At 44.9% G+C, this 143,777-nt stretch overlaps 2 protein-coding genes across 2 annotated transcripts; one reads left to right on the top strand and one right to left on the bottom strand.

Annotated features, from left to right (window-relative positions):
• Positions 1 to 72,199: 72,199 nt before the first annotated feature.
• LOC141938385 (putative C->U-editing enzyme APOBEC-4) lies at positions 72,200 to 73,432 on the bottom strand. The gene is given in 2 exon segments (XM_074857170.1): positions 72,200 to 72,859; positions 72,861 to 73,432. Coding segments are annotated over 2 exon segments (969 nt in total). The 3' UTR covers positions 72,200 to 72,462.
• A 15,144-nt stretch (positions 73,433 to 88,576) lies between these two features.
• On the top strand, positions 88,577 to 138,642 carry LOC141937826 (ral guanine nucleotide dissociation stimulator-like 1). The gene is made up of 13 exons (XM_074856048.1): positions 88,577 to 88,642; positions 89,843 to 89,953; positions 105,217 to 105,422; positions 116,461 to 116,538; positions 120,683 to 120,867; positions 124,138 to 124,262; positions 124,971 to 125,186; positions 129,058 to 129,161; positions 130,329 to 130,413; positions 132,812 to 132,901; positions 135,968 to 136,000; positions 137,485 to 137,606; positions 138,495 to 138,642. The coding sequence occupies exons 1-13, from the start codon at positions 88,577 to 88,579 to the stop codon at positions 138,586 to 138,588; spliced, it is 1,515 nt and encodes a 504-aa protein (XP_074712149.1). The 3' UTR covers positions 138,589 to 138,642.
• The last annotated feature ends 5,135 nt before the right edge of the window (positions 138,643 to 143,777 follow it).

The raw sequence follows: 143,777 nt of genomic DNA, 5'->3' as shown, positions 1-143,777 counted from the left end.
GTGCGCCCGGGAGCTGTGCATCGGGGCTGCCATCGAGCAGAGCTGCAAGGAGGCAGAGGGTGCCGGTAAGGAGAAACGCTGGACCTAGAGCAGCGCTTCAGAAACCCACCATGACCATCCACTTCTGCTTGCTCCAGAGAGGAAGTCTGACAGCCCTTGGGTCTCCTAGGGAACATGGGTGCAGCATGTAGAAATGCAAAGCCATTTCATAAAGCATCTCGTGTTATTAAAAAAAATAATCTCTGTTTTAAGGGCTCAGACAGGGGCACTTTTACTGCATCTGGGCTTCTCAGCACATACTCCTTTTCCTAGGAGTGGTGAAGCACACCTGTATTTTTCTCAGGGTTTTTTTATATTTTCTCAAAGCTGAATCCAGCTGTCTCCTCGTGGCCATCAGGCAGAACTGCTGCCCACTTTAACAACAAAGAAGCCCTCTGAAGCTGCTCATTAAGCACTAGACAACTGACTTTGAGTGTGGCTTCAGAAACATGAGAGGAAGGGAAGAATAACCTCCCAGAGTTTCAGATGAGACATGCTGCAGATGAGCTCTTTTCTCCAGAGGTTTTCCTATACACACTGTCAGGTCACACAGCTCGTGCATGTGGTGCTGTTCTCCACCTGAGACCAGAGACTTTTAGAAAATCTGGTTGGGCAGTTGGTGCCCCGCGCTCTGCAGGGTGAGGCCAGACCCTGGTTCTGGTGGGGGAAGTTTTGCATTGCTCCGCTTTGAACCTGGTTGGGTTGGGAGCTGGTGGAAGGAAGAAGGGTCTGGGCCTCAGGTGGGGTTATCCCATGCGGAGGATTTAGCTCCAGTGGAGATGGGGGATGCAACTGGGGCAGGGCTGCATGTTACCATCTCCATGTGAGAATGCAGGATGGGTGCAAGGTACACAAATGATGCTCCTGGAGGGTGGAGCCTTGGCTTGATCCATAGGGGAGCTAGTGTGCAGTGTCACCTGAGTGCACATTTGTGAGGAGGGACGCGGAGCTGTGCCTTAAAAACTCTCTGGCTTTAAAATCCAGTATCAGATGGTGTGCTTTACCATGCTAATAAGAGAAGCAGGGCAGGAGCTGCTTCTGGAGATCGGTGCTGCTAGTGCCCAGCAGGCTGGGGAACAATGGCCGTGTCCCTGCCAGGGCGCAGGGCTGTGCCCGTTGGGGTGGAAGGTGCCTGCTTGCTCCCCACTGAGCGTCTGTCCACTCCACAGGTCACAACGCAGATGCGTCCCTCAGCCTGCAGTTCGGCACCAAGGCCAAGCACAGCCTAGACATGAGACGGTCCAGCTCTGTGGACAAACTCAGCCTGCGGTCCGTCAGGTCCTGAGGCCAGGTGAGCGCTGCAGCGGGCAAGAAGAAGACAGATGGCCCCACACCCCAATCCCAGAAACAGCATCTGATGGATCTGACAGACTCCCAGGTGAAGCACGATCTGCACTGGTTAATGCCTGGGACCTTTCTATTGCCTCTGAGAAGTGAAGGGGCCACTTCCAGTGGAGGCTCTGTGTCACCCAGAGCCTGGTGCGGGGGTCTATAGTGCAGAGAGCCAGCTGGGCAGGCTGGGCGTGGCTCGGGGTGGGAATGAAACCCTGTGCTCTGGCAGAAAAACTCTACGGCATTTTAACAGATTGTTGGCAAAGTGCAGTCCTGGCTAACGTGACTGCAGCAGTGGGCAAAGCTGCCGGGTGCTGCGCTGGGGGCTTGCGAGCTTGGGTCTCTGCTGGCCACGGATGCACCCTCCAGCATGGTCCCCTGGAGCTGCTGGCCTGCAGTTTTGTTCTAGTCTCCTGCTAGTGAGAAACCCCAGCTCCAAGCCCAGCAGTTGGAATTGTTTGGGGGTTTCCAAAGTGGTTGATTTTTCTTGTGGTGTTCAACATTGCAGGGCTCATCAAGTTCTCACCTCTCTCCCCTTCCCTGCATTCCTGCGCAGCGATGGCTGAGCATCAGTGGCAGCACATCAGGAGAGCTGGGCTTTAGGAGCTGCGTGCTGCCCGAGGACCTGCTGGTGGCCATCCCCTCTGAAAGGCTGCATGTACGTGGGGTGGGGGCAAATGGTATGTTCTTGCTACAGAGAGACAGGCAGCGAGGTACAATTCAGAGAGGAGGAGGGCTGTGCCTGCTCTTGGAGGAGTCCTGGGCTGCGTGCAGGGATCCGTGGGTGAAGCTGCAGATGCCATAAGTTGGCAGAGCGTGGGGAAAGATCAGAGCTTGTCTGAGCTGCTGCACTTGGAACTGTGATGGCTGGTGATCTTTGACATCAGGCTTTAGTGACTAGCTGAGAGCCCAATACGTGCAACAGCTGATTTTCTCTTCCTTTTCAACTTTATCTGCAGCTGAGTGACTGCTACCAGGGAGTGGTGTTTGATGGCCTGGAGACCCCCTTTGCACGCGACACGGCGTCTGCTCTCCTCTGCCTGCTCAAAGCTGTCAGAAATCGGCCTTACATCTATTTTGTGAACCTGTTCCAGGATTATGCTTCTTTGAAAGCCAGGGAGATGGCCGCAAAAGAGCAGGAAGGTGAGACTCTTCGTCTCCGTAACTCTGAAATCTTCTCTCTCAAGCCCTCAGCCTTACCCGTGTGTATCTGGGTTACCAGCAGAACTTGTAAGAGATGTTTTTATTAATCCTTCCACCTTCTGCCTCGGTGTAGCCAGCACTCAGCTCACAGCTGCTTAAAATACAGCAATGCTGAGGCTGACCTCAGTCTCTAACATTAAAGCCTGGGCACAAGTGCAAGCTGTTGTGGCTCAATAACTAATCACTGGCCAGCTGTCCACAGTGCTGGTGCATGTGAGCCAGGCAAGGCATGGGAACTCACTGGCCAGCGATAGTTTGGGGGCTTATCTGAATTCTGAAGCAGGGATGTGAGCTCGCCAGTATCTCCTGGCAGGATGATAGGCTGGGTCAGGACAGAGTTGTGAATCCTGACAGCTCACCCAGAGCAGCAAGCTCTGCTTGCAGGCACTGATGGTTTCTCCTTGGTCTGTGCTGAAGGACAGGAGTGGGAGGAAGCTGCCAGGAGGGAGAAAGCACGTCTCTGGGAAATGGAAGAGGACGAGTATGATGCCCTCACTGAGGAGGAGAAAATTCAGTTTGATAACAGTATACTGCAAGTCCAGCATGAGAGGAAGAAAAGGTCTGTAAGCCTTCAATGGGTGCCTCCCCAGGATAGTGTCCCCAAAGGGTTTCCCTGCTCCGGAGACCTTGGTTGTGCTCAGAGGGGTTACCAAGGCCAAAAGCATTAATTACCAGCAGCACAAGGATTGCCAGTTCCACCTCCCTGGTTCCCAGCAGAGGAGGGACCTTCCTCCGGTGAGATGAGAACATCTTCTCTCCGTTTTAGTGGTGAGCCCTTTGGCTTTGACACTGGCTGCAGGGAGCTGGGCTCTGTGCTTCCCTTGCCACAGTGCTTACAAGTGTCTCTAAGTTAATTATGTTCGTTCTCATCTTCATCGCCCTTCTTCACCAAACCAGAGGGGTTGTGGTGTGGGTTGGTGTGAGGCGCAGCTGTGCTGGCTTGGTTTGGATCCTGGTCCTGCTGTAGGTGAGGGAGGCCCTTGCACTGCTGAGCTCCCAGGGTTTTCCTTACTGAGTGACACCAGCCACAAAAGCTGGTGTCTCTTAGGCTCACCTTCAGCTGCAGCAGCAGGTGAGCCTGGGAGAAGCTCTGATCCAGCAAAGCAGCCCTGTTCAAGAGGATACACAGGATAAGCTTAAGCCCCTATTAACCTGTGGTGGTTTGACCTTGGCTAAATGCCAGGTTCCCACCAAGTCGCTCTATCACTTCCCCCCCTTCCCCTTTTTTCTCAACAGGGCAAAGAGGGGAAAGAAAATAACCAACCCTTGTGGGTAAAACAAAAGCAGTTTTAATATAAGCAAAGCAAAGCAAAGGTCTGTGCGCGGAAACAAAAAAAAAAGAAAAAACCAACAGATTTATTCACTACTTCCCATTAACAGGCGATGTCGGGCCTTCTCAGGAAGCAGGGCTCCAATACGCGTAGTGGTTGCCTCGGAGGACCAAGGGTGACCCACCCCCTTCCTCCTTTCTCCCAGCTTTATGACTGAGCAGACTGAGCAGACGTCATATGGTCTGGAATATCCCTTTGGTCAGTTCGGGTCAGCTGTCCTGGTTGTGTCCCCTCCCAAGATCTTGCCCACCCCATCCCACTGGGGAGGGGGGGGGGGGGGGGAATGTTGGAAGGAGCCTTGGTGCTGTGTAAGCACTACTCAGCAGTAGCCACAACACCAGTGTGCTATCAACACCCTGCCAGCTCCCAACATAAAACACAGCACCATGAGGGCTGCTACAGGGGAACCAATCCTGGCTCAGCCAGACCCGGTACATAACCCCTGCCTGAAACTTGGGGAGGGACTTGCTTAAAGCGAGCCTGTGTTTCAGCACTTCTTTCAACCCCAGCTGAAGTTTGTTTCCCTGGGAGGAGATCACTAGGGCTGCTTCAAACTGTGATTTCCAGGACAGGCAGCACAAGTTTCCCATGGTCCCAGCTGGGCTCCAGCAGGAAACCTGGTTGTTTGGAGCCTGTTTTGCAGGAGGGCAGTTACTGCAGCCTTTGCTTTCTGATTGATTTGGCTAGTCTTGCTAAGGAGCAGGCTGTGCCCAGGGAGAAGGGCTAGATAAGCCAAGTATTGGTGCAGGGATAAGCAGGTGTTAGTGATTTATGAGCTGGTTTAGTGATTTGTGAGCTGGATATTGAGAGCTTCAGGCTCCAGTGTGGAGCAATGGTGGATCAGTCTTTGGCAGCATGCTGGAGGTGTCCAGGTGGACCTTATTGGAGAAGTAGTGCAATTTAGACCTTGTGACAGCAAAGCCTAGATTTGGCTGGCCCCGGAGGTCCCCTCCCACTTCCCTCACTTTGGATGTCCCAGCCTCCCCAGGTTGAGGGAAGTCCACAGAGCTGGTCTAACAGTTGTGCCTGGCCTTAGGGTCAGTGAATGAAGTGTGGGACCAGCTAGGATTGCAGCGAGCCCCGATTTCTGGCGGTGACTCTCGGGGATGTTTTCTGTTTGTCTTGCTGAAGGAAGATGGAGTGGCTGGCTTAAGAGCTTGAGGAAAAGCACCGGTGGGAGCTCGAACACTTGAGGGAGGAAGAATTGCTGAAGAAGTTGTCTAAGTGAGCCAAGAGAAAGCTTGGAAAAGACAAAGAAAATGCTTCAAGGAAGAAAAGCGAGCCTGGAGTCAGGCAGGTGGGTGGTTGTGTTTATAGAGAAGAGTGAAAGCCCTGGGGACCCGCCTGCTGAGCCGTACCATTCCTGGCGAAGCCAGCAGCCACCCGCAGTGCTGGGGGTGAGTACCTGGCCATCAGCAGCACACGGGGCTGTGCTGGGAAACAGCAGCCAGTGTTTGATCATGCTGCTGCTTCACCAGGGGTATTTTCGCATGGGTTTGTTGGGTAGAGCTGTTCTTCTAGGGTCATGCTGCCTTTGAGTCATGGCTTCACGTAACTCCAAGCCCTAGATAGTTTTAGTTCAGCATTTCTCCCCGTTCTGCATGTGACTTACACCTCTGAGCCATGACCCGCCTGGGATGTGGTGTCTTTTGCTACCTGTCTGGCAGGAGATACCACCAGGCCCTTTAGGTATTCATTAGCAGCCAGACTTCCCAAAGTGTCAGCCAGACACAGGGATGGATGCTCAGCACACCAGAAACGTGCCCGGAGGACTGCACAGGAGTAAGGAGGTGTCTTAAGTTCCCTGTTTGGGTTGGGGAAGCTGTTCTGTTTCTCAGCTGGTTTGCAGGACTCCTCATCAGTCTGGCACTGGGGAGTTTAGTTTCAGTTGAGCTCAGCTGGGTACCAGCTGTGTTCTGAATTGGGATTTGTAGAGCACCTAACACAGGTCTCAGATGAGGCGTGGGGTGCTATTGCAAAGATTGCCGCTGTCCTACAGCATTTGAGTTGGTGCTTTGAAATGCTCACAGCTTTTTCCTGCTCCTCCTGCCCAGAATACGAATGCATCCACTAGCAACACCAGCGCATCCACCGGCAACCTGTCCAATGTCACCGAGGGGGGAGAGAAGAAGGGATCTGCAAAGGAGCACCCAGACTCTCTTGCAAGTAACAAGGAAGATAAGAAAAAGCAGAGCAAGGCTCCCCCGACAGAGGCCTGCCCAGTGGAGGCTGTGCAACCTGCAGACCCAGAACAGGGGGAAACCAAAACTGAGGCGCAGAGTGACAGCGAGAAGAACTTGGCCCTGAGGTTTAAGATCTACAAGGCATCACAGAAGGATGTCACACACATTTTGTCATCCTGGGACAGGGCTCAGGGTATCCTGCTGTCCCCTCTGAACCAAGAGGTGATGCAGCACCAAGTACAAGGCCAGCGCCAGCATTTATCCAGGCGGAGGAGCCAAAAGGACAGAGAGAAGGAGCATCTAGAAAAACTGAAGGCTCTTGAGGACTCCAAGTTATCTGGGCTGGAAGGGGAAGGTGCAGAAGGGTCAGCCAGGGGCCAGGACGTCGGGGTGCCCTGCTTGGACATCCAGGTGCTGAGCTCTGCAGATGTGACTAGGGCGATCCTGGAGAGTGGCAAGCTGCCAGCAGCAGAGCAGGTAAAGCCCCTTGTGAGGCTCAGATGCTGAGCCTGCCGTGGTCTGGGCCCTGGTGCATTGTGTCCAACCAGGTGACAACATCACAGAGCCTTGTCCAGGACACTGATGATGTTCCACGATGGCTTCACAGCAGCCACATGGCTGGGGAAGTTCTTGCCATCCCTCAGATGGGTGGAAAGAGGGAGGGCTCTCTGTTAGAACATCCTCTCTGTTTGGAGAGTTTCCCAGTCTGGAAATCATTAAAAATGGTCCCAGGGCAGGGCAACTCCTGGTCATTGTTTCCTTCAGCCGAGTCACTCAGAGCTGAGATTTCTCTCTAGGTCCCACTTGTAGGTCCTGGCACTGCTCTGGAGCCTGCCCACCCCACTGGGCATAAAAAAGCACTGTACTCCATCTAAATAAAAAAACCCATTGCCAAAAGCTCAGTGCCTTTCAGGAAGTGTGAGGATGAAGGCGACGGGAGTATAAACAGGGTTTTCTCTTATGCTTTAGATCCTGGATGACCTGGGACTGGGTCCCTCGGGGCCTCCCATTCCACCTACTGCTTTTTACTCTGTGATCCGCTACCCGGAGAAGCGGATGGTCCCTGCAGCAGGAGAAGCCCTCGAGCACTTCACCTTTGTGGTGCCAGAAGGTGCCACTGCAGAAGAAGGAAAGAAGGAAACCAGAAGTTTCTTGGACGTCCCTGTTGTGCCTGCAGTGAAGGTGCCAGGGCAGGGGCCAGGCTGGATGGGGGCATGGGGGGCAGGTGGGATGGAAAAGGATCACTGTGGAAGGGCAGTGAAGACATGATGGGGCCCCGTGTCTGCAGGCATCCCTCCTGTCTGTTTAAAAGATACAGCTCTGCTTGAGACATAGGGCAGTTCTGTGAGATGAGAGAAAAAATAAATCAGCTAAAACCTTCAACTTCCCTTGAGGAGAGGGTCCTGGGCAAGGAGGGGTGTTGTAGGAGAAACAAAGTCCCATAAGGAAGACCAAATCCATGGGCAGAGGTGGTTGGTGGTTTATTCTCCCTCCTGTCTGTTAACAAACCTGCAGCTTTCTCTCCAGGATGGGGGTGTCTCAGGGCAGGTCTCACCTCTCTCCCTTGGTGTGAAGGTGTCAGAGGAGCAGGCCACGCCAAGCAGGGGTCGGTCGGGGAAGGAGAAAGCCGTGGGCAGGCGGGAGGCTGTGAGGGAGAAGAGGAGCTCCAGCCGGGGCAGGAGAGGTCTCCAGGCGCCGGGCACGGGAGCACCCACGTGGCCCCCCAAGGCACACCAAAGCGACACAGACACAGTCCCATTCCCGGGGAAATCCGTCAGGTGAGCTGTGAGGGAGGAGGTGATCCCTCTGCTTCACGTCCATCTTGCCAAACGGGGTCCATCATCCCCAGCTCCACAGGGACCCTCTGCCGGTGCCTCCACGGGATGGCGAGTCCATGAGCCTCCTCCTTCTCTTGTTTGCTCGTTAGCAATGTCTGAAGCCTCCTCTTTAATTGCCGGGCTGAGCAGCTGCCGGTGGATAGTGCCTGCCCACGGTGAGGTGGAACTGAAGGTCCAATTCAGCTCCACGGTGCCGGGGCAGTTTGACTAGACGCTGCATTTTGAGGCCCTGGGGACAAAGCGACTGTACCAGGTGCACTGCAGGGGTACCTGCCTGTATCCCACCATCAGCCAGGACCCATGGTAAGGCTGGGGCGTGGGAGCCTCCCACACTGCTCCCACCTGAACTCAGATCCAGGGTTGCCCCTTGTGCCCCAGTGACCTTCTGGCTTGGGCAGAGCATGCGGCCTGAGCCGCCCAGCATCTCTTCTGTGCTTGGAGCTGGGAACCAGTACTGGTACTATGGGACACCTCGGCTGGTCCGAGGGATCAGAATGTAAGTTTGATATTGACCTTGAACAGATAACCACGTACCCTTAAGAGGCTTGAAAGTCCCGAGAAGAGCTGAGTAAACAAGATTAAGGAACTGCCAGACTGGAACTCCCTGACCGCAAGGAGAGGAAGGTTATCGAGGTTGCGGCAGAGAAGAGGTCATCCAGTCATGAACTGTTAGTCTGTAATTAAACCAATCATATATGGACACATACTCTTCATAAAGTTATAAAAAGGCTTGTTAGAATAATAAAGTAGCCATTTTTGCACAATTTGGTGTTTGTCGTGTCCGTCTCAACGGGGGGCACTGGGATGGTTACTGGGACGTACTGCAGGGCACTGGGACATACTGGGATATATTTGGGAACGCTAGCAGTGTTATTGGGATATACTGGGGGGCACTGGGACATACTGGGATATATTGGGGAGCACTAAGAGGGTCATTGGGACATACTGGGGGCATTAGGAGGGATACTGGGACAGAATGTAGGGCACTGGAACATACTGGAGAGCACTAGGAGAGCCACTGGCACATAGTGGGGGGCACTGGGTGTCGCGGTTGATAGTATTGACACGGTGATGGTTTAGCAGGAAATCTGGATTTATTAATAACTAACAGCAATTTATCATTACAAAATAATTCAGAAATGCTGAAAGAAAGAAAAGCGACTTACTCACAGATTCTGAACTGCCCAGATTCACACTCCCTCACTTCCCGGTGCCTTCATTGATCCATCGATCCCTGCGCATCCACCAACGGACAGACACCCAGAAACAAGGGTCCGTCCCCGCCATGAGCAGAGACCGAGCGGGTGACAGAGCAGCGAGCTCAGAGAACATTTCCCTCCTCTCGAGGTTAGAGCCAATCCTCCCAAGGCCTCGGCATTCCCCCGCGGGCGATCCCTGAGCCTCGAGCGGGGGGACCTCGCCCCGGCCTGCCCTCAGCTCTGGCAGCAGACGACACCTCCAGGGTTTGGTCCCTGCGAGGCTCCAGCTCAGGGGAGATGCTGGTCACAGGCCGCTGGGATCCAGGGGAGCTCCAAGGGTCTCCCTGGGGGTCGCAGTTTAGAGGGTCCAAGATAATTGACTTTTGTCAGGTCCCTTCTGATGCCGTCCAGCAGCTGCACAAGAACTTGATGGATGTGCAACTCTGTTCTTGTTCCCATCTGGCCCCACCCCAGGCCCAGGTGTGCCAGGCCCTGAGGAGATGAGAGGCTGTTAGAGCCGATTCCCAGCAGGCGGGAGGGCAGGAGCCAGGCTCGGTAACGTTCTCAGTCCTTATCTCCAGAGACGGGGCACAGCTGGGGGAGGTGGGGGGAATCACACCCAGCACCAAGCACCCAACCAGGAGGGGCGGGGAGGGGTGAGAATTGCACCCCCACACCACCTTATCCCAGTTGTTGAGACAGGAGACAGCAACAATCAGTCACAAACGAGCTGCCGGAGCGTCACAGGAGTTCATGGCACTGGCACCAAGTCCAAGTGCACTCTCTGCCAGCCCTGTGCCCTGTCCCTGCGCCAGCCCCCCACTGCAGAGGATTCCCTAGAACCAATGGGATCGAGCAGCTCCCCACTGTGGAATGGCTGGAAAATAACGGACATATTATGAGCGATCCAAACCGAGGGGCCTCACTGTAACAACAAGCTGCAGCTGTGTTCAAGGACAAAAACAAGGCCAAGACAGCCTGAGAAACTACATTCCTTCCCAAGAGATAAAGATGTTGGAATGTCGAAAACAGGGGGTCTACCTGGGGGGAGAGCATCGCGTGGACACCACACCGGGACCAATCATAGGGGGCAAAAGGGCACGTGAACAAGTAGCTTTAGCCTATTAGCAATAAGATAGCGGCGCGTGAAGTTTGAGATAGAGTATAAATTGCTGTGTAACCTTTAATAAAGTGGCATCAACTTGATCACATTGGTCGTCTAAGTTGTGTCCGAGACTTCCGCGTCGGCACCCCACCCCTGCCCCTTCCCCGTTCCCAATGAACACCGCCCCAGCACACCCGCTCCTCTGAGCTCCTCACCCAGCGCAGAGCCCAGCCAGTGCCCCAGGAACAGCACTGCGATGGTTCCAGCAGCGTCACCGCCTTCCCTCTGCAGGACGGGCCATGGCCTTGGGTGAGCCCCGTCTGATGGCATCGAGGGACTCCTGGCATGGGGCTCTGTCTGGCTTTTGGAAGGACAGAGGGCAAGAGGCTGATCCAGGGTAATTCACGTGGTGTAACACAGAAGGAAAATAGCCCCCTTCGAACCACATTAACACTTCATGTTTAAAGTCACATGGTTTGTTTGGTTTTTAATTATCCTACCCAGGTCTGAACGCTCAGGCCAGCAAAACCCCTCTGCATCCCACAGCTTGTTCCCTTCAGACAGCACCAGACCACCTTTCACAGGAATAACTGCTTGCCACGGTTCTCGAGAAGCACTTTTGCTTCGAGGCTCACAACATCACCCTAGAGACTCCTTGTAGCTGATAACAAAGGGGTCACCCCGCCCCGCATACCCGGGGGGGCGGCCCTGCCCGGAGCAGGAGCAGCCGTTCAGTTCCCCCCCGGCCCCGAACTCACAGACACGCCCGCAACGAACGTCGTACTTCTACCCGCCCCCCCGCGGCACCTCCACTCGCATCGGGCACCGAGGGCACGGACGGGGCGTGCGGCGGCACCGGCACCGGCTGCCCGAGCGACGGTGGGGCGGGAGGACCATGCCGGGGGCGGGGAACAAGCTTCCCCGAGCCGGCTGAGCCCGGCTCCGAGAGCATCGGCCGGCGCCTCGACGGCCCCAGCCGTCCCGGCGGGCTGCCCCCGCCCTCCCCGTGCCGGAGGGGCCGCGGCACCGGGGACCGATCCCGGGACCGGCAGCGCCGTCGGCGGCAGGTCCCGGGGTGGGCAGCGACACACCGCGGTTCGGTCCCGGGGCGGACAGCGAGGAACCGGGGGCAGTCCCGGGGCGGGCTGGGAGGCACCAGGGGCGGTCCCGGGGCGGGCAGCGCTGTCGGGATTCGGTCCCGGAGCGAGCACCGCGGCACTGGGGTTCCGTGCCGGGGCCGGCAGCGCCGTCCGGGTCCGGTCCCGGGGCGGGCAGCGAGGTACCGGCGGCCGGTCCCGCGGCGGGCTGGGAGGCACAGGGGGTCGGTCCTGGGGCGTGCTGGGAGGCACCGGGGGCGGTCCCTGGGCGGGCAGCGCCGTCGGAATCCGGTCACGGTGCGGAGAGCGAGGCACCGGGGTTCCGTACCGGGGCCGGCAGCGCCGTCCGGGTCGGGTCCCGGGGCGGGCAGCAAGGTACCGGTGGCCGGTCCCGCGGCGGTCTGGGAGATAGCGGGGGTCGGTCTTGGGACGGGCTGGGAGGCACCGGGAGCCGTCCCGATGAGGGCTGGGAGGCACCGGGGGCGGTCCCGGAGGGGGCAGCGCCGCCGAGGTTCGGACCCTGCAGCGCGGCACCGGGGGCGGTCCCGGGGCGGGCAGCGAGGCACCGGGGTTCCGTGCCGGGGCCGGCAGCGCCGTCCGGGTCCGGTCCCGGGGCGGGCAGCGAGGTACCGGTGGCCGGTCCCGCGGCGGTGTGGGAGATAGCGGGGGTCGGTCCTGGGGCGGGCTGGGAGGCACCGGGGGCGGTCCCGGAGGGGGCAGCGCTGCCGAGGTTCGGACCCTGCAGCGCGACACCGGAGGCCGGTCCCGGGGCCGGCAGCGCCGTCCGGGTCCGGTCCCGTGGCGGGCAGCGAGGTACCGGTGGCCGGTCCCGTGGCGGTCTGGGAGATAGCGGGGGTCGGTCCCTGGGAGGGCTGGGAGGCACCGGGGGCGGTCCCGGGGCGGGGAGGTAGAGGAGCACTTTTTTCTGTACTGATGAGTACATGCATCTTTAGAGAGCCCAGTGCTCTTCATTTTTCAGTGGGAAGCAACTCTCTGTATTTAAGTATGGATGTGTCTTTGCTGTCAGGTAGCTCTTCAGATTAGCAGCAAAGTGAGCAATATTGCTGATGAACCCTGTTCTGTGGATTTCTGCCTTGTGGCTGAATACTTGATAGAATGTAAACACTGAGCTTTTTTCTATAGCTTGGGCATCTGATGTCTGGGGTTACTGGTGCTTAATAAGGACGGAATGCAAATAGTCTCGCCATCTGTGGGGATGCTAGTAGGTCTGCTCCTTTAAACAATTTACTGTCTTTCAGGATACTTGACAGAAATGAATGATTTTGGAGTTGTTCCCCTCTTCCAGTCTGTGCAAATAACCTCAAAGGAAGGAAGAGTTTTTTCGGAACAGCAGAGCTATAAAGCTGTTGGACTTCTAAAGATTTGAATTCAAACAGGTTTCTGCTGGACTTTATTCTTAAACAGATCACTGTTGATTAGTCCAGAAATACACTTCAGTGCCTGGAATTCTAAAGCTGTTTAGTCCAATTAGAGTTACGGGGATTGTATTTTGTATAAGCGTACCTTCTTCCTGGTGTCTTTAATTCTGAAATGAATGCAAGAATGTAAGAAAACTGAGCATATGCTGGGAATTGGAACTAGAAAGGGATTGCAGTGCATTTTTTATGTTTAGTGAAAAGAATTAAGCATCTCCCTAGTGGTATGCTAGGTTATAATACAGTGTTGTGACTGTTGTGGGATGGAATATATCTGTTACCTCGATTTTTATCCGAGTTAGTTAACTAGAATTCTCCAGTGTGGAAGGCAGGAGGCAGCAGAATTCTTCAAGAGTTCACTTCAAAAGCACAGGCATATGTTCTATCTAGCTCTAGCAGTCTTTAAGGGCTTCAGAAAAAACGATCATGTATGTGTCCCCTGTAGTTTTGCCACTAAATTTATAAGCTGAAGTATTGTTCTTGTAACAACAGTTTTCAAAGTTTACACCTACTTCAACAGAGAGAGGTTTGGGTGGGTGTTTTATGTGTGTAAAGCTTAAATCTGAAAGTTTTGATTACATATGTATTTAACTATTTCAGGAACCGCTTTATGGAATCCCAGCTTTATATGACGTATGCTCTTGACAAAACATTAAAAAAACCCAACCCAAATCACACCTGTTTTTTAATCCATGTTTCTTCTCTTAAGCATACTGGTTTTGGTAGACAAGTCGCACTTCTTTGCAGTTCTCTGCCTAAAAAAACCAAACAACCAAAACTAAGAGTGGGAATGGAGTGTATGTGTATTAACCTCTATCTGTAGGGATTTGTTTTACCTTTCTTTTTTTCTTTTTTTTTTTTTAAAGATTCAGCAGAAGGAAGTTTTCCTTCTCTTTCTAAAACCTAGGCTTTATTTCAACTGTGATACTACTACATGATACAGGCTGTAAGTTGCTCACTTAATTTCTTAAGTGAACAAGTGTTCTATGTTTACCTCTGTTTCTGAGAGTTGACCTAGGAAGCTGTAAGATATGGAATTCTGAATTAGCAAAATACCAATAATAAAAATTTCCAGACTGTCTAGATTCACCAGGTTAAGAATAATGTGTGAACTACAACCGGACTTCTGCAAATCATCCTGTTAAATCACCCTGCTTCTCTGCGGGGTCCCACCCCTCTATTTTTCCGTGGTGGGTTTTCCTCTGGCTCAGCGAGCTGAAATGCTCTCTACTGTGATAGGGCCTGAGGTGAGGGGGGTGTCAGGAACAAGTGTTAAGGTAAGAACAATCCTTTCAATAGGAATGTGCAGGTGCATTGAACTAGACATGATGTGTAGTCAGGATCTTTGTACTGGCATATTGCAACGACACTGTGTTACTGTCCAGTGGAGCTGTTACACAAGTAACTGGTGATGTCCTGCCAGCGATGTGTCTTAAAGTCTCTGTTCTCTTTTGCAGGTAGACCATCGAGAGAGCTCTAACAGCAGAGCACCAGTTGGTTATAAGGGTATGTTTTATATTAAAGAATTGCAATTAAAGTAGGCAAAGAAGCTTTCTTAAGTTCAACAACTGACTTCTGGCCTATGTTAATAATAAAATGGCTACTTGACATTTTTATATGCCAGTGAATTGGATAGTGAGTAAGTTATCTGGCCAGAAAACACAAGGATAAAATGGTTAGAAGTATACCTGAACAGGGGTTAAATGAGATGAGGCTATGGCAAGGAAAAGTAGTACTACTTATGCTATGGTCTCTAGTGGTATCCTGACCCTGTATGTAATCAGATAAACCTAATTCTGGCATTTAAAAACTACCTAAATACTAGGTTTGCTTTAAAATGTTGGAATGTCATGTACTTGTCGGTTTGATTCTCTATCTTCTGAAGACATTGAAGAGACTTGAATAATTCTAACAAAGCTGCATGTTTTTGATAGAATTTGTAAGTGGGAAAGGAAGTGGTAGATTAGGTGTCTGGCAAATATATAGGGTAAGCATGTGACTTCCAGATATTTAAGAAAGGGGAGAAAAATTCCAAGGGATTTTTGTCTGGGGTAAGTGCTTTTTAGAAGGCTGCTGTAATACCAGTTTTCTCTTATTAATTTTTTGAATGGAGTTCATTTTACAAGGTCTATAATGACTTGTAATATTTTGTACTTGGCAGATTTGGAAGAACTCTTAAAAGGCTCAGAACAATCTAGCACAACTGCGAAAAATCACGTGACATTTTCTCTTTGGGTTTCATTTTGTGAGATTTGCAATGAATGTTTTTATGATCTATTGATTCCTGTATCAAATGACAAGAAAAGAAAAACACTACGCCTTGCTCAAGACATCAAGGGATGTTCTTATGTAAAAGGTGATTAGAATACATTGCAAACTGCCAAACGTGTAATTTGAAAAGTCAGTCTTCCTGTAATAATGTTTCTTTCTAGGTTAGAAAACTCCTAACTGTATTCACTGTGGCACTAGAAATGTCTACCTTGAGCATGAAAGGCAACAACCTGCATACAGAGAAGTATCTGTGCCTTTAATAGTGTTTTCTCTCTATTCTTAACTGTAATTCTTAAAAGCCTGCGTGCACTCCACTGCCTTGATATTTCTCTGAAATGGGAGAAATATTGAGAACAATTGACAAATTTTTTAGTGTTTTGTTTTTTTCCATTTTCTTAAAAGACTCCAAATTCTTACCTATAGTTATAATTGGCTCAACAGTTCTATTTTTTAGTATTTTCTGTAGAGATACACTTCAGAGAATATGTGAGAAAGTTCAGTCTGACTGCAAATTACATTTTACAGTACTCTAATCAAGCGTGTGGTGTAATTTGTTGTGGGTTGGGCAAGGCGGGGAGTTAGCAGAACTCTAACAGTTCAGTGTTTGTTTCTGGCCATGGGAAAAACAGCTTTCAAATCCTGTTTGATTTGTTATAGGTTCTTTGAACAATCAAGACCCCAATTCTAGATTAAAGGCTTTTTTGTAGGTATTTGGCCTGCTACTTTTATCTTTCATATGCCAAACTATAGATTCAGAAAGCTGAATCAGATGATAAACCCAACTCCTTCATTTCTTCAAAGACTAGAAGATGTGTGAAGTAGGAAATAGTCTGCTTTGAGCTATGCTTCAGCATAATCTCTTTTTATAACATTTGGAAGTATAAGGCTGTTCCTGATGTTACTGAGGAAAACCAGCTACTGATTTTCTTATTTTTCTTGGTCACAGCTGGTATTTTTGCTAGTACAATTTTGGTGACCTCTAGTGTAACAGAGGCCATAATGTTCATATTATAAGTTCCATTAGTAGCGTTGTAGGTATTTACTCGAGCCCATATCAAGATGACATACAGTCATCATACTGCAGACAGAATTCTTCACTGATTTTTTTTTTTTTAACTTGATGGCCCTGAAAGATGTCTAGGTGATTTCCCCCCCTGCCCTCAAGATCATAGGCTAAACCAGAGAAGCTGTCCAGGTAGAATTCTGCCTTGATGAGTATGAACATAGGGCGTTCATGCTCATATTAGACCCTGTGCTTTGGCTTTTCAGAGCGCGGGCTAAGGTTGCTCACTTAATTTGGATGGAGCATATTTCTGTGTGCTAATAGGATGAAATGATGAGATATATGTGCCCTTCCTTTCCCATGGAAGGAAGAATCTTGATTTTGTCGTCATATAATTTCTGTCTGAAGCATGCTTAGTAAAATGTTTTTATGTCTCAAGTAAACGTTCTTGGTGTGCGTATGTTATCCCTTAATCCCTTCTTTCTTTTTGATAATATTTACAAGATTACCATGTTTGTTCTTCCTAAAGATCTGCAGTGGGTTCAGATTTCTGATTCTAAAGAAGCTTTTAGACTTCTAAAACTGGGGTTGAAACACCAGAGTATCGCGAGCAAGAAACTAAATACTTGCTCCAGCAGAAGGTGAGAAACTTTTTGAATAACATTGGGCATAGGATGGTGTCTGGGAGGAGGGGGGAGCTAAAATATGGATTGTGGCTTTTAGGAGGGGAAGAGGCTTTAACAGGGTCTAGATATCTAGGTTTGACATCCTTTAGCACTATGTGACCCAGTGCTTTTAGTCAAAAGGATTCAATCCTTCAGTAAGATGAACATGTTCAAAAGCTAACAGTTTTATCAAATACTCTCCTTCAAGCAAAAGCACTTAGCTTTATTCCATCTAAATGTCTGAGGAAAAAGCAAAATAAAGGCTACATAAGCATCTCTTTAAAAGTTTGTATCTGATAGAGTATATGCTTAGAGAAGTTGACAGATTCAACAGTTTTGAACAGATGTTGTGGAGGTTAAAAATATTTTGAATGTATTTGTCTACTTTATCACTTCTCTGCTGATTTAAACTTTTCCTTTTAGCCACAGCATATTCACAGTTAAGATACTGAAAACTGAAGATTCGGGAGCACCGCGAGTGACCTGAGTCAATGAGTAAGTTCAGAGCAGAGACCCTCTCTTCTTTGTGATGAAATTGTCAGTTATCATCTGTGTTGGTGTGCTGGTACTGGGAACTGTCAGTTATGGTCTGTGTTGGTGTACTGGTACTGCACTATACACCCAGTGCTTCCTGATAGAAACTCATGCGTGTGTGGTGGTTTCCCCACTTCCTACCATCACACAGTTCTTGGCCCTCTACCTCCAGCCATCAGGCTGCAGGGCTGTTCTGTGCCTTGTCCCCTCTGTGCAGCACAAGGTTCTGTTAGCCTGCTGTACACCTGAACTCCTCTGAGTCCTCAGAAGGAAGAGATGGCGGGAGGGAGGGGAAATAGGAGGTGTGTTGGGAAAAGGTTTGTCAGGAAGTAATGTAAAATTTGATTGAGAAAACAACATTGAAGAGGATGGAAGTGTTTGTGCAGATGAAGATCAAGAAATTCTTCCTCTAAAAAAAGTGATCATTTTTAAAAGTGAAGAATTTGTGCATGTTCTAAGGTAATAAAGGGAATTCTCCTTATCTGCCTTCAGACTGTCACTGTGTGATCTTGCTGGTTCAGAAAGATATGCCAAAACCCACAGTGAAGGTCATAGATTGAAAGAGAGTGGAAATATAAACACCTCTCTTCTGATGCTGGGCAAGTGTGTTAACACACTCAAGAATTGTCAACAGTCAAAGTAAGTTCTTTTACGAATTGCAAACTGGTTGTGGCTTTTAGGTACTGCCTCCAATGTTTAAAAGCTATTGTTTAAAATATGCAATGCTAACACTAAGGTTTTGGCAGAAACAATGTATAGAATTGTCGATCTACCAAAGTTATCTTAAACTTGCCTTGTTTTGCTCTTTAAATCATCAGGTCTAATCTCCTTTAAGCATGCTATCATATATTTTAGCAATTTAACTTTACTCCTCTGAGCTTGGTTTATCAAAGAAACAAACTTTGGAATAAGTTTAAAATCCCCTTTTCATTAGTGTCATAGTAAGAGTCAAATTTTTAGCCTTTTATTACTCCTTATGAACTAACTCAGCTGTCTACATACTTCTAGTGTAACATTTTTTCATCAGCAGAATATTGCTGTGCTATCATAACTGTGCACCATTTGACAAAAATTGTCTGGCTTTAATAAATACTGACGTAACTTTTAACACTCTCCTCCTGATCCAGCTAACTATATGCAGACAAAAGAAAGCCTTCCTACTATTTATGCCCTAGCTTGGGGATCTAAATAAGAGTGAAATAATACAAGAAGTTAGTTGTCTAAAAACCAGTACAATACCTAGTCACAGCTGGATATAACTGTCTAGGAACTGCTTTCTCCACATGTTCTCATTTGCAGATCTATTTCTGTCCCAGAAGTTAAATGAACTCAGTCTGCTGATTGATGTGCTTTGCCAAATTCACTTACCCTGTCACACTGTTCCTGACAGCCTGTTCAAAGTCTGTAACACCTTAAGCTGAAAGAGCTTTGCTAGTGTGTGTTCCTGATTATGTTTTGTGATGTTACAGTCTGTCTTATTTTCCTGTTCTTTCCAGATAGGAAGGATGCATTAAAACTAGCAGCTGCCTAGAGGGCTGTTAATGTATTCAGAATGTCTTTTTCTGATCCTAATAACTTGGGATTTTAACAATGTAGAAGAAATGTTCTGAAGCATGATCTCTTAAAGTGTTAATACCTACCCCTTGCAAGTTGAATAGGAAGCAGTAAATTTCTTAAAATTATTTTGGACTGTCAGTCCTGCAGCAAAGCTATTTATGAGCTGTCTATGTACTCTTGTAGGAGTGTCACTGTCTTCCTGAGTTCTGTAGCACTGTTCATATAACTGAATAGCTGTTATGTGTCCAAAATGCAGCCAACTTATTTGGTGGCAAGTGTGCGTTCAGTCATGTTTTAGGAATTCTCATAAAATTTCCTATAAGCATCAAAAACTACATCCCCAGCTGTTAAATTCAAGTGCCAAACTGCTGGGAGATTAGGAAGAAAGTTCTGAAAAGTATCTCCATGTGTTTGGTGTATGCTCATTTTCTTGCCTAGGCACTTGCTATTGTCTGTTCTCAGAGGCTGGATACTGAGTGAGAGAGAGAGGTTGGGGTATGGTTTGGTGTAGCAGGAGGCTGTGTGACCTGCCCAAGGCTAAAGGTCGAACACTCCCTTAGTTTAGGTGCTCCCCCGATTGTATTGCTGTAGCCTGCCTGAGATGATGGCTAAAGCCACAGTCCCAACAGCACACAGTCTCTCTACAAACAGCTGCATCTAGTCCAAAACAATTTTAAATGATTTAATGACTACTGCTTTAATAAATATTTTTAAGTCTTCATGCTGGATAGCTCTTACACTGGCTGGACATTATTAAGCATCTGGTCATCTGTTCTTTTGTCTTTAAAGGTTGCAGCAGCACATACCCTTTCGGGGAAGGAAGTTAACTCATTTCCTTCAAGGATTCTTCAGTGGAAAGAGGAAGGTATACATGATGGTAAACATAAGCCAGTGTGCTTCAGCATATGATAACACACTCAATGTGTTAAAGGTCTTGGCCACTGCACAAAAAGCAAGTGTGTTGCAGTTTATCTTGATCTGATTTCTGATACTTCTGATTCGCCTTTAAAGAGCAGGTTCCCTCACTTCTAAGAATACGAATTTAGTTACTGGATTTTTCTGTCTCATGTTGCAATCGTATTTTCTGATTGCTCCTAGTCAGGCTTTATTTCCTTGTAAAGCTTTTAAAAAGGCTTTGTTGGGACATACATTTCTTTTTTTGTGGGAGTGGGAACATGTCCTATTAAAAATCCATAATTCCCATAAAATATCCAGCCTGACAAGACACTTGTTATATTTGGAAGAAATTCCCTGAGATCTGGGTGAATTTTTCTTCTGTAGTCATAACATGCTCTCACCTAGGAGCAAGTCTAGCTGCCCCATATACTACTGCTATCTTAATTTGGAATATTGCTCACCTGAGGTATATAGGTTGAGCACCAAAGAGAATTTGAAAGTCATCTTTATGTCCTTAGGAGCTTCAGTGGGAAGGTGGAGGTTAAGCAGAATGAGTAGGAGTAAGTGCAGTGATATAACCCTGGCAGAGTTGGAAGACAAAAGTATTGGGGATCAGTGCTGCAGCCTTAATGGAAGCCATGGAAAACTTCTGTTGACAGTTAGATATGTTCAAAGGACAAGAGATCCAGGCCTTTAGAATGTGGGCTCATCTAAGCAGGTCAAGTACAACACTGAAAGGAGCAGACTGTAAGGGTGATAGAACTGCTCAAGAAACAGAATTTGTGGGATGGCATTTGTGTAATGCAACTAGAAACTCAAAGTATAGGAAATACAGAAATCTGTTGGTGCGTGAGGTGGCAGCCCTCTTGTAGGTTGTCAAGCTAGTGAAACTTGGTGTTCCTGCAATCCAAAGAAGGGTTAGACTCTAAAGTGCCTCCTTTGTACTCTAGCTGGAAACTGGTCTGAGCAGTGACTCTGAGCAGAGGATAGACTGGGGGAGTACTGTGCTCAGGAGACCTATAGGGAAGTGCAACAGGTGTATTTTGGAAGTGCCAGTAGAGGATTAAAAAATACTGAAGACTTTATTCTTTGTTTTCTGAGTAGGTTTTAGTGGACACATCTGTTCTTGTCCAAGATCAGTTGTTTGGCCAGAAATCAGCAACATCATCACTACTCAGTCACACTAAAATGCCAATCTCAAGGAAAAGAGTTACTGCCCCATGGGACAGGAGCTTAGAAGATGTGATCGAAGATGACAATGACAGGGAGGAACAGCATATGTCAAGAGAAGAAGCAGTGCAGAAATCTGTAGAAAATACAGTTCTTATTGGGAAAAAAAGAGGGTATGGTATGTGCCAGGGCTATGTTAAGAATTAGCGTAGCATGGAGTCTTGAAGCAAGGTATTCTGGTTTTCCCAATCTCTCACCTTTTTTTTTTTTTTTTTTTTTCTTTTTTTCTGATCACCCTTATTCTATCTAAATCCAGCATTAAGAACTAAAAGTGGGATTACTCATCCTGTGGTGCCTGTTGTGGGAAAACTGTATAATGTGTCTGAATACAGACTAGGCAGTAAGAATTGCAGATTTGGCTTTCTCTCCTCCTCCTGTCAATGCACAGCAAATATTACCTGCTTTTAGCAATACAAGACTGTTCCTCTGTATTCTATGCACAAGAAAACGCTGAAAACTGTTCCTTAAGCAAATTTAGTCACTTCTAGGGAAGATGAGGAGGGAACAGAGGGCTAGAAACTGTTTTATGGAGGTTTCATTAATATTGCCCCAAAAATGAGCATCTGGAAAACAAGATCCAGTTTCTGTGGAGCTTAAGCCTGTTTAAGACAACTTCAACAATTCTTGTAATAAAATGGATGTTCTTTACAAATGTCTGCTCTGTGAAAACTTAAAAATTGCTGTGTTAGTACCAAAGAGATATTTTGATCTACTTATAAATCTTCCTGTTTATGAATAAGCTAATAAAAGAACTGGAAGAGCTTTTTTCAGGTACAAGAGTAAAGTGGTGTTGTAGTGTTTGAGGAATGAGAAAAATCTCACTTCTGGGAAACCATTTCTTTATGAAAAACTTAATAACAATGGTAATTCTAGATGCTGCTGAGTCTCATAGAAGAGTTGAACAAACTTCTTGCTGAAAAGAAGAATAAGTTACTGCTGTAATTACAAATTCGTGAAGAGGTGACGCAGGAATTTGCCCGATATTTTGCTGAGCAGGAAATATATTTCAAGTAAGTTAGCTTTAAGTGGTTTTTAAAGTTAATGATTAAAAAAAAATGAAATTAAATTCACTTATTTCTTGAATCTGCCTCTTGGCTATAAGAGACCACACTCTTCTGCTAGACTTACTGCCTCTGTTAATAGATCAGTTTCTGTTTGGACTATGAGTTCAGGAAAAATACTGTGTAGGAAAGGCTTTGATTCTGGGGGGGATGGAGGGGGGGTGTGTGTAATCTGTCAGCAGTGTTCCTGCAGAGCTCTCCCTAACAGAAGAGCTTTGATAGGATGTCTGTAGAAAGAGTGACACTTGCACATTCTTTGGTTACTGCAGTCTTAGTGGTACTTCAAATGGGTATTCTGGCTCAAGAAGCTTAGAAACAATGCTTGTAGTTAGGTGTCAGCCATAATCTGTGTATATATATGTCTCCCCCTCATTCTTCGGGAGTGTGTGTGCAGGAAATAGACTTCTGTTTTGGTGTAGGAACACCATTTTGTGTATTGTTCTATTGTGCCAAAATAAAGAAAAAAACATCTTTGTTTATAAGCAGCTGTACTAATAACTTCTTAGCAGCTCATGCTAGCTAGCTTTTATCTGACTTATTTTTCCTACTATAGTGAGTGCCTTTCTTACGAATGAGAACGGCTTGAAGAAGATGCTGACACACGCCTGGAAATCTTCAAGGAACTTGTAGATGGTTATCTTGAAGACATGGATGAAGAAAATAAACTAAAGGATCAGCCTTGCAGTGAACAAGCTGGACCTCTGGTGTTTTTATCCCCCTGATAACATCCCTTTCACTAACTACCTGTTATGGTGATGGTACGTCTCAAGAATTAGAAGAATGGTTTCAAGGAATTGCATGCTGTGTAACGGTATCCTCAGCAAGATATATTTATCATGTTAAATAGGAGTAGTTGCTGTGCCTCGGATATGCATTTAGGAATCTTTGGGTTTTTCTGCATTTCTGCAACACAAAGTGAAAATTACTGTGTACAAAGAAGCTGGGGGAAAAGCTGCAATTGTGCTATAAGCTGTTGCATTAAGTGCATATTTAAGGTATTTGAAGCTGAATTCTTAGGTCCCATATATGGGCTGTACTGGAGTGGTCCCAGAGACTTTTTTCCTCTTTAGGTTATTGTAGCTACAACTGAAGCAATGACAATTGTATATACACTTAAGCATAACTAAACCCTTAAGTTGAGGCTGGTTCTTGTGAGTTTGGAACCCTTTGTTTTTAAAAAAACAAGGAGGAAAGATATAAAGTCAATGTTTTAAGTACAACTTAATTTGATAAGTTACCACAAACTTATTTGACCTCACAAACTTTTACTGATATTTGAAAATTTCGGATGTATTCATTTTAAAACTGTTTGCTTGCTGTGTTCATTCAGTGTTCTCATTGGGTAAAAATGCTAGCTTTTATATTAAATTTGGAGGGGATGCTTTTGTGGTGATATAAAAGGGAATGTGATGATGGGCCATTAAGTGCTTTAAAAATAAAGTATCTGTTCCTTGATGCTGGAGACTTCTGTGTGAAGGTAGACAGAAACTGGCAATCCAATTGCCTATGAACCCACAAGATGGCTTTGAAGTCAGAATTAACTGTACTTAGATGTTTGAGGACATAATGGTCTTCCAAATTTTCAGTAGAAATAGTGGATATTGTGTAATTATTTCTATTTCTAAAAGGATATAAATTATCTTTCAGAATGAAGAATATGGCATAGGGCCAGGCACCTACGTTGATCTTGAGGGCATTACTGATTCTCTGCAGAATGATGTCACTGATATCAAAAAGCAGGCAGAAGAAACACAGACACGTGGTGTCTCTAGAGGACCCACAGGAAGCTATAGGTTGGCTTGCAAAACAGCTGGGCAAAACTACCACTGAACTAACTCAGACCAAAGAAAAGCTGACAAAGAAAACCAATGAACTAATCAAAATTGAAGAAGAGTTGACACAGAAAACCAAAGGTGAGCTCTGTGTGTGTGTGATGTGAAAGAAAAAAGAAATGACTACTGTAAAATAGTAGTTGAGCATTGTAAAATCCAGTTGAGCAGGATTTTGGAACCAAATCATATGTATAGAGGTGATAATAATTGTTTTGTGTATGTTCAGGTTGAACAATTGCACAGGCCTTGATTATTTCATTTTTAAGACAAAACTTAAAACTGTCAGTTGAAGACTTCTGAATTGTGGGGTAGCACGTCAACATTATTTATTCGTGATTTCATGGTTATATTATGATCCCAGCACTTTACATTTTGCTGATGCAGTGTTTTCAGGTATTCTGTGGAACACTGATAGGTAAAAGTAGCAATACCTCATAGTATGATTTCAGCAGAAGTCTCTTGACGTGATCTATATTTTATATGGGTTGCAGGGCCCAATTCTATTCAAAAAACCCTAAACTTTTGAAATGTGTCCTGCAAGTAGAAGCCAACACAAAAATAAATGAGTCTATTCAAAAGCTACTAAAGGACCAGGAGATCTGGAAAAATGGATTACTGAGTAAAATATGTAATGGCTGGTTATTTGATGCAGGGTTCTTTTCCTGTTACAGACTTTGAAATGCAGATGATTAAATCGGATGAGTCTGCTGAGCAGCTTAAAGAACCAACTGAGGTAACTTTCTCAAAAAAAACTTGTGCAGAATTACTTGCTTTAATACAAAATTTCAGTAGCTTAAAATGCTGTTGTAGTACGTTTCTAGCTTTTTTTATATCAAGTTTAGCTTAACTGATCTTGCTTCTAAATGCATCGTATAGTTCAAGAATTTAACATTGACTGAACTACTTTGTTTTCTAAGAAAATGAATACGCAGAATAAAAGGATTCAAGAACTAATAGATATTGTGGAGCAAAAAGATGATGTTACCATGAGACTGCAAGATTTGATATCCCGTTTAGAAAAAACCATGAAAGACTATGTAAGTCTGAGACATCTTAATTTTCTGTTTACAAAAAAAATCTAAATCTGTGCTTATAATGGACTTGACTATTTTGGAAAATTGAAATTTTCTGTAAGTAATGGCTTCTTTCTTGAAATGGCAGCAGGTGAAGTTGGCATTGAAACTGAAGTTACAGCAGAATGTGTGTGGAGGTGTGTGTGGAAAATAGGACTTTTGGAAGCAGTGATCTGGAGTTATTGGAGGACTGTCGATGAGACTATGAAGAGCCACTCTAAAGAGAAAAAAAAACCCAACACTCAAACTGGGAGGACTTTAGCAGTGGGAGGAGAGGGATTATGTCACTGTCTTTTTATTTTTGCCTGAATGGAAGAGGAAGGAAAGGAGGTTTTGCTGCAGCAAAAGGTCAGATTTAATTGAAGTTAGAAGTTAATGTGAGAAGGACAGTGACTGTGTAAATTGCCAACAAAAATCAGTGTGTTCCACCTACTACCACCATGCACACGAACTTTTTAAGGCAGAGCAATAATATGAACGTGTTGAGTAGAGTTTGAACTAAGAGTGGATGGCCAGGGTATCTCTGCTTTTGATGCGATCAATAAAACTTGCAGCTGGCTAGTCTGCTGCTAGCTGCTGAATGCCAAAAGACTGGCTTGGCTACATGTATACAGGTTAGAAAAAAATCAAAACATGCAGTTAGGTGGTTTTTTGAGCCTGATGCCCAGTAACCTGAAACGTAGTTCTGAGAACATTTTAAATTAAACTTAGGCAGCACTCTGATCCCTTTTTCTCTTCCACTGTGAACTTAAGGCTTTGACCATACTTAATCTTCTGTTCCCTCTCTGCCTCCGAGCACCTTAGCTTTTCAGTAGCAGGAATGCTCAGGGTGATGGCAGTTGTGATGACTGCTTCCTATCACTGCTCCTTCCAAGAGAAAGGCTCCAGCTCTGTCCAGCGTTTCTATGAGACTCTGTGGCATGAAACTTAAAATGTGACCACAAACCTCAAGTCTGTTCTACAGATTATTTTTTTTTAATGAATTACTTAGATGAGTGATTGGTCCTTGGCAACCAGCATGGCTTGCCACTTGTGTCATCTTGTGAGTAAAGAAACTTCATTCTTAGTCAAATATATAGTCTAAAGTATATATGACAGAACTGACTAGGCTTTCAAATTGCATCAGATCTGTCATGATAAAAATGATCTGTGGCTTTGCTGAAGGAGGTTAAAACTCCCAGCTCTACCAACCATGACAAGAAAGTGGTGAACTTGTAGAGCTGACCATTGGCCCTTTGAGCAAATCATGAATTTCCTCAACTCTTTCGACACTGGATACTTCAGGTGGTAAACTCGTTTTGCATTTTGTAGTTTCCTAGTCTCTTGCTCTACTTTCTGTACAGTGCAAAACATTGTGCTTATTACTGTCTGAAGGTGTACCTGCTTTTTGCTTGAGTAACTGATCTGTAACTGACTTGTTCTTCTGACAACCCCTATACAGGTTACCCAGATAGATTTGTAAAAATATTTGCATCTAAAGGATTACTAAGGCTTTTAAGTGCTCACTTGGTAAAACTTCAAAGTAATTGATCTTATTTTAACACAGGACAACACTGTAACTACCATCAAAAGAAAACTCGCAGAAAAAACTCTAAGGAAGTGATTGAAAGCAGCCAATTCAAGGATTGTGAGGAGACTGTATTGGAAGTGGGAAGAAAACATTGCTCTGAAAGTAAGCCTATTGTGGAAAAAGAGCCACCTGCAGAGAAAGGTAAAATTTCTACCATCACTCACAGGGGGCCTTCCAAAAAAACTTGATTACTATTCCAGAACAGAAGCGAAAAATTGTGAAGTGTAAACGTTATGTTGTGAGGAGAAAATCTACTATGTTAAACTGTAAATCAAAGTAACTATTATGTAAATATCACTTTTGCAGAAGGTCCTATACTGCTCACTCCTAAATGCTTAAAATAAACGTTAGTTTTTAGACTCTCCTTTCTGCTGCTTTTTCTCATCTGTTAATGTACTTGTAGTTCTTAATTTCTTAACAATTGTTTTTGGACTAAACTTGCTGTTGCTGGACTTCTGGGAGAGTAGCATCCCCTGCTCAAGTTTTTTTAAAATTGCCTACGCAAGCGTCAACGGTGTCAGTGAGTTACTGATTGTTCAGTCATACAGCACGGACTGTGAAACTCGATGTTTCATGCTGTATGCGTGCTGTGAACACACCAGATTTGCTGAAGGTGACAGTGCTAGCAAAGGAGAAAAGCTTTTCACTTGAATGGAAGTAAAATTATTTTAAGTCCACAGATACATATTTTGTGCAGCTCTCACATTTGCACTTCCAATCTTTTTTGCTTTCCTTGCTTTATCTGTGAGCTTACCAGTCTTTTTAGAATGAGGTGAATAAACCAGCTACAGTTGAAGACCTTCAAGCATGAAGGTGAAACTTAAAAGGACACCACTACTTACGTTATCCATTTCATTAAAGTCTATTAATTGGTGAGATTGAGCTTTATGGGACTGACTTGTGCAAAATGGTATTTGTAAGATCTTCAGGACAGAGCTGGGCTCCAGTTTCTCGTAGAACTATGGAAAGCATATGCCAAAGGAGAATGAAAGATCTTCCCTTTGTATCCCTCACTTTCTTGCCTTCTTCCTGCAGAATAGGTGCAAGTAAGAAGATCTTCCAGGCAATTGTTTGGGTGAGGATAGGATAGAAAAAGAGAATAAGGTTAAAAATGGGGATCAGAAAATATCTATCTCCATAAAGAGGGATAAAATATGTTACAAGGAGACTTGTCAAGTTCACATGATCACAGAAAACTGAGGATACAGATGGTGAATAAACTGAATGCTGGACTGTCATTCATCACTGCAGTGAAAGAACAAGGGAATGCTCAATCTAGAAGATCAGTTTAAGTTTATGGAACACAGCACTTCATGCCATGGGTAGTGAACTTCTAGTATTTGTTGTCCTAGGAGGTGAGAGAGACAGATAATTCTCAGATTCCAGGAGTGGTTAGACAAGCTAACGGCCAACAGGTTCATACTACAGATACTGACAGGGTTAAGCAGGGATTTACTGTCTCATGTTCCTCCAACATTCCCAGGTGTTCTATGTCAGAAAAGGTTTGTGGAAAGTGGCTGGGCCTGCCAACAGCAGCAAAAGGAGGCAAAATATTAGGCTAGGTCAACTGATGGTGTGTCATCCAGTAGGGCACTTCTGATGTCTCTGCAGCTTGTTCAAATACGTGTCATTTGAAGTCTGTCTTAAGAAAAGCTTCTGTCTGTACCAGATGCATTTCTGATTTGTCTCTACCTTTTTTGGCTGGGATGAATACTGGATCCTAGCATGACCATTTGATAGTGCCAGCTATATAAATGTTACAGGAAGGGGGTGAGAACTGAAGCTGATGTAGACTCTTTGATATATTATATAGTAGTAGGTTTCTTATCTCATGACTGAAACTTGTTTAAACAAGCAAAAAACAGAGAAGTGATAGCTCTTCTCAAACAAGAAGTTAGTTAACAGTGCCAATTAATGACAGCACTGAGATTTTCTTTTTATTGGGAAGAGCAGGCTCTTCAGTCATGTTAAATATGTTTGATATGTGGCTGTTGAGAATATAAGGCATCTAATTTCAAAACTGAGTTACTAGATGCTCTGTAATGATGAAACTTATATATACTTACATTTAACCGTTCTTGTTAAACATACTTGGTACAATAGAAAAATGAGCACAGGTACATTGTGATGGCTTTGTTGTAGAGTTTAGACATGCTAGTGGCCTATGACCAAAGCTTATTTTGTGAGAAGATAGGTTATCTTGTCTTGAGGTTCAGGTTTTTGTAGTCTTCTCTAGGACTTGCCTCCCATGTTTTGGGATGGGATTTTTTCCTTTCTTAGTACTTCCTACATAAGAAGCTTCTGCACTGAATATCATGCATCTTCTTGCACTAGTATTTATCCTGCTTTGCTACATGATTGTGGTTGTCAGTACAAAGCATCTCGATCACCTCTAAATCCTCTTATGAATGATCATACTCTTCTCACTATAGCTGTTGGGCAAACTCTGCTACTTTTTGTATCTTGGCACCTTAGATCGCAAAATATGTCTTAAGACATCTCAGCACCTCTCTGTTTTAGTGAAGTATGTTAAATTCATGTCCAGTGTGAGGAGTTTGTAGTATTTTGTCTGATGTGTTTTCTTGAGACCACACAACTAGGCTTTCAGAGAAAACCATCTCCCAATTCCAATTTTTTCATCTTGTAGTATTTAGAAGCATGGCTTTACAAGCCAAAGTAAAGCTGCTGTTTCCTCTGACCTAGCAGGAACACTTGATACATCTAATTAGAACAGAAAAGAAAGGGTACAGAAAAGCAGGAGGAAAAAAGTGTCCTGTAGAATTTGATCCCTCTAAAAATAATCAAAAACCAAAACCTGAATTGAGATGGAAACCACTATTGCTAATGATTCGGTATGACTTTTTGTTAGTGACTCTATAAAACTTGTTGGATCTGTTCAGAGGATGTTTCCATGCAGTACACATGCACCCGTGTGCTTAATCCTCCCAAAGCGAGATGACTGCCAAACTCCACCTTACTGTAGTTGCAGTACTCACAGAAATCTATAGTATCACTTTGGAGTACATAGCTGTGATGACCTAAACCTTTAGTGATAGTCAGGCTTGATTTTAATACTAAAACATACATGCATGTTACTAAATGGACACAGTTGGATTCTAAAACAGTGTAAAATATAGCTGGAGTCAATTTTGAAGGTGGTGAAATGCATATGATTTTACTTCAGGGAAAAAACAGTCTTAAGCTAATAAAATGTTTATGGAAATTTGGGATCGTGATATGGAGTGTTGTAGATCTTTCTGGGAGAACCTTACACGCAACACATTAGGTGTGGGCATAAGTTCTCCTGAAAAAACTGGAAAAAGAGAAGAAAGTCCCAAACACTAAGCAAAAAACTTGTGCTGGATTTTTAGCTTAATTTTTAAAGTAAGGGCATATTGAGTATGAATGAAAATTCTCAGGAAAGTATACAATACCATTGCTTTTCTAAATGTAAAATGGGTGATTGGCTGTATTAAAAGGATTGTTGAACCAGTGGAAGTGGAAACTAGACATAACTGTGACCATTATCTGGCTCATAGATATTACTACATATTAGTAAAACTAGCTAGATTTTTCTATAGTGGTGCAGAGTAGAAGGCTGGAACAGAGCCATGGCAGAATGTTCTTTAAGGCTCCTGAACACCTCTTGCTGCAAACCACGTCTATAAGCCTAAGAGGCACCTACTGCATTTTAAACTGTTCAGAGGGGCTTTACTTCAAGACTTCAAAAAGCCATGTGATATAAGGGTGTGGCTTTCAGATGGTGACCATTTTCCACATAGTAATTGCTATTTGGCAGTGCTAGTGACTTGTACTACTGATTTTAATCATCCTGAACTGTTGTTTTGGGTTTGTTTTTGTTTTTTGGTTTTTTTTTTTTTTTTAGGAGGTATGAAGGAGAGTTGGGAAGATGACTCTCTGGATCAAAAGAGAACTGAATATGTGAAAGCAAATAATACTGAGAACTATGCAGAAATACTAGCACTGAAGGAAAGAACTGAAACCTTGGAAGGTCAGCTAGCTGCACTTGAAGAACAATGCAGAATAGAAAAAAAAAGAAGAGTTCAGTGGGCAAATAGAAAACTTGAATCTCAAGCTCTCTGCTTCTGAAGAAAGGGCTTCTGGCTTAGGTGAAGAACTTCAGCAGTGTCGCGCTGACTATCAGGAGATTGTTTCTGAATTGGACAAACAGCAAACTATCAATAGGGAACAAGAAGAAAAGATTATTCAGCTAAATAACGAAGTAGAAGGTGCTAAACAAAATATAATTTATAAAGTGCCACTAATTAAAACAATGCAGTCCAAAGTACATGAGTTCTATAAATGTCAGTTAGAGTCTTACACTAGGGATATTGATTCAGTTGATCTAAAGGATTCCTTAGACTCTCAGAAAGATGAACTGGAGAGAGCTCAAATGAGTCCTGTGTGCATGGAGTCCCAAACTGCTTCTACAGCAGCTCTGGGACAGGAGAGCTCCTTTCATTGCAGTGTTGAAAGCATTTGGGAAGAATGCCAAAACAGTATTAAAGCTTCTTCACAAAAAAGTCAGCAGATTCAAGAACTACTTCAACAAGTTGAAGACTTAAAGAAGGGACTTGATGATGCTGAGAATTGCAATAAACAACTAAAAATAAAGTTAAATGAGACTGCAAATCAAGATCATCAGTCCACAAAGGAAAAAGATCTTATGAGTCAGTTACAAGAGCACATCCAGAAGAAAACCCAGGATTTTGAAAAACAGGCTGCAGAAGATCACAGAGTAATTGCAGAGTTTGAAGAGGAAGTTACCAGCTCCAAGGGAAAAATAAGAGAGCTTGAATGCTTCTTGGAGGCTTTTAGAGCTAAAGATGACAGCATAGCAAAGTTAGAAGAAGTACTTCAAGAAAAAGAATCTATTATTTTAAATCTGGAAAGTAATACAGTAGCTCTGCAAGAGGAATGTGCCAATTCAGACAAAAAACTGAAAGAATTAAATGATCAGGAAGCAAATCTAAAGGAGGAAGTTGTGCAGTTGATGAACAGCTTGCAGAACATGAAACACACTCTTTAAGAAAAAGAGAAAAATGAGGGTGAGCAAATACAATCTATAGAATTGTAAGTAAATAATGAGATAATTCCTAGCCCTTTGAGAATAGACTCAAGTTAAAACTACCCTCTGTGAACATCAATTTATTTTGACATAACACATCTTCATGTTTGTCAACTTTATTAACCAAACTGCTTAAGAACTTTTAATGCACTACTTGATTTCTATATTTGCATATTTTGCTAGCTATGTTTTCCTCACCTGTTTCTGTATTCTTTCAGAAATATAGATCTAAATCATGCAGAACTATTGTAGGGGCAAACAGGAAATGATGAATTATTTGGGGATTTCTAACAGTATTATGTTACATACCCTTTTTGGAGGAAATGACGTAGTTTAATGTTATATGCTGTAACTCGTATAAAAGCAGGCAATGTTTTCTTTAGAAAGGACTGAATGGTAAAAAGGAAAAGAAGAAAGGAAAAAAAAGCCTAGTAATTAAACAGTAAACAGCCGGTTTTGGTAATAGCTATTCTAGGTGAACACAGTATACTATAAGAACTTGAAGGAATAATGGGTGTAGGAGAGTAGAACTTCCCCAGCCCCCCCTAGTTTTTAAATCTTTAAGAAATAAGAGATTAAATGTATCTGAGAGATTATATTTGCTATGTGGCAAGGAAATTGCAATCATGTAAAAATAGCTTTAAGATGCTGTGTAGCCCTTCTGACTAGGGTTTCTTTAGTTCTGATATCTGTGGGCACGTGCATGTACTCTAAAATACAATTTAGCATGAAGGTCTGGGGAACTTTGAAAGGTTTTCCTTTTGTGAGACCTTATTTTGCATTGTTAATTATAGAATTTAAGAAATCTTCTATTAGGTAATTGCGAAGTAAAAATCCAAGGTAACTTACTGTAAGCTTTTTAAAATAAATATGACCATTTAAAAATAAACCCATTAAACTTCTTAATGACTTTATAGCACTTAATAACAACAGGACTTGTTACAATATTGTTGTTTTTTCTACTTTCTTTTGATTTTTATTTATTTTGATCCTTACGAGGTCTGGGATGTAAATATCAAGTTTATACTTAATTGAGATTAACCTTGTCCCTTTTGTTACTGTGTAAGGACACCTAGTGGTAGAAATGGTTAGTCTACTGTGCTTAGAAAAAAGAATTTTAAAAAATTGCACTGTTCAAGAGTGAATCTGAGCGGTTTGTTACTTCAGGATCATATAATATGTAGCTGAAATCCAAAATTGTAATGCTTGTCATTTAGCTGATAGATCTGGGATTCTATCCATGAATAAAACCAGCCATCGAAGAGCCTGAGTTAACGTGTAAAAGCTGTTTCTTTGAGATGTGTAACACTAATGTTATTTACGTCTCTTAATTTCTAACACAAGGCTACGTAAAGATCTTTCTGAGAGCTCTGCCCTTGTACAGAGCTTGAAAAAGGATTTGCAGAGGAAAGAGGAAGAATATGCAGATTTGAAAGAGAAACTTTCTGATGCCAAGAAACAAATTCAGCAAGTACAAAACCAGGTTTGTAACCCTAGGGCAAATGTTTCTTCTGCAAGTTTGTTTGGGGTTCTGTTAGTAAAACCTGTTTTCACAAGTCTCAAGCTACAGCTGTTAAAAGTGATCCATAACAAGGCTGTGTTCAGCCATCCATGTAGAGTAAGAGTGAATCTAAAGTTACATTGCCATTGAGCTGTGAGCTAAAGATAAGGTGTCAAAACATGGATTAGCACTGATATTGAAGGGGGGAAGTAAATTTTATTAATACACTTGAAAAAGGCTTGTCAAAAGTAGGTTAACCTGGTTATGGAGGAGGACTTTGTAATCATCGTAACAACAGTAGCCTCCCGTTGTTATTTGTGCTGACTGCAAAGCCTCAGAATTCAGACTTTTGGAAAATGCTCATCTCTGGGAGGAAAAGATGGATTAATTGGAAAAGGAAAGCACAAACTTCTAGAGACTTTTTAAAATCTGAGATGTTTTCTGTTATTTTGGGGAAAATAAATGAAAAAATGGAATAACTTTTACTAATGTTGATTGTTAGTATTTAGTTATTAAGCAGTAGAATTTCTTAGAACCTCATGGGATATCACAAGAACTTAGAATCCAGAAGACTATTGCAAGAGTTTGGGCTTGAAAGTGGAGCCTTAAAAAAGTATTAATGTCTTCCCCAGCAGCGTAACATTTCAGGACTTTTTCCCGACTCAACATGCAGTGTATAATCCTTTGGGAAGTAGCAAGGAGTGGATGGGATCGCATGTCAGGAAACACTTTTTTTTTAAAGGACAACTGAATTTGTAGTTCGATTAGGCTATTTCCTGGTGGTTTGGTTTTGGTGGTGTGGTTTGTTGTTTTTCGTTTTTTTCCTGCCAAACTTAATACTCTGTTCTCTGGTGAAAATTGTTCCCTAGGCAGGATGTACAGCATAGTGCACTTCTAGCCCCTGAAATTTAGCAAAGATGCTTGCAAAAATTTGATTCTTGATGAAAGTATTTTTTTACTTAGATAACCTGCAGAGATTGTAAAAGGCTTATAGCTAAATGTTAGCTTTGCTTGCTGTCTTTATGCATTGTTACAGGTGTGTAGAATGCAATCTGAGGAGAAATCCCTGAGGAACAAAGTTAATGAACTTCAGAAAATTAAAAACCAGTTTAGTAAAGAATTAGAGATCAAACAGCGCACAATCCTGCAATTTAAAAAGGCATTCTATTTTTTTAAATTTTACTTGCTTTTATTTTTTTTAAGTAATCCAGTAATGATGCAAATTTTCCAACCAACAGGAGAAAGCTTACAGAAATAGGGGTAAAAGCAAGAGTAGCCAGATGAAATTAGTCTTAATGGATGAATGAAAGATGTTTAAAGAACTTCTCAGTGCAGGACCTTGGCAAATTGTTATAAATCGAGTAATCTGCCTAGTAAATACATACTTAATACCTGCAGATACCCTGATTCTGATTAGTGATGCTTAGATATGTTAGTAGGAATGTCTTCTAAACACTTTTTTAGTCAGCTTGAATGCTCCTTTCACTACATGAAAAACTTACTTATTCTCGACTGTTTGTCTTTAAATACTTCATTTAATACTTACTGAGGCTCAGAATGAAAAGCTACTAATATGTAGCATGTATATTTGTTTCTTTCAATATGTTTTTGACATGTTTTCTTTAATTCGCTTTCAATGTGATATTTAGAAGCAGCCGAATAATGAGAAGCTGGAAGAAATCTCCAAACAGTATGAGAAAGTGTGTAAAGGTCAGAAAAAGCCCATACTGCGCCATTTTTTGGGTGTGGAATGGCAACATAATGAGTTGTGATGTTATCTAATTTGGAGAGTCTTGCATATTTATATTTTAAAATACTGAGAAACTCCAACCTGGGCATTAAAATGTTACAGTCAGGAACTAATTTTTATTGAATCATTATTAGCAGGAATATTTGAAAGCAAAGAAACAGCCTCAGAATAAGAAACATAAGCCCCAAAGAAAGACTGGATTTGCTATATCAGTGTTAACTTACTCGATATTGGTATTTATTTGCCACTTTAGTTGGCCATGTTAGCAACATCAAACACTGAAACATGAACTAGCGCAACAACAGTTTCTGCAGGTTTGATAAACACTCAGCAGTTGAACAATAGTTAGTTTTTCATATAATACAACCCTTAGCCTGACGTTAACACTGAAATGCTCACCTAAATCGAGTGGATGAGAATCACTTCAGAATTCTGGATTTGGAAAGTTCTGTAGAGATACTGTATTTCTTTCTAATAGAGCTTTAGATCTCAGGAAATGGGGGAAATTACTTGTGATGAAGGCACTTTGGGAGAGAATGGTGGGAACTAGGATGGGGGCTCATCTGTAAATTTATTTTCAGATCTGTGTGTGTTGAGGTTTGAGCTCAGCCGGCAGCCAGTCGCCACGTGGCAGCCGTTCACCTCCCCCCTCCCCTCCCCAGTGAAATAGGGGAGGGACAAAAAGAAGAAAATTCGTAGGTTGAATAGAAAGAAAGAATTTACTAAACATAACAAGAAAACAACAGTAACAGTAGTGAGTCCAAAAAGCGGGTAAAATGCAGCAGTGTCTTACCGAGCGCAGCAACAGTAAGACAGGGGGGAGTGGTCGATCGGTCGGTCGCCCGCCGCACTCGGTAAGCCACTGCTGCATTTTACCCATTTCTTTTTGGACTCACTATTGTTACTGTTGTTCTCTTGTTATATTTAGTAGATTCTTTCTTTTTATTCAACCTACGCATTCTCTTCTTTTTTTTTTTGTCCCTCCCCTATTTCACCAGGGAGGTGAACGGCCGGCCATGTGGCATCCAGCTGCTGAGTCCAAACGTCAACAGGGAGCATCTTCCTTTCCTGATTTCTGTGCTCTCCTGTCTCATGCCTTGCTGGATGTGTGTGAGTAGAGAGGGTGTGGTTTTGCAAACTGGCCCTGGCTTTTGCCAATATCGTCCTTCCCTTGTCACAATCATCATGAGAAAGGTGGTGAGAGAGGAGGAGGAGAAGGAGAGTTTTCTTTCTACCAGGAGGCAGCAGGAGATTGCCTGCTAGTAGCAATGGGCACGAATGGGTGATGAGAGATGAAAGGGGGTGTGTGGTGGTTTCCCCCTTCTTTGTTTTACAACTGCACCTGCAAAGGCTTTATCAATTAAGGTTCAGACAAACAAACTTCAGAAAACACAATATACATAGAATAATGACAAAATAAGGAAGATAACTCCTGGAGGGGCTCGTCACTCCAGTCACACAAGCAGTCTCTCTGCTGGTTACACACTTTACTGACATCATCACTCCAGTCACACAAGCAGTCTCTCACACCATCATCACTGCCATCACCACTTTTAGTGCATACATTCACCTGAGCTGCATTACACCTCCAACACACTGACCACTAATACACACAAAATCAAAGTCAGCACACATCTTCACCACACAGGCAGTCTCGGTGCTGCCATCTTCTTCACCACACAGGCTATCATTTACCATAGATACAGAGAAATTCACACTCCACAGCTGCAGCTGGGCTGTGTCTCACACACAACACAAATCACACAACCACACAAAGAAGCCCCTTACACTTATTACCCACACAACATAAAATGACAAATACTACAATCTGCATTATTTTTGACTTCCTTAAGCTTAACAAATACTCCAATCTACACTATTTTTAACTTAAATACTACAATCTGCATTATCTTATTATTTTCCTTAAGCTTAACAAATACTACAATCTGCATTATTTTATTGTTTTCCTTAAACTTAAATACTACAATCTACATTAGCAATCTGCATTATTTTTAACTTAACTTCCTTAAGCTTCAAGACTTTTAAACATCAAGACTTTTAAACATCAAGAGACCATTAAGAATACACAAAGCCATTGCTTGTTGATCATGTGGTGTATCCAGAGAATTCCCCTTCTTTGTTTTTAATCAAGACCTTTAGTATACAGATTAGTCCTTTTAGAATAGACAAGGGACACCACATCACAGTGTCAACACCTTCTGTAAAATCCAGTATACTTGTTGTGAGTTTTTAAGTCCGTCCTCATTACTGCTTTTCTCTGTAGTTCTTTAATAACAGAAAAATAAAGTCCTTCCCAATGTGGCTGACGTCCTAGTTCATACATTACAGCAACAACTTCTGGGGGTGTCTCTACCACAACTATAAGATCTGTCTGAGACTCGGATCCACTATGCAACGTGGCCTCAGTTGCAGCTACCGCAACAGTCCAATCGCTTTTTTCTCTCTGACCTGCGCAGCAGTCCAATCACTTTTTAACTGTTTCAGGGAATCATTTACCAGTTGCCATGTAGTTCAAGATGATGCAGCAGGGACCCCATTCCTTTTGCACCAAATAAGTAAAGTACATACCACCTTTTCCTCATATTTGATACACATCTTCTCCGGAGTTCTTATCAAAATATATAAAGTAGACTTTTTCACTGCAGAAATTTTCACCTCCATCTTCTTTAGTGCTCAGCTGCTCACCTTCTGTCCAGGTGCCTTCAGTTACTTGTCTGGACTAGTTGGTTCACCTCTGCCAATCGTAAAGTTCATCTGGGCTCCACTACCACCGCTCAGCTCCACGGTCCTCGCTCTGTCCCAAATCAAGATGGGATTCGCACATCACAGTCACCAGTTGTATTAAATTTAAATAAGTTGTATTAAATTATACTAAGTTGCAATTAAGTTGTAATGAGTTGTAGCAGCCAAAATAATTCACACATCACAATGTTCTTCTTTCTTTCTGCAGGGCAGGGGCTGTTTATTTTCTTTAAATTCTTTTTTTCTTCTTACATTAATACATACTCATACAATAATACATACTTATACTCTCATTCAAGCTCTTACTTAATAATAAGCAAATCAGCAACTAGACAGTCATCAACCCTCTCTCCCACAAACAGTTCCATCCACCTTAGCACAGCCTGGCAGTTTCTTATCTCTCTTCCAAGGCCTGTTTCTCCTCAAAGCCTTGCTGCTTCTCCAGGCCTGCGCAGAGCAGAGCTGGCACTTCTCTGAGCCAGCGCAGGACCAACCAGCACTTCTCCAAGCCTGCACAAAACAGTGCTCCTGAGCAGAGCACTCCTGAGTAGAGCTGACCTGCCAATGTCTATTTGGCTCTTAAGTATTGAATCTCCCATAGCTGCGCAGAGCTGACAGGCCAATGCCGACTTGCCTCTTAATCATTTACAAGTAACACATTGAATCTCCCACAGCTGCGCAGAGCAGACACTCCCACAGTGGTTCCTCTTCTTTTCTTAATGAAGTCTCACCTTGAGATGCAGTGAATACAAGAGGTGCAGGAACAAAGGGACTTGTTAAAGTCTTCATGCCATTCCCGTGTGGGTGATCTCTTTCCTCTTTGTGGCATTTTCCTTTGTACCGGGTCTGGCTGAGCCAGAACTGGTTTTCCCCTGTAGCAGCCCTCATGGTGCTGTGTTTTATGTTGGGAGCTGGCAGGGTGTTGATAGCACACTGGTGTTGTGGCTACTGCTGAGTAGTGCTTACACAGCACCAAGGCTCTTTCTGACATTTCCCCCCCACAGTGGGACGGGGTGGGCAAGATCTTGGGAGGGGACACAACCAGGACAGCTGACCCGAACTGACCAAAGGGATATTCCAGACCATATGACATCTGCTCAGTATAAAGCTGGGAGAAAGGAGGAAGGGGGTGGGGTCACCCTTGGTCCTCCGAGGCAACCACTACGCGTATTGGAGCCCTGCTTCCTGAGAAGGCCCGACATCGCCTGTTCATGGGAAGTAGAGAATACATCTGTTTTCTTTTTTTGCTTCCGCGCGTGGACCTTTGCTTCGCTTTGCTTATATTAAAACTGCTTTTGTTTTACCCACAAGGGTTGTTTTCTTTTCCTATCTTATTTTCTTTCCCCTCTTTGCCCTGTTGAGAAAAAAAGGGGAAGGGGGGGGAAGTGATAGAGCGACTTGGTGGGTACCTGGCATTTAGCCAAGGTCAAACCACCACAATTTTCATTTTCCTTGCACCTCACCTGGGGAGAGTCATCTGGAGAGTGTCCAGCACAGTTCCAAATGAGCTGAGAGCACTCTCATGGAGCCATGGAGGCTGCCCAGAGAACTGCTTGTTGTTGAGAACCCAGGTGAAGGATGGGAGATCTCCAGGGATGCTTCTCCATGGGCCATTCACAGAAAGGACTCTCCAGCTGCATCAGGCATCTTGTTTTTCCTGCTTCTGGTGCTATGGAGTTGCACCTTTCGGTGTGGGAACTGCTTGGCCTGCACTGTGGCCAACTGTGGCTCCTGACTCCCTGTCCCTGAGGAAGCAGCCCCACTCCTACTCTGCATGGGGAGAAAGATCGCAGGTCCTGTATAATGCTGTAGTCATTCTGTATGTTATCCAACAGGGAAAGCCTCATCTTGTCAGTATCAATCTGATAACAAACGAACTGTAAGGGTTATGTTTTGCAGGACATTGCTCCTTCACAGTGCCATTGCCATTGCACAGGTGGGATAAGAGGGTGTGAAAGTGAGTGGAAAAATCTGGGGTTGTGTTGGCCCAGAGAGCTACAAGGAGTTATGCAAAGTCCAGCTGGCAGAGAGAAAGTAGTGGTATCCTTTGTGGGTTAGTACAGGAACAAATACTCGTTAATGTCCTCCCCTTTACAGGCAGTGTGCCACTTCCCCTTTTCTGCTTAAACAGAGGTGAACACAGTGTGGGGCCCCATTTGCACCCCTCAACAGGCTGGAGAAATGAGCTGACAGGAACCTCAGGGCATTGATTTGACAAAAGCCAATGCACAGTCGTGCTCCTGGGATACATAAAGCTGTGCAGCAGGACAAACTAGCTCTAGAGAAAAGGTCCTAGGTCCTGTGGACAACATGGTCATGAGGCAGCAGTGCAGCTGGGCAGCAAAGAAGGTCCCCACACACTGGACTGCACAAGCAAGGAAGCAAGGGTGCAGTCAGAAGCCCAGAGAAGGGATCCTGCCCTGTGTTTTGGCACTGGTGAGATCCCTCCTGGAACTCCCATCTCCTAGTTTGGGCTCCCAGCACAGGACAGCGACTGACACATGGGAGCAAGTCCAGTGGAGGGTCACCATGATTGCAGGGGTATGCAGGGCATATATGGAGAGGTAGAGGGTGTTGGGTACCTGGGTTTTTTCCTGGCCATGCTAACTCTGCCTTAACATGGGGTGACAGGCAGCCTCTCGTCCTCACCCCTCGCTGGCTCGTTAGGTTAACGGTTGGACTCAATGATCTTAAGGGTCTTTTCCAACCTAAATGATTCTGTTCTATGATTCTAATCTATGGTGAGCAGCACAGGTTTTCTCACCTGAGATGCATCTATTCCTTTGCTCTAACAAGAAAATTCCACCTTTTTCATTTTAAGAGAGCATTAGAAAACCATCTTTTCTATCACATCAGCAAAAATCAACCCCTTCAAGGATTTTTCTTCTATATAGCAGAATTAAGGATAAAGAGCAGGAATGAGAAGGCAGAAGTTAATACTATAAAAGATAAGTCTTTTGCAGGAAGTCCATAGTTCTGCATCAGTTTTCTTTTAAATCACAACAAATTTTAAAACAATGTTCAGAACACTGGGAACCAACATCAACAGTGATGTTTCCCAGTTACCTGAACAGCAGGAGATGAGACTCTGACCTGAACAGTGTACTCTTGAAAGTCAGAAACTCTAGAAAACTAAGACTGTTCAAAAGAAAAATAAGATACACAAAGTTTGTCTAGAGTACATCCTTTATTATTTTAAATTTTAATACATGATGGAATTTCTACATCATTTTGTCTGTTTAAGCACATCCCCCTCTTTTCCAACAACCCAGTCAACTGCACCCTTATTATGTACGGTCAGTATTTATGAAATATTGCATACGCATCTATGAACTTAGAACAATAACATCCCTGGCAGGCCAGAGGGCTGTGCCCGGGGAGACACCAGGGGCATGGGGGGCAGTAGGGTTGTTGTGCCAGGGGACACTGCTGGTTCCAGCCACCTGAGCTTGATAAAGTCCCCATTCTAAAGTCAAGTCAAGGCCAGTCCTTCTGGATTTCTGCAAATCTCACAGTTAGTGAACTCCCTCAATTCAGAAATGGGAAGACAATCCCCCGAAACATCTGTATTCTTCCAAATAGATATTCTTACAAGTCCCTCCGAGGCTCTGGCTGCTCCTCGTGGGAGGGCCCTCTGGTGTGGGGCTGCCACACCAGGGTGCAGGACGGCAGGCCTGGCGGACACTGGCCTGAGCTGGTCACAGCCGGATCCAGACGCCCCGGCAACAGACAAAACCGGCCCACCACGCCAGACACAACCAATCCGAGCAGCTTGTTGCGCCTCTGAACCAACCAGAGGCGTTTCTACTGGGTTGTGCGAGGAATTCCTCGGGGCGGCATGTTGGAAGGTCTCCTCATGCCTGGCCGACGGCATTCATTCCACTATCCTCCCATGAACCTGCACTCGATAAATGCAGGTGGAGCCTGACTTCCCCCAGTTGCTCTGTATGAGAAGTCTGATAAACTGAAAGGCTCTGCAAAGCTTGTTCTGCAAAGAAAACACAGCAAAAAGACACGTCACTCGCGATGCGTAAGGAGTGGCAGGAGGCCCCGCGTGTCTTCCTCTGTCAGCCTGGGCCCTGCTCTGGCAGGCGCAGCTCCCGCCCGGGCCGAGAGAACAGCTTCTTCCTCCTTCCCTTCTCCCACCCAGGACCCCTGCACCTCTGCAGAGCAAGTGCCCGGCCTCAGAGAGCAGGCTGGGCCGCTGTGGAAACCTGAGGCTTGCTGGGTCTGGGAGGAAATGAGGCCTGGGGAAGGTCCTGCTGCTGGGGCAAAGTGCTGGGTGTCCCCCCTGCCACCGCCTGCCCGGCTGGGGCTCGCTCCCTGTCCCGCCACCCCTTCCCTTCGCTGCGGCCTCTGTGCTGGCAGAGTGGCCGGGGAGCGCTCCTGCGCATGGGCCGTGGCAGTACCCCGCAGCTCCTCCAGCTGCCTCCCCTGCAGAGCCCAGGCCCCGGGGATGCCGGCCACCCTGCAGCTGGGTGTGGGGCATCCCTGTGGTGCTGCCTGTTGGCTGTCGCCCCCCAGCACTTGCGTTTCAGGGCACTGTGCGGCGCACATGGGGTGGTGAGGCCGTGGCTGGCTCTGCCAGAAGCAGCAGCAGGCATAGGCGGGGAGCTCTGGGGATTTGCACGGCTGTGGGACCGACCCGCCGACCGACCTGGGTCTCGCTCTACTTTTGCTGCCCTTGCTGGGTGCTGCTCGGCCCTCCAAACCCTGCCATGTCTCTCTCAGCCAGGGTTGGGCCCCTGCCCCGGGAGAGACCGTCCACACTCCTTCTGCCACTGACTTGCTGGCAAGCCTGCCTTTCTGCCCTGCCTCTTGCCCACACACGCTTCCTGTACCTGCAGAAGGAAGGTCTGGGTCGGCTTGCTCTCTATGTCGTAGCTGAATGTCCCGAGCAGAGTTTCCTCTTCCTCCTCACCCACTCCCTTGGAGATAAAGCACAGGGGAGCAGGTCAGGCTCGACTCAGCCACCCACAGAAAACACGCATGCTGGATCCGTGCCCATGACCCGCCCCCTCTCCCACAGCTCCGGCACAGTCCAGCGCAGGATGTGGTGGAGCCGAGCTGTTGGGCCAGAACGCACTGAGCAAGCCTTAAGATGGGATGACACCGCCCTGCACGTCCACTGAGATGTCCCCTCTGGGCACAGCAGTGCTTGGGAGAGACCAGCACAAGAATCTCAGCAGATGCGCAGAGAGCAGCAAGACCCCCTTATGGCTTTTCCCCAGCACCAGGTCCCAGCCCCAAGCGCCTGACAGAGACTTACGAAGACCGTGAAATCTCGGGGGGCGCTGCTGATGTCCACGAGCACAGAGGTCTTCAAGGGGTGCTGCACAGTGATCGCGGCTGGTCGGACTTGTGTGGGCAACCTAATGACCACTTGGCTCCGAGACGCTTGGACAGGCCAGCAGTATCCCGGGGAAATGTCCGGCTGAAAGCAGAGGGCAATAGCAATGGTTGGTGAGGGTGCGACACGGCTGGCGCTGCTACCAGTGCAGCCAGAAGCACTGGTGGCACAGTGCCAGTGGGCTGTATTTGTGCTCAAAATGAGTGGCGTGTTGGGAAATGAACAGAAGCGCCCGGATGTCTTCCCAGCCAGGGAAAGAGGACTCGCTGAATTCCCCAGGAGAGGAAAATACCCATCGTGAAACACCTGATACCCTGCACCTGAGTCAGGCCTATGAAGAAGGCTCTCTCTTTGACCAGCAGCTCTGCATCTCCCCCTACACCCACCTCACCCATCTAAAAAGGAACCATCAGAGCTGGGGGAGGCAACTGGGGTCGCAAAGGAGAACCACAGAATCATAGAATCACTGACGTTGGAAAAGACCCTTAAGATCATGAGGTCCAACCGTTAACCTAACACTGCCAAGTGCACCACTAAACCACGTCCCTAAGTGCCACACCTACAGGGCTTTTAAATATCTCCAGGGATGGTGACACAACCACTTCCCTGGGCAGCCTGTTCCAATGCTTGACAACCCTTCCAGGGAAGAAATTGATCCTCAAATCCCATCTAAATCTCCCCGGGCACAACTTGAGGCCGTTTCCTCTCATCCTATCACTTGGTAATTGGGAGAAGAGGCCAACACCCGCCACGCTACAACCTCCTTCCAGGTAGCTGTGGAGAGCGATAAGGTCTCCCCTGAGCCTCCTTTTCTCCAGACTGAACAACCGAACAATCCCTCAGCTGCTCCTCACAGGACCTGTTCTCTAGACCCTTCACCAGCCTCGTTGCTCTGGATGTGCTCCAGCGCCTCAGTGTCTTTCTCATAGCGAGGGGCCCCAAACTGAAAACAGTATTCGAGGTGCAGCCTCGCCAGTGCCGAGTACAGGGGGACAATCACCTCCCCAGTCCTGCTGGCCACACTATTTCTGGTACGAGCCAGGATGCTCTTGGGCCCAAATCCAGGAAGCAACACTTAGCCACATTGAACCTCCTACAGATGGCCTGGGCCCATCGATCCAGCCTGTCCAGATCTCTCTGTAGAGCCATTCTACCCTCCAGCCAATCAACACTGCCGCCCAACTTGGCGTCATCTGCAAACTTACTGAGGGTGCACTCGATCCCCAAACCCAGATCAAAGAAGCTCCTTCACCCAGCGGTGACCAGGGCTGATGGGCAGGATGCAGCAGCTCAGCTCAGCTCCTGGGGGAAGCTGCTGGGTTTTTGGAGAACCAAGCCCCATGTGAGACCTCAGGTGTCTGGCACCTGACTGGTGCAATGGGCTTCAACAATACCACTGGCCTAAGGGCAGATGCCCCGGCGCTTGCTCTCAGCCTTACCACGGGGAACAAAGCCACCACTGATGATTTCTCCTACCATACCTGCACAAAAGTATCCAGAGGGTTCAGACCCACAGAGAACTGCAACACTCTGAAGGGCCACGCGTAGCTCCTGGGCAATCTCTGCAGGTTGACGGTGAACCCTGAAGGGAGAAGAGAGCAGCTGACTGTCAGATTATCCAGGCTCAGAGGGCTGGTAGCTGTAGGGAATTGCTAAAGACTGCCTGCCAGTCCTGCGCGCAACCCCGTGCCCTTGGAGGCGACGCAGGCAAGGAGGAGATCCCCGTGCCCAGTGATAGCACCTCTCTCACAGCCGCACAAAGAGACGGTCTGCAGGTGCTGGGAGCCTGCAAGCCCCCGTGGGAAGGGCAGGGGGCCCAAGCTGAGGCCCCGCTGCATGGAGAGCAAAGGATGACCCGACCATCCGCTTTTTGGTCCCCAGAAAGCTCAGTGGAGAGGGAAAGCACAGAAATGCTGGCAGGGGCATGCCAGGGGCACCTGTGAGGGGCCCGAGGGCAGGACTGGGGTGAGCCCAAGGGACCCACTCTGCCGCAGGTGCACTGTTGGGCCTGTGATTTTGTCTCATCAACTCCTGCCTCGAAGAGCAGAGTCTGCAGCGCGGTCTGCTTTTGGGAGCACTAAGCAGGAGCCCAGCGCAACAAGGCCTGCCTGCCCTCAGCCACACCTGCACTTTTCAGAGCCCAGGCAGACATCAGGATGTTCTCTTCCAAAGGCATCACAGATGTCGCCATTCTCGCGTCCAGAAGTTCCTGGGAAAGACAGAAATGAACATGGGAGACGACCACATCAGCAGGCTGTTCAGTGTGACCATGGAGTCCTGGCATAGAGCAAAGTGACAAGTCCGTGTCAGAAAGCGCAAGACAAGCCTTGTCCAAACAGCTGCCAGACTCAAACCCTTCTGATGAGAAGAGCGAGGGCTTGGCAAGAGCATTTGTGTTCACATCAACACTGCGGGCGTGGGTCTGGGCCCCACAGCCTCCATGCTGTCCAGCTCAGCCTGGAGACGGGCTCAGCCCTGCCAGGGCCAGATGCTCCTGGGAGGGCACTTGGGTCTCACTGTTCTCCGGGGCCAGGCCCAGAGAGGCCCCAGCACACCGGGAGAAGGATTTTGGCAGTCCTCCACTGCCAGACGTGGCCCAGTTAAGCGTGGCCAGAGGAAGGGGCTGTATAGTGGAGAAGCTCAACCAGCAACACCTGGAGGGACTGGTGGGTGGAGTGAGCAGGAAAACTGCACCAGCAGCCCCAGGAAAGCACCCTGTGCGGGGCCCTGGTTATCCCAGCCCTCTTTCCCAAAGCGCAGCATCACCTTCTTCACACGGCTCATCTCTGTAGCCACGCTCATCACCTCCTTCCTCAGCTGTTGCACCTCCTGGCCCAGCAGAGCAAGTGAGTTCCTGCAGACACCAGGAAAACATCTCCTGTCAGGGAGTTCCTCAGCCCCTTCCAGAGCCTCTAAGCTCAGAGACGAGCAGAGACACAGGTGCTCAAGCCCCCTTTTCTTTCCCTGCTTTGCGAGTGCTTCCCTTCACCTCCAGCTTTAGCAAAAGGCAGAGAGGGAAAGGCACGAGCCCTGGGCGCTACGCACGCAAGTGCCAACAGCACGAGGCCGGCTCCCACTACCCCACCAAACGGGCCACAGACCAGGAGAGGGCTCTTACCCCGCGGACGTCAGCTCACCCACAGTCTGCTCCAGCGGCACCTGAAAGGGAAAGGCTTTCCCTTGAGTCCCAGAGCTGCCAGGGCTTTCCAGAGCTGGTGGCTCTAGGAAGGCACAGCAGAGGCCGCTGCTGCTTCTTTGGGTCATGGCCACGGACAATTCGGCAAGTTACCCAACCGCTGTCAGCACGGCTCCTCTGTGGAACTTCCCTGTCCCACAACAGCAGCCACTGACCTGTGGCATCTCCTTTTCCCGCAGCATCCGCAGGGTCAGCGAGGTTCCGCAGTAGGCGCCAGCTGTAATTCACATCACCGAGAGAGAGTTATTTTACCAGTGTTCTGATGATCCCTGTAGTCACACTGTCTCCTCCCACACCAGGGTGGCAAGAGGCTCGCCGGGAGGTTCTCTCCCTGCTGCAGTGAGCACCAACACCTGGCTCCACAGGCTGCGAGAGAGCCACCTCTCCATCCCTCTCCCTGCACAGCACCACCAAGGAACTTCACTTCAGCTGGGCTCTGCTTCCCCAGCGATGCCCAGCTCTGGCCCTGGCTGCCACTGTCTCTGCTTCCTCCAGCACGCCTCCGAGCAGGGGGCTACGGGAGGAGCTGTAGCACAGCCGCGCAGGAGCTAGGGCTGTCTGTGGCATGGGCTTGCAAGCTGGCACTCATTTCCTTGAGAGAAAAAGCCCTTCTCCAACCTCCCCTTCACAGCTGCACAGGCTGTTCTCTCCCGCTGCCTCTGCCCGTCTCCCTCTCTCACACACATGCCCCCATCATGCCGGCCAGACTGGAAGTACATACAGCCTCCCCTCGCAGCCTTGCCAGCTGAGCGAGGGGTTCCCTTGGGCCGTGGCAGCTTCTGCACAACCTGTCCACAAAGGAAAGCTGCACAAGAGGAGGGACCTCTGTCCAAAAGGGTCCCACTGGCTGCGCTTCCTAACACTGCAAGCATCTGCAGCGGCCCTTCAGCCAGCCAGGAGCAGCGTGTCAGGAGCTCCCCAAGCTGCAGAAGCAGGAGGTTGGAAGGTCCTCATGGGTGTTCCAGTGCTTCTCCCTCATGCTGAAGCTTGCACCCCACGCCTGCATGCTACCACAAGCAGTGGGAAAATACTCACCAAGAGCGGCTACGAAGATGAGGCACAGGATCATAAAGAGCCCACTCCTCTTCCGGGTGATCTCTTGCCTGAAAAAGAGGGAGTCCTGGCGTTACCAGTGCTCAGGGGCTGGGGCAGACCCCTGTACGGGGACACTTTCACTTGTAAGCTGAGAAGCACTGATTCTGGAGGTCAGCCCCTGACAGAAAGCTGACAGGCCAGCACCTTTCAAGAGGAGTGTGCTGACTGCCTGCACCCTTCAACGCTGCAGGCAGAACTTGCCAAAAAAAGCGCTCCAAGGTCACCGCCAGACACGGAGTTAGCGTGATCCAGGGAAGTAAGCAGACCTAGCAAGGGAAAGCCGCTCTTTGGCAGGCAGTCTCTGCTGTGCGCTTGTCTTCCCTTGCCCTAAGGCGGCAGACCTGGTTGCACTTGAGTTGAAACACCTCTTGTTTTTGGGTGTTTCCACAGTGCTGGGTGGAGCAGCAGGCATTTACTGCTCCTCTCCCGCCACCCGCCCCCCCCCACAGGCCCGTCCCCTTTTCCCCCCAGCCAGAGCCTGGTCAAGGCCACGGCAAAGCCTTCTCCCACAGAGGCTCAGCCCTGACCCTGAGCACTCCGCCACGCACAAGGGACCTCCCTGGTGGATGAGTTGTCAGCCACTGACATGCGAGCCAAGTGGGGCTGCTGCGGGGTTTTGCTCTCATTGCTTTCCAAGCAGTTACCCCAGCCCTGGCCACACCTGACCTGCTGCCAGCAGGAGCCACGCTCTCCTGGTCCAGAGCACTGCCAGCCTCCCCCCCGCCCACCAGCACCCCCCTCCACGTCCACATCAGACACGTGCTGTACTCACGTGATGGAGATGCAGGTGCTGAGGTATCCTTGAAGGGACACCAGGGCCAGCGCCAGACTGCCAGAAGAGGTGACCAAGACCAAGCCTGGCAAAGAAACCGGACAAACATCTGAGGACCCTTCTTGAGGACACCCGTTGGGACGCATGTCACACCCTGCGGGGAGGTGGGTGCTGGTCCCACCCACCCCCTCCCCAGGTCAGTGATGAGGGCAGGGCCAGGGTTTTGCCCTGGGGAGGGGGAAGCTGGGTGCACCCTAGGAGCAAGGGACTGAGGGCCCGGCAGGATCCCATTGCAGGCATGGCACTGACGGCTCGTCCAGGGAAGGAGGGTGGCATGAGGCTTCGGCCCCGTGGTTGCTAGATGAATCCCCCAAGGACACGTGGAAACGGTAGCCAGTTTTGCCACAGCCACGTAGCTGAGATGGCCCCAGGCTTTCCTCGGAGCAGGATGCTGGCGGCTCTGCAGGGCTGTTGGGCCTGGCTCCAAATGTGGGGTGACAGGCAGCCTCTCGTCCTCACCCCTCTCTGGCTCATTTAACACCAGGCCCCAGCGCACCCGGGGGAGGCAGGAGGGAACAGGAGGATCTCAGGCATCTTTCCCAAGAAAGCTGCCTGCCCTGTGTTGGGCCCTAGCAGCCTGTGAGCGCTCGCCCTCCTCTTCCGAGCCAAGCTCCTGCCAAAAACCTGTTGGGCAGAGCCATGCCCAGAGCGGGGCAGCCTGCAGTCCCTTCTCGGGTGCAGGCATGCCAGCACCACCTCCTCCAGCTCTGGTGCAGAGGAGCTCTCTGGGTGCAGCCCGGAGGACGTTGCAGAACAAAGCAGTGTTGAACTTACTCTTCTTTTCTTGAGAGCTGTCCCTGCAGCACACAGGCCCTGGCTGGGCCGCGCCCTGGCCTGCCGGAGAACGGTTAAACCTGGTGGAGGAATAAGACAGAGCCCTCTTGTGCACTGTCTCCACACCATGCGACCTGAGGCAGGCGGGAGCTGCCAGCGCAGAGGCCCCGGCACATACGTACCCATTCTCTGTGTCGCTGCCAGCTCTTCTCCTGGACGGGGCTCTCGGTGCCCGTTGTGATTTTGGGGGAGCCTGTCTCCGTGTCATGCTGGGGAGAAAGCAAGCTCTCCGGCAATCTTACGGTGTCCCTCCTTCGGCCCCAGGAGTTTTGCCTGCACAAGGCACGACCACTCGGGCAAAAGCTCCAACCCGATCCCTGGCAAAAGCGCTCCCGCCACGGGCGCACAGCCACCAGGACAGCACGAGCTGCTTCCAGCCAGGCAGTTGTGGCCCAAGTGTCATGTGGCTGAGCAAGGCCCTGGCCTCAGAGGCGTGGGCTCACATGTCATGAGGCCATGGCTGTGATGTCACAGACGGGGCCATGAGGGCACAGGAGGGTGGGGAGAGACCCTGCAGTTTTCCTGGCGCAGCCCATCCGCAGCCACCCTGGGCTCTGGCCCGGGCAGTGCTGGGGTGCCGCTGAATGGTCCGAGCCTCTGAGCCTTGTTGGGCCCTGTGCCGGGTGCGGCACATTGTGTCAGGGCTCAGCACTCCTGGAGAGCCCCCAGGAAATGGGGACGGAGGGTGGAGGGAGGATTTTGCCGTCACCTGATCCAGCAGCTGCTTCAGGCAGTGTTTCTGCTCTTTGCATCTTCTCCTTGGCAGAGGAAAAGGCAAACTAAGCAGTCCCTTGTGCCCTCAGAGCTGTTGATGCTAATTGCTGTAAGGGGCCTCACACAAGAATGCAACCAAGGACATAATTTTTGCAGCTGTGGTGGGTACATCCCGGGGTGGGCAGGGAAACCAGCAGACACCTGTGGAAGCCAAAGAGAAGAAAGCTGAGAAACTTCCAGACAGAGCGATGAGAGCTCGTATGAAAAAAGACTCAGTTCATGGGAAGGACACTAAGAGACACCTCTTCAACAACCACTAGAGACCACCACAGACCACCGAAACCCCCCATGGAAGCCCCTCAGAGACCCTTCCCCAGATTTTAGTACGCTTGTGCAATGTATTAACATATGCATTAGATTCTCTGGACATAGGTGGGTACTTCTCAGAAATTACATGAACATTCATTTCTTTTATTGTATATAATGAGTGTGCCTTTGTCTTTCGTCAAGCACGTTGGGTGGCATGATCACCTGTGCCTCTATGTAAGGCAGAGGGGTTTTTCCCAGCCACGCTGACCCTGCCTTACGGTCTGTCCCCCTGCACTGGGTCTGGCTGCGATGGAGTTGACTTTCCTCCTAGCAGCCCGTACGGTGCCGTGTTTTGCATCTGTGGCTACAAGAGCGTTCATGACGCTCCATTGTTTCAGCTACTGCTGAACAATGCTTAGAGCTGTCTCTGTTTATTAGTCTGGTCCCTCGAGCCAAGAGGCTGGGCGTGGGCAAGAGCTTGGGAGGGGTTGGAGCCAGGAGAGCCGACCCCAATTGACCAAAGGGCTCTTCCATGCCGTGTAACGTCTCGCTGAGCGATAAAGTCTGGGGCTCCGGTCTTTGCAAAGTAGCTGTTGCTTGGAGACTGGCTGGGCATCAGCCTGCCTGCAGGTGGTGGTGAGCGGCTGCTGCTGCATGCCTGGTTTTTTTCTCCCTCTTCCTTTCTTTCTTATTTTACATGTTTTCTCCTCTTCATGCCATGGACAATGGTTTGCAGCTATGTTTGCTATTTTATTTTTCTTAGGATGTCAGTTTAGTCTCTGCATTTTGTGTCAGTATTGACGACATAAGATTTCAAGAATGTAAAAGATGTGAATTGTAATAATCAGGTGGGTTTTTTAGGAAAATAAATCAATGAAGGTATTTTCTGTATTCGCACTGTCTGTTAAAGACATAGGAGGACTTTCTGATTGTCAAGCTGTCATCTATATGATTTCCATATTTCAAATGTAGGAGTTGCTTATTATTGCAATCTGATGATTTTACTTCTGGGAAAACTCTATTTTATATTGGTGAAAAATGGACCATGAAATAAGGAGAATCAAGATCCAGTGGCTTAAATGCAGCTAATTTAAGGTCAATGTGAAGGAATTTTGCCTAAATCCCTTGGTAGTTTGTGCACTCTCTGGTGGGTAATGCAGGAGTGGACAGAGAAGGACTGTATGCTAGTAAAAAACTGTGGTTACATGCCCTGTCATGGATGCATGCCCTGTCATGGTAGAGAGAGCTGCTTCTGTAGGAGTGAACTGGTTGCATCCCATCACACATCACAGCAGTGTTTTGAGAATGCTCATGCTTCTGCTCACATGTAACCTGTCACTGCTACAGAGATGACTGGCTGGCATCAGCAGAATTATAATCACCTGCAAGAAATTAAAACAATGGATAGCTTTGCTAAAACCTTAAATTTGCTTACCCTGTTGTTTTATTGTCATTAAAAATTATTTCTTTCCATCTCACAAGCATAGTGTCTAGTAAAAGATTTTTAGGAACTAACCATTGGCAAGAACAAATTCCTTGCTCATACTACAGAAACTTCAGTGCAGACTGTTGGGAGTCATTTTGATGTAGATTTCTGGGGAGGAGTTCTGCCTATAAATACAAAACCAAGACATGAAGGCCGATTTCAAATCCAATCTTCACCTCACTTCCTCTATATAACAGAGGAGTTTGGATCCACGGCCAAAACTTTCACTCTAAGTATAAAATCTTCTGGGGTCATAGTGGGTCTTCCCAGACTAGATCTGCATCAGCAGTTTTTCATGTATTAACTGTGGCCAAAGATTATCTAGGAATTAAAGTATTCCTGTGGATTAATGGCTTTATGGATTTTGACTGCAAAAATATTTATTTACTACACAATTTTTACCTTTACAGGAGGAAGAATTTTCAAGTGAGTGTGGAAAACTACTAGATTGGCCAGAGATGTTCAAAATTCTGCACTGTGTCTTTCCCTGGCACAGCTTGGCTCTTGATAATGACTATGTTACAGCAATTTAGAAATGATCTGTATTATGCAAATACAACCTCAGTTTATTACTGTATGTATACTGTAGCATGGATGGATCTCCAGAATCATATCTATGGCACAAGAAGCAATGAAGACATACAAAATAATATGAAGTCCCCATTTTAAAGAGCTTACCATTTAAAAGGCCAAATAGGATACGAGAAAACTGTTTAGGGAGGGAATATGTGTGTGGGGGCGGTGGGTCTGTAAAGCAATAGGATGGTTCATCACAGCCAGTCAACAAAATATTGTTAATTATAGTAATTTCCCAGTGTCATATCCCCTTCATACTCATAAAGTAGAATAATCTGAATCTGCTGCACTGACCATTTTCAAAAAAGTGTGTGAATGCAGTAAAAGTTCAGCACAATCCAGGGCATTGATTATTCGCTTGCTGTATTTGATCTTGGGCAGCAGTCAGCAATAGTAGCTTCAGGATAAATGCCAAGGTCTCATCTCCCTCTTCCTTCTCCTCTCCCCTTCCTTCTCCTCTCCCCTTCCTCCTCCCTTCCCTTCCCTTCCCTTCCCTTCCCTTCCCTTCCCTTCCCTTCCCTTCCCTTCCCTTCCCTTCCCTTCCCTTCCCTTCCCTTCCCTTCCCTTCCCTTCCCTTCCCTTCCCTTCCCTTCCCTTCCCTTCCCTTCCCTTCCCTTCCCTTCCCTTCCCTTCCCTTCCCTTCCCTTCCCTTCCCTTCCCTTCCCTTCCCTTCCCTTCCCTTCCCTTCCCTTCCCTTCCCTTCCCTCCTCTTCTAGGATCCATAACCTGTTTGAATCACCCTGGCTCTTTCAGTGTAAAGGTCTGGGGAGGAAAAGACAGAAAAATCTTCCCTGCTTGAGGAAAACGGATCCCAAAATATTCCCAAGGAATCCCTCACATGACAGTATCCTATTGTCTGCTGGTCCCAGGCGGGGTCCAAAGAGCATGTGCAGAACTGCTGCATGGAGTTTGTAATTGTTTCAAGTGGATCTGTTTCCTGTATCTCTGACTTTGTGAAGACTGCTTTCCTCAGTCTTGTGGGTGAGGCACGTAGAGATGAAACATGGTAGATGTCTTGAATTTTCTGAGGTGCTACTAATTGAAGGCATAGTTCCTACAGGCAATCACTTCAATCAGCAAGCAAATATCTATGAATAGCTCTATAATTCTTACGGAGGCTCTCAAATAAACCACCAACCACCAAAAATTAAACATTTATTATTAACAGAATTAACTAGCTCTCTGTAAATTACAGGTTCGAATGTCTGTGAGAGAAGAACAGAACGACTTCCTAGGGTTTAATGGCAACCCAAAACGCATAACAAAGCACAACTCCTTAGGGTTTAAGCAACCCAAAACACAGAACAAAGCCCCACTCCCTAGGGTTTAACAACAACCCAAACCACTCTATCACTCACCCAACAAGTGAGGGCTCTCAACCTTGAGGACCTGCTCAGGGCAGTGTAAAAAAATCAACGTAAAAACCTATCCAGTTTTGACGTATCCTATCCAGATACATCCACAAGCTGGATATGACTAAATGTTTTAAAGCACCATCAGCAGCCATTCCCTGTAATCTGCCTACAGTTTTAACTATTAAAAGCCCTTTCCTTCGGAGGCCGAATCAGAACGATGGCCCGAAAGCCAAAGATGCTGTGAAGGTACTACTAATGACAGAACCCGAAGCTTTTACAGAAGTCATACCCTGAAACCAATGCCTAGGGCTCTGCTCAAAGGGAGAATCTCACCATGACACAGCCACCTGTCAGGAAAGGCCTGAGCTGGGACTTTGTGATGTCGGAGGAGCTCAAACAGCACTGAGGCCCAGGCAAGCAACTGGGAGATGATACCAGCAGCAGCTCTGGAAGCCCAAAGCAGCTGTTTCCATCCGCTGAACGGAGTCATACAGAGTGTTCTTTCTGGTCTCGATCACGAACCACGGGACTGAGATTTCAGAGGCACAGGATAAGCAACAGTGGCTTCACAAAAAGGCAGGAGTTTGCTACGCCTGTGCCCAGCTGAGGATTGTGGTAGGTCTGCAGAAGATTGCAGGTGGCAGCACCTCTCCTCGAGGGAGGCTGTGTATATGAGGACAGCAACCAGTGCACTTATTCGCCAATTCTGCAAGCCTGCAGAGGTCAGCTGGAACATGCACAACAGGTGTACGATGCAAAAAGAGGAATGGGTCCTCTTTTCGTATTTTATGACAATTCATTGACTATTAGAAGAGAAGCATTGACATCTGCCTTCTGAAGAGACTGTCCTTGCATGCAGATATATAGATAGAGAGAGAGGCTTGTTTTCAATCTGCTTGTGAGGTGCACAGGGAGGAGACCTCCAGCCATTCAGAAAAATGAATTCCCCTTAAAAGTCAATCAGTACGCATTTAAATGTATCAACTGAAAACTGAGGAGTGACAATAACCTGGTGAAGTAAAGGCTTCATTTGCATAGGACACTTATCACGGCACATATTGGTATGTGGGACTTGAAGTATCCCACTGGCTTGGTCACTGAGGCAGAGAATTTGTGGAAGAGGGTTTACAAACAGCGGAGTATGCTGCAGAGTCAGTTCTGTGAAGGGACCTGACACCTATTGGTTTTCATACATTTATTTTTCCTTTGCCTCAATTAATTGACTTCATTTTGGTGATGAAATCTGTGTCAATGGTGAAATCTGGTGAAGTCAAACAATGTAGACTTAAAAGTTAACTTTTTTGTTTTTAAATAGGAAAGGACTAAAGCTGGAGCGTTATTCGTGAAGTCCCTCGAGATTTCTGTTTGCTCGCTTTGAATTTAACAGCTGCCAGCTTAGTCTAACAGCTCTCAGACAAAACTGGCATCTCCCAGCAGGAGCCTGTTCCCCACAGGCAGCAACATCCCGCATAGCTGCGGGGCCTTGGCAGCTACCAGGAGCTGTGAAGCAGTGTCACTCTGCCTCGCCACGACTCCACATCTGCAGATTGAGCAGCGACATCACGCTGTCCCTTCCCACCCCACGGAACCACTGGCGCCGCTTGCCCTCCCGGTTCCCTGCACGCCGGCGGGATGGGCCCCAGACTGACTCATGCCCCGTGGGGACAAGCCACAGAGAGCAGAGTGTGGATCCCCCAGGCCGTGGCTGCCACCAGCCGGGCAGTGCCTGAGGCCCCGTGCCCACCGCCCCCACGCACCTTCCTTGGTCTGGGCGTTGGTGATCCGCAGGTTGCAGGTGGCCGCCTTCAGCTTCTGGCGGCCCATGATCTGGTGCTTGAGGTCGCCCAGGGAGATGTGGAGGCCGCTGAAGGTGACCGTGTTGTAGCGCAGCTGGGAGGAGAACTGGTAATGGACGCACAGCATGGCTGGGCCCGGCGACGCCTGCTCCTCACAGCGTCTGCCGTGCGCGGCAGGTGGTATCTGCCACCCCCTGGCCCCCGCCCCTGCAACGCCTCTGGTCTGGGGCCCTCAGTGATGGAGCTGGGCTGCGGTGGCAGCGCCCACCCGGCTCCTCCTGGCAGCCCGGGCCAGCAGATGGGTGATGGGGAGAGGGCCCGCGGCCCCGGCTCAGCCTCTGCTCCCTCTCTCGCGGGCAGCGCTCCCAGGCCCCACCGCTCGCTGGGGTGACTCGGGTGCTCCTGCCTCAGGGCTCCACCGAGGGGCTTCCTGGCCACCAGCAGCACAGACTGCGACTGCCACCGCCACTGCCACTGCAGCGTGTCACCGCAGACTGCCACGGCACTGCCGTGCCCACCCCGCGTGCATTACGGCCCGGCGTATGGTGACAAAAGGCCCGTTGTCCTGTCACCCCCCGGGCCTGTCCCTGCCCGGTGTCCCTCCTGCCACCCCCCGGGGCCTGTCCCTGCCCGGTGTCCTGCCAGCACCCGGGCCTGTGGTGTCCCTCCTGTCACCCCCCGGGTCTTCACCACACAGCATCACCTCCCGCCAGGCCCTGGGCCTGTGGTGTCCCTCCCAACAGCCCTGGGCCCATCACTGCCTAACATCCTGTCACCCCCCGGGCCTGTCACCACCTGGTGTCCCTCCTGTCCCCCCCAGGCTGTCACCACCCGCTGTCCCCTCCTGCCAGCAGCCAGGCAGGGCAAGGCAGCCTGGGGGAGAGGCAGCGGGCTTTACCATCTGGCGCTCGGCTGCCGGTGCTGCCGGGCCGCTGAAGGGAGGGGACGTCTCCGGGTGCCCGAGAAAGGTCCCGCTCCGCCTCCTGCCGCCGCCCTGCTCCCCGCTGACGGGGCAGCCCCTTGTTTCCCGGGCAGAGAGAGGCCGCCAGCCCGGCCTGCGCTGGGAGGGGCTGGCGCCGGGACCGGGGCCGGTCGGGGCCGGGCGCTCTCAAGGGGCCGCCGCGGGGCCTTTCTCCGGGGCTCTCACCGACGGTGCGAGGCCGGGCCCGGCCCCGCGGCCGCCCCCGCCCCGGGTCCGCCCCGCGCCCGCCCCCGCCGGGACGCACCGAGCTGCGGCGGCTCCAGCGGCGCGGGCCGGGGTCCGAGAGCGGCGGCGGCGCTGGCCGTGGCCGTGGTGCTGGTGGCCCAGTGCGGCCGGAGCCGCGGGGACAGTGAGTCGGGGCCGGGGGCGCCGCCGAGGCGGGCGGCGGGGCCCGGGCGGCGGCGGCCCCGCGGCGGGAGGGGCCGAGGCGGGAGGCGCGGGGCGGCTCCGCAGCGCTTTGACCCTTCGTAGCCGTGGGGGGGGGCAGGCGCCGCGCCAGGCCGCACCGCGGGGCCGGCGGCTGGGGCGGCTCGGCCGGGGCCTGCGGCGCCGGGAGCGGGGCCTGCGGCCCTCCCGCGGGGAGCGGCTCGGGTCACCTTCGTCCCGGGGCCGGTGTGTTTGGCCCCAAACGGAGCCGCGCGGAGGGAAGGGCTGGGCGGCGGCCGCGGCGGGAGCTGGGATGGTGCCGGGCCGGGCTGCAGCTGCCCCCGGTTCGCCTGAGGATTGACCCTCCGGCGCCTCCTGAGCCTTCGGGACTCTCGCTCGAGCAGGCGCGGGACCGGGGAGGGTCCGGCCGTGCCGCCCGGGGCCGCGGATCAGGGCCGGGGAAGGGCACGGCCCCCCCCGGCCCTGCTGCTGGGAAGGGGCTGAGCCGCGGCGCCTGACCCCGCTCTCCTGGGCCGCTTTCAGACCCGGCTCTAGTTACAGAAGGGTTTAGCGAGGCGTGGGGCTGGGGGGTTTGTCTTTAACTGCGTGAGTGCTTCGAGGGAGCCGTTCAAATCCACAGGTGTTAAATGGGGATGAAGCTCGGAGGTTGGGATCGGTGTTTGGGGTGTGGTAAAGTACAAGACAGGGGTGTAAAGGTGGTGTACTGGAGGTCACGAGCTTGTTAAATCCAGGCTGACACGAGTTTAAGCCTTACAAGCTGTTTTGATGGCTCACGGCAAATACACTTGCTTAGCAAATTATTCTAGTTAGAGGTTTTTGAATGATGTTTACAAATGTTTTTTAAGAAAAGGAAAGTATTTATCTGAAGAGAGCTGACTGGGTACGTAAATCACCTGTCCCACAGACAGCCCCATACCCCTGTCAGCTTTCCCTTTGCAGAGGCAATAGCAGGTTCCAGTGCAGACAGTGCAGTGACGGCTGGTTTTGAGCTGTGTCTGCTGTTCAGAGAAAAAGCAGGCTGTACCCTTAAGCCAGCCCCTTTTTCCCAGCAATCGGACAAGTTACATATTTCAAAAATAGCCCAGTTTCTTCCTCGTACGTGTTTTTACGTTAGAAGCCTTGAGAGAGACCAGTGGTATGGTTTTGACTTGGGCAGGTAAGTTCCAGCTGTCAAAGCGTGTCCAAACCTGCCCCTCGCCAGCAGAGAAGTGGAAAAGGGAGTTGACGTACAGCACTAATGATAAATGCATATACAGCTCCGGTCCAACAGTTCCTAATCTGAAAACGTTATTATCACTACTACAGTGAAGCTTCTTGTTTATTTAAATCATGTTTGGCTTTTTTGGGTTGCAAGTGTGTTTACGATCTTAACTCCCTAATCTTTGCTGTACTGCTACGCGGTGGGAAAACAGGCTCGACAATTCATGGGTGGAGAAACAGCAGCAATGCACAAGATGCCAAAACAAAGTCTGGGAGGCATGGCAGTATGCGTTGTGTTTTCTGTTTGTGTTTTGAACTAATGAGGAGAGCGTGATGGTACAGCAAACCGGGCTTCCTAGCCCAGACTGTGAGGTTATAGATGCCTTTGGCACTAAAGAAAGCGACCTCCGTGAGAGGTTTGCCCTCAGTTCAGCAGCGCGGTCTGGAGCAGTGAGAGAGAACAGGCAGCTGAGATGTTGTCGGAGGGGCTGGAGGTTTATAGACGCTTTTGAGTCCGTATCTCAGTTTGCTTCACTGCTCAGATCTAAATGGCTGACGTGGAAAACTGAAGTTTAAAAATTAACACTTCATAATTAGATTTTTGAATGTTTATTAAACTATTGCTGCAGTAGGCTAGAAGCTGTCTCGCAGCTTCTACTAACAGCTTCTCCTAACCTGTCACTTGACAGGATGTTTTCCTCTCTCAGCAGTTATCCCAAGAAACACCCAAAAGCCCTTTTTCCAGTTTCCTAACTACCACTTCTGAAAGTCAGCCTTACACAGAATTGCAAAGCTTTTGACTTGACCAAAGTGAGTGTAATTTTTCTTAAATAATTTGCTTATTGAAGTGAAGCAGGCAGCGAACACTATAAAAGTGCAGGATTAACTAATAGCTTAAATGGTTTGTGATCTTTCTGTGCAGTGCTGCATTATTCTGGTCTTCCTTGATTGTTAAAGGGCCAGAGCTCTGAAGCAGTGAGTTGTCGAGGTTTGGTATCCACGTGGTTTACTATAAACAAGGCTTAAGTTCCAGCTCTTCCCCTGGTTAGACTCAGTCTTGAAAACCAACCTCTGACATCAGATCTAGTTTCTTCATTCAGTACTTTAAGGCTGTTACCGAACTAGTTTGCTGAAGAGGCTTTGGTATCTTGGGATTTTGTTTGTTTGTTTCTAAAAAGCAAGCCTTGCAGCTTTTTTTTCTTGGGGATCTGATGAAACATGTCTGTAATGATGTTTTGGGTGTTTTTCAGTTACTCTGAATAGGTTGGTAACTAGGGATGGAGGAGTGTTTCCTCTCCTGCAGCGTAATGCTGTGCTGCTGGACATGGAGCCTGTTTCTGCTGAAATTTGGGATTTTGCCAGTAGTTTGACCAGCAATAGCTTTGGGCCTACAACTGGAGAATCAGTTTGAGATTTTGCTTTTCCTGAAAGCTGATTTATGTGGATTTTTTTTGAGACCAGGTTGTCTGCATTATAATTGACTGCTCAACTTTGCTCTCCTTCTTCTGGGATCAAACCTGCGTAGCCTTCGTACTGAATTGTTGATTAATTCCCCTGCCCCTGCATCACACTATGAAGAGAAGTTGTGGAAAACCACTTATTGCTTTGCTTAAAACTGCTTCTTTTTGTCTTGGTAACAATGAATTTCTGGGGTGGCTTAAGCAGCTTCTGCATGAACAGAAGATACAAACTGCTGAAGAGAACTCAAAAGCATGAAAACCCTCCAACAAAAAAAGCATATTTGCTTTCAGATACTCTTAACTCCTTACTCTTCTCCTTGATCCTTGAGGTGGTTGAAAAAAGGAGCTCAGATACCATGGTGGTATTCCTCACTTAAAAAGTAAACTGAAGTAGAAAAATGAAAAATAAGTCTTAAGTGTCATTTTCTCTAACTGTGGAAAAATCTGTATAAACCCTTTTAATCTTTGTATATTTAGAATTATATTAGCCTTTTATTCAGTTGCTTGTTTCAGAAAAAAAACCCTAATTTGCTTTAAATGTCTCCTAAGTTTCTATTCCAGGCTAATGTTGGCATCTGCCGTTGCCTTCCGTGAAGAGGCCTTGTGCAGAAGCCCCCAGTACTGGAACCCCTTAAGCCCAGCAGACAATGCACCAGTTTACTACGTTGCTGTTGCTCGGCTTTGAAAGCAGCAGAGTTTGAATAAGCCGGGTCACATCCTGGTTTGCCAGGATGTGTAGAACCTCCTGTTTGGTCTGTGCTGGCAGCACTAATGACAAATAACGCATTCTGCATGAGAGCTGGTGAAAAATACAAAAATATTTCTAAAATGCAAACAGCTGATGGACTGTGGCTGCGTACTTCCAGCTCTGGTAGATTGATATGATTATTTAACACTTCAAGATGCTTTGCTGTTTACTCCCAAGCTTCACTTGCCTCTTTTTAGCTGCGCTCCTGGAGCAGGGGTAGCTCTGTGGATTAAGGGGTTGTCTGGGGGCCAGCTTGTGGCCAGTTTCTAGTGACTTACCTAGTTCTAGTCAAAATGATGAAAGACTCAGGTAATTATGCTTCGTGTATAGGTGCATTTTGTGGCCTTAAGCCACAAGAACAGCCTAGAGCTTTTACTCTCGAAGTATTTCTTAGTCTGTCGAGTTGAGCTGTATGTTTTGACCCTTCCTTAAGGTCAGCTGTGCACATTCAGGTTACTCGAGGTCGTACTTTGTCCTGTGCTATGGCCGTTGGCCGTGGGTACCACCTCAGCTTGCTGTGTTTGGCCTGTGTGCTCAACAAGCAGTAAATAAGAAGCAAGCTGTTGGATTTTGCATTTCTCAGGTAGCTCTAGCTGCACCGATGTCTTGTACATTGAATTTCAGTGTTTGAGTTTTATTTGCCCTTCTGTTGTTTCTCCTTTCATGAAGAAACCACTGGCCTGCCCTGTCACACACTTGCTTCCTTGGAAATACCTATCTTAATTATTTAAAATGAAATATTTAGAGTACTTGAAGTGTTGCTCTCCCAGTTCTTTTAGCCCACGGTTGGGATGTGCAGCAAGACAGCTTTCTGCCTTACTTCCAGTTTGGCTGCAGTTTTTTATGGAGCAAAGAGGTTGCCGGTAGTTGGTCATCAGATTTCCTTTCCCAGTTTTAAAAAGTTGATCTTTGAGGCACTGTGTGCATTAGCTTTTTCTTCCAGAAAGCAATTTATGAAACGACTTGGATATAGTGACGGAAAATCCCACTGGGCAATAACATTGCTTCAAATTCTATATTAGTGTTGCGAGATTTATTGATTTATTGCAGTGGAGCAAATTTTTGAATAATCATTAAGATGTTTGCATAGAATTTATTTGTAACCCACACAGCAGTGGTCTGTGTAAAACCATGAGGAGTCAGACAATTGTCACTATTAAACATTTGTCTCTACCTCAGTTTGGTAAGGCCTGATTATTGCTGGGTGATTTCTTGAAGCTGTGGCATGGTAATTTTATAGTCGGTGAGCTTTACATACAGTGACAAAAAGAGCAAAGATCCTGTGCTTTTAATTCTTAGGGGGCAGGGAGACAGGGTTGGGCTGTCTCAGCTGTAGTCAAGAGAGAGAATCCCTCAAGTGGATGCAGTCTTAAAAAAATAATCATTAAAAAAGAATCCCCCTGAACAGGACAGGGGAGCGGTTGTTTTGCAGCGTTGTGTTGCCAAGCAGGTTTGCCTTTCCACAGGCTTCTCCCTTGAACGTCAAGGTCCAGCTGTGTATTTCTATGAGGTTTGGTTTGAAAAGGGTTATCACCGGGGCTTTTGTTGTGCTCTACAGGCATGGGGCCCTGAATTTCTTTCTTGATTTCTCACCTGTGCTTAGAGTTAAAAAAAATATTTCCCTATTCAAACTTTTTGCTTTTTGTCTTTTCCTTTTGCTGGTGCCTGGATTCATATTATTCTGTTTACCTTCTAATTTATGCTTCATGTAATTGTTCTCTTTGCCAGGTCTTTGGGTTACTGGTTCTACTAAATAAACTGTCCAGGTAGTCAAGGCAGGGAGATTTGCAACCTTGGGAAAATAATAACAAAAAAGCCCAAACTCCTAATCTGAAAAGAATGCTTAGGGCAGAAATTACTAGTGAGTAAATTACTCCTGTCAGCAAAGTCTGGGCAAGAGTGTAGGCTGTACTCGTGCATGTGTGTATGTCCAGCTTTTTCTGCTGTCTTCCGCAGCACTACCATTTCCTAGCCATTACTCTTTTCCTATCTTCCCCTCCCTGCAACCATTCTAAATTACTTCCTCTAATCCACTGGCATTAATTGCACAACTTGAGATGAGGTAGCTGTGCCGCTGGCAATATCTAAAGAAAACAGAGTCTGCTGCGTAGACATCTCTTACTTTTGTAAATGCCAAATGACGTCTAAGAACTGGTGTTACAACAGCTGTCGTGATAGAGGTAACATCCAGAAACTCAAGATGGCAGAAAAAGTTATGAAATACCCCTTCAGTCTTATCTTGTAATCCTGTACCAGGGAATGTTCCCCACAGTACATTTCTTAGCACTTGAAGCATGCTTTACTGAAAGGGACCTGGTCGTGGATTCTGAGTGTAGCCATATATTCTGGTGCGGTTGGACAAAACTGTGTATTTAGAAAGCTGAAACAATTACCTTGTATTAAATAGATAAATAACATTGTTCTTTGCCTTCCAGTCTGCAGAAGCACAGACACTGGCAACATCTGACCCGGCTGAACATGCTTGAGAACTGCACTGTGATTGGGGGCCACTTGCAAATATTGCTGATGTTTAAAACCAAGCCTGGATTTCCATGAGCTCAGCTTTCCTAAACTGACTATGATTACAGACTACTTGCTTCTTTTTGGCGTGTATGGCCTGGAGAAGTTAAAGGGGCTTTTCCTCAACCTCATTGGGATTCGAGGAGCTCATCTGTTTTTTACCTCCATGCTGGTCATTTTTGAGATGGTTCGTCTGAAGGAGATCGGCCTCTGTAACCTGATGAACATTACTCGAGGCTCTGTGTGGATGGAGAGGAACGATGAATTATGTGACTTGTCCACGATCGACTGGTCAAGGATTTTAGATTCTGCAGAAGATAATTACATCGTGGCCAAGGATGACAAAGAAGAGTGTGGAGATGTGTGTCCAGGAGCTGTGAGAGGGAAGAGCAGCTGCCCACCATCTGTGATAAATGGCATTGTCATTGAACACTGCTGGACCCACGATCGCTGTCAGAGAGGTGAGTCTGGGGAGTGGTGTATGTCAGCTGTGTTTTTGCTGTCAGTTTTTAACCTGTCAGACCTGTGGGAGGGCTAATAGGTGCCTATTAACCTGCTACCTTTAAGCACAGCTTCCTAAAAGCAAGGCTCAAAATTAATGTGTGTTGGGTGAAGAGAGGACCTATGGGATGGGGCTGTTATAGCAGTTCTTTCACCTGTGTGAATAATGTATCCAAGAATGTTGTCTTTGGTTTCTTTGGGAAGTTAGGGACTGCCTAAAGCTCACAAGTTTAACTGACTGTGAGTGTATCTGGTATCTTGTGTAATATTTAAAGTGGTCTTAGTCTCTCTGGTGGCGTTTGGGTAGGGGAATAAAAGTCCAGATTGCCTGAAAGGCTGCAGCAGGCAGAAACAGAGAGGGGAAGAAAAGTCTGGTGGAATAAACCCAACTCTGTAAAGGTGCAGTTACGTTTTTACTGAAACATTACTGCTGTAAGAAGGTGTAAGCCCCGTGGATGAGTGAGCAACGTTTGCACAGAGCAAGAAGCTGGAAGCCAGGTCAGACCTGAAGGGAAAAGGAGAAGGAGGAGAGAGGACCTGGGTGGGGGTTGCCCACAGCAGGAGTCCTGGGGAGGGTGAAATAACTGGACTTTGAGCCTGGGGTTTTGTTCAGGGGAGAAGGTGTGTTCAGAAATCTGGCTGCTGCTGCAACCCCTGAACTGCAGTTCTTAAACTGTATTAGCGTTGCTTTTAATTTCATACAGCTTTGTTTTTTCCAAACTTGGAACTGACCTTAAGTTTAGTTTTACTTATATATTCACTTTGATTGCTGTTAAATCTGACTGACAGGGAGCAAAGTGAATTGAGGTAAACCTGACACATTTAGAGCTGTCTGTGTGTCTGGAGATAGTGCATCCAAAGGAAGCAGCGTGTCCTAAGATGAAATGAGGAAACTTGCAGGCTGGAGAGAATTTCTTGCCAAGCTTTAAAGGGCAACTCTCAGTGCTAAGTGCCAAATTTGAGAAGGAATTCCTACCGGTGTGCATAAACTAATGAAATTACTGTGGTTTCCCCTCTGACACGCCTCACCCCAAAATCGTCTAGCTTCGTTTTAGAGAAGGTGGTTGGTTTTGTCGCCACAATAACAGGGTATGAGCAAGAAGATGCAAACGTGTATGTGTGTTCCTTTTTTAAAATGAAAAAGAAGGTTCTAAGGCATTTTAGTCTGTAAACTCTTCTGGTATATGGTTCAGCAGCACTGAAACCTGACTCCTTATACACTCGTGTTTTATGTTTTCCATATTTCATAACGTTAAAGATCTAACTGAAACTTTTTCTGTGGCTAGACCATTCATAATGTCCCTCGTTCGTGTGAATTTTCTGGGGCTGTGCTACAGCAGGCTGGAATATATGGTTTCTCTCTTTTCTATGACTGCCTATTTCCATGAAACCTGTAGGCATGAAATATTTTTACCACTGGGGCAGAAATCTCAGCTCCTGAGCCTCTCATAGAAATTCAGCTAAATTTACTGGAGGGTACCCGTGCAGTATCACACGCGCTCTTAGCTTAGTTACCTAAGGAAGCCAAACTCGTAAGTCCATTTGACTTGAATTTGAAATTGAAATTTGAATTTGAAAATGATTTCTAGAGTAATTATATACAGATGCTCCCATCTGGTTTTCTGTGTTCCTTGTAGAAGATTTAGAGAAGCAATGCTCCTACATATTTGGGCTGTAGTTGGTGTGCATTTTCAAAACACTTAACAAGCCACACTTACCTTTGTTTTGCATGTTAAGATTTGTACTGTTATTTATTGGTAGCTGGTGCTCAGCAAGCTGCTCTCTGTATTATATTGTGCCTCGTGACACCCGCCTGTATGCCTCTCAAGTTATTTTAACAGCTTGAGTAGTCTTTTAGAGCTTTTAGACTTTTTTGAGTAGTCTTTTGAGTAGACTTTAGATTTTCAACACACATGCACACTAGTAACTGTGGTGGAGATGAAGGGACATTTACTTCGTGAACCTGTTCATCTCTGTTTGCTCTGTTCCCTGTTCTTGTGCCAGCCATAACGTATCCTTAGCATGTATAATTTTTTTCTCAAGATTATTAAGTGCTTATGTGAATTGTACTTTGGCTTTCCTCAGCCTGAAGAGCCTCACAGCAACTCCCTGAACCGAGGGTATGAATGTCATGAAATCTTTCCTTCTGCATTTTTGCAGCTTATCTGGGAATCTTCAGCAGTTAATTCTGTGCTGAAGTTCCCATCTCTCTGGTTTGAAGTGTGTTCTCTCCTCTTTTATGTTTGCTCTTTGGCTTTTAACCAATGCTGGAATGAAATGTAGCAATTTCAGTATCATTTTCTTGGGGGAGGTTTGGTTTTGTGTGTTGTTTGTTTTAACGCAGGTTATTTGTACCCCTGGTTTGTTTTATAGAACTTGGTGTAGAATCTCCAGGTTGCTGCTATTTTTTGTTTTGCATATCTGGATGGGAAGTTGTTGCTGTCTAATCTGAGAGCGCTGCTGCCCTGGGACTGTGTGCCAGGATATCTTGTTTGCTGTTTTGTCTACCAGAAAAAATTCTTCAAAAATCTTAAAGAATATGTAAATAACAATAGTTTTGATGTTACAGAGTGTGTGTCAGTGTCACAGTTGGTGCGTCAAGTCGCTGGGACGTGGCAGGCTGTGGGTGAGGATCTGTTGCCCCTCGGGCCGTGCCCCACCAGAGAGGTGACCAAACCACCGCCACCCCGTGCTGCGGGGACAGGCAGGTCCTTCAGGCACCCTGGGCCCAGTGGTGACCCAACGAAGCTGTTGCTACCACCAAAGCTGCGCTTCACCCTGGACCCTCTGCGGAGCGGGGCTGTTAAGCCAGTAGCCGCACCCCGAGCTCATGACGCACACACAAACTCCCGCAGCCCTCAGCAGAGGCAGCCGGCACCCTGGCCCTGAGGGGCCTGAGGGGCCCAGGCCCAGCTGCTGCTCCTGCCGTGGCACCCGGGACCCCTCGCAGAAGCGGGGATGTGACCAGCTTGGCCGTGGCTAATGGGCGCCTGCCCACAAGATGCCGCCCGCGGGCTGAGGCGCAGGGGCCCAAGCTCGTTCCTGTCCCCATTCCATCCAGTTCATTCTGCTTCTCCTGGCTGGACTTATTAATTTCAGCCTCATTGTTTGAAACAGGGATTACCTCCCTGTACGTGTCTCCACTGATGCCACGACTGATTGTGGTGGTTTAGTCCCTGCCGGGGTCTGAGACCACGCGGCCGCTGCCCCTCCCCCACAAAGGGAGTGAAATACAAAGCCCCAGGGCTGAGATAAGGAGAGGTTTAATACAGCAGTGCCACAGCAACACAACAAACAACAACAATAACAATAACAGTAGCAGTAATAACAATGAACAGAGCAAGGTATATACCTATACAGCAGTGAGAACAAAGCGATGACATAACACACGTGTTAACCGACTGTCTTGCTTCGGTGCCAGGATGTGACGTCAGCCTGGTATCTGAATAACCCAGCTAGAGCTCCCCCCCACTGCTGGGGAAACTTAACCCTATCCTGGCTAAACCAGGACACTGATCTATCACACTAAGGAGATACAGATTCCATTTTGGTACAAAAAATCATTTTCCTCAACTTTTATATCATTTTTGCACTTTGACAATGCTCCAAGCATAAACTTTTCTTCCAGGGTGAGGAACGAAGACTGCCCAGCAATAACTCCTCTTGCGTCATGTTAGCAATACCAGTCGGTAGCCGAGTTTATCTGCCAGGTTCCTGTGTATAAAAGACTGCGTTCAGTGGATTTGGACAGGTGAATTCAGACAAACTTGTAATTACTGGTTTACTCAGTAATGAGACACGAGGAATTCCTAACAGCGTCGGAGTAAAGGAAGAAACTATTGCAGACCAAAACTCCTTTAGCGGGTATTCTGTCTCAGAGTCAGATCAGTCACGCAACATGCAGTCAAACTTTTGCCTAAGACACTGCGACAGGGACAACAAAACCCAAACCAGAACCCAATAACCTGACTAACTGCCAGTACTTCAAATTTGCCGTATATTTATGACACGTATATTCTGCCTCACGTATCTAATTTTGACACCTATTTTCATGGACTCTATATGGCACACTGGAAGAATGTTCTGTCTTCCATGAACTGATCTCTTTCCTGTTTTTACAGTGCTTTCTCAAGGACGAGGGAAGGGCATGTTCATCCCCCCATGGGCCTCATGCCTCCCTCTGCTGTGCAACCAAGAGAAAAGCACGGGCGTGCAGAAACCGAGATGCCCGAGATCCTGATACTGTGAAATGTTACTGTGGGCCAATCTGGAGCATACTGCCCTAGCATCCACACTGCTTAGAAGACAAATCTCACAAAGATTCATTGTAGATGGTTGAGACATTTAATACTGAAAAAAACCCAACTTGATGGTGACTGAGGCAGCGATGGTTTGGCAAAGGCACCCGCCGTGAGCCGGAGGCGTCTTGGGAAGGAATTAAGAGTATGGACAGAGTGACGCCCCGCAGCCTGTCGCTGCTGTTCCAGTGCCTGTGGGCAGTTAGTGGAGGTCGGTGCCTGCGCACAGAACACACGTAGGCAAATTTTAGGATCGGAGGTTGTCCTGTCCCACTGTGACGGGAGGGCAGTGGTGCAAGCGACGGCCCTGTGTGTGGCACACGGTGGCGAAAGAGCAGGAGTTGGTTGTGAAAATGTATCCCTGGGTGATGTTTTGGGGAGCCAGGCAGTAATCTAGTCATGATTTCTTTTCTCCCTGCCATGGACGCAGGTTTTCCTTACGCGGCTTAAACAACGGACTGCCCCCAGGGACAGGGAAGGGCACCGGGGGCACTTCACACCAGGAGGCTTCACAAGACCGCGACCTGCATTTGGAACGGCACCTGGAGACGTTGCCAGCGTGACAGAGTTGGGTTTCAGGGCACATCCACGTCTCCTTGTTTAACATTTCCCGTCGGCACAGCTGGCACCCCCAGCATGATAACTGTGATGAGGCCCGTGGGCATTCATGTTGACTGCTGAGTGAGACGTCGACACCGGAGCATCCATCAGTTCCTTGGCCGACAAAGCAGAAGTGGGAGAGCTGTGGAAGAAGCTCTGACCCTCAGGCCTCGCCTCTGCTGAAACCAGCCATTCCTGCTTTCCCCACATCACAGCAAGTAGTTGTTTCCCACATTCCAGGGCACCGAGGGAGGGTGAGGATGGCTTCATGTGTGCATAGAGGACGACGCTGAGAAAGTCCTTTCCCTGTCAGAACCAGTCCCGCCCTCTTGATTTCAGGTCACCGCTCTGCTAAACCAAAGCCCCTCAGAGGCAGGGGCAGAAAGCTGACAAAGCCTCTCCCAGGGAGTAAACACCGGTTCGCCTCGGGAACTGCTTCTCTGCACGGTGCTGGGATGAGATCTGTTAACAGCCCCGTTCTGCATATGTGTGTCCGTGTCTGTTCTCACAGCTCCCGTGGAAGTAGCTGAGCTCCTCTGAATGCCAAGGCATGGCCAGAGGAGGCAGGAGTCTGAGGTACTGAGCAGTGTTCCAAACGCTGTCTTCTGGGAGAGAAACAATCGGGCATCTACCGAGGAGCCCGCTGCCCTGATTCCTACTGCCATGGAACGTGCCAGCTGCTGAAACCAGCAGCAGAAAAATGTGAAAGTTCTCCACGATGACAGCGTCACAAATCCGCAGGCCATGTGCGCAGGGAAAAGGGCTGTGACACTCGCTCCTCCAGCAGCTAGCAGGCCAGGTGCGAGCGCTGCAGCACTGCTGCTGTCAGCAGCTGTTGAGCATGAGCAGCATGAGAAACAGGGGAGCTCAGGGGGTTATTCAGCCCGTTCCTTTAGCAGGTCACTCCCTTCCACAGCGGGCTTCTTCACTGCCTCCAGAGATGCCCGAAACTGAGCTCTGCGCAGGCATATGTGAACACCCCGGCACAGGCACAGACACGTCCCGCAGGACAAACATCTCCCCACCTTGGAGAGGTTCCTGCTGTTCACCCTCTGTGGGGTGCAGAGACAAGTGCTGGAGGGGGCAAGGTTACAGCTCGCCCCGACCCTTGGATTGCCCAGTCGGGTCCCCATCGGACCTGTGACAGAACCACCTTCCCCTCCTGCCCGCTCTGCCCTCGGCATCTTCTGCGTGGCGGGTGGGTGGCTGCAGCAGGATTTTCTGCAGGAGGAGGCACCACGGGCATGGCCCTGGGGCTCCGGGGGCCCATGGCCGTGTCCCCTAGCAGGCGAGTGTCATCCACAGCGGGGCAGGTGGGACAGGGAGAGGCACCAGGAGAAGGGGGAGAAAGCAGCACCCAGAGATGGGGTCAGACAAACAGCGATTTATTGTCTTTTCCTTGAAAAAAGACTTGCTACAGCCCTGCTAGTGCTGCTGGTGGGACAGCCTCTTGCAGGGCTGGGGAGAGTCGTGGGGGCTGGAGGCCCTCCTCTTCAGGGGGCGCCAGGACCTCCCAGTTGAGCGGTCCCTGCCGCGGCCGGGAGCGGAGGGGCTGTGGCTGCAGCCCTGGGCAGAGGGACCTGCCACCGCCGCCTGCCCCGGCTCCTCCTGGGGCTGCTCTTGCTCTGCCAGGACAGGAGCAGATGGGGGGGTGGCCGGGACCCCCGCGGAGGGTGGCCTCCGAGTTGCCGGCTTCCTCCTCCCCGTTGGAGCCTGCAGAGCTGCTGGAGGGGGAGGGGCTAGTCCCCCACCAGGAGATGGTGGGGTTGGGGCTGGTGGAGCTGGAGCTGGTGGAGCTGGAGCCAGCCGCAGAGCTGTCGTCCTCCTCCCACACAGCATGGGAGAGCAGCAGCCCCTGGGCATCCTGGCTGCACCGGTCTGCAATGATATTGATGACACCATGGACCAGAGGTGCTGCACGTTCCCCAAGGTCACGCTGCAGCAGCTGGACCATGGCCTCCACAACCGGGCCGCTGACGCACAGGGTGTGCAGAATGTCGGCCTCTGCACGACGTACCTGCCACCACCAGGGCCCACATATTGACCACAGCTCCAGGCGCAGCCAGGGCAGCAAGGGATTCAGGAGATGATGATCTGTTTGGAAAAGTTCTGCCCAGACCTCGGGCAGGATGCCACCCACTGCCTGTGCCTCTGGCCCTGCAGTCCCCTGCTCATCTGCGGACAGTGTCCCCTGTGGAGAAGGTGCAGGGGATGCCATGGGCTGATGGGGGCTGTTTTCGGCCGGGCAGCTGGGAGCTGTGCCTGCCTGGCTGCTGGTGTCTGGCAACACTTCACCTTCTATGACTAAATGTAGCCAGTCATTTTCTCCCTCCACAGGAAACCGGACCTTCTCTACCCATTCTTTGCAGAGTGGGCACTCTGGCTTCATATGTACCCTTGGCAGGACGCAGTCCAGGCAGAACCAGTGGCAACAGGGCAACCCATAAGCATCTTGTGGGGCATCACGGCAGATCGGGCAGATCTGCTCTGTCTCCGTGGCCATGTTCATGCGCTGCAGCAGGTTGAGGAGAGCTGAGGATGAGGACCTGGTCCCCCTTGCTGGCGTCACACACTGCAAAAGGGGGAAAGGCCCATGTCACTCACTGTCCCGGTGCGGGGAGGGGAGGAAGAAATGCCCAGGCCCCTTGCGAAGAACACCCTCTGGCTCCCCGAGCGCCTTCGCCCACCCCGGGAGACGCTTCCCCGCACAGCTCACCTCCGCTGCCGCAAGCACCCGGCGGTGCCTGGCTGCCTGACCCAGGCAGGGCCGGGGAAACCCAGGGGATGGCTCCGGGACGGGCACCGAGAGCTGCCAACGGCAGCCCCCAAAGCACCACCCAGCACCGGGAGCAGCCTCGCTCGACCCTCCAGACCTCGCAGGCACGCTCGGCAGGAGTCCAGGCACGAGCCAGACTGGGCCGGGCTCTGCCGGTGCCCGAATAGAATCAGTGAGGGACGTGAGGTCACGGTCCATCATCGCTCACTGACATTACAGTCCACCGCGCGGTGATGTCACAATGGGACATCTGCCCTCATGTCACTCATGCCTCTGCCATTGGTCGGCTGCGTGCGCAGCCCCTGGGAGGGGTGGGGCTACCCGTTGCCAGGGCGTCCGGTTGCTGCGGTTACCGCGGCAGTCGTGGACAGGCGCCGCAGGAGGTGGAGTGGCCATCGCCTTCGGGCTGCAGGCGAGCACGCTCCTGCGGAGTCCTGGCAGCGAGCTGGTCCTGCGGACACGGCCACAGGGCACGATGCCGTGCGGGCTCAGCCTAGGGCGTGTTTTCAGAAGGCTCTGGCCAAAGCGAGAGCCCGCCTCCCCCTCCAACAGGCCTGTGGAGGGGACACGGAGCGCAGGTGGCGCAAGGTAGTAGCATTGGGGAACAGGGTTTGGTTCTGACCTTGGAAGTCCAAGCTCAAACACCCCTTAGGTACCGCAAGAGTTAAAAAATAGCATTGGCTTTATAAATTCGAGCAAAAAAAAAAATCGCCGCGATGCTACAGCACAGGTGGCTGCTTGTGGCCATGCTCGCTAATACTTGATCAGAAAGTGTAGGGTGATTCGGTCTAATTTGAGAAAGCTTTCCTAAAAAAGCGCCTAGGCGTTGTAAAAGTAAGGGATCTGGTGGGTTTCAGCACAGTTCTGCCTCTGTGATGTCGGTTGAGGCTCAGCAGAACGTTTGGGTTTCCAAGTGGGATCACCTGTGCTGAAGTCAAGGCTGTTTAAGGTCACAGGGGGAAGCAACCTCCTTTTTTCTACTCAGATATACGTAAGTAAGTAATAGATGCCACAAAAAGAGTAAAAAAGGAGCAGCAGCACTGCCTTCACAACATTAGGCAGTGTGTTTGTTGGCAGTGGCTGTTGCCTAGGGAGGAACCCCGGTTTCCCTCGGCAACAGCATGAGCTTGACTTCAGCTGCTCCCTTCTCTACAACCTTTAGTATAATAACAAATGTACTGGATCACACAGTGAAAACACTGCTCTAAATGATAGAAACTTTGTTTTTCAAGTTACACTTGGACTGTGTAGGTCTGTTATCTATATTATCCTATTAGATACTTATTATTAATTACAAAATTACACAGCTTTGTGAGCTTCCTCTTAATGGAAGGGAGGAACATGGGGGGGGGGGGAAGCACACACACACAAATAAGTGTATATAAAACCCCCCTATTATTAAGGAAACAGCTGGTGGGAAAACTTTATTAATAGATCAGCCTCACCTGCAGAACCATCTTCTTGATAGAGGAGGAATTTAGGATATGTCATGTGTTCCACCAAAGTAGCCTCAGCTGGGAAGCTACAAATCCGGCTGTGGCTGTAGCTTGTGGACTGATCACATTTTTCTGGTAGCAATTGGCTTAAGGGCAACAAACAAATTAGACCCAGGAGGTAATCAGAACATACTGAGGTTTTGGTTTTACTGCTCTAGGATTATGTTTGAAAGGAACAGGAATAAAATAAAAGTATACTATCTTCATAATCAGCTATTCGAGACCCCCAGTTATTCTGTGGGTTAACTTTTGTAGGAGGTAATTTTATTGATTTTTTTTTTTTCCCCCATCTCTGATCTCAGTTTGATAGCCTGAAAGCAGTTCAATTTGTATCATCTTTAGAGTAGGTGTCTGCTGCTTGGAAAAATGTCAGGATTATGAGTTTCACTGAATTATTCCTTTGGCATTTTTCAATGCCATACGATATTTTTAGGTCTGGGGTATAGATGTTCCCTCTGAAAGGGCAGAAACATGCCTGGGAAAAGCACCAAGTGGCTTTGAGACATCGGAGGTAGCAGTCTGCCTTTCATCGCTTGGAAAGGCTGTTGGGAGGCTGGACTAGGAGAAGAAAAGGCCTTTAATTTCTGCTGCACTGCAGGGTTTCCCTGCATCGCCTGTGGAAAGGCTTTCCTAAAATACGGTTTAATTCCTGTGAAGTTGTTAACTGGATGCAGATTTTGTTGATCTGCTAGGGTTCTTGATGGTGGAGTTGAGTGGTAAAGGGCTGACCCTGGGATGCCACACACAAAATTGCAGAGGAGGTAACACTGTGCACCCCGCGGCAGTCTGCAGAGTCACCCAAGGCCACAGGCTGGAGAGGCTCTGCAAAGCTTTGCGGTTCCACGCAGCAGTGGGGAAACTGTCCTCAGTGTGATAAAGCCAAGAGAAATAGATGCAGAGCGTGATTTCTGGATACTTCCACAAAAAGTTGTAGATTTTACTTACACAGCAGTGGTAAGCCTCGTTACAAGGAGAGTAATTTGAACAGAGGACGATGCAGCCGATGTTTCCATAGGCATCTGTAACTGCATCCAGATAACCACCCACCCCAAACAGCATAGGTTCGGCATGGTAGCCTCGGTCAGTACAGTTTGTAGCACGGCCTTTCTGGACTATGCTGCCTGAGAAACTCCTCAGTTCATAGAAGAGGAGGTGTTTGTTTCAGAGAGCTGCTGTTGATCTGTATGGGAAGCCAAAGACCCTGTCAAATTCTGCGTAAGGGACTCTCGCTTCTTCACCAGTCCGTATGTGGTAGGGACACTTAGCGCAGATGTGGTTCTGTCTCTGCCAGCAATAGGGCTTTACCACAGTCCCCTGATTTGTCAGATATTCCTGGAAAATGGTTTTCTCTCCTGGATTCATGTTCTGTTGAAGAATCTCCCTATGTGCTACATAGCTGACAGTCCTGAATGAAAAAGGGAAGTAATATCTTAAGTCAACCCCTCGATTTATTTTGCACTTGAACTGCAAAAATAGTAGGGGACAGTCTCTTCGAAAAGGTACTGAAACTTGTAGCAGCATATAGAAACTTAGGGACACACAGAACAAAGCTCTCTTGCAGCCTAGGAACATTTCTACTTTTCACAAACTAGCCTTTTTGCTAAAAACATAAGTAGAAAATATTTCTCTGGCTCTGCTCTCTTACCCTAGACAGGACAAACTGCATAATAAAACCAGCCATGATTTTCAGGAACTGATTAGCAGATGAGCCTTATGAAATCTGGCAAAGCAAACAAGAAAACACCACCAAAACCCAAAAGGTATAATTACCATCTCAGCAGCTCCAGCTCAGTAAATATTCATCTGATTTCCTTCACGGGCCTTATAGGACGGGTTCAGAGTTTCCACTCCAGTGATATTGCAAGCTTTCTTTTCAAAATCATGTGATGAAGAAGAAAGTTGCTATTGCCTCCCCGGTTTTGTCAGCTGAGCTGTGGCAGGATCTTTCCCAAGTGCCGTAACGTTGCTCCAGCTGTAATGCAATGACAGGCAGGCTGCTTTAGGTGTTTACAGGTGCCGAGTACTAGGAGACGAGAATACAAAAGGATTTTGTTCTGTATGGCCAGCCACCTGTGGTAGTTAGGCTTCTGTTCTTTGCCTGTCAATATTTGTTTGCTATCTTAAGTGATTAAGATTCCTTCGCTTCTTCAGCGCTGTTTTGATACAAGGTTTTTACAGCCGAAAGATGGATGTTGTTCTACCGAATCTAGTACTGAATTTGTTTCCGGGTTTTTGTTATTTCTGCGTGTAGCCGACTGTTGTGCCAGTGGGGCAGAAAGCTCCTGTTGTGCTTCTGCTCTCCTCCGCAGGCAACAAGGTTGTCCTTCTTTAAGAAGTTTATGTGTCCCCCTCACTGCTGCAATTCAAGCAAGCAGTGGGCCATTTCATGAGTAAGCTAAATCACAGAATCACAGAATCATCAAGGTTGGAAAAGACCTTGAGGATCATCTAGTCCAACCAAATTGTGCCTGCTTTGCTTGGGCAGGGTTCCAGATAAGGGCAAACAAGTTGCCAAAATTAGTAAAGACAATTTGAAAAGCTGCAAATCTGGAGCAAGGTTCCCATTCCGTCCCTCCTGGTATTTTTGCAGAGGTGGAGCGGCCGCATGAGGGCAGCGTTGCACACCAGAGATGTTTCCCATTTTGTGCTGCTCGATCCGAGGCAACGGCTTGAACTCTGCTGCAGTGTGTTTAAAGGGATGCCAGCAGAGACGCTTATAGTGTTAGATCTCCCTCTAAAAGCTGCCTTTTTTTGTTTGCTTGTTCGGTGGTTTGACCTGATCAAAACCCAGCAAATATTCAGCCTTCTCAATTGATAGCGTCACATCCTTGCAGGATGGGAGTCAAATCCCAAACTACCCAGTTGGAAGGATTAATTGGAAGAGCGTTCCCACAGCCCAAGTGCATTTCTGTGTGTGCCGCGCCAGCCTTTGGCTCCTCTGCCAGCGCCGTCCCCGGGAGCCGGCTGGGGCTCCCAGTGACAAGGGCAGCTCGCTCGGCCTCCAGCCTTGCCAGCCCCCTGCCAGCTCTGTCGAGCAGAGAGGGCCGGGGAGCAAGGATCCCAGTGGGGCTGGGAAGAGAAATGGCAGAGGCTTCTCACTTGCCCTCTACGTCAGTCTCACAACCGATCATTTTGGGGGTGCAAAGAGGAAGGATGTTTACAAAAAGTGCAAGCCGAGCAAACTGGAAGAAAGCTGACCACTCATTATGTTCTCTGAATGGACCCATTTCTGGTTTATGAGAAAGCAGACAGTTGGTTTTTCTTCCTTTTATTGCATGACCTTTTCTAAAGTAGAAAAATGGTGCAGATGTGTTACACAGAATCTCTTAAACTGATGTATGCATGCACCTACACATGGATGCGTGTGGATTAAGCAGCTAATAGGCCCACTCATCATTCAGCTCTCTTGCAGAAAAAAGTTTGTTCCCAGGCACGATTTTATTTAGTAATACTGAACAACTTGGTAGCATTTGTCATCTTCAGAGTAGTTTATAAATCTGATCAAGTGGTTAAAATACAGACTGGTCTAAATGGCTCTCTCACTGGTATTTCTGCTGCATAGCATCACTTAGCTGCCCTGCAGGGAAATTGTTAAAGGGGCTTCTGACTTTCAGGCAGCCTCATTTGTCACAGTGATCCCGATGCATCTGCAGAGGTGGGAAATGCTGCAGATTTTAGCTGAAGTTAATAGTTTATATAAGTTGGAAATGTGGAATTCAGACGGTTTCAGGCTGGGAAGTAAAAAAAGAAGGTACTCAAAATGACTTCTCCCTTTTTGCTAATTTTCCTCTTAATTTCAGTGTTTGCAATCCTGATTGGGAGGGAGGAAGAATTTTACCTGATCAGGTGCCTAGTTTGGTTCTGTAGTTTGTTATAAGGTGGCTCTCCTAATGCCTCTCTCCAGTACCTCCTATTGGCACTAACCAGTCATAAAGTGCTTTGAGATCTTCGAGACACACTGTGGACTGTGGTGTATAGCTCATTCTGTTTCATTTTCTTTATCCTTTAAACACAACACACCAATCAAAATAGTCAATGCCCTGGTATAAAAGCAAGGTATCCAAACTGTTCTTTTGCTTTGTCAGCTTGTCCCATGTTTCTGAGCAGAAAGCCTGCCCACATCTTCTCTAATATTAACCTTTTTCCACACACAGCCCTTCGTGAGCTCATAGGCCGTTCCACATCTTCAGCAGAAATGCTTGGTTTTAAATATGCTGCATGAACCCAAGGGTAGGTCTTTTGACACTTGAAGTTGTTAGGAAAAATACTATCTTCATCTATCAATTTCACTGCATGAAAGCATCATCCTGATACAGAAGGTCATGTCTAATGGATACGATTAGGGGCTCAAAGCACATGTGAATGGATCCATGTCCCCCCCAGTTACATTTAAAATTATATCCCCATCCCTCCTGTGATGGTTTAGCCCCTGCCGGGGTCTGAGACCACGCGGCTGCTGCCCCTCCCCCACAAAGGGAGTGAAATACAAAGCCCCAAGACTGAAATAAGGAAAGGTTTAATACAACAGTGCAATAGCAACACAACAAACAACAACAATAATAATAACAGTAATAGTGATAGCAATGAACAGAGCAAAATAGCTACCAAATACAGCAGTTTGAAGCACGATGTACAAAACCACGAGTGCACCGCGCTCCGCGCCAGGAAAATGTGACCTGCCAGGATGTGACGTCGGCATGGTGTCTGAATAACCCGGCTAGAGCTCCCCCCCACTGCTGGGGAAACTTAACCCTATCCTGGTTAAACCAGGACACCTCCCAACTATCTTTGGAGGGGACGGGGATATAATTATAAGTTTAAGAACTTGTTTCACTTATTACTAATATGCAGCCATCTTTGGGGCAAAGGGCAGTAGCTGTTTAATAGTGCTCCACAACACGGTATAAATGTTCACAGGAGGAACTGGAGAGGAATGCTTTATCCAGTTAAAACCGCAGGGGAAACTTGTGTGGTCAGTACGTAATTACTCAGGTTGGAAGTTAGCCAGGATACAAGCCATATGTTCTGCTCCTAGGGAAAAAAAGTGTAATGATCAGGGCTGTGAATTTTTTTAATCCAAATATTAGCTAAAAGCTGGTTATCTCTTCAGTCTAAAAAGCACACAGAAATTCTGATACATCCCAATGTGGCCAGTTTGGACCTGACACTGATTTTACTAATTTAAACTTGGGATACTGTGATTTATGAAGATGTCCTCATTAGGCAAAAGCTGTTTTTTCTGACATGTGATTATATGGAAGTGTGATGATTTTTTTATTCCCCGAACTAAAACATGGTCTACTTGCACAGTCTAGTATAAGTGTAGTTCTGTTTACGTGAGGGGATCTGGTGCTTCTCCCCAAAGCACTGCACTCAGTACAAGAATGGTTCCCCTTATTCATATCAATGTTGCATTTGTGTGTGAAGCTTTCTGGTCCTGCTTCTTGCAGCTTTGCCTTTGAATGGAGTCAAACTGTATAGGTGAAAACAAGATAGATTTTGTCCCTGTATATATATACTTCCATGTGTTTGCTTTTAATGAACCTATTTCTTTACGTTACACAGATTATTATATTTGGGTGTTTGGGGTTTTTCATTTTCTGTTGCTGCTTATGTACAAAATAACAGGCTAATTCTTTCCAGATATTGCTCTGCTGACTCCTGACAGCATGTTTACAATGCCCTGCAAGGTGATATAGAGGAACCCCTCTGTCCTATACAACAGCTGTGTATGTGTCTGATTGCTGAGTGTGTGGTGAAAAGGCAGTCAACGTGGTGTAAACACATTACCCCTCTCACAGGGCAAACAGGAGGGCTGGATCTCATGGCAGTGTTGGGTGAGCTGGGAGAGATGGGCTGCTGATTTCCTAGTGCAGTCACCACAGTCTCAAAGGACACGTTTTTTTGGCAGTGTACCTCAAGGACATGCAATTATTTTCTTGAAACACTGGCCAAGGGGAGGAGCTGTGTGCTTTTTCCTTTCTAAGTAGCACCCAAGTGTTCTCCTGATTATACCCCACTCTGCTTTCAAGATTCATGGTTGGCAGAAGCTGTGCAGAAGAGGAGGCTCTGATCTTTGCTGCCTACCTCACTGTGTCTGGCTGATACATTAGCAAAGTGGATAAAAACTCGCAGGGTGGAGGACCCTGGCCTTAGCAGACATGAATTCAGGTCCCAACTTGCCATTTGGGCTTAGACCTCCCTCTGACACTGTGCTGCGCAATGTACATGGCATGGTAGCCTGAAAAAGAAAATTTTAAATCAACATTCCTTCAACTGTTAGCTCCTGATTGCTGTTCAGGTAGTGCTATGAAGGTCTTATGGGGAGAGGAGTGCCGACTGAACCTACTGGCTAGAGCAAAGAACCACAAGTCAGTATTTCTAGGATTTATTCCTGGCTCTTGCACAGAGACAGTCCCTCCCAGTATTTTAGCTGCCAGTGGTTCAGTTCCTGTCTGTAATATTCATCCTCATAACATTCCACCCTTGCCTCTTAGAGACTTCCAGAAACATGTTTAGTAGTACCCATTTTCTTAATCTAGAGGTGTCCTGGTCGAGGAAGTCTTATCACTGCACTTACATATGCAGTGTAAAGAGAGAGAAGTAGATGTGCTGTCTAGGTTACTGGTTTAGGCCACTGCAATAGCGATACTTACTCTAGTGTCAGAGAAAGCAGAAATTTAAGAGAGCTAGGAAGGGGGCGTGGGTGTATGTAACCATGCCATTGGTTAGATGCACTGCACCTAATCAACATGAATGAGCATCTTCCTCACCTGTGTAATGATTTTAATCAATTGTTGTGATTCACAAGAAAGAGAGAAACATAATGGACATTAATAGTAAATGTATTGTCATCTGAATTTCAAAACTGCCTTTCTGTTGTTTTCAAACAAGTATGAAATTTGTTCTTCAGGAATCTGTTCCGGAGATTCTGGAGAAGACAGAGTAGAGTCGGACGTGAGCCACAAATTGCCGAAACCAAAACACCGTTGGAGCCTGCAGAAGGAGCAGAGAGCGGGCAGGAGGCAAGTCACTGGTGTACAGACTGTTATATCTGACTATGGGATATTTTAGAGATGATGTAAAAACAATCAAACAGAAAAACAACTCAAAAAACCCAAACCCCGGCGTCCCCAAAGCTGGGTTTTACTGCACTGCACTTGAAAGATACCCTTTCTAATTTAGGGATTTCTGTGTTCAAGGCTGTGGTAGTTAGTAAAGCCCTGAAATTGTACTTGTTCAAGTGGTGTGTATAATGAAAAAACATTACATGGTTACAGAGGGACTAGTATATATATATTTCTCAAGTTAATTGTTACATATTTGTTTGCAATTCTCTTGTTCTTTGCTCCTCCCTGCAAATCTAAACAGAGCTCAAAAGCAAGCTCTGGAGTAGGAGTCTGATTTAATGGTGCCTACTTGGCTCTGTAGCAGGGCTGTAAGAGGGTAATAAAATCCTTGTAGGATTTGGTGAAATCAGATAGAATGAATGGAGCATTAAACAAAACAAGTAACCCACAGATAAGCCGAATTCTTGCTTCTCTTCAGGTATTTGCCTTTTAACTGAATGAAGAGAAGAAAAAAGATGACAACTATGTCTTACTGTTACTTGAGCACTGGGGAAAAGTTAGGGTCCCAAGCCAACTGGAAAATGAGATTCTTTCCCATGTCTTTGCTCTCATCTGAACTGAAGCCTATGTTCTGTTTTCTGTTGCACTAGTGGGAATCCTTTGTTGGCTTAGACTAACAGCATTGCGATCTGAGACCAGAGAATTGCAGAGAGTGCCCATCTTCCATGAGCGCTTGAAAGAATTTGTCTTAGATCTGATTGAGAAATTTGTCCATGGTGTTCAACAGTCTTCAGCATCCAAAAGACCTCTCTTACATGACTGGCTTCTTAAAATGGGGTCTAGGAATTTCTGAGTATTTTGAAATGTGTCCTGCAATAAAGGGGGACACAGTTTTCAAGTTTAATATGGGTCATTTCTAATAAAAAATTGAATAGGATCAACTATGATAGTAATACAAGGATTTGTGATTAATTTATCCCTGTTATTTTAATCATCTCTTAGAGGTTAAGAGTGTTGAGTTTGTGCACAACATTCAGAAATGCCAAACTTTGTTTTGAGGTTCACAGTTCCCAAGATTGCTTTGTGCAGATTTTCCTCATGTTTTAAGTCTAAGCCATGGAGTTACTTTTGGACATTTTAATTGTGACCTCTAATATACATAATGCCACTGAAAACATGTGATTACTAGGATTTGTTGTAGGAACAGCATTTAAACTGAAACTTTAAAGCCAGAGTCCTCTGGGGAGTGCTTGGATTAAAGGATACCAGAGTGATACAGTCTTCTAGGGAAGGAAATATTTCTTTTTTAAGAGGAAAAATGAAAAAGACTCTAGAGTGAAAGTGAAGGAGATGAAAATCCTCATAGTCAACAGAGATTTCTACTGTTTAAGCACACAGCAACAGGGCCATAAAAGGCATATGTGCAGTATATCTGTAACCAAAGCAAACTGAAACAGAGCAGAAGGGAAAAAGAAAGTTATGTTGGTAAATGGGAAGTTCTGAGAGCTCATTTAATCAAATAGTTACATTTCTTGTTCTGGAGACTGAAGCTTGCTAGAAAAGAACATGACCTATGGCAAGTAATTTGGGAATGAGGGGGAGGATTGAGTACCAACTAGCCAATAATATAAATAACAAATTTGTAAATGTATTGAAAGTAAGAAGCTTCTTACAGACAATCAGCCTGTTCATGGAGATGAGAGAGCAATTAGGGAAAATGAGGATTTTGCTAAATCAACCCAGTATCTGTTTGTGCAAAAAAGAAGATCTGAAATACAGAGAAGGCAATCTTTTGAGTGACACTTGTATAAGAGAGCCATTTGATTCACAAATCAGGAAAGGGGTTTTCTTTTCCTTAAGTCAGCTGATGCAAACAAAATGACCTCTTTATATCACAGTGTCCATAGGAATTTTTTTCCTTGTGTTCGTTGGACTTATTTTGTGATGCTGTCTAGGAGCTGTGGCAGAAAACTCTGTGGTTACAACAGTGATGATACTAAATGGAAGTGGGTGTGTATGTGTGTGTAAAAGATGGGAAAATCAGTCCTTTCCTTGAAAAAGGAAGAAATTGGTGATCTCCATCTCCCTGTCTTCTCCTTTACATCAACACTTGCTTATTCCTCTGTGAAGCAGTAATAAGATAAAGAAGCATGGTCCCATTGTTTACAAACAGAACGATCTCAACAGCACAGGCAACTTTCGCTTTGTTAATACCCCGCTATCCCCCAGGATAGCCTTGTTTCAAGCACTGTGCCGTGTCTGAACGCTTCAGTCACTGCCTCTTCGGGCCTGAACCCTTGACCTGTTATAGCTAGTTTGTACCATCTTATTTACAAAGAAATTACTGAGAGACATTACCATGTAACATTGTATTTAGGTTTTCTTTGTGGGTTTTTTTTGAGATATTATTGAATTATCATGAAAGGGTGGTAAACTCATGCAACCCATAGGCAGTTCAGGTATAACTCCATGCCTAAACTATCAGCTGAGCAAGATGTGGGTTGTGCTGGTGCAGAGTCTGCCGCAGAATCCAAATCTCTATCTGGCTGAAGTCACCAGGTTGTCCTGGATCTCTGCTGTGTGCCAAAGACCGGCTCTGTTAAACCTTGGCCGGGGAGGACTGATGAGGAGCCACCGTCCGCTTCAACCTTAAATGCTTCCGGAGCTCTCCCTCTCCACCGCTTTTCATGTATCTTGTGACATGAAGATTTTGGTATGAAGCTTAGAGGTTTAGGCATTTTGGTCTGCTCTTTTATGGTGCTCTTCTTACAGGTATATAACGCTTGCTGGGTATTTTAGCTTTTCAGGCTTTTCAGTCTTCCATAACTTTTTGTTGGAGAAGGGAGTAATAATTTTTAATAGTTCTGCGTAGGCACTGGGGTTGATTCTGGTCTCATGACAATGTAAATTGGGAGAAATGGAATTGACGTCAGGAGAACTACCCACAGTCAAATTTGTTATTGAGCAATGCTTTTTTATACAATTAAAGTATTTATTCTTTGCAGAAAGTTTTAAAATTGTTCAAATGAGGCCCTTGGACTCTGCTCAAAGGTGAATTTTTTGGAAAGTTTGAGTGAAAACATTTCATCCATGTGTGAGTATGAGAGTGGAAAACTATTTTTCCCTCCATAAAGACTTTTTGCTGCCTTCTTTTGAACAGCTCTGCAGCGTGACTGGCTGAGCTCTGTGTGCTAGAATTTGGCATTGAAATAGCCATAACTATGAAGTGTCTTAGTTGTGGCTTTGATTTGACTGAGTTACAAGCCTTAGAAAACCATGTACTCAGCATGCACTTCAGGGTTTTGTTTCTTCCTTCAAAGCTTGTGAAGGGGGCAGTCAAGAGGATTTGCTGCGAACACCTGAGTAGCTATAGAGCACGAAACTAGAGAAAGATACTGCTTTGAAGCGGCAGGGACACGTGTGGCTGGAAGAAGAACAGAAGACCTGGTAAAGTGCTTATGGCCGAAGAAGAGTTTCTGTTTTGCGATCTGTGCGACTGAGACTCCAGTTCCTAGGACCTGCTGTCTCTGCTCCTCCAGGTCGTTTCCAAAGAAGCAAGAGAGGTTTCTGCAGGCTGAGCAGGGGGCAGGTATAAGACCAGACTCTGAGGTACGCTGACACTACTTACACTCCTCTTGAGTGAAAAGGCTCAGGGGACAGGGAGTAAAACACGCTGTTGTTTCTCCATACGATGTTGCAGCTGGTGCAGTTTACCAGTGATGTGACCATGGTTTTGCAAGCAGCATTGCTTTGGAGTCTTAACAAATGGAAGGCTAAGGACTTGCTGTTCCTGAAGGAGATATGCCACCTAGATCTGAGATTATACAAAAGCATGCCATATCCTCTTGGACTGCACAGTTTGGGAAACAGTGCATGCCTATCTAATTGCAATCACATGTGAAAAGAGAGGTCAAGGGAAGGCTGGATGTGCTTCCTTAACTACATAATTTTTTGAATTAGCATTGTTAATTATGCAGCCTTATGAATCATTAATTTAGTTTTATGTATGGGAGCTCTGTTGCATTTCCTCTGGCATTTTACAGTGAAGCTGGTTAATAGTTCCAATTACTTGAAGGCATCTATTTAGTTCTAGTGTCAGCGAAGACAGATTATGATGAACTTGTGTATCTGGTTCTTTACTGAGCTGCTACGGCATTGTCACATCTTTCAACGCTGTTCAGAGTGAGCGGGGAGCATGGCTTTTCCCTTTTTGCACAGGAATAAGGATTGCAAAGGTTGCAGACAGTGGAAGATCAGACATGCAGTGTGTAATGTAACATTTCTTGTGCTTTGATTAGTTAGTGGTTTGAAATTCAAATTTAATTTTTGATCCCAACAATTTTTCTTACCGGCTGACATGCAGTGACAAGGCACTCATTCATTTAAAGAATATAAATATCCAAGTTAATTTATTTCCAAATGAGGAACATGGAGGACCTGGCTCCCCTCGGTTACCCTCTACATCAGCACGCAGCATGTAAAAGTATTGCCCCTGTGCTGATGGAAATGACTGCATGAGGTACGTGCCTGTGAGGCGCTTTGTGCTGTAAAGGACCTTCAGTGTAGGTGAGATTGCAGCACGCTGAATGTTAAGCAGGTCTAAAGCACTCTCTGACAAACTAACTGTGTAACTGAGTGGAAAGCAGGAACTCAGGTGTGCACAATGTAAAGGAGTACTACCAGGTGATTTTCATACGGTAACTGTGGCAAAGAGCTCTCTGCAGCCAAGCTCCAGGCCAGAGTCCACAGTCAGTAAAACACAATATAAAACTGATAAGTGTTTGCCTTTCTATAGTCTGCATTCTGTAGCTTTTGTGGCTCATCTGTGTGTGATTTTTTTTAATAGTTTCAATCTCAAGAACTGTAGTCTGCAGCACCTGTTAGTTATCAAATTGAGGGCATATGCCGTAAACAGAAAGCAAGAACTAGATGTGGTTATAAAGAAACCAGACAAATAATAATTAATGAGATAGTCTTAATAGAAACAGCATTTATTTCCTTTTGTAAGCATGCACTTCTAATGCCTCATCCATTGCAGGGGTGTCTCTTTGGACAGGCTTTATTCTATATGATAGATTCTCGTATTTTCTACAGGATGAACAGACAGACTGTCTCGTGGAATCCTCTCTTCCATTTAACAGTTGCACATGTATAAGTAGTGTCCTTGAGGTGGTAGCCACTGCTTCTTAAACAAAAACCCCAAAACAGAAAAAAAAGAAAAATATGTAATATTGTAAAACCGTTTAATGCAAAGGCAGGGTTACTAGGAAATGTCTGGCATTTCCAACATGCAAACAGTTCTAGACCCTGGCACAATCAAGCACCAGACAGTGGAAACTGCCATTGAAAGGAACGTCTTGAAACCATGGCCTAACTTACGGTTTTTGTAATGCAAGGAGTGTTCTCCCTCTTTTGGGAAAAAAATAAGGAGGCAGTTGTGTGTTTCTCTTTCCTATCTCCCACTGAGCATCCTTTCCCAGTAAGGCTCATTTGCATGCAGCTCTCTGGTACCTGGCTTCTTTCCTTTTAGGCTGCTCGATGCCTTTCTCTGGTAGCGAAGCTGTCTGGGACGATTCTTACATCACCTGGTTACTTTGTCCTTTTCCTTTGCTGTCCCAAATATTCGCCTTATTTGGGTATCTCTGGCTTCTGTTTCCTCTTCTCCTTTTTCTAGGCCCCTAGCAGAGGCAGTAAGACTGGCTGTTCTTCATTTCCAGCTGGTTTATAGGTCTTTTGCTTTGTCTTCTCATGAAAGTGTCTGCATGCCAGCTGTAGCAACAGCTGAAAACAAGGAAAAATCATCACTCTGTGACTAACCTATTTCTCCGTGGACAGTCGGCAAGTTCTCATTGGGCTTAAGTGGTCAATGATCTGCAGTTTGAGAACTTTCCAGACCTCAAAATATTTTCTTAGATAACATTTCACTGTGAGAAGTGTAAGGTTGCATTCACAAGTGGATTTGTATTTCTTTCTTGTTGCAAGGGGGAGGGAATACATGCTCAGATGTATTAGAGGAACAATTCTGATTCAGTAGAAAGGGCAGGCACAGAGCTTGATTATGGCAGGAATGTAGCTATTGCATGTGAACACGATTTGGAAAGAACCAAATATTTAACACAACGTTAACCAGGAGTGTGGTTCATTGGTGTAGATCGATGTCGTGATTAAAGTCTGTTAAAAGAGCAAAGCAGCAGTTCTACTAAACTGAGTTGCAGACTGTTCTAATTCTTTTTCATGCTGTTTTGGGTCCTTGAAATCTTTACAGAACATCTTTCAGATTAATCAGAGCCTGCTTTGTCTTCATGTTTTCCTGTGCATTCTGATCCTGTCTCTTGGTCTCAAATAAGGGGCTGAACACTATATAATGGTCTTAGAATGCAACTAAATGGAAGTTAAATGTTACATATACTTTTCCTCCTTTTCAGTATTAAATAATCAGTATTTGGCTATAAGTCAGATTTTTAGGAGCCTGGACTGAGCATAATCCTTTCTCTCTGAAAGATCAAATAAACACATACATGTGATGTATACATACACAGACATGCATGTTTTGGTAAAAGTTAATGACAAGAGTTGGAGTCAAAATGGGTCCTTCTGATAAATTTGGAGTCAGGACAGTATATTTCATTCACTTTGAAAGATTCTACCAGTCTGAGAGAAATTTCTTGTATTCCATGTAACAACATTGTTGTAGCTATGAGATCTGATGATATCAATATGGACAAGGTCTGTTGAAAGAGGTAGTATATTTAAATTGACCTCTTTGTTTAGCTGGAAAGCAAGCAAATACTTGTGGCATAAGAAAGGCACACTATGTTGGAAAACACTATCCCATCCCCTGTCAGCTGCTTTAATGAACAAACCACCCCAATCTACAACTCTCCCTTTCCCAAGTGAGACAGTTATCAATGGAATCCAGACTTCCAAGGAAGTAGAAAACTGCAAATATCAGAATTGGCACAGGATTTGGATAAACAGGTTTTCACTGAAAGTGTGTTGCAAACGTGATTGCTGGGCTCTTGGCAATGCAATGTTTGATGTAATTCTTGTGGGGAGAAGACTCAGTCCCATGGAGGTTTGAACCTGCAACTCATTTTGATTTCAGGGTCTAGGCTCCAGTTCATCAAAGAATCTTAAGAATTTAGTTTCTTTGATGTGAATGTTTTAAGCTCATGCTAAAGTAAAGCTACTGCTTACATGCTTTTCTGGACTAGCATACTAGGTAGGGGCTAAAGAAAGATGAAATTAATTTGTCAGACTAAGTTGCACTGTGTATTGTCCTGGCCATCTTGCAGTTTTCCTCTTGCAGCTAAACTAGTTAATGGAAACAGTTTCTAGAAGCTTAATCATGTAAACTAATTTAAGGGATAAGTAAACAAAATAACTAGATTAGGATTTCAATCAAGTAAATACTGAAGGTTTCTACAAAACACAGACTATTTAATATTGGGTTGGGGTTTTTTTGCCTCATCCTTAAAGAGCAATAACTCTCAGCACAGACAATGAGTTTTTTCCTTCAGGCTAATCCTGATACTTCCCTCCCGGACCAGCTGACTGAGGACAGTACAGAACCAAATATCCCATTGTAAATGTATCATCTTCAAGGCTCCCTCAGAAATCTCTTGAGCTGGGAAATAGCTTAAGTAAATCTGCCTTCACAAGTGCATTTAGCACCCATGACAGCAGAGGGGGGACGATGCTGGCAAAACCCAGATAACAACAATTTGCCATCTCAGGTGCATGTTGGCAGAGCTGAGATCTAGGGGTAAAGATTAGCATGTGTGTGATTTAGACTGTTGAAAGCTCCACTTCAGATCTGGAAGAGCGTAGGTAGCTCTTTGTTCTTGTAAAATACGTGTATCTGCTGCCATATAGACCTCATCACCTTGGCCAAAGTTTCTGCCTCCCCTTACCGCCCTGCATGCCACTGTGCGTGTTGCAGGTTCTTGTTCAGCAGCCCAGGTGTGACCACACGCCCGGGGTGCAGTTTATACAGTATCTTGTTTGTGCAGTCCTTGCAGTCTGTTAGGGTGAAAGACAACGTGTAAATTCAAAATACTGTTACAGAAGTACAATGCAGTTTAATATACTACAAAATCGTACGCCTGATTACTGTCCCTCCTGTAACCTTTCACTGTGATTTTGATTTTTTTTTCTTTTAGAAAGGTGTATCTGTGTGTAATGTTACAAAGTCTAGGCACCACATCTCACTAAAAATTATCTGGAAAATAGCCTAACTCTCAGCAGGACTAATGGCAAACGTCATTAATAAAAAGGTAGCTTTTTGCTGCTTGCTAAACTGGATGAGTTCATCTGGCACTCTTTCCTGACGGAGCTTCTCTCTGTCACTTGTCAGTGACCAAGAGGCTTCAGAAACATCATCCACGAGAGGGCTTGTGCCCTGCCTGGAATGAAAAGTCCTGAGCCTGTCTCTCCATAAGGCGTTCCCTAAGGATCCAGTCTGAAATGTGTGATTCAGCAGAAGCTAAATGTGCTCCTCCCCACTGTACTAATTCACTGCCATTTTCTTCTTTTTGAAGAAATAGTTAGAAATAATTGTCATTTTTTGGTGACTGCCATCCAAAGTAATGGTAGTGGCACAAGTGCACTTACTGCGGCAGCAGAACGTCATACCACGATAAAGCTTTTATTTCAGTACAAAAGAATTAGTTGGCTTTGGTGTTACATTCCTTGTAGCTGGATATCCACTTTTGTATGTTTGTCCTGTTCAATAGCAATTTGTTCTGAAACTGCTTGCACACCTGCTGGGCCAGCTACATGAATTCAACACAGATTCTGTTTTTTGCACCTAAAACTTACGATGTGGAAAACTGGTTTGCAAAATCTAAAGCATTCAAAATGCTCTGTGGGGGTTTACGAGAGAAGCCAAGGGACTTTGGAAAATCTAGACTTTGATTTGTATTCTACAATACGTTTTGGTCAGATTAATAAAGCTTGTATCTGCCTCAGCATATTCTGGATCACTTCAGTGTTACACAAATAAAGTAAATGCACAGCCTGGCAAATAATCAGATCAGTTCAACCGTGACAACACAATGCAATCTTGGTTTCATAGCTTAAAATAATGTTCCTTGCTTTCATATGCTTCCTCATGTTAACAGCTGCAAGTGATAACAGTCTCTCTGAACCAGCACTGCTCCTGAGATAATTGGTAGTAACACTTGTGTATAAATATGTTAATATACTGGCTGTTAGTGCGGAGGTTCAGGAGGTCTGAACTTTCTGGTTCAAGTCTTAGTGCTTTCATTGACTTGCACAGTAATTTGTGCATTCAACTGCTCTGCTTTCCTTTGTAAGTCCAAAAAACCACGTAACTAGAGACAGCTCAATAGGCAACTTAAGTCAGTGTTTTTAAGGTGGTTTGAGATCCTCGTGTTAGCATGCTGATGTCTGCAGCTAGTGCTTGTATAAGAGGATGGTCACGGTTCAGACAGGCTTGTGTGTGAGCAAGGGGCTCCCACAGGTGAAAATTAAGGACATTGTGGGTTTAGTCTATGTAAAGAGGTAGGTGGGAAATGTGATAATCTATGGGTTACAGAATCAGTATGAGAAACTTTTCTTCTTCAATAGGAAGAGTCATTCTCTTGAGGTGAGACAGGTGGGAACAGTCAAGGTTTGTTTCCCAGTGCCAGCTGTACAGGTCCAACGGGTAGGAATACTTTCCCCATGCCTCCTGTTTCCCATCACCCTAAACCTTATCTCCCAAGAGCAGGAGCTCCGCCCCGTGACCCTCCACATCTCAACCTGCACAGCCCCCGTCTCCGCTCCTCATGGCTCCCCTGGTTTTCTTGGGTTTCTTATCTGCTGCTGCATGTCTGCACATCCCCTGTCCCTGCTCTTGCATCTCCCTGGCAGGGGGAGGAGTTTTTCTGCCGACGGTCCCAGGGGTGCGGAGAGCCGCGGGGAGCCACGGCTGCCTCCCAGCCAGCATGGTGGGGGCTGCCTGCCCTGGCACGGCCTGCCTGGGGTGGGCAGGAGGAGGAGGAGGAGGAGGAGGAAGGCCCTTGCTCTGCTCCTGTCTGAGCCCCCTGAACTGCCTGGTGGGCAAGTGCAGAGCAGGACCATGACAACCCCGGCAGGGGGGGGGGCGGGCAGGGGCGGCTGAACCCACCGTCCCTTCTCGGCTGGTGGTAAACAGGAAGCCCCTCGGTGAGGCTGAGGCAGGGCCTGGCGCAGCCGCCCGCCCTCCAGCCTCCCACCTCCCGCGCCTGGGAGCCGAGGGGCCGCATGGTGTTTAAAGGCTGCCTGCCTAAGTAATTCTACAGTTTTAAAAAGTGCAATTCCTTCCATAAATGAAAGGCCAAAGAGATTAATTGCTTTAGAAAAGGGAGGAGGGGGAGGGAGAGGGAAGAGAAGTCTGCTAATCAAAACCAAACTATTTCCTTAGAAAAGACTTTATACAACTATTTAAAATATGTGCTAGTCTAGGAAAAATAGTTAAATAGAAAGTCAGGGTATCTTGATACCACAGGAAAGGACAGTTTGCCAAGAATATCTCCAGTGTTCCCTCAATCTACAAGTGTCCCGTATCACTTGGATTGTTGTATTTACTTTGCGCAGCCCATCTTCTGCCCTCAGCTCTGTGTGAAGCAGCACAGCACCTGATATAGATTGTGGTTACAGAGGAGTGAAAATGTTCTTTTCTCTCTCTTTTTTTTTTCCTTTCCCCTTTTCCTGGCAGAGCACAATTCAGGATGGAGGTGAAGAGGTAGAAGAGGGAGCTGTTTACCATGTGACCCTGAAAAGAGTAGAGATTCAACAGGCTGCCAACAAAGGAGCGAGATGGCTAGGCGTAAGTAAAGCTGGCGCGGTGGCATTTTGGAAGGCTGCTCATGGACTGTGGACCCTGCTCCAGGGAGCTGAATTCCACACGAATCATTATGATATTAACTTTTAGCACTGACTGCTCTCACTCTTCAAAAAAACCCAAACACTGAAGTTGTCTGCCTGGGTCATCTGAAATAACTCTCTCCTTGTGTTGACTCTTCCTCTTTTCTTGACATGTAAAAAAGATTTGACCAGTTGTGGCGAGGGGGTCAGATGATACTTAGTGCAGGAATAAGGATCTTAGCTTATGGCCTGAGCAGTTGAACATTTAACAGTTGTTTCAGACTGGGCTGTGGCTTGTTTCTGCTGTTAGGAACCTATCTCAGGTCTCCCAAATAGGTAGTGATAGTATTTTGACTAATGAAGATCTGTCAAAAGTTAGCAGAAACTTCCTGAAAAGTTAAGTGAATATAGGTTTGGGTCTTATTTTTGTAGTGCTTTCTCAGCCAGATGAGAAATTAATTGTCTGCATTTCTGCAAGAATTACAGCTCTGTACTGTTTTTCAGAGGTATATTTCAAAGCACGAAGGCTTTAGTGGTAAGTAAAACGAGCTTAAATGCACATGCACTCAATTTGGCATGCTGCTGAGTGCTTCACCTTTGTCAGACCAAGTCCCCAGCTGATATAAAATGTCCTCACTTCACTGGAATCAGTGCAGCTGTGGCAGTTTGAGCCAGATCTTCAGGAGGTGGCTATAACTTTCATATTATTTTGTTATGTTTATATGTTTTCTTCAGGATCAAAGGCAATGGTGTAAGAACTTGGTTTGATGTAGTATCCAGATTGGTATTTTAAAGGCTTTTAAAACTGCCCTGAGATTTATACCAAATCATGTTCTTGTGAAGTTGCGTGACATAAAGTAGTGCAGCAGCGCTGAAACCACAGTCATGAAAGATAAGCAAATTCTGTCCTGCATGCAGATAATGCTTAGAATCTCCCCTTCCCATGTTTCCAAGAAGTACACAGAGTTCCAGTCAGAACAGATAATTTCAAATGTGCTTCCTTCGAGTGGTAGATTTCCCATCTCTGCCTCCTGTTTTTCCCAGGAAAAATATTCGAAAGTATTTTTGAGCTCCTGTGAATTTCCCAGCTGGTGGTTTTGTGTAAGAGGTAGAGATGATTTTGAAGATGTCTGTGTCCCATAAACATACTTTAGAAAAGTAGAATTTTTTCCTGTGTTGGCTATGTTGTTCCGAGTCTGTAGAAGGAATTTGCCAGGTCTTGGTGATATTCTCAAAGGAAGAGTGCATCTATGTTCCTGAGATCATCACCACAGCTGATGGTGCCAATCTTAATAGGAGGGCAAGGGACTTACAAGGTCACGGATGTGACTTTTAGCTTTCTGTGGCTAGCATTAGTTTTTTCAGGTCAGAATTGAGCCCTGTTTGTGGGGAAGGACACAGCGTGTCAGAAGTCTGCACCTGTTCTGGGCATAAATTGGTGACTTCAGCTTCCAGGCTGGTGTCTTTCATGAGCAAAAAATCTCATGCATATTACTTAAACACATTTTTAAACATATGGGCTGTTTGTTTCCCTTAAGCTCTTCAGAACATGAAGTATTTTAAGCTTTTTTTGTGATCTTGTTTTATTAATGACTTTACTGTGGTCCTAAAGTCAATAAATAGCCTCTAACCCAGAACATTATTTATGAATAGCCATTCCTGCCCCCAGCAGTTTTGCCTTGAAAAGCCTAATTGTCTCTTTTATAATTATCATCAGGTGACTTTTTTGTTTTTTAATCTGGAGTTTATGGGGTTTTATGATTTTTTTTTTTTTTCCTATGCTTTGAAATCCACAGCACTGAATTCATAAAGTATTGGGTTTATCTATGTTGGCCTTATTTTTTTGATGGTGCTCTAAGTCACGCTTAGGTTGAAGATGCAAGGTCAGCTGAAGAGTATGGGAACAACCAATTGTACATCAGCAAGTATTGAGCCTTTCTTGTAACAAATGTAGTACCTCTGTTCCTGATTATATGCGTGCCTGGATTTACTTTTTAAAAAGTTACTTTCTCAGTGTCAGTTAGTGTTCTGTAGAGGTCTACTTAACAGCTTGACCTTCACAGAGGCACTGAGCTTTTCATCCTTTCTTGGTTCAGGTCAAGTTCCTTGTGACTTGGGAAGCCCAGGTCTTTTAAAACCTTGATGTTGCATGTGGCTTTTAAATATTGTGTGGTGTCAGAGCAGGAGCTTGATCCAGCGGTTCCAGAGTGCTTAGTTCTTAGTGATGCTGCGTTCATAAAGTGATTTAGAGGCTTTTCAGCTGAAAAGCGTTAGATGGTAAACTGCTTGATGTGTCTGAGAGAAATGCAGATCTAACTGAAAACTTACAGAACCTGTGTTGAATATAACACGTCTTACTTATTCTGAGTGTGTTGGGATATATTACCAATTCCTTTAATTACTGAGAAGCTTGAAATCTTGCTCAAATATGTTTGTGTACAGGTACCCGTAAGTGAATGAACCTCTATCTTTTATGTCTCGAAGTCTAATAAACATTTCTTAAAATTCTCTATCCTAGGAACCCATCCAGGGTTCTTGGATGGTTGGCCCTGTTAGGAGAGAATGGTCTGTTGAAAAGCCAATCATAAGATTACAGCTTAAGCACTGTAAACACTTGCTTATTTACATACAGAAGTGTCTTCCTTGTGTTTCAAACTGCTACAGTTAATAAAAGAAAAAGACAAACAGGCTGTGACATATGCAGTCATCAGCAGTCCTATAACTTTCAGAAGTGTGAAGCTTTTGTATAAACACCAAATTTCTTAGCTTTAAATTTAATATTAGACATCAAAGGATGCCAATAATAGCTACTGGTTTTGTCACTAAATCCTTAGTCACAAAATATTTAGCGAAGCTTAAGACTTTAGGCGCTACAGTATTATGAAATATTAAAAGCTCTAGTGGTAGCTCTGTGTTGTGACAGATGCTGCACAAAAGCACTATCCTGACTAAAAAGAACTTACAGCCTAAATATCAAGGCTTGTCTGTACACATGTGTTGTCTCAACTGATGATTTACACCCAAGGAATCGGCTTTAAAAATAAGGCAGCTAGAACAGAGTATGGTACTCTACATGTGGTCTCATCAGACCTTTTATGCAGTGGAAGAATAATGTCCTTTGACTTGCTTTGGTACCCTTTATTTATACTTTGCAGAATTGTTTGCTTTTTGTTGCTGCTTCCAAGCGTTGTGCTGAAAGATTGAATGTTCTGCCTACTCTAACCCTTCAGCTCTTTTCTCTGATCTGTGTGCCACAGTGTGACCTTTGAGGGTAGTACTTTCAACAGACTTTTTTGCTGGCCTCTTACATTTCTCTACATTTAGTTGCATAAGCCATCTGTTGCCCATCAGAGTGCTTTAACAGCTTTGGCAATCAAAATTAAACTTTGGCAGCCTCCACGTTAGGTGTGAAGCTTTCGGCCATTTTGCATGGTAGCACTCAATAACCTTCTGTTCTGTCAGGTTACTGGGTTACAGTCTGGTGGAGATTGTACTTGTTCCTCTTTGCCACCAATTTGTGTCCAAATACCAATTCATGTCCAAATTTTTTGCAGTCATCTCTGTAGCTCAGCCCTGCATCAGTGCAGAAGTTATTGCATACTGCAAAAACCACTGAAATTTGTGGTGGTGGTCCTGCTGCTGCTCCACTTGTCTCCCATGGCTCAGAAATACCGTGAAGTCTTCACTGAGAATAAACTGGTTGCTGCGTATGGTATTGAGCACGTGAATTATTATGTATAATGGCCCCATCATACCAATTTGAGCATAATCGTGATACTGGATTTAGAGAGGTACTGCAAGTCAGGAGTCCTGTGCCCAGTATTCATTTGTTAATGACTCACCCTGGGGCTTGAACTGACCAACTTAACTTCTGAGGGTTTAATTTTCTCACCTGTAATATAGTCACAATTCATTTTCAGATCTAGTGATCTGAGGAGTGTAGAGGCAATCTCTTGTGCTTTAATATGAATGTATAACATTCAAAGCTATGAGAGCGAAAATTATCCTACTCTGCTGGACATGCAAGAAAAGTTCCGTAGCAGAGCACGATCCTCCTGATGTGCCCTATGATTCTGTTGTCCAGTCTTTACTGTTGACATTTTGGAGAGCAATATACTCTGCTGCTTACAGAGGCAGGGGCCTGGCACTTCTAATCCCTTCTGTGAAGAGAAAGGGTGTTGGGTGAGACACTGGAGTTTACCTCCTTCTTCTTAAAACCTTCCAGCAGGACCCCGGGAGTGTGCCAAGCAGCACATGGAGGAGTGGGTTGCTGTATCGGAGTGGGTTGCAGTGGCTTCGAGTGCTGTGTGGGTCTCCAGCACACGGCCTGTGGGCTACAGCCAGTGATGCTGCCACTGGGCCACAATGGCACTACTAAGGTGTAGGCATTTTAAATGCTTTTGCAGAGTGATCCTGTTATTATATTCTTTTCTTTCCACTATTTTCCTCTTAAGTTCTTCCCACCTTTGTGTTGTGAAAGCAGTGTGAAGGGTTATTTTCTTTTCCTCTCCTACCCCCTCAGCTGCTTTGAACAGTTGCCTTTCTCCTTATGAAGGATCAACCTTTCTCCCAGTCAATAGCTGTTTCTTCCTTTCTAGGGAGTCCATGGACTCTTTGTGCAAGTAAAACAACATGTTTTTATTATAAAGTGTCATTTTCTGTTGAAAGGTCTCAGAATGATTGAACAATATGAAATGAATGAATGCTTTGAGATGTGTTCAAATTATCACAGCTATTGGGCTTCAAACTGAAGACTTGTGATATATCTCATGTGGTAGCTTAGACTTCCTGATCTCAGTGACTCCTTCTGACTCTTAAAAATCAATAAACTTCTGAGTATCTATATATCCTAAAGCAGAGATAGCCCATTGCATATTACAGAGCTATCTAGGATTTTATTTCCTCCTATATACGGTTTATGCCCTGCATAAAATCTTGCATGCATTGAATCATATTGAGTTTCTGTTCTGAGTTGAGTCAAGTGCAGAATGTCCTTCAGTTGTTTATAGTATTCATGCGGATAGAACTTATTAGATGAGGTTGGTAACGTTTCAAGGCTTTGTTGGTGTTGGGATGCAAATGACAAGTCAGCACACCCTTCAGGATTAAGTGTTGTCTTCAGTGCAAAAGAGATTAGTTAACTAAATGCTCCTGAGGTGCATTTGGAAGCTAGTTTAAATATTACATGCAAATATACAACAAGTAAACGATTATGAAGATATGCCTACGCATCCTTTTGTCTGTTTGCTTGGTTTGTAGTAATCTCTGGCTCTACCTGCGGTCCATTTTGTATTTTTAGAGTAGAAACCCTTTAGGGCAGGGATGGTTCCTTAACGTTTTGACATGGCAGCCATTGTGCTGCTGTTGGAAATGTTTCATAAGTAACAATAATATGTTTCATTTGGAAGTCAGATCTTACGCTTTTGCATTCCTCCCATTGAGTGCTTCAGACTGATTCTGGCTGTGCTTTCGGTCTGCTGGCTCCCTGTAGCATACAGAATGTGAATGAACTCTTGCACACTTACTTAAATCATGAGACTTGCATTCTTTGTGCGAAAACAGTCATTTTGTTCAGAAAACATCAGGTGGAGGACAGAGAAGAACAGAGCTGTGCTATTAACTCCTGATGGGTAATTAAACAACATGCACACACAAAACCAAACCCCCAAAACCTCCCGAACCAAAACCAGACAGTAAACATGAACGACTTTATCTTACAGCCTGACATTTTTTGCTCTTTCTTTCCCCGTTACTTGTAAGCTATACTTATTTTGCATTGTGACTCAACACTTCCACATAATTGTGTGTGTTTTGATTTGTGTCCGTTGTCTAGGGATTTAAGTTCAGCTGCCACATAACATTCTTAAACTGAAATACAAATGTCTGCAGCGTGTTCAGTGCCAGCTCGTGCAACCCGTGCTGCTTTCTGCTGTGTCAAAAGAGGTGGGTTAGTGTCCAGGTGCTGTAGTTACAAGAATGCAGTAAGCTGTGTAGGTATGCAGTATGTTTATGCCATCTGCTTATACAGTTTGACATACAAAATGCAGAATTTGACATAGAGAAGATACCTATAGAATCGGCACAAGGATGTTGCCATCACAGGTACAGTACATACAGACACACATGTAGTCATACATAGACACTCTTTATATGTGTGTGTGTATGTGTACAAGAGAAGAATCCGAAGAGATTCTGTATCTGGTCCCCTGTGATGTCTAGATAATATAGTAAAAATGAGTTGGGCCTGAACTAATGATTGCACTAATACTTTTGGTCTCTTTCTGCTCTTAAATAGATGTTCAAGCTGGTAACTCTTAATATTAGGTTATATTAGCTTATTATTACTGTTTTTTCTAATCTGACCCCACCCTGGAGAGGTCTCTTAGTTTCAAAACACAGGGCAGTAAAAAGCATAGCCATTGAAATGAAGTTTATAATGCAGTTAGGTATGTATTCGTGCTGTGGCCGTAAAAATGGTTACTTACTGCTAACCTATTTTTTTAAGAAAAGATTAAAGAAGCTTGGCAATAGAGATTGCTCACAGTAATTATTATGAAACATGTAACAACATTTCCTGGATATTTTTTCTTTCACAAAAATACTTTATGTTTCAAGTTCAGTTTATTTTAAAATCTGAATTAGTCTTCTGCTAATTATTTTCTCCTCTGTCAGAATGTATTTAATCTCCCCGCACCTACCGTTTCGTTCTCCAGCTATTCACGCTATTAAAATCTATCACTCTTGCCTTGTTGTTTACACTGAGTGTGGTAGCAGTTTACACTGGTTTCCTGAGTCAGTATAATTTTAATTTCTGTGTGCTGTTTGAGCAAGCTTTGCAGTGTGAAAGGAGAGCCAACAATACAATCAGGATGAATCAAACCAGTTTGGGTTATATAATGTGCATTCATGCTACTGTTATGCAACAGAACTATTACTTGTGGCATTCTAAAATACATTTTGAGTTCAACAGTGTTGCCTGCTGTCTCATACAGAATGTTCTTTGTTTCTAATGACTGAGCAGAAAGTGATGATGAGCTCCACAATGAAATTAAATTACATTCCTGGAAAGGGAAAAGTAGTGTGACTTTTCCCAGGTACTGGTGAAAAATGGTCTTTATGGTTCTGAATGGTCAAAATACAACTTTTGACTGTTTCTGAATGGTCAAAATACAATTTGTTCATGTTGATCTATAATTTTCATAAAATGGTATGACTCTTACATGTTAAATCTGTCTGACTGTGTTAGTGGTAATATCAATCATCCCTTCTCTTTGCTATACCTGGCACATTAAAAAATGACAGCATCTTTTGGTTTAGCATTTTTCATGAAAGAAGCATAGCAGATGACTTTACTGATGAGTGTTTCACAAACAAAATTTGTATAATAGCTTTCCTCTGATATTTCTTAGGATAGACATAGAGTAGTTGTCATCTTTAACATCCAGACATCTTATAAATATGAGGATAATTGAGAATTTTCAAGTTCTGTGTGGTGGTGATGTCACTGGGCTGATATAATAGCAGTATGAAGTGGCATCAAAATTCAGTTGTACTGGAAATACTCCTGTGATGTCTAGCCTTGTGTCAGAATAATCAAGGGTCATATAACGATAAAATAAGGAATTAGGGAGATGGGAGGGGATGCAACATTAAAATTGCAGTTATGCAGTAACTGTAGCATAAGCATTAAGGTGTATGAGACCAGGAGATGAGTCTTGGGAAAGGGTTACATAGAAACACTTGAAGGACAAGGTTTTCTATTTCAAGGTAGACTATAAGTTATTTATGAGCTTGGACAATGACTTTAGCAGCTGTATATTTTTATATCTGGGAGGATATTGATGTGGGTGACATGGGGAGAACGGTCCAATTTTGTAGGCCTTCAAAATCTAGATTAGTTTACAATAGGAGAAAGTATTCTCTGTAGAGGCCACAGTGTTCTTACATGTCACTGAATCAGGTAACCTGACTTTTTCTAGCTTATACAGTCTGTCTTGTTGTATAAAGTTCTTTACTATTTGCGTACAAAAGGAGTCCTGGAAGGACAAAAAGGGACTAATATGTGCTTTTATGTCAGTAATTTAGCTTAAGATGCCTAGCTTATTAGGGTGAGGAAGGTTTATACCTGTACATGTTCGTGTTTGTTAGAAATGCTCTTAAAGTTGGGAAGTTGACATGGCCTTAGCCATTTATGCAACATTTTCAGAGTCTAGTTAGTTCTTCTGTAGGAGATTTACACACTGATAAGGGAATTCCATTATCTGTATTCAACCTGGCTACTTACAATGCATATCAGCATGTCATGTTATTTAACAAAAATATCACAATGATTTTTGACAGTATTCTTTATTCAAAGTGTTTGTTCATACCTGGGTTTGTCCTACTCCTTGCTTGCTGTGCCCTTAGTTGTTGGCTCGTGACAGTATTCTGCAATCACCCGGTAACAATGCAAAAGCTAAAGCCATGTGAAGGTCTCTTCTGGTGAACACTCTGGTGTCTCAACCCTCTATTAAGATCTAGACTGACTGGTATTGCATGACACCAGCAGGTGACTCTTCCAAAGGTGGTAAAATGTGTGAGGTGGAACTGGGGAGAAGTTTTCATTTTGGTAAGAGATGGTTTGTTTTCAAGTTCCCAGTAGACCTTACAAAGAACTGAGCTGGGATCTGGCCTTTTGAGCCGAATATATGAATTTGTCATGTTTTCAGTTGCCATTTTTAGCTTCCCTCATCTGCTTGTTGCAACAAAACTGGGTTGGTTTGGTGGTCTTTTACATCTTTAGTGTAGAAATTAGACTGCTTAGTTTTATAGAGTACTTGTCCATCTACGGACTCTGAAGTACTCTACAGAGGAGGTTGGTGTTAACTTGCCCTTCCATAGCTGGGAAAACTGACGCACACATAGGTCTTGCATAAGGCTCTACCCAGGGCTAATGTTACCATGGTGTGAATTTTCAGAGTTCTGAGACTCTCTTGAGCCACCTTTGAGGGCCTCCCAGGAGGGACTCTTCTTCCTGCAAAACTGTCAACTGAAGAGCCAAACTCCCAACCATCTGTAGTTAACAGATGTTCTGCTTTGTGCAGGTAAAATTTTTGAAATTAGTTAAAATCTCTAAGCAGAGCAAATAGTTGCATTTCTTGTAAAGGTTGGCCAGTAGTTCTGGCTAAACTTAGTGGTGGCCAAATGCATATTTGGCTGCATAATCTGATTTGTCTAATGTTTTATAGATATGGATGATGTTAACTTCTGGAGTGGTGAAGAGTAGAAACATCCTGCTTGATTATGCTGTGTTTTCAGATAATCATAATTAAGGTTTGCATTCTGTATGTAAATACAGTATTTCCTCTTCTGTGAGCTTGAACCTCTAAGTATTCCTCCTATGGAAGGTGCAGTATACCAACCGTTGTAATCTATAGTCAGGATTACGGAAAGCTGTTTCAGAGTCAAGTGAAGTTTTTGAGTTCTCTGCCACCTTTTTGTACTATTTTTCCCAGCTCAACTCCTCTTCCTCTCTCCTTTTGGTTCCTAATAAGTAACTCAGCCTGGAAACTATAAGCAGGCTTTGGCACCCAAATTTCCAGGCCAGACTGGAAGCAGTGAGAGTATGGGGAGGTAGGAAGAGAAGTTAACATAAGGGTTGTTAGCAGAAACAGTAATTATCATATATCATAAATTTGCATAACTTCAGAAGGTGTGAGAATGCATAGCTCAGCGCCATGGTATGCATGTTGTTTCTTATTTTCCCCAGAGTGGCTTTAAGTAGCTGCAAGGTGCCTGAGTGAAAGGGTTCTAACTGAGCAACAGCATTTGTGTAAGAAGCTTTTTTTCTTTTTTTTTTTTTTAACCTCTAAATCTGACCCACATCTTTTGTTACTGTTTGCCAGCTCTTCAGACAGATACCAGCCAGGCTGTGAGCTCTAAGGATACGAGAAAACGAGAATGCTTTTTGTATAATGATCACGGAATTAATTGGTCCTGGAAACTTTGGGCTGCTGCCAAGAAAGGTTATTTATGTGTTAAGAAAGCAAAGGAAAAGGGTGGAGCTTTGGAAATCCAGGAATACCCCTAGCTGTTGGATCGTAGGAAAGAGCTCATAAAGTTATTTTGGCTTCTGAGATTGGTGCAGTCAACATGCAGAATTGTGATTTTCAGCAGCATCCAACATGAGGGAATGGGAGTTAGCGAGGTGGAGGAGCTCTGCAGAGAGCTCCATTGTCTTTTTATTTCCAAGTGCACTGTACGATACAAACAGACGCTCTTGCAAAGGCAAGCATCTACGCTGCCTGAAGTCTGCAGGCTGCAAGAGATCCTACCTCTGATCACCCAAATCCTGCATTTCAAGCCACGGTTTCCTAGACTGGAAATTCTGCTTCCAATCCAGAGTCTTATCTCATGCAAGCTGTTTTCCAGGCTGACAGTTCTGCAGAGTGGAGGGCAAGGACAGAGAGGAGAGTGGTGGGATGCAAGGCTCTTAAATACTGCCAGCATTGCAGAACCCATTGCAAGTGGAAGCACGGATGTGTACACCCAAATGACACTTGAAATTGTTGTGACTAATTTGATAAGCTCAGTCCTGTCACTGCTTTTTCTAATGTGCACTGTTAATGTGGTATTGTTAGTGCAAAATTACCACTTTTTCATTTTTTTTGTGGGTTTTTTTTTTTTTTGCTTTTAATGGTCATGTGCTGTGAACGGGGGAGTCAGCACAATGTGTGCAAGTTTGAGTCAGTTCAGCATAATTGTCAGCTGCTGTGGATTTTAGCTGTCAATATACACAGGAGGCAATCTTGCTTTCTTTTAAGGGGAGCAGGCTCAATTATAAAGTTCATTAAGATCTTTGTTGGAAGGAAACACTATGTCAAATAAGTTAGTATCTTTGCAGTTATTTACAAAGAGAGTAGGAGGCTTACGTAGCATCTTGAAGACGTATTATTAAGTTTGGTGTTTTTGCCAAAGAATCCAGTTGTTCTTCAAACTTCTCTGTTTCAACTGTCTTGCTACTTTAAGTGATGTATGACTGCATGTTTAATGAAGGATACCTTAGCTTTTTCTTCTCTCAGGCTGGTGTTATGGATGCTTGTATTTCTGGAGTTTTTGAAGCTCAATCTTTTCATGACTTGATGATTATTTCCCCCCCCCCCCCCCCCCCCGCCCCCCCCCAGTCAAAGATGAGTATAGATATTAAAGGCTTATGCTGGAGAGCCTGTGTGTAAGAAAGCAATATCCACAAAATAAGGACAAAAGCATCTTACTTCTGTGTTCAGAAGGTTAAAGCTGATTCGGGCAAACAGTGAAATGAAACACTCTTGATTAGAGTGCCCTATTTTTAGTTAACTTATAAGTTACTGCACTTCAGACACTTCAGGCAGTTTTATTCCAGCATAAAATGTCTGTCCAGTAAGTTAATAAAAATAGGTAGAGTGGAAAACTCCCCATCTGGAAAAGCTATAGGTTTCAAGAAAAGTCAAAAGCATTTAAAAATCCATCAGAATCAGTTAAAATGGAGTCTGAGACACTAGCTAGGTGCTCTTGAAAATAATTTTGCAGAATTTCTAAATAAAGCAAGTCTTTAGTGAAGTGGTGATGTTTTAAATGACTAAGCCTGAAGAATATTTGATATCTCATTTACTTATTGTTCATCCCAGTTGTTTTCTTTTGGTACTTTTTTCCAGCCTGCTGCCTAACGAAAAACAATTCTACTGATTTCATTCCACAGTTCTCGCTTTCAGAATATCAACAGATAATATTTGCGCTGGAAAAAACCTGCAGACCAGTTTTTTTTTGGGTAAAAGCGATTGCTTCCAGTGCTATTTCTGAAATAATGACTACAATTCTGTATGTCGTTATTTATGTAACAGCCTATTTTCGTACTGTTCAGAATTTGAATTATTTTTTTACCTTGAGTGTCTACTTCCTCTTGCTAGGGTGTATCATTAATTTAGGAGATGGTGAAGTTTATAATTGACTGATAATCCCATTGAAGGTTAACAGGTAGCATTTGTACCTTTGGCCCATGAGTCTGTGGGATCTAGATCTGTATTTTAGCTGTCAAACTGAGTGAAATACCTGGCAACTTCGGGGCATGTGGAGGTTTTGCTTTATTTTCCTGTCACTGGTAGGCAAAATGGCAAGAGATCAGCGTATCTTGGCCAGTTCTTGCAGAGAAGGACTGATAGGAAATGGAGACTGTGGTATCAAAGGTTGCACATGGTGTCTCAGCAGATTCATAAAGGAGTGTTGCTTTTACAAACCCAGTAACAAGCTGTGCTGGTAATGAGGTGCTTGTAACTGAGGACCTGCTTACTCAAGCGCTGTATTGGTGGCTGTAGCAGAGAGAAGAGGGCTGTTGGATATTATGCCAATACTCGTATCTTTTCCTCATCCTGCAATTGTGCGCGTGGCTATCTTGCACTTTCACAATGCCTTGGTGAGTCAGTGAGATTGTGTGTGGGTTCAGGAGCCAGCCTGCGTGGGGCAAGGTCAGGACCTTAATTGTAACCAGCTTGGAACCGAATTACAGCTCCTTCATCAGCAGGGCATCTGCAGCCGGTTTTGCAGTCGGTTTGTGTTTGAAGGAACTTTTTAGCCTGAATGTTTTTAGTCTGCAAAGAAGTGTATATGCGGGTAATGTTTTGTGCTGTATAGCAGTAAGACGATCACCTTAAAAGAGAGTGGGCCCCTCTGAAGGTACAGCATTGCAGAGGATTAGTAAAGATGTTAGAATTACACTAGATCTGTATCTGCACAACCTCAAAAAATAAGGACTTGCAAGAATATACCTCAGTTCAATCTTTCTACATTTGCTTTTGAAAGATGCTGTCTACCTGGTAGGAAACTATGTGCTCATCAGTTACATTTGCAGATTGTCAAGACCATAATCCATTGCCTGAAAAAATCAAAGTAAGACTGTTGAAAAACCATAAAATAAGTCAGACTATAAAATGCCATATTTCTTTACTTTTAGCCTTGTAGAGGACCAAGAAAATCTTACTGAAGCCCCCAGATGTTAGGGTCTACCATCTTTGTTAGGCAGCTGGACACATTGTTGGAGGAGATGAACAGAAGGAGCCGGAGAGCCCTTTTTGTCTTTTTGATGCACAAAACAGTGCAAAAGTTCTGGTGGCTTTAATTGGTGATCACAACAGTGATCACCACGTGCTGCTGTCAGAACTTGTGAACAGCTTTAGGAATATCTTTTAATAGCAGTAGATACAGTATTCCTCTGATCAGACAAAGCAAAAGCAAACATGAAAACTCTTTGCCTTTGGGTAGCCTGGTTATGTCCGTGAAGAGATGGCCTCTTGATTAAATCCAGAGTGAGCAGTTTCCTGTTAGCATGCTAACTCAGCCCACAATGTCTTATTCTGAAAGTCTGTTACTGAGCGGGTCTGCCAAGTCCTTTCTCCTTTTAAACTTACAGGCAGCATTGCTAAAATAATACAAACACAGACAATCCCTAAAAGTCTCTTAAAATGTTTTCTAGCAGTTTAATATTTGCTGACAAACTCAGTTTTAGATTTTCAGTGTTTGGTGTTGTTTTTTTGTTTTGCTTTGGTTTTCGGTGTAGGTTTTTTTGTGGGTTTTTTTTTGTTGGTGTTTTTTTTTTTAACATTCTCCCAAAATGATAATCTTGGGGAAGTTGCAGTGTTGCAATTAGCAGAAAAATTTGTGCATGTATCAGACTTGGAAGCAGATTCTGCCCTTGTTTGGTACACATTCACATTAGCGAATGAGATGTTTTTACACACACTGAGTAGAATATGGCCATAAATCAATACATCATGGGTTGGACAATCTGCTGGATAGAAAATTAATAGTTAAATACAGTGTGCAGACGTTCTTCCCTGTTTGAAAGTGGTTGTATTGTGTAACTAGTTATTTTCAAAAGTATATTTTAATTGTAAGATGAAAAGTCAGCAAGAAAATTTAGTATTTTTTTTTCTCCTGAGCAAGTTTTGCTTAGGGAGAATTTGAATGGAGGAGATATATAGCACTAGTAACAGTATTCTTATAGTGTTTCTGTAATGGTGATGTCATATATAATTCTATATATACCTTTAAGTCAGGTATATAACAAATTATACACCTTTAAAACAGCCGTAAGATCCATGGAACAAAATTTTGCAAGTTCTTCTGGTGTAATTTCACTCATTCCCTGTGGGGTTGCATTTGGGGTAACGGTGGGGTTTGGTGCAGTAGTACTGTGCATTGCCTTCTCTGTTTATAAAAGGCATTAATGGGTTCATGACACAAGCCCAAGTTACCAGTCTGTTTGAACAGATGTAAACCCACGGTGCTTCCAGAAATTGTCTTACAGCGTGCACCCAAGCTCGTGTTCCCTGCGTCAGCCTGCGTGTTTCTGCAGCTGTGGGGTGAACTTGTGTGGGTTAAACCTTCTGTTTGATTGCTCTTGTTGATGGTTTTTATTTATAATCCCATTTTAAAGTTTTTATCACACATACTTAACAAGTAAGTATTTAAAGTAGTCACAAAAATAATTTTCCGAACCGTCCTCTAAATAATGGCAGAATTTAAGGGAATGTTTCTAGTTATTTCAGACTTAAACCAGTCTGTAAGCATTAAAACCAAATGCTGTATAAAAAACACACACACCCCCAACACCAAACCCTAAATTTGTTGACAAATATTGTGCCAAACAAAAACTGTAAGAGAAAATTGAAATGTTAGAATGGCAAGTTTGCAAGATGACGTTGACATCCTCCTTGCAAAAGTATCATGAAATGTTTCACATCCAAATGTGTTCATGACCTTGGGTTCTGTGTGGCAACCCAAAGTTGGTATTTTCGGAAAGGGAATCGCAAGTGCTGATGCTAAAGTTGTGGTCAGTTTTCATGTTTATTCAGAAGTTAATGGGGCACTGAGTTACCACTATTGTTCCTTCCAGTAATATTATTATTTGTGGGATAATGGATTTTCTTTTAGATACTAATATATGATGGGATCATAACTTAATAGCAGTCGGACTATAAAATATTTTGTGGAGCGTGTCAGAGAAATATCTGAAAGATAAACTTACTGAAAACCTCCGTTATTTGGTACAGCATTTGGTGTTCAGATAGCCAAAATTGACAAAATCATTTAGTAAGTAAAGGTGGAGTATTCATGTGAAAAGATGGAATTTAATCTGTGTTTCATTGTGAAAGCTGTGTCAGGGATCTGGCTTCTGTCTGATTTTTGTGATTTGTTTTTGTTTCAACTTTGTAGGCTGAAGGGGACGAGTTACCTCCTGAACATACTGTCAGCCAGTATGAAACACAGAAGATAAGATCAATAAAAGCTGGCACTGTGGAAAAACTTGTGGAGACCCTTGTCACAGCTTTTGGGGACAACGATTTCACATATATCAGTATCTTTCTGTCAACGTACCGTGCCTTTACTTCTGCTAAGGAAGTACTGGAACTTCTTGAGAGGTAAGAGCCAGTATGTAATGGAAACTGAGCCATCATTTACGTGATAGGGGGATGTGGTCAGCAATTTCTTCCATTACTTTTAGTGGACATGGACTTAATAACCCAATGGACAGATGTCAAGAGTACTGCAAGATTCAGAATTTCAGCATAAATATAAAATGTGTAAATGCATGCTGCCCACATCCCAGCTGTCATTAAAGCATAGTCATTAGGCAGTAAAAGTGTGCCAGTCTGACTGCTAGGGAGCCAAACTAGGACCAACACAAGCAAATGAATATAGCTTCCCTCCAACCACACCCCCCCCCCCCAAAAAAAAAAAAAAAAGAATGCGTGGGCTGCAAAGTCATGCCTAGAATAGATTACTATGTTTTTCGGGATACTGATATTTTCGGACCTAACTCTCCTGTTTGGGGGCTGCTGATTTGAGACAGGGGTTGTACAAAGATAAGAAAGAATTCACTATCCCCTTCTAATACTTCACATGAGCATGCAGTCATAAGTTTTTGCAGACAGCACAAGAACTGGATAATGTTACAAGAATAGCTTATGGTAAGACTGTTAAATCACATCTGCTATGTCTGTATAAATGCTTAGAACCCACAACATTAGTTTTCTCACCCTAAACTCTAATTGAGACATGACTGGGTCGGAGATGATCGTATTTTGGGAGGACTGTATTTATTGCATTTTCAAAATCAAGTGATGTACAGAAACAGTTATTCTGGCATATAGTAATTAGAACAGAGGAGTAGCATAAGAACTCCTAGCTTTTAATTTTGACTCTCCCACCAGGTAGATAAGGAACAAGGCATGGATAAGCTATCTGTGCTTTTCTTTTGTATCTGGAAAGGAGATTAATAATACTGCTTGCTTTGTAGGGATGTTGTTATGTGGCTCAATTAATAATGATGTTGAAATGCCTAACTGCCAGTCCTGCTGTGATTGTAGTAATAGCTGTGGTTGCTCAAGTGCAGTAACTTCACAGCCAGGTAAGTAGTCAGGTGAGGAAAGAGCAGCCACCCTGGGGAGCAGACCGTACAGTTAGATTTACTGCTGTGAGCTTTACCTCTCAGTCCGTACTAATTCTGACATAGAGCATGAGGAGCAATAAAAATTGACAGTGCATGTATACAAGAAGGTAAAAGTGTTGAGGAATTCGTTCTTTTGAATGGGTAATTCTTGCTATACCCTCAGTTTTGGATTCTATGTTTTGGACATATGTATCTTTGAAAAATAAAATACGAAAGGACACCAAGTTTGTGTGGATTCTAGTAACTTTAAAGAGGAGTTGACAGTGTGTCATGAGAATGTCTTGCTCCCTAAGCATGTAAATTGCCAAAGAGCCACAAATTTATCAGAGGAGCAAATAGTTGCACGCATATACATTGCCACTTTTAGCCAGTAGTATTTCATGTATGGTTTATTTTACTTACTTTTATAAAAGATACATTTTTAACAGGAAAAAGTTGGAATAAATAAATAGTAGCCTTTGCAAGGATGCTTTGCGTGAAATGGCTATTTTAAACCATTCCCCTAACAGTGCAGTTTTTGTTGCTCTTTGTTGGTGGGTTGTCAGACTGCTCTTTTGGGGTTCTTATATATTAACTGACATGCACCTGGGGAAATTTTCTTTCTGTAATCAATGAGAACTTGCGAGTAGCTCAAATAATGTGAATCAGTCAAAGGTGGCTCTAAACCCGAAGATACACACCTCGTTTTTTAATGAAAGGCTCTCAAGTTGTCTTAAGACAGCTTATTTTGTCTTAAAGTACATTCATATATCCTGTTTAAATGCCCAGAAAACATCTTTATGTGCATTCCCCACCCAGTTCGACAGTAGTTTCCATTCTTCTTTTTTACTGAGGTACTTCACTAATGCAAATAAATGTCCCACCTGAGACTGTGACCATTTTATAAATCACTGTACAAACATGCCTAGAATTGTTGCAACAGCCCCCACCCTGAAGACACTCTACTGTCAACAGATGATAAAGAAAACCAGTGAGATGAATAGGCTATGATGCAGAGACTTAGGAGGAGTGTACTAAGGCAAAGAGAGACAGGCTTTAACTCACAGTGACAGTTTTGGAATTTGACCTGGGTTGTCACTCGTTTATATTTTTACATATCCATTACTGGTTGTTTTTTGCTGTCGTCAGGAGGCAGAAGGCCATCGTGCAAAGAGCAATTCATATATTGTGCTTATTTAATTTGTATAGTTATAAAAGATCCTGTGTATCTGACAAATAAGTTTAAAAGCTCCTATGAAATCTGTTAAGCTGGGTGATCACCAAAGTGATGTTTTTGGAGAAAAGTTCTTGATGCTGGGAGGCTGCCTTGGTGTTGGGCTGGCTCTTTGGTCAGTGCAAAGGCCCTGGGCAGGATGAGGAAAGGGGTCTTGTAGCTGTGGGGCTCTTTTGTCCTCCTGTGTGCTTCTGCGCAGAGGACTTTGCGTGTATAACCTTTGTGTGGGACAGGAGATTATTTCATGTGCAAGTGTGTGGATCTTGGTCTCCTTACCTGGCTGGATTCAGTGGGAGCTCCAAGGTGGTTGTGCTCAAGAAGGTGAGCTGCAGGTACTGCTGAAGGTCTGGATGAGCTGAGGCAAGGGAAGGCATGTTCAGCTGCAGTGTCCCTGCTCGTGCCACTTAACAGGGGACATAGCTCTCCAGAATTGTCAATTCAGCCCTTCAGTGACTACTGAAATAATTAAATCTCTCTGTAATTGAGGACTGAAGCATTTTAAACTTGGGGTTGGGGCCAAAGGGGTAATCCATTGAAACAGCAGTCCATTTTACCGTCAGTTAGCCTTGTTACAGTTTTGATTGTTTTGTAGTGTTTCCTCACTACCCATGAAAATGTTCAAACTCTGTTCGGCTGCACTGTTAATAAGGATGATGAAAAAGTCTTTTGGGAATCTTGCTTTTGCACTGAAGTTTGTAGAGTCCTCTAGATAAATGGATGTGTTTTCTTCCCCTATTTTCCCCTGGTGAAAAGAATCATAGCAACCTAGAAATAGAAATGTACAAAATTAGTGAAACATTGAAGTTATAAAATCAGATTCTCAAAGATCAGGAATTTGAGAGGGGGAAGAACTCAACATCTTTATGAAGTTCATCATGGGCTTTAGTTTCTACTTCTGTATCATCTTCTTTAATGTAGGTATTAATGACAGGATTAAAAAAAACAGCCTGAAGAAAGTAATTACTCATTCTCTGAGAATCATTGGTCATGAGACACCTAAACTCTTTGGGACCCTGTGAAAATGCAGCTCCATGCAGTAAAGGTTTCTGTAAATTGTACAGCTAGTGCAATTTAGCTCAGCTAACTCTGCAATTAAGTTCTTAATATTTTCATATCTGGGAATAACTTCTGTAATATTACAATTGGATTGCAGCACAAAAGTGCAAGTCTGACTTATGAGTCTGTCTTACATTTTCTCAGGAGTGTATCAGAGGAGAGAAAACCAGCCTTGATTGGAAAAGAAATTGAGCAGACAGGACTAACTCAGCTCTGAAATGTGCAACTAGCCAGTTTATAAGGGATTTCATTTGAGCATTGAGGCAGAAATGAACAGGAAAATAGGTGCCCTCTTCTAAAGATGATGTGCTTGTTATTCACTGCATTGTTTGCTGCTGACTGAGAGGAATGATCTTGCGCCAGACTTGTGCACTGCTGTGTTCTTGTGGTCTTGATGAGAATGAGTTCCGGTCCCATTGGGTTTTGGTGACATGTTGGCATGGGAGAGGACCTGCTTTGGGAAGGGATATCCTCCTGTGGTTGGCTTTGAGGGTAGGAAGGGAGAATAAGGGCATTTCAGATACTGCAGCTTTACTTCAAACAAATAGCCTAAATGATATTTCTAGCAGTGTCTCAGGTAAATTTGGGTAGTCAGGTTGTTTAGAGCAGCAGCAAGTCAGGAGCGTACATGACTCTAAGGACGTCAGCCCTTCTCCTCTCCTCTGATGCTGCTTTAAAGAGGTGAAAATGTCAAAAGAGGGCAAGAAAGCACAGGGGAAAAGTCTCCGTAGAACAGAACTTTCTTTTCTGAGCCCAATTATGATCTCACTGGCTTGTGTACCTCTCAGAGCAAGTTATAACGTCTCCTTCACAGGAAGGGCATGTTGTCAACATTATCCTCAGTCTTTTATAATAAATGATAGAATCCACAGGAAATCCTAGGAGGTCACCACTTCCTTCCCCTCTCACAAATCTGAGGAGTGTAGTGCTTAAGAATCCATAGATGTTTCTCTTGGCTTTTCGAATATCATGGATAATCTAGAATTTTATGGCTTGGGACAAAACACAGATGAAATTTAAGCTATAAAAGTTAGCATGATTTACATGCAGCTGTGGAGTATGGACTTGTGAAGAAAAGCAGATGTTATAAGGAAAAATAAAAGAAATTAATAGTAATAAGAGAAATGGATAGTAATTTAATTTGACCAGCTTAGTTTTCATTGGTGTAGCATAATAGCAAAGAGAGTGCATTTTTGCAACTTTCTTGGTAGTGATACTTGTTAATAATAACAGTACAGAGACTAAAGTAGGTGTCAGTGCATAATCTGTGTTTTATGAGTACTTGTATTTTGTTTTCCAGTGAAGTAAAAAAGTAATGAAAAGGGCGCTCTTAAAAAAGCAATAAGATTTTGGCATTGGTTGTCAATTTTAGTTTCATGCGAAGAGCTTGAACCCTGTTTCTTATTCCTGGTGATAGAGCAGGATCGTAGAGTAAGGGAACAATCGTGAATGGCAGTGCTGAGCTCTTGTTTGGCTCTTGTTTGGTCCAAGGGAGAACAGTGATGTGGTCAGATCAAAAAAGGCCCTTTCATCTTTTTCCAGGTGAGCAGCCCCTTGACATAGAGTAGGAGAAAACAGCATCCCCATCTCCCAGTTGTAGGACGCGTTTTTTTGTAGGAAAGTACACATTGACAAACTTGCTTCAAAATTTCTATGTGTGGAAGCTGGGTTGCCCCCAGTGTATTCAGTTTATGTTGGATTTGCTTTGGATACACCCCTCACTGTGAGTGCTGCAGAACTGTCTGATGTATGCAAACACAAATTCAGATTAGACAAAGAGAGTCCGGGACTCTGGAAAAGTGTCCTTGGAAATCTGGATGTATTGTAGTCTAAGTGTGGGGGGATACCTGTTGGTCAGTTCATGTGGTCTGCAGAGTATCCTGTCCAAGCAGTGCAAGCATTAACTAAATTTGGGACATGAAACATTTATTCCATCCAAAAAAGGTGAGATGCTTTTCCCTGAGTGGCAGAGGCAAATAAAGAGGCAGATGCTGTACTTAAGAGAAACTGAAGTGTTAGGGCAGGAAAAAAAAAGAACTTTATATAGGTGTGAATAATTCAGAATAATGCGTGCTTTTGTTAAATCAGTTCACATTGCGGTGAGGTGTTGTGAAATCTTCTGGGCAAAACCTTTTTCCTTCCTTGGACCTTACTCTGTTAAAGTAAGCTGTGATTTGCCCTGTGAACATGTGAGGCCCTGCAGCCATCGGTAGCTCCAAAGAGCCCTTTCTGGGCTGCACGCTCTAATCTTCATTTCCTGCATGGCTGTGGAGGAGTTGGTAGTTTTCTCTCTTGTGGTGTGGCAGCATGGACTAAAGGGACACGGGTGTTGCTTACGCTGCCTTTACTCCTCTTCACGTGACGTCGGGAAGCAGGAGGAAGTCCTGCCAAAGCCAAACACCCATGGCTGTGGTCATGTCACAGCAGGAATCGCACGGTTTCACGGCGCTAGTCCTTGTGGTGTTTTTGACTCCCACAGCCCGGGCTGGTATTGTCGTCACAGCAATGCCCAAACCAGCAGGGCAGAGAGGAACAGGCCTAAAGGTGGTTTCTGCCCTATCATCTAGTGCAGTGAGTGGACTTACAGAAAGTATCGAACGAGGCATGTGTAAAGGTTTAAATTGTTAATGTACAATTCAGAATATTTTAAGACCGATGTAGTTCCCTGTGGTTCAGTCGGAAGATACTCAGCGGATTTTGAGTGCTATGCTACTTATTGTAACGGACTTTAAATTGGGACCTTTGATAACTTCTGTCTTCAGTAAAATCAGAGATGTGCTATTTGCTCTCTGAGTAACTTTTAACACTTCTTGGAGATTGTGAATAAATCTGTTCTTCCCCCCCTCCCCCGACTTCAAATTAAGCTTTTGCTTTTTATTACAATTGAGACTGGAGCCCTATTCATTCTTGTGGTGGTTTAGTCCCTGCCGGGGTCTGAGACCACGCGGCCGCTGCCCCTCCCCCACAAAGGGAGTGAAATACAAAGCCCCAGGGCTGAGATAAGGAGAGGTTTAATACAGCAGTGCCACAGCAACACAACAAACAGCAACAATAACAATAACAGTAACAGTGATAACAATGAACAGAGCAAGATATGTACCAATACAGCAGTGAGAGGAGCGGTTGTACAAAACCACACGCTCCGCGCTCTCGCGCCAGGATGTGACGTCCGCATGGTATCTGAATAACCCGGCTAGAGCTTCCCCCCCACTGCTGGGGAAACTTAACCCTATCCTGGCTAAACCAGGACAATTCTTTTGGCTGGATTCAGCCTATAAAGGTTTTCTTTTAACACAGAGTAAATGTCAAACTAAACAAAATCTTGGGCATAAGCTGGTATGTTGAAAAGTGAGGGGGATGACTTGTATTCTCAAAGCTATTTAAGAGTGATTGGACATCCGTATCCCTTTAGTATTCATGGAAGTTTGGCGTCTAAACGCAGCAGACAGCTTTGAAAACCTGCCAAGTCTTTAACACTGTATGTTCTCATATTTTCTCTTTCTTTGGTAGAAGTGGGTAATGAGATTTAAAAGAAAAAATCTTGTTGGCATTTTGATGTGAAAACACTTGATGGAAGTTCCTGGAGAGAGGAAGAAGAGACCAGCTCCTTCTGCCCCTGGGTGTGAGATACAGCATGGTGCCTCCTTGGAGATCCTTCGGTATCCCCAGTGTCGCTGGGTGCACGCTGGAATTAACCGCTCACAAGCGTGATGGAAGCCAAAGATGTTTATCTGTCCCTATGAGAGCAGAAGCAGGCCGATTTCCTCTCTTACATATTTTATTTTGCCCTGGTAATCACATTCCTTGCAATGGCACTTAAAAGTGGGGCCGTGCTGTGCTCGGAACAGTTGCATATAAAGTAGCAACCGGTCCCTATCTGGAGGAGTACAGAGAAGGGAATTGATACTGTTGGATGGGAGAGCTAGAGCTGGATAATGACTGTGAATAGCAAGTTAGTTTTACATTTTCAGTTCATGCCTTTTGCTGGAGAATGGCTTGATAGGGGGTAAATGGAGAGGAAAATGAAGGTAGAGAGGGGACATGGAAGGAATGGGTCCTTTGGTAGCAGAGCCACGTGTCCTGGGACAGCAGCTTTATATGGCATCTGGCTCACTGTTGTTGCTGTAGCATCTATTCTTTCCTCAGTTGTTTTCCTCTATACCAGGTGGTTTGTCTACATAACCACAGAAGCAATTTCATTTCCGTGATTCTGTGTGTGTATAATTCAGAACACCTTATGGTTCTTGCTGAGTATCTGTGCTGCCAAGTTGCTTGTTTCAATGCTTACAAGCCTTATTTAGGGCTTTGTTTGGGGTTTTTGCAGAGAACCACCTTTCCTTATTATTTCTGAGTTATTCAGAGTATTTTCCTCCCTCTTCTTCCCTTCCGTTCTTAACAGAGATGCAGGGGTGCATTTTCTACTCTATTTTTCAGTATTTAAATATTCAGTACTACCCATTGCATTCTGGTCTCTTTTGCTTAGTCAGTCCCTTTGAGTGGAGTTTATAACTTCCCAAACGCCAAGCAAGGCTGAAAAGTTCTGTGGGCTACAGGATCCTTTTGTTTCTCATGTCCCTTTTTGTATGCAAAGCATTCATACAAGGCTGGGTAGTGAATGGCTCTTTGTACAGGAGCTGGTGAGAACAGAGCAGTGGAAGTCTGCAGCAATGCTGTTCTTTACATCAGATGTATCATTAACTCCTCCTAACCCGTATTTAATGACCTGTTGTTCATGCAGAGGTTTACATCCGGCAATATAACGAAGTGTTATATACTTACCCAATTTTGTACAGAAAATTTGCCTGCTCTTTATTACTGTTATGCATTTATGTTATAAGAATCAGCGTGTATCTCTCTAGTGGGATTTAAATGCAAATGCCTAATGTTCTGCAAATACATATTTTATATTTCATACAATACTAGGACAATGACACTGAGTCATCTCAACAAATTTTGCTCGAAGAATTAATGGCAAGTTTTGAAAAATGAATGTAAAACTGTAATTGTTATTCAAAAACTGAAGCTTTCTTTGCAGATTTCTCCCAGCAGGGGAAAAAAATGTCTTTTGTCTATTGGCTAAGAAGTACTTGAGTCATCTTACCTAGCAGATGGCAGTGGAGAGTGAAATCACTAGCAACAGGACAGGGGCAGCCATCATAGCATGTAATGTACGTCCTGTCAGCAGCATGTCTCGATTCTGTCCTGGGCAATCTCCACTGAGGAGGCGTCAGCATAGTTCTCTAAATATCCCTCTTTTGCTCTTTTTGTATCTTCTAGGTAAAATGATATGTTACCCAGCGTTATAATATTTAGAAATGCCGGACAATCTACAGGTCTGCAAGAGCAAATGTTGAAACCAATAGAATTAAATCTAGTAAAATTAGGCTGAACTTTACACTTCAGTTTAGCAAAGGTTGGAAGCATTGTTCTTAAGGCTCTTCTCATGTATTCCATCCTTGCAGTAAAGCAGTGGGAAGTATCTCCAATAGTTAATTGCATTCACTTTGAATTGCAAACACTAGTAATGAGCGTTTAGGGTATGACTGAGAGCTGAGAGAGGCCAGGTAGGATCAAGTGGTGAATTTGGGCATAGCCAAGAGTTGGAAAGAAGGTATCTACTCAGATTTACAGCTTCGGTAGTGCTGATCCCAATAAAAAAGAAGTACAGGCAGGGTGTGAAATTGCTTGGGAGAATATAGGAGAAAGCACAGAGGCCATTGATTCACCAAAAAAATTTCCGAAGAAGATTGACACCCATTCTTGTACCAAGCAGTGGTGGTTCCTCTGTGAATGCTCCTGTTGTGATTCACTGTGACCACGGAGGGATCGAGGTGTTGTTCAGCATGTTTGGAAGTGGATTCTTACCCCACTGTCAGTTTAGCTAAGCATATTTTTCTTTAGATGTTTGGATTAACTCTGTGAAACGGCAACGGCAAAATGGGTTATCCTGTATGTACCTCTAAGGACCCTTTCTGTTAAGTCCTTAAAACCTACTCTTGTACTTCTGCTGTCTTATAGGACTAGAAGGACTGTTTCAGAATAACTGAGAATCTGGGCCCTTTAAAACATATGTTTGCAAGTTCTTATGCATGCGCTATGCCTTTTTTTTTTTTTTCTGAACAGATAAAATGCTGAGATTTCTTAAGTCTTCACCACTGATGTGGGAACTTGGGTTGAACGAGAGACAATGTATTGGTCAGACTAAGCTGTTGGGGTCAAGCAGTCATATTTGTCACAGATATGTGGTAACAACTGAAGCAAATAATTTTTTGTTATGTCTACCTGCAGTTTAGTTGGAGATGCAAGATCTGGTTTTAAATGAGCTGTTTCAGATAATTCAAGTGGTCTTAGCGCAGTATTCTCAAGGCTAAGTAAGCCCAAGCTGACCTCATCATGACTGTGGCTATGCTGCTCCTATCAGAGGGATTACTTGTTTGCCTTCATTAGTTTGGGTTTACTTTGCAGTGCAGTGGAATGTATGCAAACCGTTGATCTCGCTCTGCCTCAGCTTCCCCATCCACAGTGGAATTGCCCGGCATTAAGCCCTTGTCATAAGATTGTTGAAATTTAAGTTCTTTTCTTTAAAGTATTGTGGAGTTCTGAGATTGTGAGCCATCGTAGGGTAGAATATCAGTATGAGGGTGATAGATGGTGGTGCAAAAACCTTTTATTTATAATCTAGCAGATCTGGTGTGAGCAAGCTTGAATTCAGTTACACTAGTTGACTTTCTGTACAGATCTGGGATTCTTGCATATGAAGCCTTGGACTGATACTTCAGCGGAGCATAAAACTACCACTTCTTATTTTTGTCCTTTGAAACATCTTGGATTAATTTGTTACAGTTCTGACATGAACCTCCTGGACACAAACTGACAGCCTGCTCCATGTTCTCTGTCTGATGTTACCAGGATGTTGTAGCACAAACACTTAAAGATGCACTTATTCTCCTAACTATTCAGATTAAATTCAGGTGCCTGACACAGTTGAGCACAGAATGTGTAAAATCAGCTTGCCTTATTCTGGACTGTGAGTAATTGTCCGCCTTCATTAAAGCTGGCTGTAAGGAACCATGAAATTCTTTATGGAGCTGTATATCTGAAGCAGTGGGCACTCCCATTGAAAGTGAAGTGCATAATCCTGCCTTCAAGGCACATGCGCTGCCTCTGTAGGTAAGAGATTTTGCTTTGCGCTTTTGGAGTTGTGCCCATGGTTTCCTCTTTCCCAGTGGTAATTTCCACAGTGCCGTGGGCCATTGCCACTCGTGACAACTGTGTCAGTAGTTTTGGCACAAGTGGGCACTTGCCACCTAGAAAACTTTGTGTGAAATCACTCTTGGAGTTAGAAGAAGTGACAAATACTAGAGAAACAGAAGCTGTGTTGGAGAAAATGGTTGTGTTACAGCCTCATTGCACACTGGAATATGGCTCTGGGAAAGGATGGAGTGCAAACAGGCAGAAAGGGTCTTGGAGCTGTGAGCAAAGAACTGTTGATTCCTCCTGTGTGCAGGCTGCTTCATATAAATTAACAGATTAGGTTGGAAGATACTGTCTGTGTCTTTAGGATTTTTTTCCTCCTAAGTGAAATAATCTTCAAGCCCCTTAATTTCGCCCAAGTGTTAGATTCCGTATTTGTAGTTTGAGCTTTTTAGTTGTTTATGAGAACTGTATATGACTTATGCTATTTAGGATTTGCTTTTATTCAGCAGGGGTTCCTCTAAACACCCATCTCATTTTTCAGGCACGGAAACCTGGAGACCCCAAGCTGTGAAGAAGATGGAAGCCAGAATTGCTCCGAATCCAAAACAGTACTCAGGACGTAAGCGTGGTTTTGCACTGTTATTTTGCACAGCAAGCCCCAGTCAGGATTCGGTACTGGGGGAGGATGTGGGCAGCATAGATGTTGTTTCCTTTGAAATTTCACAGGTCTGCTTGTTTAAACAGGCTTGTGTAAAGGCCAACTCTCAACTGTCTGGTAACATATCCAATCATATAACCCAGAGATCTTTCTGTCAGGGAAATTGTCTCAGAACTAAACATGAGATGAACACATCTAGGCCAACAGTTTGCTGATTAAACACAGGAGGAGTGTTTGTTTCCCCTGCTTTATCTGTAGTGGTAAATGATTATTGCTTATGACTGATTTCATTCTGCATAACAACAGTGTCTGCAGACCAAAGCTGAGGTTGTTTCAGGCAATGTGTGTATGCATGTATCTTTGCCATTAGTGCCCCTATGATTTACAGTGTTGCTTTTAAGAGTGAGATTTAAATTCTGAAGTCATCCTATTTGCAAGAAAAATAGCAAAGCTGTTTTGAAGTGCAGTTAAAGGGGAAAAAAGTGGTTTGGTTATCCTCCTAGCGGCATATGAAAGTGCATTTTATCTTTAGACATCGGGTGTAAAATGTGCCTTAGGTCATCAGGATTTGTTCTTTGACATCCACATTCCTTGCGCCTTGGGATGTGGAGCTGAGCTGGCGCTGTTAGCTTCGCGGTGGTGGTCGTGGAGCACTGGCTGTTGTGTGACACCTGTCCTGACTGAGAAAAATAGTCCTGAAGCTCCAGATAAAAAGTTTGGCCACCACTGACCTAAACTATGAAGGCTGTGCTTGTTGCACGTATGGTGGAAGCTTGTCTGAGCAGAGTTGTGAAAATTCGGTCCAAAATGGGTTTCAGATGTGAAGAGAGTCTTCCAAGCTACACAATCTGTGTTTCATGTTTGCAATGAAACCTGAAATCCAGAACATGTTTGCATGTTAATTTTTGGTTGTAAATACTTTTTGTACAACTGTAATTCCAGACTTTCTCCTGAGAGCAAGCCTAACCAAACAGTATTACTGATGGATTTCCAAATACTCTAATTAGAAATTCTAAGTTGCCACAATATCAGGGAAAGAAACAGAAGAAGCAAGAGACTAAACTGGATAGGACTTCTAAAGTGATATCTATATGGGATTGAAAGTTAATTGAGTTTTGAGGAAAAACCAATACAGCTAAGATGAGACAGGGAGAGTGGAAGAAACTATCTTTACTCTTTCTTAACTATTGGTTTATTTTGAATGCCACTGAGCAGCTGAGTTAACCAGATATTACTGTGGTTTCCCTACTTGCAGAACAAACGTGCCAGTATTTTTTGCAACTCTGATATGGAATTTTGTGGGTTGGCTTTTGGGTTCCTCGTTGTCTACATGTGAAATCTATGTTCATATTTGAACTCCTCTCATGATCTCATAAATTGAGGAAGGAGAGGTCCTCCTGGTATGCTTGTCCATGTGCAGCTATTAACACGATAGACATGAGCCACTCTATCTGTCTTTTTGAGGATTTGAACTTTAAAAGCCAAGTGCCTGATTGTCAGGAGCACGGAGCACAGATGTTCTTTGAGCTGACACATCAGTGTGTCTGACTGGATACTCGTGGTTAGAGGTTTTTACTGAGAGCGTGGCCCTTCTCTTCATGGAATATCATTGGGAGTATGGGATACTGTTATTGCATGAGGGTCTTGTGAAGTGGGGTTGTTGGAACAGGTATCGGGGAAGGTTTCTGTAGGTGTGAAAAATACGGTCATTGGAGGGCTGAGCTCTCACAGCTAACTACACAGCACGGCCCTAAGCATTTGTAGAAGTGAATAGGACCTGCTGCAAACCAGGATTGTTGTCACTTGGTCATCTCAGCTATTTTCTGGTGGCAGTGGAGCTCATGAGATCTGCTTCTCTATAAACCTGTTTCTTCTCTCCTAACATCTTCCCCCGCTTTCCACGACAGCAATACCTGTAAGTCACCTCTCGTGCCTGCAGCAGCATTTACGGCTACTGGCTGGAAGAGATTTGAAATACAGGGATGGTTTCAGTGTCACAGGGGAAATCGTCAGGACTTTCTTTTCTCAGGAAGTTTAGAGGTTTATTGTGCCTTTTATTCTGGAACAAGGGGCTTTTTCCCTTTCACTTTATGTCCTACTCTGTCACAGTAGGTGATTAAGAGACTGTGGCCGTGGACAGTGTGTCATGTTATGTGACTGCACACAAAAGTCCTTTTCCCTAATCTCTTTAAAAAGTTTTTTGACATGCTGTTTTCCCAGCCTGTAATATGTGCTATGGCCAGTGCTCATAGTGCACCAAAATATACATGCTGATTTACCGGCACATTGCTATGACGAACCAAAGATCTCACAGAAAATGCAGCAGGAAAAAAAAAAAAAAAGTTGATTGTTACTTTTTTTATCCAGGCTTGAAGTTTCTTAAAACTTGAAGAAATTTGGTTATTTTTGCAGACTTTGTCCAGTTTTTTTCACACTCAGTTGAAATTTGTCAACAACTGTAGGAGTCTGGGCCGCGCTGGGAGAAAGTTAGTGCAGACAGAAGAATGCAAGGACGAAGAGAAGGCCAGCAAAATAAGGCTGGCAAAAACACACAAGATAGCAGATAAGTGGGAAACACCTGTGGTCAGCAAAAGCACACAAGTCTGAGCAAAACAGGATATGAAATAAGGGAGTTTTGGCAAGTTTTGGGCTTTACGTGCTAATTGCAATTAACCAATGCAAATGCTTGTAGAGGCGCGTGAACAGCACGTGTAGATGACCTGTAGCCTATTAGAATATAGATGAGTGCGTGTACGGAACTTAGTAGAGTATAAATGTAACCAGAAAAGGAATAGAATACGATAATATATAATAAAAAAGATGGACGACCTGATCATCACATTGGTGTTGCGTCGTTTGTGTTCCCGCACGGAGAAATAAGGACCCCGGCTAATGGTGACTCCGACAAACAACATTGTGAGTTATTTCTGGAAAACCATGTTACGCATTTCATCCTGAGATTAGCAAGGCCAATCTGTCTTCTGGGTTCAGCTATCTTGGCGCTTCAAGCTTGATACTGGGCACTGGCAGCACAGTGCTGCCCATGCTGCACGTGTCACGATTAGGGTTTTATCTTCACAGATGAGGCAATCTCACTGTGTGTGTTCACAGGGGTTAGGCTCAGGCTTAGACAGCTTTTTCACAGAACCCAAGGTTTCAGTCTTTCTACTAAGACAGCAGATCATGAGTAGTACGGTGTGGAGGACGATGCAGCTTCAGTTTGGTCCCTAGACCTGGCAGCAGCAATTGATGGGAGGAAGGGCAACAAAGGAAGTGTTTGATTTAGCGCTTCCACGGGGAAGCTGCTGCCCTGAATGTGTCCAGAGGAGGGCAACCAAGGTGGTGGCAGGGCTGGAGGCATGTCCTGTGAGGAGTGGCTGAGGACTTTGGGCTTGTCTGGTTTGGAGAAAAGGAGGCTGAGGGGCGACCTCATGGCTCTCTGCAGCTTCCTGAGGAGGGGACGTGGAGAGGGAGGTGATGAGCTCTTCTCCCTGTGATCCAGGGACAGGACGCGTGGGAATGGTTCAAGGCTGTGCTGGGGGAGGTTCAGGCTGGGCATTAGGAAGCATTTCTTTACTGAGAGGGTGGTCAGACCCTGGAACAGGCTTCCCAGAGAGGTGGTTGATGCCCTAAGGCTGTCAGTGTTTGAGAGGCATTTGGACAATGCCCTTAACAACGTGCTGTAACTTTTGGTCAGCCCTGAAGTGGTCAGGCAGTCAGACTAGATGATCGCTGTAGGTCCCTTCCAACTGAAATAATCTGTTCTATTCTATCATTATTTGATGTCCTGAATTTAATAGAAGAGTCTCAGTATAGCATAAGTGGACTTGATTCTTCATTAGTTTTCATTTGGGGACTATAATGGGATCCACTTGGAGGAGGGCAAATCAGGAGCAACTTCACTGAAGTCCCTGGCAAAATCTGAGTGACATCTTAATAAGATTCCATGCATAAAAATTAAATTCCTTGCTCAAAAAAGTCTTCATACTGCCTTCACGTGGGGTATGAATGTCTGTGTTTTTATTGTTGTATTAGATACCGATACATGCGATTGCATCAATACATGCTGTTTACAACCCATGTGTTCTTGTGTATTTGCTCTTAGTGCAGTAACATCAATCTTGCGAGCCTGGCTTGATCAGTGCCCAGAGGATTTCAGAGAGCCACCTGACTGCCTGTGCTTGATCAAGTTGCTGGATTACCTGAAAAGGAATATACCTGGCTCTGACTTGGAGAAGAGGGCGCAGAACCTCTTGGAGGAGTTCCAGAGCCAAGAAGTTGAAAATGACAGTAAGTTACCTTTCCCTTCTGCCTTCCTGTTCTCCCGGACTGTATGGTGATGCAGGGATTTGTGTGGAGTACACTTCATTAACTCGTATGCTAATTGATTATATCGTGAGGCTCACCAGTGACTTTTTTCTTGTTTCTTTCTTTAAAAAAAATATCTCTGTGAGGCTGCAGGTTCTGTGCAGGATGAAATAGTCCTATAGTGTAGGTGCCTATGCCTGTTTATTGTGGGGTGGATTGGGAAATCCAGCACTTCTCTAATAATTAGCCAAAACTTTGAGACTGCTGCAGCAATTAAGTCGTTAATTGTCAGCGCACTTCCCATGTCGTGGAATTAAAACACACAGCTGGTCTGTAGCTGGTCTTTTCATTTCAACCCCCCCACACATACACCAAGAAAAGCCCAAACCAACAAAAAGAAAAATACAGAGCTGCGACAAAATACAGCTTGAGTCACAAACCTTGTTATCGTGAAGCTTTTCTTCCTAGTTACCATCATGACAAAGGAAGTGTCTGTGGCTGTTTTTTCCTATTTGAGTGGTCGGCTGCTGGTATGCAAGGACAGAGGAAAAACTTACGTTATTGGGGGTCACAGACTACTGAAACAATAGTGAACTATAGTAACACAAATACGCTGCATGCAGCGTCAAGCTTGACACATACCCTTATCCTGGTCAGAAAGCTTCCTGTGGCATAAGCTGAAAAATCATAGGAGCTCACGTAGTGTGTGAATGAGAACTAGACCAACTTCCAGCTTTGGTAGAGGGGCAAGAGGGAATAATTCATGTAATAAAGGATAAAGGAAATGACAGCGAAAAAACCCATTTCATCCCATAAAAATCATGTCTGACGGATGTTCCAGAAATACCATGTCAATGCATAATGCTGTGAAATGCCAAATTAACTCGGTCATTAACACATACATGAAAAGAAGTACTGCAGAGAGCCCAGGCATTTTCCTTATTGAACATGGGTAAGTGAACAGGATTGCTGATATGTGCCTATTTGTGTCCTTTCCTGGGTTTGATTCCCCCAGGTCAAACAAGGAAAGCTCATGAGAGCTATATTTGAGTTCATCTGTTGTTCAAAGTGAACAGAAGTTCACAGCAGCCCTGCTTCTTCTGCATTTGTTTCCTCACGTAACAGTTGAAAAGGTTCTTTTCTGAGTTATAGATGGGTCAGTTTGAATGATAACAGTTTCCAAATTGTGGCAGAAGAGAGGCTGTTAATTATAGAATAAAATAAAGAGGAGGAGAATGCAAGTAAACTGTGGGGTTAGAAGAGTTTTAGAATTGTCACTTACTGTATCAGAGCTCCATCTTTGCTCATATCAGAGATTTCTTTCAAAACTCTTAATGTGTTGTCTGCCATCAAGACTTGCTGATAATTATTGTTCCAAAGCACTCATATTGTGCTATGAATTTACAAATTTGGGTCCTAATCCTACAGTTTGATTTGTGTAATCAGACCTCCATTCAGTGCTGCCGTCAGCCATGCCAGTAGATCAGACTGCAGTACCAGATACGTAGATAAAAGCTGTTTCTGGCCTCAATTCTTGCTGCTTGAGCAATACAAATCAAGGTGAGTCAGAGATTGCAAATCCAAAAGGGGCATGTGGTTGCTCTCAGTGAAGTCAAGAGGGCAGCTGGGCTTTGAGGGGGACCTAAATGGATCAGCAGTTTGAAGATGATGAGATACTTGAGTACAAGAGAATTCCAGCTTCTCGGAGAGTAGGGAAAAGACTGGTTACACATTTATGAAGGTGAGGGAGAAAAGAGGAAAAAGAGGCATGAAAAAAGAAAAGGAAAATCTTGTGTAGCCTCCAGGACCTGATTTTAAAGGCACTGTGAGAATTTGAGTAAGGTTGCAACTTGGTGATGAGGATTTTCAGCTGAATTTCAAGGCTGAAGGGAAAATGAGGAGTTACATAGCCAAAAAGAGAGAGCAAAAAGCGTAACTCTTGTAACAGTTTGGTAGAAATCCATTTAATTATGCGTATTGTTACAAAACAGGCACAGAAAAATAATGCTGGAACAGAGGTCTCCATTTATTCCATTTAGCTCTGTCAATTGTGCAATTGGCATGTACAGATGGAAATCTGGATCCAGCCTCTGGTTATAATTTGTTGTATCAGAACTGTAGCAATTTACATTGATGATTAGGTTTTGCTAATTAACAAAGAAAGGAAAACCAAAGTATTTCGAAAAACAATGATAAAATATCACAGTCTGCTTTTGTCGCTTTAATGTCTGTTCTGCTTGAAGTATTGCATAACATACTCTGAAATGCACTGGTTGTTTTTGTTAATGAAATCTCACTAGTAGTAAACTCAGTTCTTTCATTGTTAGTCTTCAACAAGTCCAGGTTTTTTTCTCTGCCTTCTTACGGAGTTACTGTCGCCTTACAGTAAAAGGGATTAGGAAGAGTATTTATTTTCAGAGATTTTCTGTTTGACTTTCTCCTCTACCATGGGAAACAAGGGCATATTTCTTTGTGTTTTAATGTGGCTCTGTTCTCAACCTGTGGGAGCCAAAAGGTGACATGGGAAATTCTGTGAAATCCTTTCCCTTCTGCATGGGATCTGGTCCCTTGATGAGGACAACTCTCCTCTCTCACCTCTTCATTGCTGCCCAGTGCAAATTTAGAAGAAGCATTCAGCTGCATGCTGTAGGTGCTCACTGTTCTCCCTTTTCTGGGAAAAAATCCCAGAGCGGGAAGGTGAGGGATGCTGGAATAAACTCTCTTCAATATAGTTCATGTAACCACAAATGGTGCTAAGAAATCTGATATCTCCTTTTAGTTCCACACATGGGGGATGAAATCTGGCTATAAGAGCACTCCTAATGCAGTATTTTGGGGATATAACTGCAGTCTTGTCCCTTTTCAGTTTGATTTATTTTTGTTTTTTCAGATTATAAAATGCATAAATACTAAGAAGTAGATTAACAAAATTCTGCAATGTTAATAAGGAATTTTTGTTGGGGCATTCTTTCAGAAGAATGGTTAGTGAAGGGGTTAAGCCACTTCTCTGCTAAGAGACCCTGAACAGCTCAATTCTCTCTATTTCTTTTTCTTCCACCTTTTCTTTGCCAATTTAATCTTCTGGTCATCATCTTTCTCACTAAAATATGCAGCACAGTGGGGCCATTAGGTCAGGCAGGACTCTTTGGGCGTTCTGCTATAATATATACAGTGGTGGTTTAAAATAAACATCTGCTTTGATTCACTGTTTGCTGTATAAATTTACTAAGTGGTGCTTTCCATCCTGGACAGATGGGTTCTGTATCACTTCCCTCTGTAACCTGTGTGATGAAGAGGAAATGGAGATCAGCAGTCCAGAAGAATTCTCTTTTTTCCAAGCAGACCGTGTGGCAGAACAGTTGACATACATTGATGCAGTATGTAGAGTACACATACTACTTGAAATGCTAGGGTAAATGGTGCTGGGCTTCTAAAAATCTTTTTTAAAGATATGTCAATGTAAGTATAGTGTTCCAGAAAGGGTCTGTGTTGGGACACAGAACACAGCTCTGCCTGGTTATCCAAACTTGCTTCATTCATTGGGCTTTTTCCTTCAGTCATTCCAAAGATTTTTTTTTTTTTTTTTTTTTAATTAAAAGAAGTGTGAATGTATACTGTAGCCTTTTTTGCAGAGTTTAATATTTGCACCTGAGAAATAACACATTTTTAGGATATTGCTACCTGGCCTAAAGATGTATAGGTACTATTAAATGCAGTGCTCTGATTTGATTTGTCTGTATCAATCTCCTTCAAAATATTATTACGTAAAAAATTTTCCCCTTGGTTATGCAACTGATATAATGGTGTCTCTTATTTTCCCAAGACTGTTTAGCTGACAGTTCTTTTAGGGCATCAAGCCTTTTATAAAGTGTATATTTCTGCCAAATATATATTAAAGTATATACACTTTATATATAAAAAATATAAAGTGTATATACTGCCAAAGTGTATATTTCAAACAGAAAACAAATATTTACCTTTTAATACCATATTAGATTTAGATCCATGTAAACATGCATTTCTTCTTGTGAATAGTAGTGATTTAGGTGAACCCTGCTGACCTAGACACCTCTATTTCCCTCTAGAAACTCTTCAAGAAAGTTGTGCCCTACCACTGCTTGGGATGCATCTGGTCTCGAAGGGATAAGAAAGAAAATAAGCACCTGGCGCTGACCATCAGGGCTACTATCTCTCAGTTCAACGCAGTTACCAATTGTGTTGTCAGCACTATCCTGAAGGACAAGAAACTCAAAACACGGCAAAGAGCCAAGATTATTGAGAAGTGGATTCATATTGCACATGTAAAGCATTTATTCTAGACTGTTTAATGTTTCTCGTGTGGGTGCCTTGGAGTGAGGGAGTTGGAAGGGGAGGAAGGGGTTGTATGCATTGGTCCCAGGCCAGTGAACATCTTAGCTCTAATTCTATTTTTGACTGACTTTCTTTGTAACAGCAGATGAAGTATTGCCCTTCCTCTCCTTAGGTGCTTCCCCACCATGGAAATGGGGTTGCTGCTTGTCTCTTCACAGGTTTGGGAGTGCTAATTAATGGGTGAGGCAGATACTGTGTCTTGCAGCTGGGGAGTGCCATATACTTGATAATGCAACATTTATGGTAAGATAGGTATCAATTCAACCAGTTCACTTCCCTAGAACTAAATACTGCTCATATCAGAGAAAGAAGAGAAGTGATGGTTGATATCATCCAAAGGTTAGACTTGTTTGCAGAAGAAGGTTTAACAAGAAAGGAGTAGGACTGGCAGTGGTGCAAGCAGCAGGCAGAGTCAGAATAAGCTTTGCACTTGCCTGCCTTTGGCCATTCATGTTCAGTCAATGAGCATCATGCTCCCTCTCCTGCGTCGATGAACGCCATGGAACTTGAAATCAGATGTGGTGGAAGACAGCACAACTGTTTGTGTTTTATACATTTATGTATGTGTGTGGACATATGAAAGTAAAGTAAATACGAGGTTTTAAGTAAGTGCAGACAAAGCTAACTTACTTCTAGGAAGTACTAGCCTCTTTAACATGGAAAAAATGAAGTTATTGTTTGTACTCTTTTGTTTTGAAAAATTCTTGAGGCTGAAAGGTCGTTTGCCTACTGAGTTATTCATGGTTCACATCATGTATGCAAACCAACTGAGTTGGGAGGGGGTGAGAGGTGCAAGCAGTGACCAGAAAAAATAAGTAGAGTTACAATATGGTACCAGACTCCTCATCATCTTACCTTTCTGCTTTATCATTGTCGCATGTGTTTCTCTAACACATTTTTACTCTTGGCTTCAATTCCTTTGTCTTGTAGCAGATTGTGTGCTTCTTATCTTTGTGCGAAAGGGTTTTTCATGACTACTTTACATAACTCTGGTTTGCTAATTTCTTAGATTTTATCTTTAATGTTTTACTGTAACCTTTTTAACTCCCCTCAGAGCACTGGGCAGCTGGCAGCAAACTAGATCTCTCTTTTAAAGAGAACGTTTAAAGCACTTTCATATGGCTGTGTGTTGACTTTTAAGAATCACGTGGATTCTTTCCGAGCTATACAAAATAAGCAGTCATAAAAAGCTCAAGCCAAGCAGAGGCTTTCCAGCCTTGACAATGCACTTCTATGCTTCCAGCGGCAGCATTGCTAGTCCTGGCACCTAAGCTTTGGCAGCTGCATGGTTCAGGAAACTGGTATGGGGAAGAAGACTTTCACCTCTCTTTTGGCACCTACATTGACTCGTTTTTGTTATCATCTGATGGCTGCTTTATAGCCCCTGCGAATGGATTAGGAAGTTGGATTCCTATTTTCTGTGTGCAGACCTTTAAGTTGCAGAGGGTACGAGCTGAAGGGGCCTTTATGGGGCAGCCTGGGCTGCAGCCTGGGCGAGCAAGTACGAAGCAGCTTCCTGCTCATCCCAGGAAGCAGGGAGGCCCGGGAAGCCAGGACAGGGACTGCTCTCATCATACTTGTTGTGTGAATGGAGAACTTTGTTCTCCACCTCTGTTGATTCAGTGCTTCTCCCTTTACTTAGTTCATACACATAATTAAATACTCCAGTCTTAGCTAAGCACACGAAAAATGCATGTACACGCTCTACAAAATAATTGCACGTGTAGAACAGCTAGTTGCATGTATACTTAGCTGCCCACTTCTGAAGAAAGTTGCTTGCTTTCTGCATGCAAATGAATGTTTTGAATAGTTAGATGCCTCAATTAGAAAATAATCCACTCATTAAAGTGCAGTTATTCACTGACTGCTAACTCTGTAACTAAGCAGCATGGAGTTCCACGTTTGTTATTTGTTCGTGACTTTTGGATCCAGTTTCTTGGTTTACAAGATAAACTGAATACTTTTCCTAACTGCCAGCCCTCTCTGCTCCGCCTAGATCTGGGGTTCCTGAGCAGGAGCAGCCAATTTTACTCACACAATATTTTCTTTAAAAATAGAAAGTAAAATTGAAATCGTTAATATCCTGTTATGCTTAATCTTTTAAAATCAAAGTTGCTTCTGCACAGGATTCTTTCTGGCTTTCCTCTTGTGAAGGACACAGCACGAAACAATGTTATTCAGAGCAGTCTTAAAAATTCTTCTTATATATAAATGAAAGCTTGCTAAAGTTTAGTCTGCAATCAGTTAAATCATTAAGAACACAAAATCCAATATTGAATTCCTAATGTGCTTTAAATTATACAACGTGCAATTAAGTCAAGATGGTTCCAAATTGGATCTTCCAGTACAAACTCCTGTTGTATTTGAAAAAACTAAATGCTGAGAATTTGTGCCTCTCAATCCATGTTCTCCCCAGTCTGAATTTCAGGTTGAACTTAAAGAAAGAAGGCTCTTCTTCTTAAATGTGTCAGTCTCTGAAGAAGAGCTGTTATGTGGCTCCTTTGGCTCCAAAGTGTGCAAGAATAGCTTTCAGGTCTTGCATGTCCTACCACGTGATCTTGAACTTGGTCTTTATCTAGCCTAACTGTTAACCTGCTTCAAGTGCTGTGTGTTTAGTCAGTCTTCTTAAGCCATACTTTGTTAAATGTACCCTCCTAAGTTGCTCAGAGATTTTTTTTTTTTTTTTTAGGTAAAGAAATGGGAGTAAATGTACTTGCCTTAGTTGTTCAGTCAATTTTAATGCAACTCACGAACAGAGTTGCTGATACACTAAGGTCTGACTTTTGTTTATGTTAACGTTGCTTTACATTGAATCAGTCCTACAAAGGAAATAAATTATGTCTATTTTCACTGTAAAGATCCTTTACATAATCAGCATTATTAGTGTAATAATCAGTCCCATAAAAATTTGCAAGGTGGAATTGTAGTTTGAATATATTCTCATCTACATGCAACCGTCAAATTGGCACGTGTTTTGTCTGTTAATGTTTTGTTTGCATGTACAGACACCTGCTAGTGAGAGCTTGTATTTGCAGGAGTGTAAGTCTGTGGTGCCTGGGCTCTAGTTCATGAGCCACCAACAGATTTACAGGAGTTCCTTGAAGAGTCACAGGCCAGACTTTCCCTCTCCTCCTTGCTTCCATCTGCTTTACCAGGAATCTGTGCTATTTTTTTGAGAATTAAGTTTTTCAGTATCCTTTTCCATCAAACCTTTTGCCCCAGAGAAGCTGTGTAAGAAATGTCTATGAACCAGTCCCTCTGTCAGGATTTGATCCTGACTCTGGAAAAGCTGGGAAGGTTTTTCTCTTTAACAGTGTGCACGTACTTGAATAACAGGATATTCCTTTGCATGTGTCTATTTTTAATTGACACTTAGATGATTGAGGGTTTACATTTTAAATACCACACATAAAGAGGCAAAGCCTGTTTTTTCCCCTTAAGGGTAAAAGGGATTGGTAACTATAAAGAGCTTTTTAAGAAGTGTAATATTTGTGCTTCTTAGCCTGGCTTCATGGACTCAGTTCCACTTTTATTTTTACTGGGACAACTGGAAACTGTAACACTGCAATGTCACCACAAATACATGAAAGTGAGGAAAACAAGATATAAATGCCAAAGCCCATAAAGTGTTTGTTGGCTGGTGGGGAGGGGAGTGATATTTTTGATGCTCAATATTTGTGCAGCTGCCTGCTTAGCAGTGAGAATGTGTAGCAAGCATGACACCAGTCAAACAGAAGAGCACTAACATATTCGTAATGCTGACATTTAATGCTCCTGTATTTCTAACCGTTCCTTTCACAGGAATGTAGGATCCTGAAGAATTTTTCCTCCTTGAGGGCCATCACTGCAGCACTGCAGTCCAGCTCCATCTATCGGCTAAAGAAGACCTGGGTGTGTGTTTCAAAGTAAGCATCCCCCTCTGCTCCTGTGGCTAGCCCCAAACAAAGACAAAAAGCTCAGTGCTCTTTCTTTTCATCTTGTTCTTCTCAGTCTTCCTATTCTGCTCCTTCATGGACAAGTGCTCTCTTAGAAGATAACTCTCATTCCTGTGAGGCTCAGACCCCTTTTTTGGGTCTGACTGCTGTGAGCTCCTCTTTCATATCGATTGGACAACCTGCCCTCAGGGGTACTGGGTCTCTTCTGTCCTTTATAGCGTATTGGATCTTCCACAACCTATTTTGAAGAACTATGGGACTAGCTACTCACCCAGCACAAGCACACAGTTCTTGGAAGGTCAGCAAAAGGGCACCATGATACTTGCCAGTTGCCTACTCTACTGTGAAGTTGGAGGAGGTCCAGGCTGCTACAAACCCTCACTAATCATCTCTTGGTCCTGACATTTCCTTAAAATATATCCCCAAACTACAAAATCCAAGCCTGTGTTGAAGATGATATTTCTTACAGGGGAATACCTTTTTGTGCAACTGGTATATTTACTGCATGCCAAACGGACACCAGAAATCTGTGTAGGAAAGATGGTGTTCTGCTCATTCAGTTTGTGAAGAATAGATTCTTTCCTTTGTCTTTGATAAACAAAGAGAAACGTCACTCTGCCACACAGTATACTTCTGCATTTCCACTAGGAGAAGTGGGTCTTTCCTTCTGCTGCCCCATGTTCCTGTTCCTGATCAAGATGTTGCCATCTTGTGTTTATAGTGTTGGGTAATAGAAAGGGGCTCATACACTTAAAGGCTTCTAGCTTTCCAGAGTGCATGGCACAGGGCAAAAACGTACTACTTAGGATACCTCTCACGGCTATTTTTCTGTTTCTTTGTATCCATTTACCCGCTTTCTTACAACAATCTGATACCCCTCAGTGTGACTGAAAACCCTGCCCAGGATCTGTGTACCTGTGGCATTCCTTGTGATGCTGTCAAATAAGGCTGGTGTTACTGGGGAGCACCAGAAGATCCCAGGAAAGTTCCTAGTTGATGTGCAGCATCTCACTGGATGCGTTTTGGTGGTGGTATCTTTTATATGCCCAACTGTTAACGATTCATGAGGAAAAAAAACAGTGATCTGAATTAGAGTGCTTACTGATAACCTAAATGATTTAATCTTTTCCTGTACAGGGACATGATGCTGATGTTTGAAGAGCTGTCTGATATCTTCTCAAACCGTGTCAATTATTTGACAAGCAGGGGGCTGCTAATGAAGGTGAGAATTAGCTTGAGTTGCAAGGCTTGTGTTCGCAATCAAAGCTGAGGTTAGCCCTTTTTCTAATGAGCTGTCAAAGCTCATCTCTCCCTGAACTACTGTATGCAGTGCTTCAGGGAAGAGAGGTCTGTAAAACCTTTTCTGCTGGGATGAGAGGTGATTCTGTTGCTCCTGAAAGCACCTATGCCCGTGTTAGCCTGCTGAGCTTGGATACCCACATACAGCAGGGTGCAGCAGCACAGTTTCTGTGTGGACTTGTTCACAGGACAGCAGGTCAGGAGTCTTGGAGCCCCCACTGCTGTAGTTAGACATCTCTTGGGCAGGGTGATGTCTAGCTCAAGAATAGCTGTGATCATACCTGTGGTAGTGGGATTTTACTGAGATGAGTTACAAGTTAGCTCTTTGGCTTTAGACTGGACTGTACAGAGAGATGAACTGCTAGCTCGTGCACCCTCTGAGCAGACCAGGAAAGGCTCTGGTTTGCACTGGTGAGTGCCGAGCAGCTCCAAATTAGATTCTCAAGTGGGCTGCACTGCTGTAGTGCTTTTGACTTCACTGGAACAATGCCACTCGGCTTCAGCTGAGGAATTAAACCAAGATGTTTATCCAACTATCCCGTACCTGTCTTGGAACTAGAAAACAGGGCTGGGAATTTCGAAGGAACAGGCTTCCTGCTCTGTGTGTGGCCAGATGGACAACAAAGCAGGCTCTGTCTGAAACAGTTTGACTTGTGCACTCGCCTGGGCGAACCCCAACAAGCGCAGGATCTTGACAGGGGTGAGGAAGAATAGCAGGGAAAGGTTATATTCTGTAGAAACTATGGAATGTTTGTGGCAGTTTTTTCTGTCTGCATAAAAATATTTCTATAAACTGCCTGACCAGTTTATTTTCTGGCAGTTCTATCCAGTCAGTCTGGCATTTGTACCTTACCCCCTTGCCTTGGTATTTGACACAGTGTCTTGCTCAGGAATGATGGGTGAACACATTCAAACCTGTCAATCTGTTTTGTTTATCATCCATTTATCAACATCTGTAGCTAAATTTTAAAGCAGGTGAGACAATAATAAGCATAGAGGGAAAATGTGTGTTCACAACAGCTTATTAAACTAAATATAAAAAAGACAAAACAAAAACTCAATCTGAGCCCAGACCTTCTGGCTCCCAGCAAATCACCCTCTCCAGCTGCCGTAAGTAGATTTGCAAAACATTTTGAAAGCAGTGAGAGGAGAAAAATTCCACAGAATAGCTAGAACCTCTCTCCTACTTCTCCTTTTGGACTGTTTTGTAACAACTGGAGGATTAATGTCCACTGAATCCCTAAAGTCTTTGTTTTCTTTCACTATAAATAGTGTCTCTAGGGAAGCCGTGTTTGACCTTGCCTATCCATCCTACAAATTTAAGTGTAAAGCAGACAAAATGCCATATGAAACAGGTTGGTTGGCACGGAGAGGGAGCACTGTGTTCTCTCCTCCCCAAATAATGGCTCTGCTGCAGGCTGCAGTTTTAGCTTCTGTGCCTGCCCGCCGGCTGCTGTTAGAGGATCTCCAGTTTATCTTTCAGTATCTTGAAGACATTGAGACAACACTCGTTTTTCATTTGCTCCTGTTTTCCAGCTGAGGAAGGAAATACAATTTGAGTTTGATCTCTTCCTTAACTGTGACTGAGAGAAGTAAATGTTGTGATGAAAGGATCTTTACAAGTGCAGGCTGTTGTTTTGTGCCTCTTAAAAAGACTGATAATGATTCATGCCCCATCTGTCCAACCACTGGAGAAAATAACAGTAACTCCCAGCATCCCATATGGATCCAGGGAAATAAAGGCTACAGATCTATTGTGAAATAGCTCATCCATTCACAGGAAAGCTTGAATTGTGGAGATGAAAACCTATTCCTTTCATTTCCTGCGTGTTTTTGGATTAGTCAATAAGCCACAGAGGGTAGTTGCTGGATCTCTGTTGTGGCATAAGAAAAACAACAAAGCATTACATAAGATAGAGATGTTTACTTGTAGCAGTCCTGATTAGGAAATTAAACAGAAATCCTGAGGTCAAGAGTGTCAGGATAGAGTTCAGAGAAGCATCTGGCCACCTGAAAGTACATCTAAGCTTCTCTGATTTAAACTCTCAGGAGATTTTCAACAGCGCTTAGCTTTGACCAGAGTAGAGCCACTTTGCTGAAAAAACTGCCTTGTAGTAATTTTGTGGGATTTTGTCCACAATTCCCAATCAGTGTACAAGTCCCAGAAGTTTAGCACATGTATGTACACGTGCATGTACCTATACAGCAAATAAATTTGCTTGCCCCATTAAATGTATTTGCAATTATTTTACACAAACATAGTTGCCAGCTTATCACTTAGATCCTTTGTTAATTGCCTTTAATTCTCTTTTAACTCACAGGAAGGAACACCCAAATTTGCCAACCTGGACAGCAGTGTGAAAGAAAATCAGAAAAGGACACAGAGGCGGCTGCAACTTCAAAAAGATATGGTGCGTTTGGGGTCCTTTTCCTCCCCGTTTTGAACTGATAACATGATTAACCCTAACTGGTGAATTATATAAGGAGCAAAAACTGGAAAGGTATTTAACAAAGAGAGCGTGCGGTAGGTAAAGCTCTTGAGTGTGCCTCTGTCAAGAAAAACAATCCCATCAATGCTATTGATTAGCTGATGCAAAGCAAGTGAAGTGAAAGGTTTAGACTGAACAGGCAGTCGGAATGTTTGTTCCTGTAAATATATGTCCAAAGCTGTATTTCACTTATGCTGTGCATCATAGTAAGCAGGTAATACCCTCTGTGTGTGTATATAAAGTGCATATATATGTAGATGATCCCCCACACACATACATCTGTATATAAAGACAGTTCCAAAGCAGGATTCGTGCTGCACCCCGCTCAAGCTGTATGGCCTACACTGAGCTGCCACGCTGTAACAGCGATGGTTTTCAGTGCAACCCAGCTGTCCTTCTACTCCAGTAACACCCGCCTGTGTACTGAAAGGCTGGAGGAAACGGATATGCAAAGCATCAGCATAGCTAGTGTGTTCAGAGATCTGATGCTGGGAACGCTCAGAGATTTCAGGATTGGGTGGTTGTACGCAGGGGCCACGTTATGTTCCCTGGCACCAATCTTCCCCTGTCCCCTGCAAGGGGGTAACTGGGTGGACAGGTTTGCTGCTCCCGCTTGCGTTTGCTTCCCATCCCAATCAGCTGTTGGGGATGGACACTGAGACAAGGGTTTGGCCTCAGTTTCAGGTCTTCCAGAAATGTACTAAATCTGTCATATAGAAGAGTGATAAATGATTGATGAATATAAACCTGTGTTCTTCGTTTTCAACTGTCTTGTTTCTGTCCTGCAAGAAAGAATTCCATTAACTACTCCTGCTACCCTTTAGAGAGAAATACAGGGAAACTTTTTCATGTAGTAAAATACATAATATAAATACTGGAATTCTTGTGATAAAGAAAATTAGCTCTGGCAGAGCAGAAATCTCATTTACTTTTAAGCAAGCTCATGAAGCTTCTGACATACCAGCTTGAAAATTGCACAGACTTTTACAGAGATTGCTTTGTAAAATGTGTCCGGTTTCCAGTCTGCTGGTGCAAATGCCTTTTGTCTCAAAGTTGGCAAAGATTTAAAAGGACAGGGGGGAGAGAAATCTGGGATAGGGAGGCAAAAGTGCTGAATATGATTTTTTGTCTATTTGTTTGACTGGAAAAAGTACGGAGCCTTTTGGATGGTAGAAACAAGCGTTTCCTTCACAAGTGTAGAAACAGCCTGAATTCTACAACTTCTAGCAGCCTAGAAAGTTTAAAATTTGAATAATTAGTATTAAAATGAAAGGAATGGCTGAGGAAGATGGTCACTTCTTAGAGGAGAACAAGTGTGACTTGATTTGACTTGACTGTCACATGGCATAACACCATTAAGGAAAAATCCACTGGAATGAGGCAGAGCGAGAAACTGCTTACACAGGCTAGCCGGGACCATTCCCCGGCTGCTCCTCTTGTAGCAGAGATCGTCCCTGCTGCTCAATGCTTCTTCCACAAGTGGGGTTTCCTGGTGACCCACTGTTAGAAACCAGGGTGTGGTGGCAGTATTGTAATATAAAACCACTTGGCAATATCTGTGAGAGCATCCCACTCTCATTAGAATTTGATTTGAATTCTAGATTAGATACTGAGAGGATGCAATGAAAGAAAACATAAGACCACTGTTTGGTTAAGCAGACTGCTTTTATTTCATTTTCCTACACAGGTGTATTCTAGCATTCTAATTATTACCATTTCTCAGTCATTTAATCCAACGTTGCTCTGATCATTTGCAGGGAGTAATGCAAGGCACGGTACCTTATCTTGGTACCTTTCTCACTGATCTCATCATGCTTGACACAGCACTTCAGGACTATATCGAGGTAATTTGAGGCAATTTTTTGATTCCTAAATATCCTCCCTGCCTTCCTGGCACTGAGTGTGTCTGTTCCTGTGTCTTCTACCGGGTTCTTCTGCAGTTCTTAAAAATGGAGGAATCTGTTTTCAAAAAAAAGGGAGCAATATGCAGTTTTATCAGCAACAAGAATCTTGTGTGAATTCAAGTGCTGTTATCTGAACGGACAAGCTTAGCATCGTGTTTTGTCTTGTTTTCTTAGGTTAGAAAATGTGAAGAAAGTAGTCTTTCCATTATTCTGTTTTATTTTTCTGAAAACAACATATTAGGCGTGAAGATTTATGTGAATAATTGGGAAAATACACAGAATCAACAATTCAGCACTTCAGACTGATCACTGAAGTGCTTCCGTATTGACTCAGGTGTGTCTGAGCCCTAAGGTGATTGAGGACTTGGTTTTTTTCATTTGTCTTTAGCTGAACAAGCAGGGGGAACCAATTTACTATAGGAAGGGGAAAAGGACTGTGAGAGAGTCTGGTTGTTTAACAGAGACTGAGGATGGGGCCAATTTTCAAAGGTGTTTGAAACCATTAATAGAAAGACTGCAGCCTTCATTGTGCTGGTGTTGGTATTTATGATAAGAATGGGCAAATACAGTTCTCCCTGGGCTGGCAATCATTGCTGGGGTCTTTAGTGGTGGTTTGTTTTGCAGAACTGCACTGAAGCAGGCCTGCATAAGGTTGCTGTCCATCCATTTTCTTTTTGGCAGTTTCCCTCCTGTCCATGCTTTGTGTTCACTTGGTGTTTCTGAGACTCACTGGGAACCCTGCTAAACTCACAGCACAGGCAAGAGCCAAGTTTGTTTCTTGCATGCAAAATCCCAGTAGCATCCTTCAGACCTGATCTCAACACAGCTTTTATGAGCATTCTTGTATTGGGCTTTTTTTTCTCGGGCAGATTGCCATATAGGCCGTGAGGACAGATGTCCCTTGGAGGCTCAGATATATGAGCGCTGGGGTTTATACCAGATCTGGAAACAGGTTATTTTTAGAAGGTCCTTGCTCAGGGCAGGTCTGCGCTTTACATTAGCCTTGCGACTTCATCCTGTTCGTGATTAAGTTCAACTAAGCATGTGTTCCTCTATTCTGATCCCTTCTCTTTCCTTCCAACAGGGTGGCCTGATCAATTTTGAGAAGAGACGAAGGGTAAGTTGAATGTTCTGTGATTTTTAGTTTACTGATACCCTCTTCTAGAGCGTTCTCTTGGCGAGGCCATTTGTCATTGCTCAGGCGTATATAACAGCTGTGAATTTTAATGCAAGTTCATGAGGAAAGAACAGATCCCTGAAATGCTGTGGGCTTCTGCCAAACTGTGAACAAACTGCAGAATGAGAACCTACTTTTTAGATGTGTGCAATAGGGGAAGAGGAGCTGCAGGCCACTTCCATGGGAATTACATCCAGGGCATGCACACTCCCTCCATTTGGTGTTCATGGGAATACGATACATGCGTATGACCTGTGTGTTGAAACAGAGCTGGTGGCATGAGACCTTTGCTTTCCAGAAGATAGAGTTCATAAATATCTTCCTTCTACTGCAGTAAACTATTTCTAGGTGAAAGGCTGCAGATGAGACAGAGGAATAAAAGCTATCAGTCTTCCCTTTCAGCCTGATCCTTGTTGGTCAGAGATAAGTAATGTTATGTAGGAGTAAAGGTTCTAGGGTTTCATCTGTCTGAATGAAGTCATGCCAAATCTCCCTTCTGGGGTCTGAAAGCAGACTTGGAGTTGGCTGGGATGGAGCCATTTCCTTCCCTTAACTGCTCCCAGCTCTACAAACCACCTCTTGGACTTGCCTTGCATGTACAACTGCAGGGCTCAGGATACTAATAATGGGATACCGGAGCTTCTGGTTGGTCATCAGTCCAGCTTCATACAAACCAGCGGCAAAGCTGCCCTCTGAACCATGCTGAGTACTCAGCTCCATTCCCACATCCTGATTCTATACCCTGCTCTAACACGAGGGGGTATTAAGAATTATTGTGGCAAAGCGTGTGTGCAAGTGGAGTTAGAGAAGAGCTGCAATTCCAGTCACACGTATTATGGGTAGCATTTTATGTTCCTCTGGTGCAAGTGTGAGTGTACAACGTGAAAAGCCGGGGAGAATCAGACTCTCTGCTTTCATCGCAGGCCCCCCTAATTATTACCCTCGCTTGCTGTCTGAGAACCACCTAAGCACAGAGCATGTTTTTTCTCTCACAGCTGCTCTGGCCAGAGCAGGGGTCAGCAGGTAGGGTAATCTGAAGACTTTATGACCCTTTGCTACCCTCGTTCCTAGAGGAACAACCAGCAGTGCTGCCATTCGGTGGGTTTGCACTAGCATTGCACTTCAGTTAGTACTTGGGAAAAGCGCTGTGGTGAAGTATGATTCCTTGTGTTTGTCTTCTGATTTGTGCTTGTCTGAAAATGTTCACATTTCAATAAACATTTCAGATGCTGGGGGGGTGGGGGGGGAAGACTTCATTGTTTGAAAAACTGGTTCTTGAAATAGTCACTCAACTGAAACTGAACTTCAGATCAAATTAAGTTTGTCCTGGATCTGTTGTTGCATGTGTTTAGTATATGAATGAGTGAATTTGGCTTTATGTTGTTTTCTAATTAGAATTCCCGTTTGATTTTTTTTTTTTGTAGGAATTTGAAGTAATTGCCCAAATTATGCTCTTGCAGTCTACATGTGACAGCTACTGCCTGACACCAGACCCAAAATTCATCCAGTGGTTCAGGAAACAAGAGCATTTAACTGAGGAGGAGAGGTAGGTTCTCAGTCCAGCTGGCAAAGCAGGCTTTTCTTACCCCACACCCACCTGCAGGTGGGTTATGTCAGCCTTCAGCTGTCCTCTTACATGAACTTACATGTACTGCTGCTCCAGGAGGGTGGAAATACCTCTGTCTTCTGCTAAACAGCTGTAGAAACCCTGTTGAACATTTAGCAGGGTTGTTTTGAGACTGGATTTTTTTTTTCTTTTGAGATTGGAAATCAGGCTCCTGACTCTGAAATCTGATAGTCTATTGTGTCTGGGCTGTCTGTATGCCCAGACACACGCTCAGAGGTCGATCCTAGGGGCCGTCAAGATGCAGGCACTGAGCGTTCGGCTGGTGGATGCGGGCAGCAGGTAGCCAAGGCAACACAGAGCTCGCTGAGCGCTCACCAGATAAACGTCTCCCGGGTGTTTGGGGTGGGTTTTGCAGCTCTGCTGAGTTTTGTGCTACGGCACATGCTGCTAGACCAACCCAAGACAATTTCTTTACAGCATTTTAATATTTCCACTAGGTATCTGAATACCACTCTGCTGCACTAAGAGTGTAAGCATAGATACATACTGCATTGTACTGAGTCATAGTAAAAAAAAGTCAGCTTATCCAAGATTCACATGCTAAGTATTTTCTTGACTATTTTTTTTAAATGAAATGATGAATGTCATCCAAAAAAGCACTGATTTTAAAAATTATTATAAAGAAGTGAAATATCCCCTTCATCAGGGTAAAATGTAGACAGAGCTATGTTCCTCTTTGTGGGGTTGCAACCTTTGGTGAAGTGGGAATAACTGAAGGTTTCTCAAATTTCTTGAATATTACTGCTTTGAGATACATAACTAATAGTATTGCCTGTAAAAATTAACCCAGTGCCCTCTGTTCTGCAGTTACAGCCTTTCACGTGAGATCGAAGCAGCTGCTGACACCAGCACCACACTGCCGAAATCTTGGAAAAGTGTGGTGAAGAGGTTGAGCCAGTGAATAGGATGGGGCAAAGGCTATCTACTGTGTTAATATGAACCTGAATAAATCAAATGTGAAGAATATGGTGGTGATTCGTGTTAAGAAAATATAATGACTTTAATGTATTTTGCAATGTATATATGTTAAGGGAGATTTGTCGTGGTTTTATGGTTAAAAGGGTTTGGGGGTATTTTTTCCTCAGTGACTGTTGTTATGCAAGTGGAAAATTACTGGAGGGATCCCTGTCAGAAGTCCCCAGCAACACCGGATTGCGCAGGTGGAAAATGATTGGAGGGACCCCTGTCAGGAGCCCGAGCAACACCAGAAAGCCCGGGAGAGTTTGAGGGGCCCTTGTGCATGTGAAGCCCAGGATGGGGCTATAGAAGGGAGTGACGCAGCACCACCTGGTGTCTGTCGGTGCGGAGCAGAAACCCCCCTGCCCCCCGGCGTACCGAGCTTGTTCTTATTGCAATCAATTTATAAAAGTTATTTTCGGCTCTGCCTCTGCATTTATAACAATTTGGTGACTCCGACGTGATACTGCGAAACCCGTGGAGTATTGGATTTTTTCAGGGGAGGCGCCCCACCTTTTAGGTGGCCCCTGGACTCCGGTGCTCTCTCGGACCGGCAGTATCACGAACAAAAAGGCAATAAGAACAAGCAAAAGAAAAGCGAGATCCCAGGAGAAGCTCCCAGAGATTTCCCCGTAAAAGATCCAGGCGAAGACCTCGGACTGTGAGTGCTGCTTGGTGGGGGAGGGTATCTGCCTGAGTGTGCCTGAGTATGCCTGAGTGAGCGTGGTGTGACTGAGACGTGACAGTGTCACGAAGTGAGTGCGGAGTCCTTCTAGCCGCGGTTCCAGAGTTCCGCGAGGAGCCTGGCCGGCGAAGGGGCGAAGTGAAAGGAAAAGTTTGAAAGGACTCAGGCAGGTTTTGGACTCAGGAGGTACTCGGGATAGGTTAGATCCCAGGACAGGGTACTTGGGATAGGTTTTATCCCAGGGACTCAAGCAGAAATACAAGGACTTGAGCCTAGGCAAGTCTTGATTATGGGCCAGAAGGGGAGTAAGTCCCGCAGCTCGGGGAACCCACGGAGAGGTTCCGAGAAAGGGAGCGATTTACCCGATATTCCCCAGGACAGTCCCCTGGGTTCCATGTTAAGAAATTGGGCTAATTGGTCAGAAACAAAAGGAAAAAGTAAAGAAAAAATGATTCAATATTGTATGGTCGAATGGACCAAAGAACCTATTAAATCTAATTATTTATTTTGGCCGAAATTTGGAAATTCTGACAATTGGGCATGTCAGGCACTAAATTCATATGTAAAAATTAAAATCCTTGTAACCAAGAGGAATGTGACTGCACATGTGTGGAGAGATTCCCGGACGATATCAAAAATCCTATTATTGAAAAATAAAAATGCAGAAAAGAAAACTTTAAAAGACAAAGAATGGGAACCTTTAGAGAATCTTCTTCCTCCTTATGAGGGAAACTCAGAGGATGAAGAACCAAAACCAAGTGCTCCTTCCCCTCCACCAGCTAGCAGAACCAGTAACCAAGAAAAGCAGAAACAAGTAGAAAATAGTGGGGCAGAGGTTTGGGGAGGCGTTGGCGGCGGCGGGCGGCCCCTAGGACCGCAGCACGACCCCGCGCCAGGACCCGGCCCCCCTGCGGCACCGCAGGGAGGGGGCCTGGCCGTGGCTGTGCCCCCGCAGGGGCTGCGCTGAGCGCTCCAATCTGACCACGCTGCCGGAAGAGCCTGGCCAGGGAATACAGCGGCAAGCGAGCAAAAGATTTTACAAATGTATTCGGGAGTAGACCCTGCATCCCCGGTGGGGGAGGCTTTATTAAAAACTCAATTCGTGACCAAATTATGGGGAGATATTAGAAAGAAGTTAGAAAAATTCGATGATTGGCAAGAGCAGGGTCTACAGGAATTGTTAGGAGAAGCGCAGGAGGTGCATGTTAGAAGAGACGAGAATAGGTTTCAGAAACTAAAAGAAACACTGGCTGAGCCTCCAGTGTTAAGTTTACCAGATGTTAAAAGCCCTTTTCAATTGTTGATAACCACCTCAAATCAAACTGCTTATGGGGTTCTAACCCAAGATTGGGCTGGAAGTAAAAAACCAATTGGATATTTTTCAAAATTATTAGATCCCGTAAGCAGGGGCTGGCCAACACGCTTACAATCTTTGGTGGCAGCCACCTTACTGATTGAAGAGGCACGAAAGGTAACTTTTGGAGCTATTATCACAGTGTTTTCCCCTCACGATGTGCGTGGGGTACTGCAGCAAAAGGCTGAGAAATGGCTCACTGATAGTCGACTATTGAAATATGAAACTATCTTAATGGAAGCACCAGAATTAGAACTGAGAGTAACCGGTGCTCAAAACCCTGCTCAATTTTTGTATGGGGATCCTAGGGGTGAATTAAATCACAATTGCATCGAAGCAATAGAATTACAAACCAAGATAAGGCCTGACCTTGAAGAAACTGAACTATCTGGAGGCAAGAGATGGTTTATAGATGGGTCCTCTAGGGTTATAGATGGGAAACGAAAATCGGGATATGCAATAGTTGATGGAATCAAGTTAGTAGTCAAAGAATCAGGCCCTCTCAGTCCTGCATGGTCAGCTCAAGCATGTGAACTATACGCTTTATATCGAGCTCTTGAAATTTTAAAAGACACAAAAGGCACTATATATACCGATTCCAAATATGCATTTGGGGTGGTTCACACATTTGGAAAGATCTGGGAAGAAAGAGGAATGATTAATACTCAAGGAAAAGATCTGGTGCATCAGGAATTAATAGTTCAAGTATTGCAGGCACTGAGAGGCCCTGAAGAAATTGCAGTAGTACACATAAAAGGACATCAGAAGGGAACAGGATATCAAATCAGAGGTAATAATTCAGCAGATGAAGAGGCAAAGAAAGCAGCTTTAAGGGAACCAATAAAATTGTATGTAATGGAACAAGAAGTAGATTATGGGAAAAAGATAGATAACCCTCAGGAGTTAACTGAGATTCAAAAATTGGGGACCACTGTGGTAAATGAGAAATGGATCCTTCCAGACAATAGGGATACAAGGAGAATTGCAGAAGACTCTGCAAGCCAGACCAGAATTGAAACGAAACTGTTGGGTGATGGGTACAGTGTAAAAGAGATTAATGAAAACCAGTTAAGTGTTCAAGCCACAAACAATAAGAAAGATCTTGATGGCTGTGCAGTGCATACCATTAATGGCACATCATGGATAAAAAGCAGGCACTCTGATCTTTTACCTGGTGACACAAATGTTAATGAATGTGACCCAAAAATCAATATGTTTGAGAAAACTGAAAGTATGTCATGTATTTCTACCAGCAAAACAATTTCTGCAATGAATGAAAGAAATGAATGAATTACCCACATAGCCAAATCAGGTTCAGGCTTTACGAGTCATATAAACAGATGTAGCAGAATACACCAAGAGAACAAAGGCTCCCCTGATCACCAGGACCCTGTCGCTCATGGTGCCACCCTGGCAGCTGCAGGCACAGGGGTTGCTGGCTCTGTGAATAACGGACACTGGCTAATTAAAGCACAGCAGATCCCTCTCCAGCCTTCTCCCCTCAATGCTTGCTCTCTCCACAATGTGTGGCAGAGACGGGAAAGGAATTTCTGCAGGATCCTGGGGCACTAGCAGTGTCAGCAACCATCTTTCTAGTTCACTTAAGGCCCTAGCAGAAAAATGTGGTGACCAAGCAGGGCAGGGGGAGAGCTGCCACAGTAAGGACACAGCACACATGATTTTCACCACCCCTGGACATACCTAGCTTGGGCTAGATCCCATCTGTGAGCTGGCTCCCCCAGCTGCTCTAGGCTCTCCAGTGCGTCTCTCAGGTGAGAGAAATTGTTCCCTTCTGTCACTGGAAAGCAGGAGAGGTTTCCCAAAAGACCAGTTTTTGTTGCAGACTGTCAAGCTGCTCTGCAGAATCAGATGTAGAGGAAATGGCACAAGAACTGGGGAGTTAAATAACATGTTTTTCAGCCTCACTTCTGTCATCTCCTCCTGGCTGGATTAAAACATCCATACCATCAAAGCAGGAAGCCCAAAGATTCGCTGGGCACTGCCCTTGCACACAAACCTGCACTTCTGAACAGGACTCTTGTAGCAGCTACTAAGTGCCCACAGACCTGACTGGCCTCATTTCTCCACAGCAAACGCCAGAGGGAAAGAAAGCTCCTTGAGCCCTTTCCCTTCTGCTTCCCTGAACTCGGCAGAAGCCCTCCCCACAAAAGGATGTCCAAAAAGTTTAAGTCCAAAAGATGAGTGATTGGGAAAGAGCTAACTACATGAAAAGATAATATATTCCAATGGAAACGGCTGGAAGCTCAGCTACAGGGAGAACCCAGGTCCTCGAAGTGATAAATAGGAAGACAAGACAAGACAGGGGCAGCAAAATAGGTTCCTTACTTCATCAAATCCCATCTTGTCAGGATTCTTCGGAGGAACAGAGACATACTGAGAGGGTTCAATGGGAGGATGATCGACTGAAAGAGAGGAAAGATCCCCAGCATCACCCTCATGTACAAGCTGCACTGATATATCTGCATGTGTTTTCATCACGGGGTCTAAAAAGCCCCAGAGAGCTGGGTTATGAAGTCGGTGCAGGAGTGGGTGTAGCAGAAAGCGTCCATGTTGCAAAGCAGAAGCCAGCAGCCATGTGCCAGACAAACCTCATGACAAAGACGAGGTTCTGCAGCATCCTTTCCACATTAAAGATGCATTTTGGCATTTAATATGGGGAGATCAAGGGGTTTTGTGAATGGGGTTGACCTGACTGTGAAGTGATTACAGCCCTGAGTAGAAAAGCGGTGGGAAATGGAAAACTGCAAGTCAAAACAGTAAGAGAGCAGTCAGATCAGGATGCAGATTCCCAAGGGGAAGACAGCTTGGCTGCTGGCAGGAGAGCTCTACAAACATGAACTTGGGGGGTCCCTCATGGCAGAGCACAGCAACTTACTCATAGCCTCGGTTAGTGTGTGCACAAGGTTCTCGGTTTCTTCTTGTAGCGTCTGGTGCGATTTCAGGGGCATGGGAAGGAAGCCATAGTGTTCACGGTTGCACATGAACATCTGTATTCCTGGGGATCACAGAAAAACAGAAATTACAGTCAGGTCTTCTACCAGCAGATTTTGCTGCTCTTTTGCTGCAGAGCCAC

The sequence above is a fragment of the Strix uralensis genome, chromosome Z (genome assembly GCF_047716275.1).
Source record: "Strix uralensis isolate ZFMK-TIS-50842 chromosome Z, bStrUra1, whole genome shotgun sequence".
NCBI lineage: Eukaryota > Metazoa > Chordata > Aves > Strigiformes > Strigidae > Strix > Strix uralensis.
This window is presented reverse-complemented; position numbering and strand designations above follow the sequence as displayed.

What these genes read in the sequence shown, in the direction of transcription:
- LOC141937826 (XM_074856048.1), top strand. Translation starts at nt 88,577, where the DNA reads ATGGTCACGGTTCAGACAGGCTTGTGTGTGAGCAAGGGGCTCCCACAG. An exon ending in TGCAACTTCAAAAAGATATG is followed by an intron (nt 132,902 to 135,967) that starts GTGCGTTTGGGG and finishes TCCTTCCAACAG; the next exon opens with GGTGGCCTGATCAATTTTGA. An exon ending in ATTTTGAGAAGAGACGAAGG is followed by an intron (nt 136,001 to 137,484) that starts GTAAGTTGAATG and finishes TTTTTTTTGTAG; the next exon opens with GAATTTGAAGTAATTGCCCA.